Source organism: Adiantum capillus-veneris, chromosome 11 (assembly GCF_014529385.1).
Source record: "Adiantum capillus-veneris isolate H3 chromosome 11, ASM1452938v2, whole genome shotgun sequence".
NCBI lineage: Eukaryota > Viridiplantae > Streptophyta > Polypodiopsida > Polypodiales > Pteridaceae > Adiantum > Adiantum capillus-veneris.
This window is the reverse complement of record NC_140941.1, coordinates 124,403,916-124,548,094: the sequence shown is the minus strand read 5'-3', so window position 1 is coordinate 124,548,094 and position 144,179 is coordinate 124,403,916. Positions and strand designations below refer to the sequence as shown.

At 39.7% G+C, this 144,179-nt stretch overlaps 2 pseudogenes; both read right to left on the bottom strand.

Annotated features, from left to right (window-relative positions):
• Window positions 1–59,586: 59,586 nt before the first annotated feature.
• On the bottom strand, window positions 59,587–60,590 carry LOC147447966 (uncharacterized; annotated as a pseudogene).
• A 15-nt stretch (window positions 60,591–60,605) lies between these two features.
• On the bottom strand, window positions 60,606–126,297 carry LOC147447965 (uncharacterized; annotated as a pseudogene).
• Between the last annotated feature and the right edge of the window lie 17,882 nt (window positions 126,298–144,179).

Here is a 144,179-nt window from a genome sequence, read left to right as displayed (position 1 = left end):
CCCAAGCTACTGGCCCAAAGTTGGCCGAATGCAACACATTTCTTGCTCGGGTTGAAATGGTATAAGTTTTGGCCTGCAGCCAAATGGCCTCGAGAAACCACCTATATGCATCCCTGGTTGCTACATCTGACAACCCTGACAGTTTATACTCCCCTTTGACCTTCAAACCAAATTCTTGTTCTACATCTGCAGCAGGCATCACATGAGGGGCGTGCACCATGCCATCGTTGGGCAAACAGCAACACCTTGAAATCCTTTCTGTTGTCAACTGAATCTACTGATTATTCAGCACCACCATATCGCCAGCAGCGAGTTGCTCAATCAAACCTGCTGCCTGCGGGTGAACTGGGATCCCTTGCCAATCCAGGTTGGCAAACACACGCAGCCGCAAGTCTTGCAGCCATGTGTCCACTCGTCGAAGCGCGAGCTACTGCACGGGAGTGAAAGGGACACATTGCAGAAGGGAAGCTATCATGGTGGTGATGAGATGAAGGAGCAGAGAGTAGAGCACTAAGAGCACACGACACACGAAACAAGAGAACCACAATAAAAATCGTCTACATGCAGTAGTAACCTTTCCACAATGAGTTCCCACAATAGGGCGATTCACGGTGTCACAACCATCATAGATCCTTCCCCGCTTTCCAAGATTGCATGCAAAAGAATCCCCAATCATGATTAGGGCGGCTTCCGGCTCTTGTACCACAGCAAAGGGGCACTGAATCGTGGTAGGTGAAACATAATGGCGCAGTCTGAAACCATTGACCGGCACAGAAATAACCTCCCCCCTTAAATCCGCCAAATAAAAAGAGATGGGTCCGCACGCTTGAAAAATCCAGAATGGTCCTGACCACTGTAATTTAAGCTTCCCCGGCATCTTCCCGAGACGGGAATTGAAGACAAGGACCACCTGTCCCTGAACAAATTGCCGTGCTTTCGGGCGATCCAGCCATTTTTTCCGCCTAGACTGCAGATCCTACAACACCGAAAAACTATTCAGCCGCTCTTCATCCAATTCCTACAAAACATCCAATCGATAAATCACAGAATCCTCCGAAAGAAGCCAATCTACAATCAACATCTGCATACTCGGAATCACACGCTCCACCGGAGTGATTGCCTCCATGCCAAATGACAACTTAAAAGGAGTCAATCCTGTTGCCACTTTATAAGTTGTCCAATAGGCCCATAAGGCGAAAGGAAGTTTCACATCCCAGTCCGTTCGATGCATATTCACCAACTTTGTTAAAATCCAAATCAATTGCTTATTAGTTGATTCTGCTTGCCCATTCTCTTGAGGATAATATGGAGAAGATTTCTTGTGTAATACAAAATAGAACCGTAGCATCCTCTCCATCACCTTATTCAAAAAATGACTTCCCCTGTCACTAACCAACTCAATAGGGCAGCCATATCTAGAAAAGATATCCTTATATAAGCATCCCGCCACAGAAACTGCAGTGTTGTCTTTCAAAGGCCATGCGTCCTCCCATTTGGTAGCGTAATCCGTGGCTGTCAAGATATACTTATTTCCTGTGTGAGCTTCCACTGGTTTAAAAGCACCAACAAAATCCAAACCCCACTTTTGAAAAGGCTCCAAAGGCAGAACTGGCTGAAAAGGCATTCTGGACCGTCGGTAGATTGCCCCAACCGCTGACACACATCACACTGTTGCACATAATTTCTCACATCCTGAAACAATGTGGGCCACCATAATCCAGATTGGGGAACCTTTCGAGCTGTGATTAATGCTGCAAAGTGACCTCCCGCAATACCAGTATAGACTTCCTCTAATACTGCTTCCTTCTCTTGTGGTAGCACACATCGGAGTAACACCTCTGTCACTGTACGATAATAGAGCTTCCCCATAATAATCTCAAAATTTCGGCTTCTGATAGCCATACGTTTCCTCTGATGGCTGGACAAGAAAGAAGGCATTTCGCCGCTGTCGAGAAAATGAAACATCTCCTCATACCATGTCCATGGAATGCTAGGAATAACCCTCGCCTGTTGCGGGACTGTGCTATCCTCTGCAGCTACTCCTGTTAGAAACAGAGACGCATCCGGAAATTCATTAGCTACACCCGTCGGCGGCTCTCCGAAATCTAACCTAGATAGGTAGTCAGCCACCGCATGTTGGGCCCCTGGCCGATGTATGACCTCAAAGTCAAATTCCTGCAGCAAAAGCACCCATCTGGCCAATCTTCCCGTCAAATTTTGTTGCCTTACCAGGTATAAAAGAGCCAAGTGGTCCACATGGAAGAAAAAACGTCGGCCCAACAGATAGTGCCTGAATTTATTCACTGAATAAATCATCCCTAAACATTCCCTTTCAGTTACGGAATAATTTCTTTCTGTTGATGATAATCGTCTACTGGCATAATAGACAGGTCGGGACCATCCTTGACTTTGTTCCTGCATCAGCACACTGCCAATAGCTCGATCCGAAGCATCCACGAACACATGAAAATCCTCACCCCAATTTGGTGTTAGCATAATCGGAGCTTTGGATAGCTGCAGTTTTAATCTCCGAAAAGCCAAATCACATTCCTGTGTCCATTCAAAATCTATAGCATGAGCTGCCTGAGTATTCGGGATTGCCAAATGCGCAACAAACCGCAAATGCCTCCCATGCCATCGGTCTTGACCTAGGAAAATCTGACATTGCTTCTGGTTCCGCGGTGCAGGCGCTTCCCTAATTGCAGCAATTTTATCCAGATCCACAGAAATACCATCTTCAGAAATGATATGCCCCAGTAACCTACCACTGCGGACAGCAAATGCACACTTTAAAGGATTCAAACTGAATTTCACCTCTCTGCATTTCATAAAGCATTACCATAATTGTTTCAAATGCTCCAATTGTGCTCCAAAAACACTGACATCATCCAGAAAAATCCTCATAAAATCCGTCAAATAAGGCCCAAAGATTTGAAACATATCCCTTTGAAAAGTGGAAGGTGCATTCCACAATCCAAACCACATTACTATACAAGCAAATACTCCCCATGCGGTAATAAAAGTTGTTTTTGGCTGATCCCGCAATGCCATTCGGATTTGATTATATCCACTAAATCCATCCAAAAAAGTATATATCCAATGTCCTGCTACATCATCCAAAATGGAATCCGAAAACGGAAGAGGAAAAGGATCTGGAACAGTAGCTGCATTCAATTTTCGATAATCCATACAAATTCGGATTTGTTTATTTTTCTTTGGTACGACCACAATTGGAGAAATCCACTCCGGATTATCAATAGGGGTAATAAAACCCACTTCCAATAGGCGATCAATTTCCATCTTAACTTGCTTTGCCACATTCGGATTCATCCTGTATGAGTGTTGCTTCACTGGCACAGCATCCGGTTTTAGATTGATCGTGTGCTGATAAAACTTAGGATCCAATCCCTGCATATCCGTATATTCCCATGCGAAAACATCCTTAAACTCTGTCCGTAACTTGATCAAATCATCTCTAAAACTTGCCTCCAGCTGCTTACTAATGTATATGGGCTGCGACTCGGCTTGCTCCCCAAGAAAAACCTTCTCTAATTCATCTTCCTTAACCCTTGTAATTTTTCCCATTTGCGCCTCAAACGCTCATTCTTACTGAATCACGTCCTCCAATGATTCAGGACTCGGAAGCACCTGTTGTTGCTCCCCTATTCCTCCTGGATTTCCTGAAACCCCCACCAAATTCCCTTGCGGAATCAGAGAAATATCCGCAAGGTATAGAGAAACCAAATCCGGGTTAGCTTTGAGAAATTGTTCCTCTTCATCCTCTTCTAATCCTTCCACCATATTAACTGTTTCAGCTATCACCGGTTATGCTGCCTGAACTGGTTGTCGACATGTTCCCAGCATCACACACACTTTTCTTTTACCCTTCTTTACTGTAAGCATATTTGCTTCCCAATTATGCTTTACCCTCGCTTGCCATAACCAGGGTCTTCCCAAGATAATGTGATAATCCTGATAATGATCTTCAATATTCAAGACTACTAAGGAAACAGCAAAGGATAAGCCCGCCACATCCAAAAAAATGCCCCGAAGTAAACCCACTAGTTGCACTCTTCTTTGATGTGCCATGCGGACTACAAAGGGTGCAGGCTCCCAATCACTGAGACCAAAACGCTCACACGCTGCTTGGGTGATAATGTTTACCCCCGCTCCTCCATCCAAGAGTACCTTGTCAATGTATGTGCCATGGTATCGAACTGAAAGCTCCAGAATGCGGGTACCTGTGATCCTATTCGCCGGCAACGGGACTGAATCATCATCCTCGCTTTCAACCTTCCCAATGGCGACCTCCCGTAGCTCAGTGGCCGATTGTCGTAGCAATGCATTATGGAAATTCGGGACTAATTTTAGAAATGAACCCAGAGGTACTTGAATTGGTGACATGAGAACCTCTTTCCAAACTGAATTCCACTCCTCCTGTTCTTTAATATCATCCTTATTTCCAGCTTTCCCTTCCTTTATTTCCAGACCCACAGTCGATGGCATAGTCGATGTTGATGGTCTTGCTGTCTTCACTGATGGTGCGGATTGTGGCAACCAGGACACAATCTTTTTCCGCACTTCTTCCTGAACCGTCCAATCCGGAATTTTCACATCAGGAGTTGGAACCACACTTTTACCCGATCGCGTGATTAATGAAACCACTGGGTCAGACTCCTCCAGTCCTTCAATCTGAACCATAGCCACACTAGGCTGTTTCCCTGTAGTCCGTTACTGATTTTTCCGATCATATTCCATAGCTTCAATACACTCAGATCGCCAATGTCCATCCCCCAAACAGAAAAGGCATGTCTTGGGGCGATTAGGATCTCAGCCACCTCTTCCGCGACCTCGTCCTCCCCCTTGACCCCGTCCTCCTGCTTGACCTTGCACAGGCGTCTCTGATGTATGAGCATGAGCCATCGCCACAGCAGGCTCTTGTCCCTGCCCTATCTGTGGTTGTTTCTAGGTAGAAGAGTACCCTCTACCCCGACAACCCCGGCCATTGAAATAACATTCCACTGTATTATGAGTATTGGTCGTGCAAATCGCACACCACTTCTGATTCATTGCACATTCCTGAGCAGCATGGCTCGGATTCCGACATTGGGTACACCATATTTCCTTCAAACTTTTAGCCACTGCAGCCGATTCCGTTGATCCGGATGATACACCTTTCCCGTGACGCTGGGATTTTTTCCATGGTGTCTCCTCCGATTCTTTCCCCGAATCGCTGTTGCCTGAGTCCGAGGAATCAGATACTGCAGATTCCGACTCCGAACTATCACTACCACTGTCGTGTGACTTCCGATGAGATTTCTTCCTGTATTTCTTCTTTGACTTCTTTGGATATTCCGTATCCTCTAAAGCCTCTCCTGCTACTACAGCCCTAGCAATTACAGTATCCAGTGGAGTAGTTACCTCATCCACTGTTGACATAGCTGTTCTAAGATCCTTGTTGAGCCCCCGCAAAAAATAATCATTCAGCACTTCGGCTGCCGGCCTTTGTGCTTGAGGTACCCTCTGCAAAAGCATCCAAAATTTTGTAGCGTAATCCTCCACTGGCAATGACTTTTGCCGGAGCGTTCGAAGCTTCTCCAAATGTTGAGGGACTGTCTTTTCAGTTCAAAACCTTCGTAGAAACGCTATGGATCCGTCAGCATACGTCTGGAAATGGTCATCAGGGTATTCGGACAACCATTTCGCAGCTTTCCCTGAGAGTGTAGATTCAAACATTGATTGTTGATGGATAGGAATCACCACCCCAGGATGATTCAATCCATAAGCTTTATTGAATTGGCGCAAATGTGCATCAGGGTCTTCACTCGAAAGACCTCAAAACCGACTATACTTAATCTGAGGATGAGCCATCACCCCTTGCCCAGCTGTTCCTCCTCCTCCCGAGAAAAGCTGACGAGCACTAGGAGGTGGAGACAGTGGTGGAGATACCCCCGGACTGCTTACCGGAGACGGTGGTGGAGCAACCTGTGTGGGTGAGGGTGAACGTACAACATGAGGACATGACTGACTGCACGGAGTACATCTCGCTCGCCGCAACCGCCTACCACGCACCGGGCTTGGTGATGGAGATACAGATTCCTCAATCTGCGGTGAAGAAAAGACAAATTCATCTGAACGCCTCTCCTCCCTCGTCTTCCTACAATTGGAACCACAGGGTCAGGCGGACCCTGTGACCTAGTGCGCATGTATATTCATCGCAGGCTGTCCATCACGCATCCTGGTCACTAGATGTAATGGCTATTGCCTGCACTGGAGCAATAGACATTACGGGAATGATTACCCGCAACTACATTATATGAACATCAACATATAGAATGACAAGAGAAGGAAGTACACAGTACATAGGCACAGAACACCTCTTGCTTCATTCATGTATATTCTAGACTCAGAGTTACAACAGTAGATGCCATGAATATCATAGAGCTTGGTTACGTTACATCAAAAGACAGGTATGCCCCTCCATATACAACCGCTGCACCAGCGTAGATCGGGAACGGTGCACACACTCCTGTCCCATGATATCCCGTGAAGAACTGCCGCTACTGCCACCACATACCGCATGACTCCTGATCCGCAGTGTCCAGACCTCCGCAAGACCGCATGTGCGGCTAATGCCATAACACCTCTATGGCCATCCAATAGGATTTGCATGCACCTTGTGGGCAATTGGCCTAGGGAGCTAACATGTGTCCCTTATTCCCTTTGTGTAAAGGGATCCTGTGAGTGTGTGTGTGTGTGTGTGTGTGTGTGTGTGTGTTTCTCTCTCATCCCCTACTCATAGGGCTCGTCCCCTCCTATGTAGGAGTCTTGAAGACTTTTTGGCACACTCACAAAGCATCCAATTTTTTAAAGCTTGACCGTAGGACACAGCCTTTGAATTTTGGAACTTTAGCATTTTGGAAGTCTTAATGGGTTGAACCTTAGGGTCTTTGAAGCCCATTGTTTCACATTGCTGTTCTTCATATGCCCCCCCCTTTCGATTCCTATTTTCCCTCCTTTAGATCCCTACTATGGCCGGTCTGCCAGCTTAACCAATATTCTAACTTTTTCTCCCCTGGTACTTCTCGATATCAAAAGATGAGTTTAACATGAGAAAATCATTTAGGAGAATTAAATATTAGTTATTATGACAATATGTGCACTTTAAGTTCTTTTTTTGGTTGCGGTTGTAGTGGTTGGATGAGACAACAAAAGTGACATTTGTCTATGGTTGATTTCCTTTGAGTTTATTTTTGTGCTCTTGAAGAGAGTTTGTTACATCTTCAAGCTTAGGGATTGGGTCTCTGTCTTCAAGCATTGTGACAATTTGTCCAAAATCTGCATATGGTACAGCCAACAATTTTGATCTTCATTTTCTACTGGGCATTTTATATATGTCAACTGTCTGCAAATATTGTTGAGCCTATTGACAAGAGATGATACATCTTCTCCAAGCTCTATAAGCAATCCGTATAGTTGCATCTTTAATGCAATTCTAGGATGCTTGGCGATAGCACCAAAATGCTACTCTAAGGTATTCCATGCTTCATGCACAGTGGTGCAATCATCCAAACAATGCACAAAGTTGGCATCTAGTGATGTTAGTGCAATGCCGAGAGATTGCTCGTATTTAGCTGCAAATTGCACTAAGATTTGCTGCATTTTTACTCTGTCATCTTCAGCTAGTGTCTTTACAACAAACCATAATTGATTTTGCATTAAGTAGCCTTCAGTTTTTTCCTACCACGCGTGAAAACCATGGACATTGAATTTTTTGATTCCCTTTTCTCCCATGATGGTGCACTCCCATGTGCGGTGAGAGGAAGGTCTTACTTGGGTGATTGGGCAGTTTCTAGTCTTCATGAGCACTCAACCTCAACGGTTTTTACAAATTATTTGTGAAGTCACTCTCCAATTTCATGGATCACCCCTTCACAAATTTTTGATACGCCTCAAAGTTCAAGAGATGTTGATTTTGGGGATTTAAAACTTTTTAGGGCTCTTATGTAGGGAAGATTGTTGAAAATTTTGTAACTTAATGTCTTGAGTGCTCGATGCCTTGTGTGCTCTTTGTGATAGACCAAATTTGGCGATCAAATGTACAAGATGAAAGGATTACAGTGCCACACAATAGCTCCAATGAAGGAGGGTTATAGGCACTCAGGCTCAAGAGGTGCAATGCCAAGGAGTGACTGATGCTTTGAAAGTTTCAAGGAGCTTTGTGGGAATAGGGCATTACAAAAAAAAAACAGAGAAAATTTTGGCTTTGAATTTTTTCGGTGGGAACGAACACTTTCACAAAAAAAAAACTTGGTCTTGTTGACATTTGTCAAATGAGGTCGTGGATTGGGGCACACATGGTGCACCACTTGGTGAGCATGAGGAGCACCGTCAACCAGCTAGTCAAGGCTACATTACAAGTGATGATGAGGAGCCTTACTCAATTGATGACGTGGCAAGGTTGGATTCAATGTTTTGCTAGGATGCAAAGTTGTGGACTTCAATAAGAGGGTTGGTGGTGACCCAGTGTTATGGCACCTTGGAAATTCAGGGCAGGTAAGCTAGGATATCATGTAGAGCCAGCAGGTACACATGCAAAAAAGGTAGTGAGCAGCGAGGTAGTGTAGGCAAGTAATGTAGTATTGCAATGAGGGTCAAGGCTTAATGCTACAATTGTGGTGAGGAGGGGTGAGATAGCACCGACTGTCACAATTGGCAGACTCAACACTAAGAGCGCGAAGACAAATCGATGATGAAGATGGGCTTGAGCAACTTTGGAACAATTCAAGAGGCTTGCGTGATGAGATGTAGGCCTGTCGATGAGCATTTTCTAGCAAGGAAAATTGCACGTGTTTGTCCTTGAACCTTTTGATAATAATAGATGAAAATTGGGCCCTCTTCACTTAGCCTTCTCCTCCTTTCTTTAAGAGGTGGATCTTGCCCCTTTTTGTTTTCATAGCCACACACACACACACAAATAGGATACAATGAATTATTTAATATTTGCTAATTAAGAAACTCAAGGGCTCAAAAATTAAGTGTTATGAATATGCATGCTTGAGAAATTTCTCAAATTTGAAATGGATCCAAGCCAAATCACTTCTTAGCTCATCCAACACGTGCACATAAGCAATACATCTAAAGATTATAAAATTTGATACATTTGGTTTCTCACCACACTGAACTTTTCTTCAGGTGTCATATCATGTACTGCAGCAATAGGGACACCTGTAGCAATAGCCTTAGCCCAATAACAATAACAATGAGTCACATTCTTCTCATTCATCAACGCTCTAGCAACCTCTGCAATCTGTCTATTCTTTTGCTTAGCAAAACCATTTTGCTGTAGAGTATACCAGCACAAAAATTGCCTCTAAATTCCGTGGTTTTTCTCAAAACCATTGAATTCATCAAAGAAGTATTCTCCCCCTATATCTGACCTCAGGAACTTTACATGTTTCCCAGTCTGTTTTTCAACCATAACTTTGAAATTTTGAAAATTCATAAATACCTCAATTTTTTGCTTCATGAAGTAGACCCATGCCTTCCTCATATGATCATCAATGAAACTCACATAGTATGTACATCCACTCATAAATGCAGTCTTTGCTGGACCCCATACATTTGTATGCACTAAACTTAATGCATTTCCTCTTACATGATTATCATGCAGAAAGGATTCTTTTTTCTGCTTTCCAAATCGACAAGATTCACAAAATTTTTGCATTTCAACAACTTTAAAGGAAGGTAGACCTGTAACCATCTCTTTAGTATACATCATTTTCAGCCTTTGCAAATTTACATGGCCAATATGTTTGTGCCAAATATCTATACCTAGAACAACACTTGTACCTCGTGCAAAAATGGGAGCATTCAATTTGGGCACATTTACATCCAAGGTAAATGTGCCAAATATCTATACCTAGAACAACACTTGTACCTCGTGCAAAAATGGGAGCATTCACTTTGGGCACATTTACATCCAAGGTAAACATTCTAACCACTTTCTTTCCTTGTGCAACCATCCTTGCAGTCTTCTTATGCTCTTCAACAAAGATACCATTGGAGTTAAACCTAGCTTGCAAACCCTCCTCAACCGTTTGCTCAATAGAACTAGGTTCTTTTCAATTCTGGGTACATGTGGTACATCAACCAAGTAGTTCACTTTACCATTTGTCACAGACAATGGCACATTTCCTGTATGCACAATAGGATGTGCAACATCATCCCCATTTTCTACATAACCAAGACTTTATAAAGTCTGAATTTCCTTAAATCATTCATCATGGGGGTTGGTCGTGTGATTCAATGCACCAAAATCTACATATCATAAATTGTCATTAGATTTCGCCACATTTGCAGACATAGTATTCAGCATTGTGATATCCCCAACCTGCTGAAGTGGGATGGGATCCTTGACAGATCTCTAGGTATAATAGAAGTCAGAGTCTCTAAACAAGAAATTTTTTGGGAATAGACCTTTACCATTGAAAATGGCTTGGGTCTATAGTCCTAGACGAAGAACTAGTCATGTCTCGTAGTGTAACGGGACAATTCTTTTTTGAAAACTCTAAAACTATTTCGGACCTATAACTTCCACAATTTGGGCTAAGGTATCCTCAACCAACGCTTTTCCCCCCTAACATATGTGAGGACACAACTGCGCTGGTGGACTCCTCTTCCAAGTGGAGAGATTTTCTAGACGTTTTTAGTGCACGGGAATAGTTACCTGACTAATCAAGTCCAACCTTAGTCAATCCCCACTTACCACCCCACACTCACAGATGATACTTTGACCATGTTCTTGTCACAATTAAAATAGTGATTCCTTTTATCTTTCATAACAGTAATTCATTTAAACAACTCTTGAAATCAGTATTGAAAACATTATTGTACAAACAAACATCTTTAGACTTAAGACAAGGTACTATTAATCTAAAGTATCTCTAACAAGTACTGGCTTGTCTCAAGAAAACCTATACAGGGGTGAAAAACAACACCCATTCCTTATTTATAAAAACCGGGGTGGAAAAAACATCACCCAAAGTCCGGGCGCCCATACGCCAACCAATTGACAATACAACCGGGCGGTTCCTCTAGGATAAAAACAATATCCTAAGTAGTATCCACAAACACAAACATGCACGTCGTAAAGACTCCACATACACGGAGGTAACCGACTCATCCATGGTGGCTGACTCGCCATCATTACTCATCACTTGGAGTCAAATATTCCAAGGAGTCAGAGGTGTCTTGAGACAAACTGTCTTAAGGATGATTAAACATTCTTTCCTAGGTCAACCAGTCTTAGCCCAAACAATTATTTCCTAATTACAAACAATGCTTATTGGTTTCTTGGAAGTTACCTTCTGTTTTTGGCCAGTTATTTCTTTTTTGATTCTTACTTACTCCTTACCTATGCAATGTTAACTTATAGAAGAACTTAAACTATTTAAAGACTTAATTGAATAAATGGAAACCCGACTGGGACTGATCAGCCATCTGTTGTTGCGCTGGCGCGTGAAGACTCTCCTCCGCAGGCCTACTACTAGGCCCAACCTCATGGTCATGGGATGCCCTAGCCCTCTTGTGAGTTATACCGTCCTCATCGGATTGAGGATTTCCCCGGGTCCTCTTCAGAGCCATAGTGGTAGCCTTATAAAAGGATACTTAATCGATTAGAGAATTAATTGAATAATCTCTCTTATTTCTTTTACCTAAAAATATGGATTTTTGGACTAAGTAAATATCTTCAATAAATATCTAGATAAGATATTTTTTCCTTAACTTCCTATATTGTGCTCATTATCCCATAATTATCGAAGCTATTTTACTAATTTCCCTATAAAAATTCTCTTAAAAAATACCCTAATTTGTCTTTAGTAATTTATGAATTACTTATCTGCTTGTGGAAAATAAATCTTCGGAGGATTTAGATGTATTATAATCCTGGTAGTTATCTTGCTAATTTATAATTTGATTTACTAATTTTTCTTCTCAATTTATAATCAAAATCAGATAATATTAGCTAAGGATAATGAGCTAAACTGATTATTTGTGCTTAAGATAATTATCTCAACTTTCTAGTGCTGTTTCCCATCTGTGGTAGCTACCATGTAATTATAGAAATAAATTTACTAATTTATCTTCTCAGTTTATATTCAAAATCATGCAATATTAGCTAAGGTAAACATCTAAATTAATTATCTATGCTTAATATAATTATCTCAAATTTCTAATGTTGTTTTCCATCTTTGATATTTACTATGTAATAATATAAACTAATTTACTAATTTTCCTTTCCAATTTATAGTCAAAATTAGACAATAATAGCTAAGATAATTAGCTAAACTAATTATCTATGCATGAACTATTTATCTTGGGTTCCTTATAGTAATTTCTACCTTTGATTGCTACTATATATTTATCTAATCTCCCCCTTTAATTTATGCTCAAAAATAGACAATTTTGGCCTTATTAATTAGATAAACTAATTTTTTGTGCATGGCATAATTATCCCAACTTTATAACATTGATTTTTAGCTATGATAATTACTATATAATTATCTAAGTAATTTAGCTAATTTCCCCCTTCAATTTATTCTCCAAAATAGATACTTTTGGCCAAATTAATTAGATAAACTAATTTTATGTACATGGCTTAATCATCCCCACTTTCTAACATTGATTTCTAGCTTTGATAACTATTATATAATTATCTAAGTAATCTAGATAATTTCCTTCTTTAATTTATGCTCAAAAAAAGATAATTTTGTCTTAATTAATTATATAAACTAATTTTATGTGCATGGCCTAATTGCCTTGGCTTACTAACAAGGTTTCATAGCTTTAATAATTATGGTGTAATTATCTAAGTGTGTTAACTAGTTTCCCCTTTATTTTATGATTAAAAACAATTAATTTTTGCCTAATTAGGTAGATTACTCAAAAACTTAAGACCTAATTTCATTGGATTTTACATAGTATAACCAAGCTTTGAAATTATACTATAAATAATTAGGCTTAAAAACTATTTTTCTTCATAAATCAACCTAAAATTAATCATTTTCAGCTTAATATGCATTAGTTAATTAACTAGATTTTTAATCAAGCTTCTAATATTAGTGATCAACAGTATAATGATAATTTAGAGAGTAATAAATAAAAGGGAATGCTTAATCTCCTTAAGTAATAGTTTAATTAGGAGAAATTTATCAAAACTTACGCTATTTTTCTAATTAATCAAAATTAGACTAATTACCTCGATTAATTACACAGAATTTTTGCTCTCTAAGTAATTTGTGAGAGATTTTCTCTTATACGCAAGATAAATATGCCAAGACTCCGAGTCTGTGTTCAATTGTGAAGAGAGGGGGCCTATTTATAGGTTTTTAGGGCTCATAGGCTGTTTCTTGTGGTTACTTGCACTTCAAGGCAGACCCCAGACTTCTTTTCCTAGTATCGAGAATACAATCTGGTTGGAGTTCAAGAATTCCTCGTTTTTGCATCTCAATCTGTTCGTCATCTAGAGTGTGATTGGGGTTTGGGATATAAGGTTTTAAAAGACTGATATGGAATACATTATGGACCTTGAGGTGTTGAGGTGGCTTTAGTTTGTAAGCTTGATCACTGATTACCTTTATCACTTCATAAGGTCCAGAATATTTGGGGCTTAGTTTTTTGAATTTTCCCAAAGATAGATTGCTTCGCTTTGGCAGGACTCAAAGGAATACTTTATCGGTCAGACCGTTTTTTATCAGCATAATGTTTTTGGCGGTCCTTAGTAGTTTGAATGTCTTGTCATATGGCCCTAGTTTGGGCATCCATCTCTTCCAACATTTGTTCTGAAGCTTCTACTCTTGTAGTGGGGTCAGAAAAATTTAGGGGTGATATACATTCATGCCCATAAAGTGCATTAAAAGGTGACATCCCAATGCTTTTATGGAATGAAGAATTATAGGTGAAATCCAATAAAGGAAGAAATTGTATCCATTTCCGGGGTTCTCTACTACAATAAGCTCTAAGGATGTCTTCAATAACCTGATTCACTCTTTCTGTTTGACTGTCAGTCTAAGGGTGATAGGCTAAATTGAAACATAGCTGGGTACCTAAGGCTTCAAATGAAGTTGTCCAAAACTTTGAAGTAAATTTTTCATCTCTGTCACACTGACTATTCTTTTTGGAAGTCCATGTAATCTAAAGATCTCTTTGACAAAAAGACGGCTTATATCTGATGCAGTGTAAGTTGTTTTCAAAGGCATAAAATGAGACACCTTGGTCAGCATGTCCACTACCACCATAATGGAATCGTAACCTCCTTGAACGGCAGGAGGGCCTGTTACGAAGTCCATGCTAATGAGTTCCCACTTCATTTGAGGAATGTCAAGGGGTTGAAGTTCCATGGCATCATTACCCATTCAGCCTTAATCCTTTGACAGGAAAGGCATTGTTTGATGTAGCGAAGTATATCTCCTTACATACCTGACCAAAAATAGCTTTTCCTTAGGATGGGCCGGCTGCTGGAGCGTTGTGTGCTTCATAAAGGATCAACTCCTTCAGGGTTAAACTCCTAGGAATGTAAAGTTGGTGCTTGTAATAGAGAAGCCCATCTTCAAGGGAATAATCCTTGATTCTGTCCTTCTCTTTCTCCTTTAGGTCCTTTTGATTGATAACCTATAGGAATTGTAAATAAACCTCATCTTCTAGGGAGGCTTCCTTAACCTTGTCTAGGATTGGGTTATTGACCGTGGAAATGGCTCCAAAAAGCATCAGCAACCACATTCTCCTTACCTGGTTTATACATTATTTCAAAATCATACTCTTGTAGGAGTTCATTCCATCTTCATTGTCTCATGTTGAGTGTTTCTTGAGAGAAAATCCACTTCAAACTTTGATGACCAATGATTAACTAAAACTTTCCCCCTAGAAGATAGTGCCTCTAGAGCTAGAGAGCGTGGATGATGGCTAGGAGTTCCAGGTCCTGAGTTGGATAATTCAGCTCATGAATTCTAAGTTTTCAAGAGGTGAAGGCGGCTGGTCGGACTTCTTGGTTTTAAGACTCCTCTTATAGCAAGGCCGCTTGCATCGGTTACTACTTCAAACTCTTGAGTGAAGTAAGGAGTTTGAGTATAGGGATTGATGTGAGATTTTGTTTTAATTTGAGGAAACAGTCCTCGTTCTCTTTTTGCCATGTAAGTTTGGCTGTCTTTTTAAGTAGCTGAGTGTCAAAGGCACGACGTTGACTGCGTAATCTTTGACAAAGATTCTATACCATCTTGTAATGCCCAGGAATCCTCGAATCTCGCTGACTGACTTGGGTTGTGGCCAATCTATTATGTCCTTAATCTTTGCGGGGTCTCAGCAGAGATTCCTTCAGGGTTTATAATAAATCTGAGATAGCTAACTTCAAGAGTAAAGAACACACATTTACTCATCTTAGCATATAACTGATGTTTACGTAGAAGATGAAGTAATTTACGTACATGGCCTTCATGCTCTTTTTCATCTTTGGAGTATACCAATATATCATTGAAAAATACCAATACAAAATCATCCACATATTCTCTAAATATATCTTGCATGAGTTGATTAAAAGTAGCCAGAGCATTTGTAAGACCAAAAGGCATCACTATGAACTCATAATACCCATATCGGGTGTTGAATGCGGTCTAATAAATATCTGTTTCTTTAATCCGGATTTGATGGTATCCCAATCTGAGATCAATTTTTGTGAATACCTTGGCCCCATGTAATCTATCACAAGTAATTTGTTGATGCAAGGAATAGGATACTTATTCTTTACAGATACTTGGTTAAGTCCCCTATAATCGATGTAGAGACGTAAAGATCCATCCTTCTTCTTTTGGAATAGAACAAGCGCTCCCCAGGTTGAAATACTAGGTCGTATGAATCCTTTTTCAATAAGTCGGCGAAGCTGTTCTTTCAATTCAATAGCTTCAAGGAGTGACGTTTTGTAGGGTCTCTTTGAAACTAGTTCACTACCTGGAAAGGTTTCTATTTCATGATCTATGTCACTTGGGGGAGGTAAATTTGAGAGATCTTCCAAAAATATATCCAAAAATTCCTTAAGCCATTCTGGAGTTGGGTTGTCCTTTGAATCATCAGCCTTGTTGATTTTTACTACAAAGATCTGTTGCCCCTTGCGTAACCCTTTCATAAGTCGACTAGCCTTAACTAAATGAACCTTAGGCTTCCCATTGGATCCTTGTACTAATGTTTCTTCACCTAAGTGATTTTTGAAGGATAGGTTCCCTTGAGCACAATGAATGTGGGCTTGATTTTTGATTAACCAATCCATTCCTAGAATACCGTCATAGATTCCTACTAGTAGGGTGGTCCGAAAGTAAGATGAAGTAAGGGTTCCTCCTAGTTCGAGTTCTAGTTCCCCAACTGTAAATTGAGATAGAACCTTTTTCTCATTTGATAGTTCTACTACTAATTTCTTGGTCAGGTATTGGTTTAATCTGAGCTTTCTTAAGCATTTAGGGGAGAGAAAAGAGTGTGTACTACCACAATCTATAAGTAATTCAAAATTTTCACCTTGTTTATTTGCAGTAGTTTGGATGACTTTATACTATTTCCGCGCTCCAGGGTTGTCAATGGTGGCAAAAAGAGTAGATTTTTCATCTTATTCATTCATCAGGGTTGGCTCTCCCACTGCAGCATAGGCTCTAGCTTCTCTACCTCTTCCTCTGTCTCGTCCTATTTCTTCCTCCTCTTTTATTATTTCCTTGGCCTGTCTGAGACTGAGGAATGTCCCCAGCAGCTACTCTGGGGTTTTGTTCCTCAGGACATTTGCTCGTGTAGTACCCCATTCGATTGCATCCATAACATCTGATATTTGGAAAAGTCTGCGCTATATTTGTTGTAGATGTTACTGCCCTTTGTTGATTTCCTTGGTTGAAATTTCCCCTTGCGCTTCCTTTGAAGTTTTTGTAGTTATGATAGTTCCTTGTAGGGGGGTTTCCTTCAGCCGCAAGAGGTTTATCTCTAAGAGGAGCATGTTGAATTGATGTGGGCCTCATAGCTTCTATGCATGTACTTAAAGGTTTGTTAAGGCCATGGATGAAGCGAGAAATCTGTTGTTCTGTTGTCATCGGTGGTGCATAGCACCATAAAGACACATATTTGGTATAGTATTCCTCTAAAGTAAGCCCTAATTGTCGGAGGGTGAAAAATTCATTCATTCTTATAGCTTGATGTGCCGTAGGAAGATATCTCTCTTTTACTGTCTGTTTCATTTTCTCTCGGGATGAACTAATGGAAGGATTATCCCTACAATGCTATTTCCAACAGATTTTAGCATCTCCAATGAGTCAAAAAAATTCCAACACTGCCTAATTATTTGAATTAGTTTCTACCGCCAGGAAATAGTCGTCCATAGCGTCAAGCCATGCTTCGGAATCACGTTATAAGTTAGGTCCCTCTCCCTTGATGTTAATTGAGCCGACATTAGTTAACAGGAGTTGCTAAATATCAAAGCCTTATGAATGCACATCGAAGATGAATATGAAGAAGCAGTGAAGATTGGAGCTAGACGCTTTTCACATTTTTCCAAAATGGCCATGTATTGTAATTTCCCGATTTATTTAGCCATTGTGATAATTGTAACATGTTATGGGCTCAATAAGAGTTCCAAGATGTAGAGCATAGGTCACTTAGTGTACTTGGGTTGCAGATACAATAAGTGTGGAGCCTCAAAAGTCTTGGGCGCCGGACATTACACATTTTAGACCTTGGCTAAGATATACAAACCAACTTTGTAAAGATTTTATCAAGTTTGGGATAATGAAATACACAGCGTGAGCTAACGGCGCTCACTCCTCTCCTTCTTGTGCTTCCTACTCCCTCTTAGCTTGTCACATTGCAGTTACGTTTGTTGCATTTCAACCACAGATAAGAGCTCTACACATTGACGTAAGCAGTTCACGATAATTCATAGCTTTTGGCGTCGCCGACCCACGGCCTAATTTCATCATAACTAAGAATTTACACTTTCAAATCAAAAACTAAGCATAGGTGGGGTATTGGGGCATCATTGCTAAACATTTAGATGTATTCTAGGTCGAAAACGACTAGGTCAAAAACCCGGGTAGGTCACCTAATAAAAATGTAACCTATCACGTGAGTTCAACTGAAGGGTATTTAAAGTTCTTGAAAATTACAGAAATATATATACAAAAGGGCATTATTTTTTCAAATCTGAAAAAAACTTACAGATTTTAAAAGAAAAGGGTACGTTATATTCTTAACAAAATTCACAGATAAGGGGTTTTACAAACATGTTTTGAACGCACGTGATATGGTAGTTTTACACATAGTGAACCCCTCGAGGTCAAAAATCCATTGCTATTAATAAACGTGATTTTGGAACTTGACCTAAAGTGGGGTTTGAGACCATAAGCATGTGTGCTTAGGTATTATAAACATGTCCTAGAAGTTTCGTTACATTTGGATGTCATTTGATGTTGTAACGGATGTGATTTACTTGTCGATTAGCAATTGAATTTTGGTGATTTCAGTCACTTCAGTGTAGCTTGAGTTAGATGCGAGTTGTTAGTTTTTTTTTGAGAGATTGACAACCTCTTGAAGCCTCTATGCACTAGTCAAGTCAGCTTCGTCCCATGGATTGACAATTTAATCGTGGTTCTCGCTAATAGTCTAATAAGATAGGATGGTGAGGTTAGACATGCGTCCCACATTTGGCGCCGTTGTCGGGGACGAATAGACCTAAACTAGGGAAAACATGAGTGTCTTGTGTAGTTGTCTAGTAACTTCCTCTAGGTTCACCTAGAGTAAAACTTTCTTTTTAGAAACCGCATAGCTTAAGATTGTCGTGTTTTGCTGTGTAGAGGTAGCTTGGAAGTAATCGTACTTGTCAAGTGCCTTTAGAATTGTAGGATTGTAGAGATAGAGTAGGATTTTGAGAATGATTGATAGAAGAGACAAGTCTTAAGATCAATGCTCAAGAAACCATAAAAAACAAAGCAAACTAGTGTTTGTGGACACTTTCCACAACTCCTTGCATGAGAATCTATGAGTAGGGTAAGTAGGATCCGAGGTCGATTTCAGAACATTGCTCTCTTTGAAAGAATCATTGTGAGTTGTTATTGGAAGTTGAAGAGTGCCAGGTCTACGGCTAGAAATAGCACGAAAAGACTCCAAACCACTCAATCCAACTGGAGAGTAAGCCTAAAAGTTGTATGAACCAATGGGTAAGCTCAAGGACACTTTGAGGTAAAATTTTCAAGAGTTGGCCAAAACTCAGATTATTTACTTCTTCTTGACATTTTAGGTCAAATTAAGTTTTGACTTGATTCATAGGCTCAAAATAGATCATGAAAAGACTGTCCAATGAAAAAGTTTAAAAAAGTGTCAGTTTTGGGCCTAAAGTTAATAATCACGATTATTAACTTTTAGCTCAGATTTGACCAAGGTTCATACCATTGACTCATTACATGTGTACAAACAACTTTTGTAAAGGCACAAAAGATTTGGACCACCAAACTGACAAAAACCTGTGTAAAAACTAAAGTTTGTACTTACTTTTTGAAACTTAGTGTAAATTGGGGAAAAATTTGTCCAAACTTGATGAAATTTGATTCATACGCTTATATTGATGTGATCAACATGTGTATATGCTCAGTTGACCAAAAAGATGCAAAAAGTTATCAGAAGTAAATAATCATGATTATTTATATTTGTCCCATTTTTCAACTTTTTTGACCAAGTCAGCATACCACTAGTTTTACAATGTTGTAATAAGCCCACAAACCAAATTTGGTAAAATTTGGACCATTGGATTGAAAATTGTGACTAAATTTTCAAAGTTAGTCTATGGACAGAAAACTGATGACCATTTGATCAAAAATAGTCCAAACTTGATGAAACTTAGCTAGTGACCTTAACTTGAGGTACTTAACAGATCTATGTCAAAGTTGGGACAAAATGTTGCAAAAATATGGCTGGAGTAAATAATCGCGATTATTTACATCTGCTTCAAAAATTGACAATCTTGCACATTTGAGTATACCACAAGGTCAAGCATACCAAGTAGACCACACAAATCAATTTTGATGAAATTTGGATCACAAAAGTGAGACTTCAGTTAGATTCTTGAAATCAGAGTCTACGGACACAAAATAGTTGATAAACTTGATGAATCTTGTCCAAATTAAGTTTATACTTGACTGAGAGGCTCAAAATAGATCATAAAAAGACTGTCCCCCACTGAAAAGCTAAAAAACGTTTTCATTTTAGGTTAAAAGTAAATAATCATGATTATTTAGTTTTGGCTCAAAACTGACCAAGGTTGATACCATAGAGTCCAAGCATGATTGCAAATATCTTTTGTGAAGGCTCATATAGTTTGGATCACAAAACAGGCTAAAAACTTGGTAAAAACTGAAATCTGTACTGATTGTCGAGAAATTGTGTGTGACTTGATGAATCTTGTTCAAATTAAGTTTTAAGTTGACTCAGAGGCTCAAAATAGATCATAAAAAGACTGTCCAGTGAAAAAGTTGAAAAAATTGTTCATTTTAGGTCAAAAATAAATAATCACCATTATTTACTTTTAGGTCAAAAATGACCAAGGTTGATATCATAGACTCTAAGCATGATTTCAAACATCTTTTGTGAAGGCTCATGAAGTTTGGATCACAAAACAGACCAAAACCTTGATAACAACTGAAATCTGTATTGAATGTCGAGAACTTGAGTGTGACTTGGTAAATCTTGTTCAAATTCAGTGAAACTTGACTCATAGGCTTATATTGATGTGTTAAACAAGTGTACATGCTCAGTTGACCAAAATTATGTAAAAAATTGCCAAAAGTATATATTCGCAATTATTTACTTTTGAGGGGAAAAAATCAAAAAATTTAAAAAATCCTTGTAGTAAATAATCGTAGTTATTTACATTTGCTCCAAAATTGAGAAATTTTGCATAATTGAGTATACCACAGGGTCAAGCACATCAAGTAGACTCCACAAATCAAATTTGGTGAAATTTGGATCACAAAATTGAGACTTAAGCCAGATTCTTGGAATCAGCGTCGGCGGACACTAAACAGTTGATAACTTGGACAAATCCTGATCAAACTCAACCAAACTTATCCAGAGACCACAACAAGGTAACTACTTGGCAAAAAAATCCTAAAAAGTGTAGAAACTAAGAAAAGTAAATAATCGGGATTATTTACTTTTAAGCCCCAGAAACAAGATTTTGGACTTTCGAGCTTGTACATTGCTAGAACAACCTAATACAAGGCCACTGGTCAATTTTGGGTTCCATCGGATCCAAATTGGTACCTGTTAACTCAGTTTTCAAGTTGCAGATTAGTCCTTTAGCTCCTTGCAAGGATAGAATTTGGAAATCTCAATTGCTGACTCACTTAGCTCAGATTGAAGAACTAGGTTGCAGGCAAACAGTTGGGAGCTTGACAAGAGCTGAATTCAAGTCAGGTGGAAAAAATGGATAACAATCTAATCTGCAGGTTAAATTATTCAAGGCCTAGATTTTCATCATTTCAAAGGTTGCAATCAACTCTGACGCTAAAGTTAATCAACTCTTGTGAGTCTAAGAGGAATCAACTGCCAAAAGTACTCTGGCAAAAGCAGTCTTATCAAACCCGAGCAGAAATTTTTTTGCTAATCAATATCAAAATCTACTAGGAGACTGTTTTTACAGAACCAGTTGACATGGACTCATCTCGAGCTGAGAGTTCAAGTACAACAGAGCAATCGAGTAGCAATGGTAGCACGTGTACAAGTGCAACAAAGCAGATTTTACACCTTTATGGCTACAATGGAGATAAAGTCTTGTATACAAATTCAAAAGGCCATAAATACTTGATGAACAACAAAAGCAACACAGGAGCCAAGATCTTATTGATCAGAGTAAATCCAAATTTAGAGAACTCCCAGCTATTCACAGACTTCAGTGGAGCTAGGTATTGCAAGCTCAAAGATGAAGTGTAGATAGTCAACCCAAGTGTTTATCGAGAAATCTGCACAAGCTAGCAAAACATATATGCACAAGCTCAAAGATGAAGTGTAGATAGTCAACCCAAGTGTTTATCGAGAAATCTGCACAAGCCAGCAAAACATATAGTTAGTGCATATGCAATCAGGGTCATTGTACATAGACTAGAGTGGCCAGATCTATAATCGAGAACCAAAAATGAAAGATCCAGCAGATCAACCAAATGAATCCAATCTAATTGGAGAACTGAGCCAAAGACGGTACAAAGGTCAAGATGGAGTAGTCTACAGCTTGATGCTCAGTGTTTTAAAAGAAAATGCCGAAAACTTGGTAAGCACAGAAGTTGAAGCTTCTCAGCAAGAGCCTTACATGACAGAACCAAATGAAATACCACCCATCATAGCGTATTGCTCAGGTTGTGAACGAAAAGGTGGACATTTTTTTGAAAATTGTCCAAGAAATCCTGACAATAGGGACATATCAACCGCCAAGTAAGGTACAGAGAAAATTGGAAATGCGAATCTCGATGTAAGTGCATTTAACTTGTCACTTTTAATGCAATCGGATGATTCTGCATTACCATTAGAAGCACCAATAATTGCACTGCAAGTTCAAAATCAGCATAAAGATGCACACACCTGAAAAGCTTAAAATTGATTCTTTGAACAATAAATTCCTGCATGAATTTAGTCAAGGTGTCCAGTTATCACCAAAGGTTGAAAAGACTGTTAGGTTTGCAGTTGATTTTGCATCCACTGACACAAGTGTGCAATCATTCACGGGCCTAAGGGACACATCAAATAGAATGATGTTAGCTTTGTATGGCACACATAATTCATATGCACACTATGTAGACCAAAAAGGATCAACCTGTGTTTGAACGGCCCACAAAATAGCTCATAGAAGTGCATCCACTGATAGATCAGAAAGGATGGTTCATTTCAGAGGAAATAATATATTATAGCCCATCTTCTCTAGAGCTGAAGGATATTACCCGAGTGAACCCAGAAATTTGTTCAGAGCCAAATTCTCCCCCATTAGAAATCAAGCTTCGATGTTGTGACCAAACAAGCATATACTTTGACCAAAATAGTTGTAGATATAGACGAGAGTCTAGCATCTATGATGCCTTGGGTCCTGAAACCACAGAAGCTCATATCATAGGAGACCCATGGGATAGACAATATCAGGGCAAAGATAATGCTATCTACAGCTTGACTTGGGGAATAATTTGTCATGTTTCACAGAGATACATAGGAAACTATGCAGAAGGTTTACAAATGCCAAACATCAACAGTGCTACCCAAAGTGTACCTTCACAATCCCAAACGGTGAGACTCAACCAGAGCCAAATAGTTTTGAGCTCTCACAATGAAGCAGGCTATAGTGATCACCCTAGGAAGGGGGGAGCTGCAAATTTATCAAGCTCAGCTCTGGTACCAGAAAATGCTACACCAGTAAGAAGCCCAATAACTTCTAGCCAGCAGACCCCTTCAAGAAAAAAACATTGTAAGACTATATGGTTGTTGGAAGTTCTCCATTGACCCAGAAACCATCAAAATTTGCACAAAAATTCTTCTATGAAGATCATCAAGCCTGGGACAAAAGTTCCAGTTGATCTCCACGAGTCAAAGTCAAAAGCCAAAAAATCCCATAGTGTTCAAACAGTTGCATGAGACCAAGCTCGCATATGCATATCAAGATGCACATGGTAACGAAGATCAATAAGATCATGACCTTGTACAAATCCATAAGGATGGCCGACTGAAGTCAAGGACTATCTGAAGATGATGCAAAGCGTGAAGCCGCCAGAATAGGTGACAGAAAAATCAGGATCAATGAAAGCTAAAGTCCAGAAAGATACACAAAGGTCACCACCAAAATCTCCTCTGAACAAACAGATTCTGCCAGACAGTACAATGGACTTTTTAAGGTCAAAGGTTACTCAAATGTAGGAGGACAATGCTCAACAATTGCAAAAAAGTACAGTATCACAGTCATACAAGTCGACATCAACGGAAGCAGGTGATCAAGACAAAGCCAATGTAGAAAAAGTTCAACCCACGGACAAAAAGAAATCCTGAGAAGATCAAGTGCAACATCACCAGTGAGAACGAAGAAACGCTGTCAAGCAAAGTAAAGCTAGATTTTCAGCTAGACAAGAACCTCATGTCCTTTTGCACTTGGAAAAAATGTGGCCAACCACAACTGGAAGATGCTCCAGAATTTGTGAGCATATCAGAAGACAAATGAACAGAATTTTGGGGAATCATCTCCACCACCATTGAAGTAAGTTCACAGATCATCAAAGCTCAATTCCATGTGATCACAACAAAAATATGCCAGACAACATCATAATGGGAATGCCAATGGTTCAGAAGATGTCAGAGGTACATAATTCAAACATGACAGAGTCTTCAGAGACAACAAAGAATGAAGATCAAGACTGGCCACCTGCAGAGGACAACAAAAAGTCCTCAAGCACAATCAAAATGGAGAATTATATCAAAACAAAGCTTATTGAAGATGATTCATCTCCATCAAATAGAACTTCAAAAGAGCTTAAAGCAAATCAAGCAATAGAAAGTTCAGATCAAACAGAACGAAGAGCAACCACGATAGCTATTGAGCAGAGAATGCCACCAAAGCTAGAAGTTAAGAAGAATGAGGTTGCAAAAAATCATAAAGCAATAGGAAGTCCAAATCCAAACATTGCTAGCTAAATCAACGGATGAAAGTTATATTGGAAGACAAAGTCTCAAGTCACCTTCCATAGAGACACAATTAGATCAAGATGAGACCATGGGAAAATCTCGACAAAGATCTTCAATAGAACCAACAACAAGGATAGTTTTAGTTCTCAATAGTAGAAAAGGTGCAAGTGTCAAATGTAATGCTCTACTAGATAACAAAGTAAAGTGTAATATGGTTTTAGAAAACATCCAGAGCATTCTAGAGATTACTCAAGACAAGCCAGGTAACAGAGAAATCATGGATAAGGCTACAAGTCAAAAATACATGGTTGCTACCCTTATGATCCAACATCATGAAGAGCGGTAAAGTTTCAGGTGAAGCCTTCAAAGTAAATGCTTGCAAATGTAATCCTTGTACATCAGTGGTTAGACCAACACAATGCCTACAAAGAGGATAAAATGTTAATACTCTCTTTTCCAAGAGGTAGCCAACAACATTTACAGGTACCATTAATATTAGATTCAGAGTTGCAAAAATAACAGGAATCAAAGACAAATATTGTAGACAAAGGTAAAGCTAAAGTGGAACTTCTACCGATTCGCAAAGAAGGTGTGACATCATATGCCTCTACATCAAAGAACCCTCATGGATCAGCTTCTTCAAGCAAGTCAAGCTTTCAAAACTTCATGTCAATCGCTGACCCAACTGAAACCTCAATGGAGACACCCGGAAAAGCAAACATATATCATCTAAAGTACTCAAGAAAGCAAAGAAAAATTAAGCAAGTTTCATTCCAAGCAGTTTAGTCAAAGTCAATGATCCGATTTGGGTTAAAGATGGGAAATCAACACAGAAAGACAAACACATGGGATGGGAAGGAGTTGGGAGCACAGCGGAAGAGGAATACGCACGCACACACTAACACACACACCACCATAGCCACACACACAGGTTGAAGGGGGAGAGCCAACGTATTGTGTGCCCCCTTTCTTTATTCTCTTATCTTATGCACTAAGGCACAATACACATTGTACTTAGTGTTAGTGGCTCACACAACTGTATAGTTGTATACTTAGGGTTAGTGGCAGGTAGTGATGGGCGGTCGGCCACATGGCCATTAAAACTAACATTCTCCCACTTGATGGCCAATGTGGGAGACTATAAAAATGGAAGAGAGCCACTCTTCACCCAATGCTCATCAACTCACGATAGTGCTGAAACTGATGGCTGGAGAGACTCTTAGTGAGTGCATCCGTTATGTTCTCTGACGTAGGAATCTTCACTAAATCAAGGCTCTTGTTTGCTAGGCATTCACGACTGAAGTGATAACGCACATCAATGTGTTTCATTCTAGAATGAAACACTGGATTGTTAGCCAAGGCAATAGCACTCTGAGTGTCACAATGAAGAATTGGTGTACACTGCTCCAATCCAAGATCTTTCACTAGGCGAGCAAGCCAAATAGCTTGTTTGCATGCTTCACTCAATGCAACATACTCTGCCTCTGTGGTAGAAATGGATGTACAATCTTGAAGAACATATCTCCAAGAAATAGCACAACCAGCAAATGTGTAAATCCAACCTGTTGTTGATTTACGATTGTCAACACAGCCTGCATAGTCATTGTCTACAAATCCCTGAATGGATGACTCTCCACGACCATAGCATAACTATCTATTTGCAGTGCCACTCAAGTATTTGAGAATCGACTTGACAGCATCCCAATGCTTTTTACCAGGGTTAGACATAAATCTGTTGACAACTCCCACTGCATGTGCAATGTCAGGTCTTGTAGTAGCGACCATGGCATACATGAGGCTACCACAAGCTGAAGCATAAGGAATTTTAGCCATCGTAGCTTTTTACTCAGTAGATTTGGGACAATCGTTCTTGCTAAGTTTCAAATATGCAGGCAATGGAGTACTCAAGGCCTTCCCCTTCTGCATGCTGAAATGATCAAGAATCTTGTGCACATACTCTTTTTGAGAAAGGTACAACAACATCTCTTTACGATCACGAGTAATTCGCATACCCAAAATGTGATTGGCTTCACCCAAATCTTTCATGTCGAATTGACTTTTCAGCTTGGTTTTCAAGTCAGCAATGCCCTTCTTAGAATGACCAGTAATAAGTATGTCATCTATATAAAGGATAAGCATAATAAGCTATCCATTTGGTTGTATTTTCACGTAAAGACATGGATCCTCATTACTGCGCTTATAGCCTAGGGAACGCATAAATGCATCAAACTTTTGATACCATTTTCTGGACGATTGCTTCAAGCCATAGAGACTTTTCAGAAGCTTACACACCAAATGTTCCTTTCCCTTGAGCACAAACCCTTCAGGTTGCTGCATATAAATCTCTTCCTTGAGATCACCATGTAAGAAAGCTGTAATGACATCCATTTGATCAAGCTCCATATCTTCAGTGGCAACCAAAGCAAGCAACATTCTTAGTGTCATCATCTTGAACACTCAAGAAAAGATTTCCTAGAAATCTACACCATATTCTTGCTTGAAACCTTTGGCGCTTTGTAATTCTCAACATTGGATGCAATGTAAACCCATTAACAAGGCAAAGCTTTCCTAACTTTTGGCAATGGAACAAGCTCCCATGTTTTGTTCTTTGCAATACTGGACAGCTCCCTCTTCATATCATGTTCCCACTGAACCTTATCATTGGCTAGCATAGCCTCTTTGTAACAAGAAGGCTCACCACTATCTGTCAGCAACACAAAGTCCACACCTAGAACAAACCATTATGGCGGATGTGAGACTCTTTGAGATCTCCTCGGTTGATCAAAGCTTGTACTAGCCTGTGTAGTAATTGGCTTTGGAGCTATCTCTGTAGAAGGTGATACATCAAAAAACGTCACTTTCTGGAATTCAACCTCTTTTGTTGGCTACCTATGCATCGTGGTCTCATTGAAGACAACATCACTGCTATGGATTACTGATCGACTTTCCAGATCCCATAAACGATAGCCAAATTGACCATCTACACCATAGCCAATAAAGATGCATTTCATGGACTTAGGGTCAAGATTAGCACACAACTCCTTGGGTACATGTGCATAAGCTTCGCAGCCAAATGAATGGAGTTTTTCATAAGACAACTTATGTCCTGACTGTAACATTTAATGGCTTAAAATCTTATGTGTAGCGGAAATTAGCATGAACATAGTGGGCATTTCATTAGAATAGATTCCTAATGAGAATTACAAGAGTGCTTGGGTGGAGAGAGCAACAAAAAGCATAACACCTAGTTAGATAGCATCGACAATACTTGCAAAAGAGAGAGAGAGCAATTAAGCTATTGACAACAGTTGAGGACCGGATTTGCATGGAGCCGGTCCCCCCTCCAAAAGGCTTTGTATTATGGTTTCTCCCATCAAGAGAGACATTGTACAATACAATTCTTTGTGTTCCTTCAAGACTAGCTAGTGCAATGAAGATGGAAGCTTCATACACCAAGCAAAACACTTAATCAAACACAACTTGAATTATCCCCGTTCTCAGACCCAAGACCTCACACACCTTCGAAGATGGTGAGAGCTAGCAGGGTATGAGAGTAGATTGAGAGGAAAAAGAAGTATCTTACGAGAAAGATGTACATCTCCTCACATAATCACTCATATTTGCATAGCTTAGCTTAGTAATTAGCTTGGTAGAGAAGATGAGCATGCATTGAAGCTTGGCTCTTGGTTGGATTTGCATCCACATGCCAAGAGAGTGTTGATGTAGGCTTCTATCTCACAAGCTTGGAGTAGGTGATGAGCTCTCCATTAAAGCTTGGGAGGAGATAGAGTATTTTCCCTTCACACATGGTCAAGTGTGAGAGTGTGTGTGTCAATGCCAAGCAAAAATCAGCCCCCCCCTCTCTCTTGGGCGAGCCCTAGCTGCTAATTAGGTCTGGCTTTTGCCTCATTGGACCTCCCCAGGTCAAGCCAATAGGAATTAAGCAGCATAAGTGATAGCCTTCTGACATGTGTCCCCCTTTCCCCTTTTGTGAGAGCTTTAGGTAATTGAATAATTAAACTAAACTCTCATTGGACCCCTTTGCCTCCTGGCCAATAGGAATCAGGCAAGCCATGGGGCTCCTGAATTCTCATTGGACCCCTTGGGAGACTGCCCAATAGTCTTCTAGGAGACTTAATTCTTATTGGTTTCTTTTATTAAATGTTTTTAAATTAATTAAACTAGATTTACTCTAGCTTAATTCTCATTGGTCCACTTCAAGGGTCTTCCAATAGGAATTGGGCACACCTTGTGGGCATCTGGCCTAGGGAGCTGACATGTGTCCCTCATTCCCTTTGTGTAAAGGGAGCCTGTGTGTGTGTGTGTGGCTTTCTCTCTCATCCCCTAGCTTTGGGGCTCGCCCCCTCCCATGTAGGGATATGCAAAGACTTTTAGGGCACACACTAAGCATCCAATTTTCCCTAGGGTTGACCTTTGGACACAACCTTTGAATTTTGGAACCTTAGCATTTTGGAAGTCTTAATGGGCTGAACCTTAGGGTCTTTTTGGCCCATTGTTTCACATGGCTCTTTTGCAGATGGCCCCCCCTTTGGATCCCTATTTTCCCTCCTTTGGATCCCTACTGTGGCCGGTCTGCTAGCTTAACCAATATTCTAGCTTTTTCTCCCTTGGCACTTCCCCACATTAAATGATCAGTTTAATATGAGAAAATCATTTAGGAGAATTAGATATTGATTATTATGACACTGACCATAACTCCAAAGGTACACAAAACTGTAATGAAGCATGTGGTGATCTATTGATCAAATACACAGCAGTGTATAATGCTTCAACCCAAAACGCTTGTGGTAAATTAGCATGTGATAGAATAGACATAATCCTCTCTTGGATGGTCCTATTCATTTGTTCGGAAACACCATTTTGTGCAGGGGTATAAGGAGCTGTAAACTCGCGCTTAATTCCCCTACTTGAACAGAAGTCTGAAAACTAATTGGAGACATATTCTCCACCATTGTCTAAGCGTAAAGCTTTCAACTTATGTTCAGATTGAGTTTCCACACCAAATAAGAACTTTTTGAAACAAGAAAAAGTCTCATCTTTAGACTTCATGACATAAACCCAAACATGTCATGTTGCATCGTCAATGAATGTAACAAAATAAGACACACCGCCATGGGATTTAGAATGCATAGGCCCACATAAATCACTATGCACAAGCTCTAAGGGCTTTCTTTCTTTGTCAAAAGACTGTGTACGATGTGCTCGTGTTTGCTTACCATATTGACAATGTTCACAAAAGGGAAAATCAAAAAATGATAAAGATGGTAAGTAGCCCAAACGAGAAAGAGTTTCCATTCCCTTCTTTGACATATGACCTAACCGGCTATGCCACAAAGCAATAGTTGGCAGCTCGGTTACAGAAAGAACACTGTTCTTGTCGGATACATAAAGGGGATAAAGCGTACCAAATTTAGAACCATGGGATAAAATAAGATGACCTTTTGCAATACGCCAAGACTGTTGATGAAAAGTGACTTTGTAACCCAAGTCATCAAGACGTCCAACCAAAATCAAATTTCGTGTCAAAGCCGTATCCCTTTTATAGCTTTCGCATAATTTCTGTCATAAAGCATGAGCAGTCTCGGATTCTAACAGTGAAAAGTACACCGACTCTCCAAGGTGCAGTCTAATCATAGACCTACATAGCTCATCAAGCTCCTCCCACTGAAACTGAGTCATGTGTATATCTTCAGTTCTAGCCGCATAGGTAATAGGAAACTTTTTCTTCTTTTGGACAAGCACATTTGGTTCTTCCAAAGCTGAAAATTAGTGCCATCAAACTTCTTTATGTCATAAATGTCACGGTCTTTGCTAGTAGACATGGTGACAAAAACTACCAAAAGATTCTGGGAAAATTTCGACAGAGTCTCCTTTGTATTTGGGACTATGTCAACCAAAATACGAGACAAAATGAACAAGTATGTCACTCACAAAGAATAAAAGAGAGCAATGCCTCTCAAAAGCACACTATATAGAGACAAACTGAGGCACATAAACTGTCAAACTAACCATAGACCGCCAACTCGGCGTCAAAAGCACCTATACCACTCTATACATGTCCTATGGAAAGGCCTCGTAAGGGATTCTCCAACTACCTGTATCACCAAAGGTATCTCCACATTTGAGAATACCCCAGCTCAATGAGAACCTCACGCTATCGACCCTCAACAACATAGGTTATGCAGCAAAAACATATAGGCAAGTCTCAGAAATGGCTATCTTCCGGACCAAGTGTCAGAAATGGCCGGGACTGCCATACTAGCCAAAATATGGCTCCACAAAAGCGTACAATGGTAGTATCCACAAAGACGTACAAGTCTGTCAAGATGCTCAAACAGGCGTCAAAAGCATGTGCATGCAACTAAACATCCTTGCGGGGAGTCAATCAGCTCTCCAAAGAGCTCAAAGACTGTCAAAATTGTCAGCATATGCATGTACACATAAACAACTGCTCCCACTAGAACCATAATATCGCAATCACTAAAACCTGTAGCCTGTACCTGTACCTGTATCTGTACCTGTAGTTGAAGAAGACAATGTTGTCAAGCTCCCACTTGATGTGTGTGTATGAGACCACTTTGAAAGAGGCTACACACTCCCGAATGAGCCATGGGCTCTCGTAGATGGAAGGACTGCAACAATGGTACTTGTAACTCGTTATGGAAGCACTGCAGCACAAACTACCACAAGAGGGCTGAAAATTTCAGCTCCTGAACCGTAGCTCGAATGGGGTTTCTGATGGCTCGAATGGCTCTAAAAGGGGGGTAAAACTTCAGAACACCTGTTGGAAATGCTCTTGGGAAGCTGAACTTGCCAATGGCGAAATCGGAATCCTGTTTGCACTCTTGAACGTGCGCGCGTGCACAAAAATGATTTTGGGAATGAAACCGCTCTAATACCAGATGATGGGAAGGAGCTGGGAGCACAACGGAAGAGGAATATGCACACACACACTACTATAGCCACACACACAGGTTGAAGGGGGAGAGCCAACGTACTATGTGCCCCCTTTCTTTCTTCTCTTGTCTTATGCACTAAGGCACAATGCACATTGTACATAGTATTAGTGGCGCACACAAGTGTATAGCTGTACACTTAGGGTTAGTGGCAGTTAGTGATGGGTGGTTGGCCACATGGCCATTAAACCTAACAATAGCATCACACTGGAGCTTAAAGGAACATGAGTACTATGGAGGTAACAGACAGATATGGGTGCCAAAACCGCAGGTTAGGGCATATGAAGTAACTTCAAGTCCCTCCCAAGAAAGAAGGCCCATTAGGTATCAACCTCGACAATATCCTAGGATACCGAAGAAGAAGGTATACAATAGAACAACATCGAAAGATGTTGAAGTCTACCACAACTCTCAAGAGTATATAGAACGAAGATGGATCTCGAAGAATGTTCCTCTTGGACAAGGATTCTACACATGTTATACAAGGATTTGGCTACCAGTCAACCACAAGCCAACTACAACTACACCAGACCTGCATGAAGATCTAAAAAACTCAGCAAGACCTAGAGCAAGGCAAAGTCAACAAAGGAGTTACAAATGTCATCAAGAGATTTGAATACCTAAGCCTTCCAATTCTCCTAGTCAAAATCCAAATGCCGACAGTGAACAAAGGCCTACAACAACATCAAAGACTCCTATCAACCGGCCTATTTGGAAAATCAAACAGATAATGGAGTCTTCACAGTCAAAGAAGGATGACCCAACCAATAATAATGCAGATTCAAAGATGATAAAACATGTATGGCAAAAGAAACCTTCAATGCCAACTTGGTCCTTCACAAATCCTCTTTTTGAGGATTCAAGCTTACTTTTACCTGAGGAAATGTTTGTAGTAAGCTCAAGAATGTAAAAAGTCAAGTCACCAAGGTGTAAAAAACACTATTTGGCATAGTTAGAGTTGGGTTGCTGAGCCATAAAATGAGCAAAGTATTAGTCCCAAAGCTTCAAGTCATATTAAACTCTGTGCTAAGAGTCGTAGTTATTAGGCTTACGCTCAAGCTGGAAGAGTTGAGCATATATAAATTTATGTTACTCATGCTGGATGAGATGAGCATAAGAGTCAAAGTCTATTAACTTGCAAGTGGTGGAGTGTCGTAGAGTCCAACACTCATGCACAATGCACAATAAGATGAGATCACATATCCTCATCAATGAAAACCATTCTTAAAGGTATGCCAGCTTGCAAAGCCATGTCATATGATTTTATAGCTACACCATCTTTCTAAAGAACCCCTCAAAATCTTTCTTGCACAGCATATTGTTTCCCTTGCATTTTTGTGTATGCATAAATAGGATGTCCCATCCTTGGACATATGCATTAGACACTCTTTTTTGCTTCCACCTATGCACCTTGAGTGGACTACAATAGGAAGAACCAATGTTCTATCATTCTATGCTCTCATATCTGCTACCTTTTAATTCCATATCTATTAGCAAATAATCCCTTGAGTACTTAATTAATATTTCCTATGCTAATAAGTACTCCAATAATGCGCGTATCCCAAAGGAACTTTTCTCCCAATGGGTTTTTTTCCTTTGTTCATCCAAGTATTAGACCGTAATTTAGAACCTCATCATTCTACTTCCCTTGTACATACTTTTCATCAATAAACAGCAGCCTCATCATTATGCTATTACAACGGACAAAGACAACATCATCTCTCACATCAGACATATTCGGACCAATGAAGATGCTGCAGCAAATTGAACCTCATCAACAAATTCAAAGACAAATGTAGACGATCAGCCATCAACAACCAATTAAAACCTTCCACAGCCTCCACGAACACTTTTCAACAGTGCCCAAGGACGGGCACTAAAATTGGAAGGGGGGAATGTTAACAGAGCCGACGTCAGTTAACAGGAGTTGTTAAAGATCAAAGCCTTATGAATGCACATCGAAGATGCATATGAAGATTGGAGTTACGCTCTTTTCACATTTTTTCCAAAATGGCCATGTAATGTAGTTTCCCAATTTATTTAGCCATTGTGATAATTGTAACATGTTACAAGCTCAATAAGAGTTCCAAGATGTAGAGCATACGTCACTTAGTATACTTGCGTTGTAGATACAATAAGTGTGGAGCCTCAAAGGTCTTGGGCACTAGACATTACACATTTTAGACCTTGGCTAAGGTATAAAATCCAACTTTGTAAAGATTTTATCAAGTTTTGGATAACGAAATAAACAGCGTGAGCTAATAACGCTCACTCCTCTTCTTATCACGCTTTCTACTCCCTCCCCGGTTGTCACATTGCAATCGTGTTTGTTGCATTGCAACCGCAGGTACGAGCTCTACACATTGATGTAAGCAATTCACAATAATTCATAGCTTTTGGCGTCGCCGACATGTGGTCTAATATCATGATAACTAGAAATCTACACTTTCAAATCAAGAACTAAGCATAGGCGGGGTATTGGGGCATCATTGCTAAGCATTTAGATGCATTCCGGGTCAAAAACGACTAGGTCAAAAATCCACTGTTGTTAATAATTGCAATTTTGGAACTGGACCTAAAGTGGAGTTTGAGACTATAAGCATGTGTGCTTAGGTCTTATAAGCATACCATAAAAGTTTTGTTACATTTGGATGTCATTTGATGCTGTAAGGGATGTAATTTGTTTGCCGATGAGCGATTGGCTTTCAAACTTAAATGGAAACAAGAAACCAATCATCAACATAATCATTCCATTGATTTACACAAAAAACCATGGTATATACAAGAGTTAATACAATCACTGACTCATACTATGTACAAGGTGGACTCATACTATGTACAAGATGGTAACACTCCTATACCAAAATCTTCTGAACTACTGGTGGGTCTGACAAGGGATGAAAAAATATAACATCTTTTGGTCCTCTAAACTTAGGGCCTACCCTCATGGGCCTGACCTTACTTGGGTATATAACTTTAGCTACCTAATCAAATATCCATTGATTTTGAGACGCCTCTATCCCATTTATAGTAATGGTTTGATCTTGATCTTCAGTCTCACTAAAAAAGTAGACTTCGATGGTTCGAAGTGTTTCGGCCCTTTTGAGTCTCTTCAAGTTTAGTGCCAGGCCCTCATCTGTCCCGCATCAATCAGGAAAATTCCACCAAACTTTGGCCAGCTGATTCCCCACATAGGAGGAGGAGAAAACATCTCATTTCGTAATTGTATGACGCTCTTGCAAAATATAAACTTACTAGATTTGCAAGTAGCCTCGAACATGATATTGAAGATCATAAACTTTTGGTTATCCTGGCGGACATTTTCCTGTATTGATAGAAAAATTCTCATTTCAAAATATACTACAATTATAATTGCAAAATTACTTATTAAACCGTCATTTGTCAACCCTTCCCCCTAGGTTCGGAACCTTACTAACTCATGCTCTAATACCACTTGTAATATCCCCAACCCGTCGACACCAAAGTGGGATGGGATCCTTGACAGGTCTCTAGGTCTAATAGAAGTCAGAGTCTCTAAACAAGAAAAATCCACGGAATAGACCTTTACCATTGACAATGGCTTGGGTCTATAGCCGTACACGAAGACCTAGTCTTGTCTCGTAGTGGAGATGGGATTTTTTTTTGAAAACTTTAAAACTATTTCGGCCCTATAACTTCCACAATTTGGGCTAAGGTATCCTCAACCAACGCTTTTTTGCCCCTATGTGAGGGCACAGCCGTTGGTGGACTCCTCTTCCAAGTGGAGAGATTTTCTAGATGCTTTTAGTGCACGGGAATGGATACTTACCTGAGTAATCAGGTCCACCCGTCCATGATTGACAACCTTAGTCAATCCCCACTCACCACCCCAAAATCACACATGATACTTTGTTAATTGATTACTACCACGTTCTTGTCACAACAATTAAAATAATGATTCCTTTTATCTTTCATAACAATAATTCATTAAAACAACCTTTGAAAGCAGTATTAAAAACATTCTTTTACAAACAAACATCTTTAGACTTAAGACAAGGTACTGTGAATCTAAAATATCTCTGACGAGTATTGGCTTGTCTCAAGATCATCTATACAGGGGTGAAAACGGCACCCATTCCTTATTTATAAAAACCGGGGTGGAAAAAACATCACCCAAAGTTTGGACACCCATACGCCAACCAGTTGCCCATACAACCGGGCGGTTCCTCTATGACAAAAACAATATCCTAAGTAGTATCCACAAACACAAACATGCACGGGGTAAAGACTCCACGTACACGGAGGTAACTGACTCATCCATGGCTGACTCGCCATCATTACTCATCACCTGGAGTCAAATATTCCAAGGAATCAGAGATGTCTTGAGACAAGCTGTCTTAAGGATGATTAAGCATTCTTTCCTAGGTCAACTAGTCTTAGCCCAAACAATTCTTTCCTAGTTACAAACAATGCACGCTGGTTTTGGCCAGATATTCCTTTTCTGATTCTTACTTACTCCTTAAGTATGCAATGTTAACTTATAAAAGAACTTAAACTTTTTAAAGACTTAACTGAATAAATGAAAACCCACCTGGGACTGATCAATCATCTGCTGCTGTACTGGCGCCTGAAGACTCTCCTCTGTAGGCCTACTACTAGGTCCAACCTCATGGTCATGGGATGCCCTAGCCCTCTTGTAAGTTGTATCGTCCTCATCGGATAGAGGATTTCCCCGGGTCCTCTTCAAAGCCATAGTGGTAGCCTTATAAAAGGATAATCGATTAGAGAATGAATTGAATAATCTCTCTTATTTTTTTTACCCAAAAATAGGGATTTTTGGACTAAGTAAATATCTCCGATAAATATGTGGGTGAGATATTTTTTTCTTAACTTTCTAGTAGTATTATTGAGCTCCCATAATTATCGAAGCTATTTTACTAATTTCCCTATTTAAATTCTCATAAAAAATATCCTAATTTGGATTTAGTAATTTATGAATTATTTATCTACTCGTGGAAAATTTATCCTACGTGGATTTTGATGTGTTATAACCCTGGTAATTATCTTGCTAACTTATAAATTTATTTACTAATTTTCCTTCTTAATTTATAGCTAGAACATTTAATATTAGCTAAGGATAATTAGCTAAACTAATTATTTGTGCTTAAGGTAATTATCTCAACTTTTTTGTGTTGTTTCCCATATTTGGTAATTACCATGTGATTATATAAATTAATTTGTTAATTTCTCTTCTCAATTTATAGTCAAAATCAAATAGTATTAGCTAAAGTAATTATCTATCCTTAATATAATTATTTCAACTTTCTAATGTTGTTTTCTATCTCTGTTAATTACTATGTAATTATATAAATTAATTTACTACTTTCCCTTTCTAATTTACAATCAAAAGAAGACAATATTAGCTAAGATAATTAGCCAAACTAATTATTTGTTTATGACCTATTTATCTTTGGTTTCTTATAGTGATTTATAACTCTAATAATTACTGTATATTTATCTAAGTAATTTAGTTAATTCCCCCCTTTAATTTATGCTCAAATATAGATAATTTTGGCCTAATAAATTAAATAAACTAATTTTTTGTGCATGGCCTAATTATCCCGGATTTCTAACATTTATTTTTAGCTCTGATAATTACTGTATTATTATCTATGTAATTTATCTTGATTCCCTCTTCAATCTATGCTCAAAAACAGACAATAAACTATTTTTATGTGCATGGCCTAATTATCTAGGCTTTTTAACATTGATTTCTAGCTCTGATAGTTATTGTATAATTATCTAAGTGATCTAGCTAATTTTCTCCTTTAATTTATGCTTAAAAATAGACAATTTTGGCCTAAATAATTAGATAAATTAATTTTCTTTGTATGGACTAATTACCTTGGCTTTCTAGTAATGTTTCCTAGCTTTGATAATTAAGGTGTAATTATCTAAGTGTGTTAACTAATTTCCCCTTTTTTTATGATTTAAAATAGTTAATTTTTGCCTAATTATTCAGGTAGATTACTCAAAAAATTAAGTTCTAGTTTCCTTTGTTTCTACACAGTATAGCCAAGCTTTACTAAAAATTAATCATTTTCAGCTTAATATGCAATAATTAATTAATTAGATTACTAATCAAACTTAATAAATTAGTGATTTGCAATTTAATGATAATTTAGAGAGTAAATAATAATAGGGAATGCTTAATCTCATTAATTAATAGTTTAATTAGGATAAATTAATCAAAACTTAAGCTATTTTCCTAATTAATCAAAATTAGACTAATTACCTCGATTAATTACAAAAAGTTGTTTTCTCTAAGTAGTTTGTGAGAAGTTTTCTCTTATACGCAAGAGAATCTGCCAGGACTCCCAGTCTGTGTTCAATTGTGAAGAGAGGGGGCCTATTTATAGGTTTTTAGGGCTCATATGTTGTTTCTCGCAGTTACTCGCACTTCAAGGCAACCCCCAGTCTTCCTCTAACGCCGATGAACCATAAAAATGGCATTTTTCAGCATTTGCTTGCTCATATAATTGCCTACAATGTGTGTACATATCCACAAGACTCAAGTTACCAAAATTCTCAACCCACTTGCCCCTCAAGTTTCTCCAAAATCTTCCACATGCATGTGCCTTTTCTTGGACTTGAAAAAGTTGTTGCTTTACTTCCCATCTCCCTCTCTTCTTTTGAATCAATGCCTTGTATGTATGCAAATGACTTTGAGAGTTGTCTTTGTCTATAGTTGCATCAAGCTTTTGAGCATCTTGACATTCTTTATCAAACCACCTTTTGCGTGATCTATCTTTGTTGATACCATGGAGATGATTTATGGCAAAGCATTCTTTGGCACAAAAACAAATAACTTTCTTGAAAGCTTTCCATTTAGTTTCCAATGGTGCATCATATTGAAGCTTTGTCATCCATAATTTTTGCTCAACCATTTCAATGTACATTGGTGCCCGTTTGAAATCCATACATAGTGATACTTTCTCTTTCCTTTGGCTGAGATTATCATGCTTAGTTGCTTCTCCACATGAAAGGTCAATACATAAGGTGCAATGGTTGAATTTCGGGGTCCATTGGCTAAAGATAAAACTCTTTATACGATACATGATGGCTTTGGAGAGTAGCATATAGTCAATCATATTGTCCCCATTAAGTCTCCTACATGTAAATCCATTGGTTCCACTCCACAAAGATACACCATTGGCAATGAGCATACCCGTGCTATTACATATGTGTAAAAGTAACTTTCCATAGTGCTCTGGCTCTTTCTCATCCATTGAAGTACGATCATACAAGTGAACTTCCTCCAACTCCCTTGAAATGTATGGCATATCAAATTGTTGAGTATCATATTGCAATGTTTTTGTGCGAGCATTCATATCCCCAAATACAATGACATCACCTTCACCTCTAAAATAAGCAATGTCCTCTTCTAAATCAAAAAAATGGATGATCTCTATCCATGCAAGCATAAAAGGGGGAATCATGATGAGGAATGTAGCAACCAGCTACAAAAATGGGTGCTCTTTTTGGTGTCATAATTTTTAGCCATACATAACGTTTGTACTTGTCATCTTTCACAATTGATACAAAATCTTCCAATCCTTTCTTAACCATACATGCTACCCCTCCTTGTCCTCTTCGTTGCTTGAGATTCTTTGACCACATCAATGACCCCGAGAGCGAGCCAGAACACCTCCAACCTACCTGAGCCAGACATAAGGTGAGGTTGCTTCGCCTCCCTCCATGAACCCGAGCTCTGAAAGGATCCCGAGTACTAGTAGGTGGTAGGGTATCAACACCAACCATACCAGTTTAGGCACCACACCTCTTTGATTCCATCATCGGCTGTTTAGGCAAATCCAAGGCAAGATCCCCTGACACATTAGTTGTGTAGGTCATTCAGCCCCCGATGCACTAACTGTGTAGATGAGCCTAACAAAAAGAAGAAGATCTAGGTAGCACCCTCGATCTAGCACAACCCCAGGTCAACGACACTTTAGTCTAAGTCTAAGCGATGTAGGTGATCCTAGTCTTGTAGTGACACTGCCATGAGAAACATAACACCTGAGTCCAGCTACAATAGCAATTTTCATATGCACAAACAATATTTTCCAAGCAGTGAGAGTGTATAGGGTCTCTACCCTTACACGTCTACCATTATCCATCCAGATCACTTCATGATCTAATCCCAAACCATAAACCATAATCCGATCACAACACATGGGTGAGAACTCCACCCAACTTGGGTGAGGCACAACCAGTCCTGCATAATCACTTTAGAACATAACATGGTTGCAAACATTTTGGCAGCATTTCGGCAACAAAACCATATTAAAAAAAAAACCAAGAGCCACACCAACTTCCACCAAAAAATCACAACCATAATCCATTAGGGAATCTCAACCCTTAACCACAAATCATATTCACAATGGACCAACTCCCACACTTGGAGTTTGATATATCCCCTGCAATCAATTCGAGTCCACAATGAGTTTTTCATGCATGAAAGGAATCCGACCATGTAAGGTCTCCATCTTTCTAGCAGCCAGGAATGAACTCAAGCTTTAAAGAAAGCATTGGTCAGGCAATCAGGTAAAAACACTATTTCAAAAGAAATAAAAAATGGTATTTTTGGAATCTTAAGCACAATAAACCCCGAGCTAGAAATTTTCAAAATTAAAATCAGACAAAAACTGACCCCGCTAGTTCCACCGAAAGGTTGAATGTAAATTAAATTGTTAAGAAAAATTAGATGGTTGCAGTAATCATTTAAGCATAGACTTTTACTAAGGCTCCCCTATATTTTCCCCCAGATATTTATGAAATTAGCAAAAAATAACAAAAAATTTAGCAGGGTTTATTTTTAAGTCAGGCAGGCTATGTGAGGAGGTTGCAAGACCTATCAAGGACAGGAATAGCAACGAATGGTGCATTTTTTAGCTTGGGGGCTGCTTGAATTGCAGCAGCTGCCTGTTCTAGCCAGGGAAGGTCCAGAAGGCCCAGAAAAAGTATAAATAGGGCCCTAGGTCTCTCATTCAGACTCAGACTCGGAGCCCTAGCCATTTCTCTCTCACCTAGAGAGAACTCTACTAAAAAGTCACTAGAGAGCAAAAACTCTAGCTGATTATCTACGGTAATAAGCCTAATCTCTTTTAATTAGAAAAATTATGCTAATTTATCTCTATTTTCTTAATTAATTTATTTAACTAAAGATTAATTGTCTTTATATTATAAGCTTATCCAATTAGATTATATCCTCCATTTTCACTTATCCTGCACTCTTTTGCAGATATTTATCCCTCTTCTTATGAGCAATGGGAGCCTGTGAAGTGCATAATAGGCCTCTTCCTTGTCGTTCATGCCCACATTGGTTCTCTATAGTATTTAGGGAGAACCAGCAAAAGCGTGGCTGATGAAGGAATATTTTTCTATGACCACTTCTACCAACTCTGCCCAGGGAATAAGAATGGCATGTTGGTGAAAGTGCCTCTACCAACCGACTGGAACACTGTGGACTGGCCAGTTCCTGAGGAAACAATGGTGGAGGCAATGCGAAGGAAGCTCAACAAGGATATACAGAGGTCTCTATGTAGCTCTATTCCCACCAAACTGGTTAGAATTGCAAACTTTTGTCTTGCTGCACTGTTCATAGAGTTGTTTCATAACTACAATATACGTGTTACGAAAACTATGTTCATGTGCAAGTCATTTCAGCAGTCATCCTATGACAAACTTCTTGACAGAGGATGGTATGTAAAGGAAGAGATTGGCATACGGTGCGAGGTTGCGCTTGACACTCTAGTTGTCAAGTACATGACTGCAAGCCAATCACTATTAGTCTCCTTTTGGTATATGCGATCACAAATGCTCAAAGGTAAGTACATTCCTATGCACCAGGTTTCTGCATGTTTGGAAGATAATCCTGCTGTGGATGTGGAAGTGTTTGATAAAGAGCATGGCCTAATGTTGGTGGTTACAATAAGGGAGCTATGCAGTCTTCTGCAGTTGCGGCACAACATAATTGAAGAGTCAATGGATAGTGACCTTTCAGATTTTTCCTTTTTTCTAGCTAGCTGTAAGCTGATGTGGCATAGGGAGAAACATATTTTGTGCAAAGATTGGATGGTCGGGTTGAAATAGTGTCAATGTAACAGAGATTCTTGTGAACCCAAGTGTATACGAATGACTTTCAATACATGAAGTTTTTTTAGCTCATTTGTCAATTGTGGTATGTGAATATAAGTGTTCTTGAAATACATTTCTTTAACCATTGCCACATCTCTCTCTCTCTCTCTCTCTCTCTCTCTCAATGTTAGGCAAGACAAAGACATGATAGAAGAGTCATCTTAATTCATTAGAAAGTACAAACTCGTTCATGAAAAACGGACTGAGATACAATTTCTGTAAGTATGGAATCAAAATGTCTTCGAGGTAAAAATCAAAGGTATGCCCCTCAAAAGACGGTGGTGAGATAGTTGTTCCTGGTGGATTTAGGTCTCCCTTTTCAGGAGTATCATCAATCAATAGTGTATTATTTGCATCAAAGGGTACATCGATTTGGCTAAACGATTTGTACAAAAGAGGTAAGTGTGGTTTTTTAGGGTGGTAGTGGCCCTCGACGGTAAAACATTTTCTCTGATCATACAAAAAGGCAAAATCTGACGTATCAGTACCGCATACACCGCAAACTATTGTAACTAGTGGAGACAAGTTTTTCCTTTGCATTGAAGACCATATCGGCATCTCTGAAGTGCGAAAGAAGAAACAGAATAATTTTTTTTGTTTCTGGACGAACCACGACTCGACAAGTACCCATCCAAAATGTTTGAAAATCCTCGAAGGTGTCTGCTATACCCAGAGTCACATGCATCAGCAGCAATCCATTGATGTCCAAGATAATCAACCTCTGTAAAAGTTGACAAGTACATATAAGTAATTAGAAGCTGAACATATTTTTCCATACTTGAATAGACATTACAGGAACAACCGTATCTACAGGTAGCAAGGGTCCATACTGGGTCTGTATAGTGTTGTTGTCGTTGTTTCTATCCTCTGCTTTAGCTTCATCATCGTAGTCATTGTTCTCATCTTCATCAAGGGTCTCCCCCATGGCTCTTTCAGCCTCATCCAGGGTTTCCTCCAAGGTCTTTTCCTCTCCCTCCGTTGGCCGGCTTGCATCATCCATATCCTTTTGGGGCTCCTCCATTGGCTAGATTGCCTCATCCAGGGTTTCCTCCAAGGTCTTTTCCTCTCCCTCCGTTGGCCGGCTTGCATCATCCATATCCTTTTGGGGCTCCTCCATTGGCTAGATTGCCTCATCCATAGGCTTGCTTTCCTCATCCATCCTTGCCTCATCCAGGGTTTCCTCCATGGTCTTTTTTGGCTCCTCCACTGGCCTACTTGCCTCTTTCATTGTCTCCTCCATAAGCCCCTCTGCTTGCACACTAGCACCTTACATAGCTTCATTTGGCCTTTCTTCATCCTCGGCTCTTTCATCTTTGGCTGGTATGACCCCCTCAGCCCATTGTGATTCCACTGTATCTGATGCAGGGGCTTGTCGTGGTGGCTCGTCATGTATTGTCATATCAATTGTGCGATCGTTCAAGCAACTATCTTCAGCTTCTCTGGGGTTCAACATAGTGAGTAGGTGTTGTATTAGACTTGCCCAATATCTTTGCAAATAATCATATGTGTAGTTTTGCACACCACTCTACAAAATTGAAAGACCACATGGTGAGAAGTCTTGTATAAAGAAAACAAAAACTGATTGAATGCATTGCCAAATGGTTACTTTAGTCATGAAAGATTTTAATGCAAAGTAGCTTTGCAGGACATATTCTGCATGGAGAAGACATCTCCAAACGCAAGAAGTTGCATTGGTTTGATTTGGTACAGGCACATCTTTGATTGGGACCTTGTATAGTTCATACCTTCCACATAGCTTGCCATAAGCAAGCAATAATCTCTTTACACAACTGCACAAAGGAGTATCAGGATGTTAGCTTGCCATAAGCAAGCAATAATCTCTTTACACAACTGCACAAAGGAGTATCAGGATGTTAGCTTGAGGCTTTCAAATTTACATGGATATCTATAAGAAACACTTTTTGATACATAACACTTACAGCCTAATTTCAGGGTGGGTTCCTTTTATTGAATTGAACACCCACACTGCTGGCTGCTCCACATCAAGGCATATGAGACTCCAGTGATGGTTGTTCTCATAAGGAAAGATGATGACAGTTACTTCCAACATAGCACAGTGGAGAAACCAACTCTTGAATGTGCCAGATGGACTGTTCTTCTGTCTAATAATCACAGACATTTGTGGATCAAGAAGAAACACCTCCGTGTGGGTGTGCGGTGGAATTTGACTTTTGATCAAACTGCAGGGAGTGTACCTGAGTTAGTACACCTGTCATTTGAGTTTTCAAAGTTAGCAAAAAATATTAAAACTTACTTAAGACAAACATAGATAATTGTATCTGATATCTGAGCATCTGGATCCAGCAATACATTAATGTCTACTGTATCCAGAGCCAGCTTTCTGGCTCCATCTATAGATGGTATCTTTGCAAGCAAACCATCCTTCATTGAAAGTAGAGTATCTTTGTTGCTTGCATCTGTGGATAGGGTCACATTGCATTCTCTTTGCCTCTGGGAATCCACTTGCTACTTTTGTTTTCTCCTTCATTTCTGCTTCCCTTATGTTGTCTGTTTGGCGAGCAACCGTCTCTTCCCTTGCCCTTGTATTAGCATCATGTGAGACATCTACAACTGTGACTTGTGGCAATAGCTCAGGGGGTATAGCAAAATTTCTCTCATTTTCTTATCCTTGCAGACATTGGGGACCGGAATTTTGTCATACCTCCACCTTACCTTTTTTAGTGTCTCGCTGTCTTTGTCCATTATAGTCACCCTGTGGGCATGGGCTGCTACAATGGTCATGTCACTGAAGTAATCAAGCAGGAAGTCCTCTGCTGCTTCCTGTAGAGCCAATAGTGCAACCACTTTCCACCTTTTAGTGCCCCAGGTAGCCTCTTCACAAATGGACCTCACCATCCTCTGAAAGGGCAGCTTTGGTATGCACAAATCAACACATTTCTATGCCTTCTTGATTTCTCTGAAAAGTCCCATGCAGCTCTGTAACTTCTTCATCCTTGGACCTTTTAAAATTTTACTTGGTTCTCCAGGTCTCTTCTTTGGGGTTGTAGATCTGCTGCTTGCCTTAGCTGCTAACCCTGGTCCCTTGCCCACCTTCCTTACAGTGGCCTTTGTTCTAGCCATTCCACTGTATAGAAATAGAAGAATCTCTCTCTCTCTCTCTCTCTCTCTCTCTCTCTCTCTCTCTCTCTCTCCCCCCCCAAACTCTCCCTTTCTCTCACCAAAACTTATCCCATTACTAACGGCACGCGTGAAAGAATTTTTTGACCCTAAAATACACCTCCGTGCACCGTTAGTGAAAAGGAAACAGAAAGACTCTCTCTATTTGTCTCTCTCTTTCCTTCCCCCCTGTCTCCACTATTCCTCCCTCTCTCTATAACACAACTAGTATGGGGCAGTTAGCTAATGTTGAGTGTGAAGTTGTTGTGTAGGGTTAGATTTAATGTGAAATGTATACATTTTTGCAATAGATTACGTCTATAATATACTTTTTTGAATAAATATCTCTAAAATCAACAATTTATGTTTATTAGAAGTATTTTGGTTGTGTATATTTAGGGCAGCTCTTAGAGTACTTGAGAGAGAGAGAGAGAGAGAGATAGAGAGAGAGAGAGAGAGAGTTGGAAAGAGATAACAACCCTTTAAATTATATAAGATCTCTTTTTTTTAGGTAATAGTATTTATTAAAAGAAGAAGGATTTCCAGAAAAAACATTGTATCCATTTGGAGTAATCGATCTAAATTTCGTAATATAAAGTGTTTCTAAGTGATTTGCTTTGTCCTTTATTGTTGTTGAATCTATAATTTCGATCGTGAACTTTTTGTTGAACGGCTTGTATTTGCTAATGTCAGTTATCATCAATTTAGTAGGTTGTTTTTTATGTTGTAAAATCCTTCTTTTTAGATTATTCGTTTGTCCAATATTTTTTTTATTTATTTATTATACGTTGTAATTTATAAATAAAAATCTTACTTTAATTTTCTGGAGTTGTTGATTTTCGGGGAGACTTTGTTTCTGTAAACAAAAACAATTATATTCTTTTAAAATGATTTTGTATAAACTTTTATGAGTTTTAGTATAAATATATAAGGTATTTAAAATTTTTAAAATATAGATTGTTATTTTAAAGTAAACAATGGATTCACATTTGGGTGGAGAGAGAGAGAGAGAGAGAGAGAGAGAGAGAGAGAGAGAGAGAGAGAGAGAGAGAGAGATGTGAGAATGCATTATTTGACTATGTTGATAATTGATTTAAAATATTATTGAACCTATTGGTATTTGAGTAAAATGTGAATTTTTGAAGTAATAATTGTACATTGACTGGTGGATGGAAAATATATAGGTATTGAAGTTGATTGCAAAGATGATTCTCCTTTATTAGCTATATCCATATCTATAAACAATGGTATGTAATTTTTTGTTTAGTTTGAAGAATATAATCACTTATAAATAGAGAAGAAATTCTGATTTTATACCATTGCTTTGATTCATAGTAATGAAAAATTTGCAAGTAGTGCCATATTGTCTTCGTACAAATTCCATATCTAGTGATGCTGTAATGCTCTCCAAAGTGATTGGATCTTGTTTGTTTTTTACGTTGTATAGTTGCTCAATCTCTTTTAGAATGATTGAAGCTAGTCTATTATCAAGAGTTTTCAAAGAGTCTAATGGAATGTTGTAGCCAAAATGCAATAAGTTCATAGCATATGCTGAAATTCCATTCGTGTGTTTATCTAGTAAAGCTTGAGCTTCGTATCGCTCAAGCATTATATCTTCATTTGGTAAATCTTCTTTTAATATCTTAAGAATTCGTATTGTTAGACTTGCAAAGTAATTGTATTTGAATTAATTATACTTGAAATTATGAATAATAGAAGTAATTTTTTTTAAAAATAAGCTGAATTATTTACCATCTGCAGGGAGTTCTTTAGTAGTATGTGTTTTTTTCCATGTTTGAAACATATTGTCGGCTGCGTCCATATATTGTTTTAGCTCATCATAAGATGGCCAGCCATAAATATAATTTATTGGATCACGTCCCGAGATATTTGCATATTTAAGTTGTTTGATTCTTAAGAAGAAGTTTTCTCTATGTTTCCTTTTTTATTTTCGTTGCTCTTCTTTTTCTTGTAGGTCTATTGTGGCTTTTGCTTTAGCTTTGATAGAATTGAAGACCTAATATATTTTAACGCAATTTATACATTTAAGGTTATAAATATTGAAGTATGTGATTAGAGATATAAGCTTACGTCCATATTGTTTAGCTTTCAATCTGAAAAATATAAAAATGAATTTATCAATAGTTTTTTAAATCAATTTAGTAATAAATTATAGCACTTTAAGTTTGATATAAAATAATTAAGCGTACGTTACCTTTGTTTTAATCTTTGGAGTATACTTTTGTAAGTCAATAATCTTCATATATATAGTGGTTTATTACTTGTATTTAGAAATCATCGATTGTTATTGAATTCAATATTTATATGTTCTTTCAATTAGTCGAACGAGACAACATGACATATAATAGTCCAGGAGAAAAACATTTTCGAACTATTAACAATGACTTACCAAAGATAGTACATCCTTGGGATTTATGTCCAGTCATTGCATATGCTAGTGTTAGTGGAAAAGATGTTTTATGATACCATGTTCCATTGTATGTCTTTTTTTGATATTTAGATCTTCTAATAGTTACATTTTGTTGTGTATGATTTACACGTATTATAAGTTTTGTTATAATAGATGTTATATTGTTATATTTATTATCTACGACTGTCCCAAAAGTTCCATTACCTATACCTATTGTTAGATCTATGTTTTGTGTAAACATTAATAATGCCCCTATTGCTATTTTGGATAGGGTATGAAATTCGGTATCATTTATCCAATGTTGTAGTTCTGGTATATGATGTGCTGTTGTAGATATATCTATATTGAATATATTGGAATGGTTGAATATCTTTAATAATATGAGGTCATTATAGTATATGACATCTTTACTATGTGTACATAATATAGTTGTGTCTTTATCTATATATTGTTCTAAATCTTTCTCCTGTATAAATGTATCTTTTAAGTATTTATCTATTTGTGATTTAGATGGTTTACTTTGTCTGATTATATTTAAGAATTCAATGAATTCTGGATCTGAACAATGACATATTGAGGTATATAATGTGTGGTGTATAGCTAATTTTCAAAATGTAGAATTTGTTATTACACATTTTTGGCATATCAAGTCTTTATTTTTACAATTACATATTGCAGGCAATTGCGCTATATCTCCAAATAGAAGTAGTTTTTTAGTGTTAAATATTTCTAGCATAGATAAATTACAAGCTTTTGAAATTTGGAGTATAATTGTATGTAATATTTGTGATGTCATCATTGAGAATTCATCAATTATAATTACATCAGAAGATCTTATTTTAATTTAACGAATATCATTTGTTTCTAAATTAGAACAAAATAACTGATTTTTATTAGGTAAACAAAAAAAAATGTGAAGTAGGTGCTAATCGACTAAGTCTTGTAGCTGCTACTCCTGTGGTTGCTGTAAGGAGAACTCGTATGTTTTTGGTTATACATTTAAATGTGATATATTGAATTAGAAACGTTTTCCCAGATCCAGGTGTTCCATTTATTATATGTAACCCACCCGATTTTTCAAAAATTTTATTGTATATTAGTTCTTGATTTTTAGTCAAAGTTGTATTTTCTATGTGTTTAAGCTCTTGTACATGTATTATTGGATCATATTGATTCTCTCCTATAGTTTTAATATTGGTCTGTTTTTCTATAAAATCATTTGATGTTAAATGTGCTTCTAAATTATGTATGGGATGCATTTGAAGTATTTGATTTGTAATTTGTTGTCTAGATTCATCGATTAATAGATGTAATTGAGAATAATTTCCAACTAGATTCTCTATGTCTTGTTCATTCTTTATTATTTGTCGTATTTGACATTCTAAAAAGTAACATTTTTCTGTGCTGTTAATTGAGATTAATTCTTTTTCATTACAAAAATGTATATGTTTTAATAGAATAGTATAAAAAAAACCTTCCATTTGATGGACAGGGTGGAAATCGGTAAATCTTACTAATTGTTTATACTCTTCTATTTCATTTCCAAATAAATCATGCATTTTACATATCTTCTTTGTTGTATGCTTGAGTATTTTGTTAATTCTATAGTGACGAAAGTATGAATAAAATGTTAAGCTCTCCAATTCTAATGGTCTTGCTATATATAGATCAATTGGATGTAGTATAGAGGTTAAAAAAATTTGTATATATTTTTGTCTTTTTTTAGGAGGTGAACAATCTATATAAGTTACCTTTTCTGATTTTTTTATGATTGGTATCTCTAAACACACCATGGATGCTTCAGTTTTGCTGATATTGGTTTTGTTAATACATAAGAAGATATTAGTTTGAGTTTTGTATCATCAATATCATTTAATTCTAATGTTTTTGCTGTTTCTAAATCGATATCTATTTTTCCTATAGGTTCTGATTTCAATGCATATTTTAGTAAGTAATATGATAATCCTGTATTGGTTACTTTTTGAATATTCATATGGGCTTGCCATAACAATAATACTCCTGTATGATAAGGGACCACATTTCTGTGTTCTAATGTTGGTCTATAATAAAGCCATCATTGAGTTTGTTCATGAATAATTGGCTTAGGATTACTTTGAATATCGTATGGAAATTCATATTTACATTTGATTTTTTTATTTTGTAATTCTATTTTACAAGATTCTCTACAATTGTGTATTTGTTTTTTGATAACTAAGTTATGCAATTTATATTCAATTGATGTTGGATCAAATTTATTTATATAAGGTATATGGCTATCTATCTCTAAAGATATTCGATCGATATCGTTTGAATCTACCCATAGCATTATATGTGCATGTGGTGAACCTCTATTTTGTATCTCATATTGTATTAGATAGTGGTTGATGGTACCTAATAATCCATTAGGAATAAATATATGTATTTGTTTTAAAAATTATGTAATCGTTTGTGAAAAATCATCATGCACTCGGCTTGACAATCTGTCCAATTGAGTTTTAAGTCTATCTTTTGGATAATTTTTTCTAAATCTTCTATTTCTACCCATCTACTAGAGAATACTTCGTCACAAGTTAGGGTTAAGAAGAAGTTAGGTAAACCAAATGACTCTACCATGCATAATAAATCTTTTAAATTCTTACGATACCATGACGGAGAGCCTGGAATTGAATAAGAGATATTGTGTTTTATGATATAACGTATGGTATCTAGATCAAATGCATGTGGATTTTTTAGTTTGAATTTATCTATATCTGATTGTAGCATTGTTAAATTTGTTGAATTTGCTATTATCAAAGCTTGACGTAGTTGGTACATCATCAATAAGTATGGCTTGTATAAAGTGAATATTGACAAGAATGAGGCTATTCTCATTTTTAGATATGTATGAAATTTTAAAGCTCCATCATGAGCTCCATATCCTAATGAAAATAGAAATGGAAATAGGGCTTTCTCTACTGTAATATCTTCTAAATTAGATACTCCATCTAAACTTGCATATAAGTTAATGATTTTTTTATTATTTAATCTTTCATACATAACCCCACCATGAGATAACTTACCTATTTTGTATTGTGATTTTAGTTGTGTGTTGTTTACTTGATCTAAGATACCTAAATAATTTGTATTGTGTGCGACTTATGTGATAAGGAGAAGATGATGCATGTTTGTTTAGTAAAGTAGTAATTGCATTAGAAGGAATTATAGTGAACTAAAGTTTTTTTTGGTTGTTCATATATAGTATATAATTGTTTTACTAATGGATTATTTTTTACTAAAAAGAGCAATACTAGTGTGTTTATGTCATGTGAGTTTTTTGCTAGAATATTTAATAAATCATTACTATTTTGATATGAAAATAGAGGATTATCTAATAATGATCTTTGTTCTATATTACCTATGGCTATATATGTTATCTTTTTACTGATATTTAAAGAGATATCTAAAGTAGATAGCATTTGTACTTCATGTACATTCATTGTTAGTATTTTTTTTATATAAGTCGGGTGATAAGTTACCCAATATTTTCCTCTAATGTTGTTTTGAAAACATTTGGAGCAGTTATAAGTTTCTATATTGTCTTGTTTGTTATTTTGAAATGATGTTAGATATGGATTAGATAATTCATATCCTCGTAAATATGTATTTGTTTTTTCTATATATTTTAAGTTTTGTTTTTCATACTTAAAAAATAAGTTTCCACAATTGGAAAAATATTTATATGTTTTGATCGAATTAGAACAAATATTTACCCATGAATCAAAATCTAAATTAAAAATGTCAAAAGTTGGAAGTAAGTTTGTTTTTCTACGTAAATGTCTTATAATCTTGGTATGCTTTGCTTTTTGTTTTAGTTTGGATGCTTTCTTCGCGGGTAATACTTTATTTGTTTTCATCTTCAAATACATATTGTTTATTATTAGTTTGTATATTTGGTGACGTTAAGATTTCATTATATTTATATCGATATGTATATTATTTGTATTGAGCTTAGACTAATATTGTAATTTGGAAAGAAATTTTTTTTTGATCTTATTGTGGTTATCAAAATATTAATATTAAAATTTGTTTTTATATGTGTGTTTAAAATATTCTTAAATATGACATACCTTGTGTTATAGTCAAATGTTAAGTTGCGTTGTAGATGTTGAAGAGCTTCTTGTAAACTAGTAAATGGTAAAACTTAAGAAGTTAAAATATAGAGTTATATATAATTTGATGCTAATTACGAAAGGAATGATAAGAGAACAATGCTTGACCAGCTTTGGTAAAGCTTTGATTGACATGTGTTGCATTTGATATACTTTTGACAACACACAAGTTCTTGGTAAGCTTTATGTTTGCAATGCTATCTCTTGGACTCCACTTATCTCAAGGTATATGCAAGGCCAGGGTGAAAGCCCCAGTCTATTTTTATTAAAAAAAAGCAAAGGAAAACATCTCTCCTAATCACTAATCCTTGCATTTGGAAGGAATGTGGCATCATACAAGAAATCAACCAAGGAAACAAGAAGTCGACCAAGGCAAAAGATTCAAGATCTAATGAAAAACAACATAATACTTGACAAAGCTTTGATTGACATGTATGCCAAATCATACCATAAGCTGATATGTGGTGGATCAACTTCAGAAATTGACGCATTGCACACTGACTGAACTTGGTCTAGATTCACTTTATGTTTTTCAGTGCATTTCCGGGAATCAGCTTTGCGATTTGATCAGGTACACATCTCGTATCTGATAAACGATGGATCAGCTCATTCCTCCGGTCCATGATGAGAAGCTCCTTCAACTACAGACAATTGGTTCACCTCCATCAAGCTACTTGTGAGGACACAAGCACGTTTAAAAAAAACGGGGAGTAGATGGAAGCGGGACCAGATAGTATTGTAATGTGGACGGACAAAGGAAAATGAGTATAAAAGGGAGCCTTGGGCTAAATTTATGTGGGGGGAGGGAACTTGAGGAAGCGGTACGTTTATGAAGGAAGCCAGCTATGGCGACCTTGATGTACAAAAAGAGTTGTGGTCAATCTCGTAGTCAAAGAGAGTAGGAGTTGGCTTTAGAGGTTGTACTCTCACTTTACCTTCAGGGTCATTTGAATACACCTGTGTTTTTCTATCTCTTTGGACATGTCAGATAATTTGGTTACACAAGAGCATCTACATGGACTTAGAGAGGTGCGTTTGACAACTGTACTGTTTTTGCAACAAGAAGGCAACGCTTAGCTTTTTAACCCTAAATCTTGCCTTCCACACCAAATCGCCTTGCCGATCCTGTTCCTCTTTAGAACATCAAATTTCAGCCATACTTTTACTGCTACTTTCTCTGTTTTATGGGGAACGGAGACCTGAAAATGGCCATTTCGTGTTACTATGCCCTCTACACCGTGTCGCTTAGTCTTCTTCAACGAGGGGGAATTCCTCGGCCATCCCTTGCCCGGGTCAACATGCAATCCAACTCCAACTGACATATATCACCGCATCGCATAGACATTCGTTGGCCCCTCGGCTCAACCCGATATTCCACTATTGCCATACTTTCTTGACTAATGATTCCTCGAGGAGGAACCCATCGATCGTCTAGTGTTTGTTTGAGTCCCAAAACCATCCACATTCCACCCCGGAGTGGCTTGCATCCACACCTCACCTGCCCCAGCCTCGAGGCAACCTGATATGAGCTTCCCCATGGAACATTTCCCTGCGAAGACTAGCAGGAGCATGCTTACAACCAAAATGAACAGCTAGGCAATCAAGTTGTATGCACCAGCAATCCAACTCTGCATCCTTTTTCCCAGATCCCACACCACGCCATTCTGCGCATTTGCCTTTCCAATTAATAGAATTCGGGGGTCGATCCTCTTGACTACAAGACCCTTGTTGTCTTTCCCATTATACCTACCAGCAAACTCGCATAATTGCACCATCAGCAAGCCCTGCTCAGCCACATTGAGTAACCCACCAAGGGGCTCCCTATCCACAAACCTAGATAGCCCAGGTCGCCATCCGTGACTTTTACAGCAGTCCACTTTAATAAGCATTATAGAGCCCTTGCTTACTATATGAGAAACAAATTTCCCTTTATTCGCACCGTTGGTTAGGTGGGTCCGAGACCTTATGCTTAACAGCCAATTGGCCGCCTTGTTCCATGCTGCTTCCAGTGAGCATCAGGTTCCAAGACCAACAAACGAGTATAAAACAAACTATGGGTTCTATATCCCAAAACCTCAAAGTACTGACATTTTTGAGAAAAATTTTGGACCAAACTATTATATCCTTGCATCTCACTCGGCTTTCTAGCCCGGATATTATCTGTCCATGTCATCTGGACCATCGGGGGGGGGGGGAGTCCGATGTATTGCAAGACGCCTCGCATCTTTTGGTAATTCACCTCGTAGAGGAAAAATCTCATGGCCATGTGTGGCTTGCATTCGAACCAGCCCCTTCTGATCCATTAGGAGCAACACGTGTTTTTTTACCTCTTGTTTAGCAATACCAGAAAACGGCTCTAATCCTTTGGGCTAAATTTCGGCGGATGCAATGAGTGTGACATCCTTTGGGATGGGGAATTGATGGCCTACGAGCCAGATGGGAAGATTGCGGGCTACTTAAGTGAAACTGATGATAAGGAGCATCAGGTGGAGCCTGCCGACTCTCTCCCCTCAGACAATGGGGAATTGCCAGTGTGCGTGAACATGCATGACTCAGAAGCTAACGAAGGGCTGATGACCAAAGCCATCCACATTCCAGCCCGGAATGGCTTGAATCCATACCTCACCTGCTTTGGCCTCAAGGCAACCTGATCTGAGCTTCCCCATCGAGCTTTTCCTTGACCGAAGACCAATGGGAGCACGCTTACAACCAAAATGAATAGCCAGGAAATCAAGTTGTATGCACCAACAATCCAACTTTGAATCCTTTTTCCCGGATCCCACACCACGCCATTATGCGGATTCACCTTTTTGATTAATAGCATTCGGGGGTCGATCCTCTCGACTACGAGACCCCTGTTGTCTTTCCCATTATACCTACCAGCCAACTCGCATAACTGCACCATCAGCAAGCCCTGCTTGAGGCGTACTGGAGGGTCCCGAAGAGTACTCACAAAATGGGACCCATAACACTCACCCCTCCCCCAAAAAAGCTAAATGTCCTCATGGAGTGCCTCTACATTCTCCAAGAAGTCATAGGCCTCATCCTCGGAACGTGGTGTATAGTTTCCAGCACCATGCACAAGCATATACCTAGTGTCGTCTCCTGCCATAAATTGAGTCCACGCGATCAGCCCAAGGGAGTCGCTTGGCTGCCATCCCCACATTCTGGAGTCGCACATCGATGCACTGCCTTGCTGGCCGCAATAAGTGTAATGTTCATCTGCTGCCTGGCTGCCATGAGTCCAATGACTCCATCTTAGCCAACACCTTCTAGTGAGCAGAAGTCCGTGCATGCTCACTCGCCACGCATACCCCTTATCCTCACTGATCTTGTATTCCCTTGTTGTGGATCCAAGCCAGGCAACTTTCCAGATAAAGCAACCCGGGCGAGGCGGGGGCTGGTGCTCATCACAGGAGCCCGCGTTCTCGCAAGACAAGTTCTGTCCTACATCGGATATGTCTTCTTCATTTGTCCATGTCACATTCATCAAGAACCCGCAGTACCTCCCCTCACTTGGCGTTTTCAGCCTTGCTTGATCGCCATCAACATTCAGCCTAGCGTTTTCAGTTCCCTCCACCACCCACAGCCTGTGGCGTTTCCAGTGTTGGCATCGCCTACAGTCTCCCCTAGCACGGCGTTTTCCATTGCTACCATCGCCAGCACTTCCAGTTGCCTAGCGTTTTTGCTAGTACCATCCAGATCTGCCAGCGTTTTGGTTTTCAGCCCATTCCGTAGCAGAAGAAGCAGCGTTTTCAGCAGTCAAGACAGTAGCAGATTCAGCCCTAGTTGTTTGCAGAAGATAGCCATTTTCAGCCCTCAAAAATGCAGCCAAAACAGTCATTTTCAGCCACCCAAATTTCAGCAGTTAGAAGACTGTAGATTTCAGCCCTAAAGTCGTCGTCGTCGTCACCATCGTCGTCATCGACATAGTCCCAAATCGCATCAGTCCATTGCATCGTCATTGTACCACTTTGTGCAATCGTAAGTAGACCACTCTCGCCGACGAGAGTGGGGCCTTCGGAGGAGGGTTTTACAACCTCTCGGGTGTCGTATCTCTCTTCTCTCTTTCTCTCAGTCTCATACACTTGCACGCATAGTGTCCACTCACTTTGTTCGTGACCACAACATTCTCCATTAAGAACGGAAGGCTCTCCCTTCCATAAGAACTAAAAGGAACCTTGAGCAAATATGGATCACTCATCTTGAGAAAAACAACATTCATTCCGCTGCAACTTACAAGTCGGGATCTGGGTCAAGTTACCTGATCCTAATCGAAGAAAGAAAGAGCATTTGGAACCACTAGGCAAGATGGCAGACGATTATGGTACTCGGAATGAGCATGAGGCTGAGCCCTGTTCAGCCCTAGAGTTGAGGAAGGAACAACAGAGGAACTGCGAATTTTTTTTGTACTACATGGAGGGTTACAAGATCAAACAGCTGATGGTCGTTAAAAGGGGATTACACATGCCGGAAGAGGTAGTTCGGGAGATGTATTGCGAAGGGGAGCCGTTTGGTGCGGACCCATCGAGTCAGGTGACACTTGTTTCGGGAAACGTTGGGAGTTCAATTCGAGGTAAAGCGGTACCAGATAGAGTATGTGTGGGATTGACAAACACAGTATTGAGAGCATCGATGCAAGTGGTCACGAATGGAGTCAAGATAGCGGACGGGCGAGTATTGGGGCAGAGACAGCCCTGTTAAGGATCGATGTACGCGAGGATGTACTGACGTTTGACAAAGGAAGTCTCGGGGTTGGAACAGTAACTCCTCGAGGATGGTTATGCGGGAAGGACAAAGGGCAAGGTGGACTCGTATGGGACCCAGGAGAAGGTACCCAATGCTGGGATGCATTTGAATATGGAATGAACCACATGTGTGGAAGTGTAGAGATAACAACACAGTGGAACTCGCTTGGTCGATGCAAGGCAAAGCCAGGGGGATTAGAGATGTGTTCTGGTCTTAGTAGACGCATTGTAGGGAGACGTAGATTACACCTAATGGATCAGCAGGGGCTGATCCGAATGCAGGCCTCATATGGCCATTGGATTCCCCCACTATGGGGCGAATTACAAGAGGATGCGAGATGGGTTAGGTGTGCTCGACACAAGACCAGGCGTACCAGGCAACAAGGGACACATTTGGATGGTCAGCAATGTACCGCCACGGAGATAAGAAGATTAGTATATTCTATTGAGGAGAGTAGGGGACTGTATACTGTTGAATCCCCTCAGTTTTGCAGAAACCTTGAAACTCCTTAGAGATGTACTCTCTTCCATTTACAAAGCGGAGAAATTAGACGGGAAGATCGAGTTGACGGAAGGCAAGGATACAATAATCTTTGAAGCAGGCAAACACTTGAAACTTTTGATTCCAGAAGTACATTGTGTTGTATCTACAAAAGTCATCAACACCGCTCCATGGGAGATTAAGACAATGAACACGAGGCTCGACTAAGCCCGAGAGAGAATCTATGTGCGGATCTATAGTGGCTGGCACACTAGAAACCAATCCAAAAACATTGATAAGCGAGCGAGGGTATATCCTCCTTGACTCGATGAGCCAACACGGCTATAAGAACCGCAAGATATAAGATAGGAGCACTTCGGCTCGCACATAAACCAAGTACAATGATAATAGGGGCATAGTCCAGCCTACAAGCCAGTACCCGGCCACAAACGCAATGAGAAGAACTAGCTCACTCTAGCTTGGCTGAGACCAGGTGGTCTTACCCAAAAACCCTGTTGGGTATATGATTCCACAACCAGATGGAGATGCATTCAGGAGCCTTTAGCTCGTGGACCCCTCAACGAAATACATACCATGGGCAGTGTCAACCCCGATCAAAAAGCCTGCTGCATACATTCAGAATCCAAGAAACAAAAGCCAGCGCTCATTCAGCTGAGACCAGGCGGCATCCACAACACATCCCCTTGTGGGCGATATGAATCAAGGAGATGGTACGCAAATAGATACCCCTCAGTCTACCAACAACCTTCTCTTCCTCAGCACTCAAAAAACTCTACCTGCTCGGACTCGGCTGATGTTATGATGATTCCACGTGTTTCCCAATGCAATGGTTCTATGCTCTACAAAGTTTCAGTGTTGATTTCTTTGCAGTAGAAGGAAATTTAGCTTTGGATTTGGGTGGAGATAAGAAGATTAGTATATTGTGCGACATTTTAGGTGAAGTTTTGGAAGCAGCATCCGTCAATTATGTTCAACTAGATGCCAGCAATCACAATCATAACCTAAGAAGCATGGCCACTGTTGCTATCAAAGACATTGGCAAAGCTATAGTTACAGAACGTCTTGACAATGAATATAAGCTTGGATTATGTGATCTCATAACGTCAAAACAACATAATACTCATGGTGATGGTAATGTCCTTGATGAAGGTAACACGTCTATTTCTCTCATGACCTTCTGCTCAGACACAAAGTCAGGCTTGTTTTAGCTTAAAAGAGGTTCTGGACACATGATATCTGCTCTTGAGGAGCTACTAGAAGCTCCTTTAACAGATTATGAGAGGCAGTGAGAAGAGAACATACTCAAAAATCTCCATTCGATGCAAAAGCTTGGCCTGACATCCTAAGTCGTCAGAACCAATGGAGCGCTTTCACACTCATGCATGAAGCCTAGGGGGAAGGCAATCGTTTGTCTGTTGGCTATGCTGACAGATTTGGAGTGAAGGCCTATAGATCAACATTTTTCCTAGTACCACATGCCTTCAAGATGCAATTGCAAGTGATTGTATCTGGAGTGTTGACCTTGCTTTGTGATCCCAAAGAATCTTGCGTAACACAGAAGATTACATATGGAGAGACACCCTCATTTCGCATCCACCAAAAAAGCCCGGCACCTTAGCGATGCGCCTATCAAGCAAATAGCGCAATCAGTGCAATTACTAAAAATGATTACAGTTTTTTGGCCTTGCCTCTGTTGGGAAAATCCCACAATCAGTGTGCATTCCAATATAGGACATCCGAGACTTTTCTGTATGAGCATCTTGCGTAACTCAGATGATTACATCTGGAGAGACACCCTCATTTTGCATCCAGGGAAAATAGCACAATCAATGCAATGGACTAAAAATGCTTAGAGTTTGTTGGCCCTGCCCCTGTTGGGAAAATCGCACAATTAGTGTGCATTCCAATACAGGACATCCCACACACCAAGTGCTTCAAGCAATCATGTGGTTCCTTCTGAAGTACACCACATTTCAGCATTTGTGTAGTGCCATGTGCCTTGCAAACTACAAGCATAGGTGATTGCATCTAGAGAGATCCCTCGCTTTATATTCACTAGAAACAGCTTAGTGCTAGCTGGCTCTTCTCCTATCAAAAAAATCTTGCAATCAGTGCATTGCAAGAATGACCTCTTGGATACAAAGCTCCTCAAGCACTTTTTGTGCATTTTGAGAGAAGTACACCAGTGTAGACCAAGGAATTCCCAAACACGGTCTCTTTTTCAAACCATCCCTAGCAAACTATATGGAGAGAGATTGTCACTTTGCATCTGCCAAAAACAATCAAGAGCTTCTTGGCTCCTGCCTGGATTGGGCATATCGCATGATTAGTGTGTTGCAAGGGACACCCTTCCCGAGAGATTTCAAAACATGAATCTATGACCAACAATCCCTAACAAACTATATGGAGAGAGACCGTCACTTTGCATCTGCCAAAAACAATCAAGAGCTTCTTGGCTCCTGCCTGGATTGAGCATATGCATGATTAGTGTGTTGCAAGGGACACCCTTCCTGATAGATTTCAGAACATGAATCTATGACCATTCCAAAAAGATACTGGAGACAAAATAAGAAAGCAGCTGGCAATGAGCAGTTTGGGAAAGAAGACATCCTCTAATTTGACCCAAACCACTTTCAAAAATAGTTTGACTGATCTCGACTTTTTGCACCATTTGCACACACTCCAATAGCAGAGTAGTTGCTTCCAAGCATGGCATGCAAAAACTGTCACCATAAGTGCCTCCTTATGCTATGTAAGCCATATGTGCATACATAGCATAAGGAGGCACAATACACTGAACATGGGCTCCACAATAGCCCAAGAGCAAACTAGGGCCGGGTGCAGCCCCCAACTGGGATGGCTTGCAGCTTAAACTGGCCTGCTCAGGGCTCTGACTGCCATCTGCACACAGCCCCCACTGTGGGACTGCTCAATGTCTCCACTCGCAACCTGTGACGACAAGGACGCAACCCCACTCTAGGCTGACCCGAGACCTGTACATGCGTATGAATCAGCCCTGTTTTTATCGTTTGGCCGTGTCGCATTCCTTACGCTGCTTATTACCTGCGTGCCTTGCTTGTGACTACCAAGCCTTTCGAGCACCAACCGTATCAAGAAAGCTACAATCATTAGTGTGCCCACTCTACCTAATTGGGGGTCCCATGCCCTGTTTCGCATCTTTCAAAGTCAATCACTCTGATTGCTCATGCGTCTTCCTGCCCCAGACAGTCTACTCGCTGTCCTCTGTCTAGTCTCATTCTGGTTCAACATAACCTGCTGCTTGGCTGTGCCCGTCAACTGATATATACCAGTCCGTGTGATTACCAGGCCCCTCGATTCGTGTTTATTCTGCTCATCTCCTATTTGTCCAGCATGTTTTTCCCTAGGGGAAATCCATCGGCCATCTATGGCCTGCATTCGAGTCATTACCTTCTGATCCATTAGGAGCAATACTGGTATTTTTACCTCCTGTCTATCAAGACGGGCAAACGACCCTAATCCTTTTGGCTTAGCCTTGCACCGGCCAAGTGCATTCCCTCGTGCTATTATCTCTGCACCTCCACGCATGCATGTTGTTCCATAATTGAACGCATCCCAGTATTGGGCACCTTCTCTGGGGTCCCATATGAAGTCACTGTGCGCATTCACCTTCCCTATCAATTGAGTTCGAGGGTCAGTCATCATGACGACGAGACCTCTCTTGTCCTTCTCTTCATGCCTGCCAACGGATTTGCATGTCTTCACCATCAGCGAGTTGTATCCTTATGGCGACTGACCTCTGTGGATCCGCCCCACATAGCTTAGGTCTCGCAAACAACCCACAAGACCGCTTCGAAAAAATTCTCCGTCAAATCTCCATAACCCCAGTTGAGGTCCGATCACTGTGCATTATTGTTAGGTCATGCCCCCAATCTTGTCCTACTGTTTCTTGCACATCAATGTCCGTTCGCATCCGAATCACACCCATCACCTCTGGCAACTCACTGCTCATTCCACCCGAATGCGGGGAATCTGACCACCATTTCCAAGCATCCCCATAGCTCTCTTTACCACACGTGCCCCAAGCCAGTTTGCTCATAGCTGGCGTTCCTGCATCCCTCACCATCCTCGGGCCAAGGCTACTCGTACCTGTACTATAACTACCATCGGTGGATGGGCTCGGCATCAACCACGTCCCCCACCTTAGCGACATACAATTTGTTATACGCGTATCAACTCGCCCTTCCTGGCCTGGCCCGCATCCCTTACATTCAAGTCGTGTCCTAGCATCACGACATCCATGCAACGCTCTAGTTTCACTGTCTCATCCTAACTTGATGGGCTGCCCAACCTCAACTCCTTGTATGCCCGAGGCATAACGCCAATGATTTCCACAGCCCCGTTCTCGGGCACAAAGGAGGCAGGCAGCTGTAGTTCACCTTGTGACGCATATTTCGCCCTTTCCCCATCACGTGGGAAGTAGGAGGCAAGCATTCGTACTCATCTCACGAGAGAGAGAGAGAGAGAGAGAGAGAGAGAGAGAGAGAGAGAGAGAGAGAGAGAGAGAGAGAGAGAGAGAGAGAGAGAGAGAGAGAGAGAGAGAGAGAGATAGAGAGAGAGAGAGAGATAGATAGAGAGAGAGAGAGAGAGAATTGTACCTGCCTTTACTTCATAGCAGAATAGATTGCGAGAAGAGCAGGTTGAATAAATCAGAAGAAACTGACGTCGGGTGCAGAGAAAGAGTGAGAACGTTGGAGAAAGAAAAGTCGCGATCTCATTTGTGTCTTTTCGCTAACGTGGCATAGCTCTCCTTTCAGCTTTCAAAAAATATTCTTTGGGCTAACTACCCTAAAAACACACACACACAGACTCTCGCTCTCTCTCTATCTCTCCAAAGCAAACCAAAACACACACACACACACACACTCCCTCTCTCTCACTCATTCTCCTTGCCTCTCCACAGTACTAAAGGCACGCTTAGAGACATCCAAATCGTAGGTGGATGTCTCCGCGCGTCTTTAGTACACACACACACACACACACACACACACAGAGAGAGAGAGAGAGAGAGAGAGAGAGAGAGAGAGAGAGAGAGAGAGAGAGAGAGAGAGAGGCTCTATGTGTGAGTGAGTGAGTGTGTGTGTGTGTGAGTGTGTGTGTGTTGTATGTGTGTCTGTGTGTGTAAGAGAGAGACAGATATGAAATTTCCTGTGAGAGAAAGAGAGAGAGAGACTTTGAGAAAGAGAGAGAGGGTGATAGAGAGAGAGAGGCACAGGGCGACCTTTTAGAAAGAGAGAGAGAGAGAGGGCCAAACCTTGGTAGGAGACTCCAAGACTACTCTCTTTTTCACGTTTTCTCTGTCGGAGACGCAGACACACGCTCAGTTTCTCTTTCTCTCACTCTCTTTGACTCTCTCGGTGTCTCTTTTTCTCTCTCATACCTTTTAGGTGTCACGTACTAATGTATCCGGCCGCATTAAATGACCGAACGTGCTGCATCATGCACACTAGATTCTATTTTAATCACCACATGGGGCGGCGCCGGGGGTTACCATTATACGTGTCTAGAGAGAGAGAGAGAGAGAGAGAGAGAGAGAGAGAGAGAGAGAGAGAGAGAGAGAGAGAGAGAGAGAGAGAACCATAGAAAGAGAGTGAAAACTCAGAAATTGAGCAAGACAGAGAGAGAGGGAGGGAGACTCATTACTGTCACACACACACACACACACACCGGGACAGAGAGAAAGCGAAGAGAGGGCAATGGAGAAGACGGCTCCCATGGAATTTCTGCAAACTCCACCAACAAAAGGTCATCTCTTTCACTCTCTCTCTTTCTCTCTCTCTCTCTCTCTCTCTCTCTCTATTTCTAACAATAGCTAGCAGAGAGTGTGTGTGTGTGTGTATGCATGTATGTGTGTGTGTGTGTGTGTGGAAACAAACAAACCCATATTGTTGAGCACACACACACACACACATACACGCACAGATAGACACAAGTACACACACACACACATGGGCGCACACAAACTCTGTGTGTGTGTGTGTGTGCGTGTGTGTACTAAAGGCGCGCAGAGACAACCAAGTACTCTTTGCAACTCTCTACGCGCGCCTTTAGTATTTTTGAGAGACAGAGAGAAAGTGTGTGTGTGTGTGTGTGTGTGTGTGTGTGTGTGTGTGTGTGTGTGTGTGTGTGTGTGTGTGTGTGTGTGTGTGTGTGTGTGTGTGAGAGAGAGAGAGAGAGAGAGAGAGAGAGAGAGTTTGTGTGTGTGTGTTTTGGGGAGAGAGAGAGAGAGAGAGAGAGAGAGAGAGAGAGAAAGACTTGACATTGTTTCCTGATGAATAGGATTAAGGTCCAGTAGTCAAAGGAGACTAAAACCGGACCCAGAGCTTGTGCCAGGATTCCAACCTTTACAGGCTCAGTTGCTTAGCGTTTCTTCCAAAAGAACTGTTGACTTTTCTCAGGACTTTGATCAAGAAGAGTCAATTTGTGAAGATGAGTCGGAGAGGTCGGCAGGCCAAGAGTATCCCTCACCCTACAAGGGTCCCTCACCCTCTACAGTACTTGTCAAGAAAAATACAAGAAAGAGGAATATAGACTTCTCAGATGATGCAGATCTCTGAGCAAGCAGTCCTTGTACAAGTAAAGGTAAAGCCAAAGAGGATGTGCCTTCTCTGGAAGAGCCAGTTGTAATTGATGAGAGGCTATTCGATTTTGCAGCATCGTGTGGTGCTGGGGACAAATATGATCTAGTTCCTTCTATGTTTAACCCAAAATTTGATATTGAAGACCTTTTAGCTCAGCACAATGAATTCTTGCAGCCCTACAGAGATCAATTTGAACTGATGGTGTAGGTAGGGAGGGTTGTTCTTCCTAGTATGACTGTCGTTCATTTAAATGACTACGGTGGAAAAGGACAGGGACTGAAGAAGTATAGGGAATTACCACCTACTTGCCGACATTCAGCTTGCCCTTTGCACCAAAAAGAGTGCAAACTTATTCAAGAATCCTTTGGCTTTATGATTTACCTGAACAGTCTGTTTGGATTCCTCATGCAGAATCTTGATGAGGTGATAGAGGAGCAAGATGCAGCACCAGACGAAGAATACGAGGAGACAACACACATACAAGAAGTCGAGGAGGTTGAAGATATAGTCGACCTTGAGGTTGAGGCAGTTGAATTTCAAAGACGTAAGATGCTCTCTGTGAAAACAACAGAAATCAAACTACCCTTTGATGTCAATAACTTCACTCTGAAGCATGCTCAGATGATGTTGCTTGCTGTGTCTGAGTTCAGGATTGGAGACAAGACCTATATCTTTTTACATGATGTGCAAAGCATCTTTTATTTAAGGGAGGACTTCTCCCTAGCTATCATTTCCAGGATCCAAGAGGAGAGAAGTGGATTTGTTTTAGAGGATAGTAGCGATGATGAGGCAATGGAAACATCCAACAATCCAATGGAATGCCTCCGAAGTTGCTTTGAGAAAGCGAAAAAATACAAGGATACACTACCAGATGAAGCCACCTTCCAAGCAATAAGACAAAGCCTAAGACCATCAACAAGTCACAAAGAAGTGGAGGATTGGTTTAACCATTCAGGTCAGGAGTCAGCTACATCTATGGACCTGTGGCAGGAAAACCTCTTTTTGCAGGATGAGAGCTTCATGGTAACTCTCTCTCTCTCTCTCTCTCTCTCTCTCTCTCTATGTGTGTGTGTGTGTGTGTGTGTGTGTGTGTGTGTGTCACTTACTCAGACATGATATGTGCAGTCTTGGATTGCTGACAAGGATGACTTCCTTCGACGGAGGACTTGAGAGTATCATGGAAGGGATGCGGGGCCCTAGCACAATACCTTTTGAAGCTTTGCGAGTCGCTGATAATAGTTTTTCACAATGGAATGTCACAAGAGGGTACAATAGCAACTTACACATTAAAGACACTATCATGCTTCTTGGGTGGACCCGTGCTGCCCAAAAGTGCAGATAAATTCATTCTTGTGGACAAAGTGTTTGCCAAAGATTGTTTTGGTTACTTCCCGGGCTATATAGGTGGTCGGGCAACGTATTACTACACTTACACAGCAATGGCACTAGCTCTTGGCAGACAAAACCCGGATGAACTTTTAGAGTATGGCAAACATCTCATGATTCGTTACAAGGGTGATGTGCCAAAAAACAAAATTGAACCTTCAAAATCTTGATACACTTCAAGTAGCAATTGTATAAGATCATGTATTACAGAAATATAGAAATTTTGTACAATTTCATCCATTCAGAGTATCTTTCTCCACTTGTGGTTCACATACAACATTGTCTCTCTCCACCTTCGTTGACCTTCACGAGCACTGGAGTTGTTGTATGCCATTGATCTTTTAATGTTTTTTTTTGTAAATGTCTGATGGCTTGTGTTGTTGCTGAAGAGGCGAAGACTTCTTTTGCCTACATTCGATGAATGATTCTATGATAGAACCATTCAAATAGTTCTCTCAAACTGTTAGCCTTGATTCGAGAGCCATCATGTCGTGCGTGCCTGAAATATGCATTTCTGGCCATGTAATGAGACTTTTCTATCCCTTGGGTATTCCATATTTCCGGTTCCCATACTTTTGTATAAGATATGGTAAATAATTGAAAATGATGTGCTGGATATGAAAACAGATTACTTAGAATGTTTTACACTCACATAGTTACACATAAAAGAGAATCAAATACACAATAATACCATGTAGTGAGTAATCTGGGTGTCTGTCCATGCTATCTTGAATGATTTCTTGAGAAGGTTGAGATTCTCCTTGAACTTGTTCATATCACCTTGTGACCAGTCATCTTTGTCGCACATCAAAAATAGCATGTCTATTGATCGCCAAACCTCAGCCTTCGTGTTACGAGTAGTTGGTTCTTGATCTTTGACTGCAATATGTAGCTTTTTCCAGCTTTGATACTCTACCTTGCTAATATAAGATGTGTTATATATTTTTCCATGTTTTGTTAGCTTTGGATCTCCTATTCCTTAGGGTTTAGATAAAAAACTCCGTGCCTTCACCCCACCAATGGATGTCTCAGCAGTCGATCTCTTTTCATCCCGCTGGATTTTCACATTGCCACCATGAAGCCCCATATCCGACAGTACCAATTCGAAGCACTACAGGGCCACCTGTTGCTCTGTTGAGTTCTTGATTTTTCAAGCAAACCCGAAGCATGCATTGTACAGATGTGGACATTCACAAGTGGTATTTTCAAAACCGGTCGAAAAGCAAGGTCCTCAATGTGATGTGTTGGAGCTTTTCTCCACCACTTTGGGTCCATCACCTTTGTAGGCTCCATGAAAAAGAAACACGGCGACTTTGCCATTGCACCCATTCCACAATTATACATGCACTTTAATGTTTTGAGGTCACTTGCAAGATGCCACTGAACTTGAAAGTCTCCCCTTCCATCTAAATGTAGTACCTCTCCCTGGTTAGTCTGTCGATCAATCACCTCTGGAACATTAGTTTGATGGAACACCCAATATAGAATCTCATTATCTTCTTTCTTTACCTGCACACAAAATAAATGAGACTTAAGTAGATGTGAACATTTGAGCTCACCTGAGAATCTTGCTTACCTCAAAAGCACCAAGCCACCATATGTTAGACTCTTATTGAACACTAAAATACAAAGGATCATCATTGAGACACTTTGAGAGGGCTCTATTTATTAAAGTAATAGTAACACACTCTAGCTTCTTGTCTTTAACAAGCTCACACTCATCCAGTTTCAACACAAAATGTAATACCCCTCGTGACTCTTCAAATGTGATGTTGTAAAACTCCACCATTCTCTTCTGCAACATCTGTAGGTCCATAAAAATATTATTGAACTCATCATATGCCACGTTTTCTCCATGGCCACTGTAAGTTGCTTTAATATGAAACGGTTGTCCAAGATATTCTCCCTGTGCGTCGTTAAGCTGAAGCCTCTCTTTCCAAACACTTGAGGCTGATGGTAAAAGTTTGGATTTTATTCCCTTCTTAACAAAGATGGATGAGACAAATTTCTGTATAGCCGAATATCCTCTTTTGCTTACACCAAGTGAATCAAGTGTGCCTTATATCTCTTTTGTAGGCACTGAGTTCTCTGAAATAAAGCGGTCCACTACATTTCGCTGTAGGACCTTAAACTTCTTGTCATGTACTATATCTGCTGCAAGGCTTCTACTTATAAGTGGCTTCAATATCTTTCATGATATTGGCTTTGGGGTCAATGTTTTCCTTGTCAAGATAGATTGAATCTCTACATGAAGACAATGCATAAGTAAATAACAGAAAATTTACTTAACTAACACTATTTAGGCACATGAAAACAATGCATAACTAGAAAAACAAAAAATTTACTTAACTAAGACTATTTAGTCAACCAAGAAGCATCACCTTAATGCTCGGATTCTTTTCTTGAGACCTCTAGATGCAACCTGCAATGTTTCAAGATTGCGCAATTTCTTCTTTCGGATACGACCACCCAAGATGGTGTCCTCCATTTGACAACTTCGTACCTTTACTTTCAGTTCCTGTACCTCTATTTTGTGTTTCAAAATGGTAACCTGATATGTAGAATGCAAACGTGAAAGACGAACAATCTCACATTGTTGAGCTTGGAGAATTCCCTTATAAGTTTCAGCTTGCCTTGTAAGAGATTTACAATAACCCAGAAGGCCGTTTTCTCCATCACCAGCAAAGGTCAATAAGCTTGTAGGATTGACAAATGGTGGAGACGCATTAGTCATTAGATTCTTAGGATAGAGAGAGACTCTCGTCCAGATATCTATGTGTTTAGCTCCCTGAGCTCTGAGCGTGTCTATGGATGCGGGAGGTATATGTGTGTTTTCTTTACTCTGCTTAATCAATGGTTGGTACTCGTTGTCCAAATCAATGTGAAGGTGATATTTGGCTCGTTTTTGCATAACATTTGTGCCATTTGAGGAGTTCGCTATTAGCCAAAGGTGCAGGTTTAATGAAAAGTGAATAGGCGGCTGCGGCTTCGTCCCTCCATGTTAGCCTCATTCCCTCCATGTTGACGAGGTTCATTCAATGCAACTGAAAAGAAGATTATCCTTCAATCATTACGGATGAATGTTCAGAAGGGTAAAGAATTTACTTAAAGTACACTTTTTAAACTTTTACCATGACAGACCCGCCTCTATTATTCGCCATATTTTCTAGAGAGAGAGTGCAAAAAATTCATTTTCTTAGAAGGCCCTCCAAATGACCTCCGAAATTTCCTAGTGAAAGTTCCATCGGTAGAGGTAGATAATAGAGAATCACCAAGAATGTGTTGCGGATCAGGTACATACTTCTTGAGTAAGCTAACGTGAAAAACATCATGTACTTTTATGTGTGGTGGTAACAATAGTCTGTAAGCTTGATCATTAATCCTCTCTGTGATTACAAAAGGTCCACCATATCTGGCACTAAGCTTCTTACACTTACCCATTGATAAAGAATTACGTTTGGGTTTCACTCTCAGAAATACCATATCGCCCTCTTCAAAAAGTTTGAGAGTTTGTTTTGGATCAGCATAACTCATCTGTCTATCTTGAGCAGCCTTAATATCCTGCCGTATAAGATCAGTTTGTAGTTGCATTTCATCCAACATTTCTTTGGATGCTTGAACTCGTATGAGAGGGTTTGTCCATTTGAGTGGAGTAAGATACTCTTGTCCATACAATGCTTGAAAAAGGAGACATCCCAATTGAGCGTTGGAATGAGTAATTATATGCAAATTCATCCAAATACAAATATCTAATCCATTTACTCTTCTCATGCATACAATAAGCTCTTAACATGTCCTCAATGATTTGATGTTTTTCTTTCTATCTGCGCATCAGTTTGAGGGTGATAAACAGTACTAAAGGCCAACTAGGTTCCTATAGATGAGAATAAGGCTTTCCAAAAATTAGAGGTGAACTTCGCATCACAATCAGAAATTATCCGGCTAGGTAAACCGTGATACATGAAAATACCTTTCATGAAGGCTTGAGCCATAAACGTTGTCTTGATTGAAAACAAATGGGTCATTTTTGTAAGCATGTCAATAACCACAAAAATAGAGTCATATCCCAGAGATGTAGCAACTCCTGTATTTAAATCCATGGATATGCATTCCCATTTGATTTCTGGTGCATCAATAGGTTGAAGCTTACCGGGGTATCAAACTCGTTCAACTTTAATATCTTGACATGTTAAACATCTTGTAACATAGTTCAACACATCACGCTTTAGTCCTGGCCAAGAGAAACTCTTCCTTACAGTAGATTAAGTCTTAATGTATCCTAGCTGTCTTGCTACAGGTATGTCATGAGCTTCCTATAATATCTAAAGGTTGATCCCACCTTGATTTGGAATACAAAGACGGTTACTGAAGTAAAGGTCATCTCCTTCAACGTGGAAGCCTTTGATTTGCCTTTCCTCCTTCTCCGTGCGATTATTTAAGTTCATCAAATACTGCATTTTTATGTAACACAGGTCTTGAGTCATACCTTCTTGAATAAGGTCAATTAAAGAAGTAGTAGAGGTTGTGATAGCCGCTATAATACTCTTCTTGCTTAAGGCATCCGCCACAATATTTTCCTTCCTAGTTTTTTATTTGATTTCAAAATCATATTCTCATAACAACTCCATCTATCTTCGTTGCCACATATTAAGGTGAGGTTGGGTGTAGATCCACTTCAGGCTTTTATGGTCGGTATGTAGTTCAAATATCCTTCAAGAAGATATGTCACCATACTTTAAGAGCATGCACAACGGCCAATAATTCCAAGTCATGTGTAGGATAATTTAACTCATGTATACGTAACTTACAAGACTCATATTCTACTGGTTTTCCTTCTTGATACAGAACGCCACTGATTGCTTGTCCACTTGCATTAGTAAGCATAGTGAATGCCTTTGAGAAGTCTGAAAGCTGTAGTATTGGAGCACTTACCAAAGCTTCTTTGAGTTTCTCAAAACTAGCTAGAGCATGTTCATTCCAAGTAAACACTTTAGCGTTCTTAAGAGTATCAGTCAATGAAGATGCAATCTTAGTGTAGCTTTGAATAAATGTACAGTACCATCCTATTAAACCAAGAAATCCACATATTCAAGTACTGATTTTGGTGTAGGCCAAGCTATAACAGCCTCGATCATGCAATAGAGCCTTGTCAATAAAGAAGGTGTATTTGCTACGTTTGGCATAAAGTTGATTTTGACGGAGAAGTTGAAGTACTTATCACACATGTTGTTTGTGTTCTTCTCTATTTCTTGAGTAAACCACGATATCATCAAAGAAGACAAGAACAAAATCATCAAGATGCTCTCAAAACACATCGGTCAGGAGACAATTTTAAAAGTTGCATAAGCATTTGTAAGTCCACAAGGCATAACTGTAAATCCATAATGTCCAAAACGAGTATTCAATCCTGTCTTTGGTATGTCCTCCTCCTTGATTAGGATTCGGTAATACATTGACTTAAGATCAATTTTTGTGAAGATAGAAGCTGCATGGAGTCGGCCAAGCAGTTCATCAATACTTGGTATTGCATACTTATTCTTGACTATTACCTAGTTCAATCCACGATAATCAATAGAAAGACATAGAGTACCATCCTTCTTCCGATTAAAGAGAACTGGAGTACTCCATGGAGAAACACTGGGTCAAATAAAGTGTTGCTTAATAAGTTGAGTTAGTCGCTCCTTGAGTTTTGCAGATTCAGATACCAATTTTTTGTATGGTCTACAGGAAATTGGTTGAGCTCCTGGAGTAAGCTCTATTGCATGATCAACATCACTCTTGGGCGGTAATTGTGAAATCTCTTTAGGAAATACATCATTATCCATTCATGTTCAGGTGAATCTATCTTGTTCTCCTTAGGATTAAGCTTTACTGCATAAATTCTTTCATTCTTCTTATGAATCGTCATAAGTTTAGTAAAGTTAACTAATCTGAGCTTAGGATTTCTCCGTTTCCCAATAATTTTTGGTAATTTTCAAAAGTTAATGAAGCATCCTTACAATGTATGTGAGCATCATTGGCCTTAAGCCAATCCATTCCTAGGCTTCAATTGTAGATTCCTATGGGTAAGACTCTGAAGTTTGCTGAAGTATTGTGACCATCCGAAAAAAAAATCAAGTTACGCACTAAAGTAGAAGATTTAATCTTTCTACCCGTAGCTAATTCTACTATAAGGTCTGTATCAAGGTGTTCAGGAAAAATGAGATTTCTGATGCACTTAGGAGATATGAATGTGTTATCTCTGAATCAATTAATAAGGTAAAATGGTTACCTTGATACTCCGTTGGGTTCTAAATTACTAAAAATTGTTCATTCACTCCCTCATGTTCAGTTGTAGCATAAACATGCGCGTTTGCCTGATTTCCTTCACCTATAGCCCCTTGAGCTCTATTAACTTGAGGTCTTCCTTGAGGTCTTTGATTTCCTCCTCCTCTTGGATGAGGTTGAAGATTAATATTTCCATTGTTGTTATTGTTGGCAGGCGGTCCATTCCGGACAAAAGGTGGATTGTCTGGTCTAAAATTCCCTTGGTTTTGAAGCTGTCTCTAGTTTTGGTTTAAGTTTTGTTGATTGAAGTTCCTCTGAGTTGTCGACGGTCTAGGTCTAAAATATTTTTTATTTGGATTGAAGTTTCTACGTTCATAACTGTCTACCAATCTTGTGAAGCTTGAATTGTTAAATGGACAATCCTTGGACTCATGATCTTGCCTGGACTGATGAACAAGATCAAGACAAGTGTAGCACAAATGATCCTGTCTGGCCTTCATACGTAACAAGTTCTCTCTTCTTTGCTGTGGATTTTCAGACCTTTGTTGCTTCTCAATATGAGACCTTTTGATTTCAGGAACAGAAGCAGGTTCGGGTTTTCTCTTTCCGATAGTAGGTAACTCTATTTGAATGGGTTTTCCTACATCAAGGACATCTGCAAAATTGGTAAGACAAAGACTCTGGAGTCTAGTCTTCATAGGATTATGTAAACCTGACATGAATCAAGTTACCTTGACCTCTTGAGTCATCCCTGCTGGAGCATACTTGACAAGGGTCGAGAAATGTTGATAGTATGATTCCAAATCTTTGGTTCCTTAAGTACAATCAAGAACGGTCTGAATGATAAACTTTGTTTTGATAGTTCTTCTTGAGTTGGGTTTTAAGATAATCTCAAGTTGCAGCATTAGGATCAACATTGTTTTTTGTGCAATAGTCTCTCCACCAACGCTTGGTTGTTTTCTCTAGCTTGAACTTAACAATAATAGCATTGTTTACCGCAGACGAATGAGCCAAATCAAAGTAGTCATCCATGCACTCAATCAAATCTTCAAGAACTTTGCCTACATCTTTTCCTTCCCCACTAAAATTTCCAGGTTGAGACTTGCGAAGCATAGCATAGATGTCTCTATCAATGATGGTGTGTTGAGGAACAACAACCGCATTTTCATTAGCAACAGTCGCATTTTCTCTAGGAGACATGGTAACTTACTGCACCATATCAACCAAGGTCATACTTAGTACAATATTCTAACCCGCTTGAAGTCCTTAAAGCCAAAAATAGAATAGATACTTGAAGGTAATGTAAGAGAGAGAATAGGAGAAAGAATAATGAATGATTTAGTCCAATTTCTATATCACAAAACTTTGGGGTTCTAAACAGTCTACAAAGTGTCTTGAAAGTTTCTAATAAATTCTAATGGCTTTGACATAATGCACTCGGTAATAGCCATGGTGACATCCTTCTACCAATGGAACATAGCTATCCCATTCCTTGAGTATATTGGAGGGGTGATCCCAATAGTCCCTTTTGATCTTTGCTTCATTGGCGTGTGAGTCATACCATTGTTGAGTAAGGGATCGGTTAGTTACAGATACTCAGATTTGGGCGTGAACAATAGCCTTCTTCTACTTGAAGTAGTCATCGAAGTAAGCAGATTCTTTTGGAAACACATCCGGTGTGTCCCACCCATCTAAGTTGTGTATGTTCGCACAAACTGCAAGACACAGGGATCTATTATAGGTATTATATAAAACTTGAGCATGGCAAGGATTGTGGATTAGTGACCTTCCAAATAAGTCAAAGAACAACTTCCAAGGTATCGGGCTAAAGAAATGTTGATCATTTGTTTGGCATTGGCAGCCCCATACATTGAACATAACAATGTTGAAACATCCCGTAGCCATTACTAAGGGAAGTATATTTCTAGCTATCCATGTTTCCTTTGTCAGTCTCAAGGTAAGTTCATAAGCATTGCTATACAACACTTTGTTAGTGACAAAAATCTCCTTTCCCAACTTGGATTGTATCCACTTGATACTTGGGGGGTTCACCATTCAGTATCCCCCTATATAAGGTGCATTTGTGGGGTATTAAAAAAACCCCTCTTTTAACATGTCTGAATGAATAAAATGAATCTTTATTTTAAGAGATTTTTCTAAAATTGAATATAAAGGCACCATATTTTAATGTATCTCTGTTAAATTGCTTAAAATTTTTGCATTAAAAAACCCCTCCTTTTAAACTCACGTTATACATTAACATGATTACATAGTGCACCCTACGAGACTCGATACTCCCAATGGACAAGGGTTTATGTTCAGGTGGTCTAAACTCGGGGTTCCCTGCAGCATAATGATACCAATCTCGGAATGTATTAGGTACAATACAATCCGTGGACATTAACCTTTTCTTCTCTTGTCTTCTGATTATGCGTGGTAGTGACAAGCCTTTGCACTTCCGCTCCAGTTTGAAGATGCTCCTCCACCATAAGGCGGGAGAGTATATCCACCCATATCCCTAGAGATAAGATGTCAGTCATCTACACACACATCCCATCGCTCAAGTTAGTTAGAGTGATAAAACCAAGATTCAAGCTCAAATATTATATCCTCAAAACAGTATGTGTCATATCAAAATCAATTTTTTATAACTGTAGAAAACCAAAAAGATACATAGTGTCTTTAGTTTTTGGTTCCTATAACCGAGGTTCTACCCCTATACTTGTTCACATCTCGAGTTTCAAAGTTTAGAACTTCAACTTGTGCACTAACTTTTCATGTCTTCCGTTTTGTACCATTCCTTTCCTCGTAATACATCCGTGGGTGGTAATCCATTAAAGGAGTTTACATGAGCATGTCGTTCATTGAGAGATACCCCTCCCCGGGGGTGTATGCATAAAATATACACTTTACACTCTTATACAATTTTCAATATGCATCAGAGTTGTAGAAGCATTTGCATAGGGGAGGAGTTCTCAGCACCCGACCAAGCATGGATTTTAGGCCATGAGCAGGACTGCATCCACAGGTACCTAGCAACTAGTGCTACCCCTAAATGGGTGTTATCACTCAATAAAAATATAACATTGTGGAGGGTGAATACATGTGTACAACACGTTGCGGGAAGGGGAAGAGAGAGAGAGAGAGAGAGAGAGAGAGAGAGAGAGAGAGAGAGAGAGAGAGAGAGAGAGAGAGAGAGAGAGAGAGAGAGTATAGTGGAGGGTGAAATAGAGTGCACAGAGACTTGAGAAAATGAAAACAGAGAATCTTTAGATGCCCATCTAAATGAAACAGGAAACCATGTATGAATGCAATGACAAAATCTGGGTATACCATAACATCAAAAAGTTTATGACAAAATAATTAGCAGAGCACCGGCTGTGTAGGGATCGATCTTTCAACCCATCCACTTCTGCTCTACTACGGATAGAGAGAATTTTACTTCGCCGGGAGTGAGCCAAAACACCTCCAACCTACCTGAGCCAGACATAGGCTGAGGCCGCTTCGCCTCCCTCCATGAACCCAAGCTCTGAAAGGATCCCAAGCACTAGCAGGTGGTAGGGTATCAACACCAACCATACTAGTTTAGGTGCCATGCCTCTTCGATCAGCACCGGGTGTTTAGGCAAAGCCAAGGCAAAATCCTGGACGCGTTAGCCGTGTAGGTCATTCAACCCCCGATGCACGTTGCAATAGGCTCTCCAGCTGGCTGGAGTGAGTCCCAAGTAGAAAACTAGCACTAGTTTTTGAGCCAGGAATAGCCGCAAGCTTTTGGGGACTTTGCTAAAAACATGCCTTTGCTTTTGGTGGTCAGCTCTCTCACTTACCATTCAATTTTTACAGCAAAATTGGCCAATTGAACAGTATCCGGCCAACTAATGGAAATCGTAGCTAGACTATGCTACATCGTAATTTCTCGACCTAATTGTGACTTTCCCGTACTGCCCGGCGTATCTACGGTACCGCTTTTTATAAAAATATTTCCTGTAAAAACCTCCTCTGGTCTCATTTTTGCTCCGGGTGATAATTTTTAAATCCGATGGAGACAAATTAATATTTTTGTGTTTAGGTCATCATAAAAACCACATTGCTTTTCAAAAACGTCGAAAAGCACGAAAAGCTAAAATTAGTGTAAAAAGCAAAATTTTCTAAAATTGAACAACGGGTTCCCCTCGTCCACTTGAATAAGAAAGCGGACTCACTTTTCACTAAAAATCATGAAAAGCTAAAAATAGAGTGAAAAGCACTCAAAAAGCAGGTTTTTACAAAATTGAACCATAGCTTTCTTAGAACACATAGATTAAGGATCCGACCTTGTTTTTTGCTAAAAAGCACCTAAAAGCATGAAAAAGCTAAAAATAGTAAATTTGTTGAAAACTGAACGAAACATTTGTCTAACCTACTGGAACATGGAAACGATGTCATAAAAACTAATATCTAACCAACCCAAATGATTTTCTCATATTAAACTAATCACTTAATGTGGGAGAATAAACGGAAACAAGGGTTGACATGTGCTTATAGATCTATCTCAACACGGGGCCAATGGTAAAGGAGCCCAAATGAGAGATGGTCTATCAAAGAGCAAGGCTAACCAATAGAGCATAAGACCTTAGGGTTAGCTTCATTGAAGACCTCCAATAATGTGTGTAAAAGTCCTTTGACCTTAGGTAAGCTAGGGCTGAGCTTGAGGCGCGGGAACCCGACCTAGCTCGAGGTGCTTGTCCTGCTTGTCATGCTTGATGACTAAGGTGCTTGAGGTGCTTGATGATTGAGGTACTTGAGATGCTTGAGGTGCTTAAGGATTGAGATTCTTGAGGTACTTGACATGCTTGAGATGTTAGGGTTGCACTTGAGGTGAGAACCCATCCCAAGCTTAAAGTGCTTAAGGGCCAAGCTTGTGGTGGGAACTGGGCCTATGCATGAGGGGTTGAGGTGTCAAAAAGTCAAAGACTCAATCCCTACAAGGAGGGGGCGAGCCCTACATGAGGGGGGTGGAGAGAGAACACCCACACACTCACACAAGGCATGCATGGTACAAAGAAAGCAAAAGGGACACTTGTCAAGTTCCTCCTCATGTTTCCCTCATGGTGTGCCTAAAGCCTATTGGTTGGCCACCCAAGGGGTCTAATGATAATTTAGGGGATTTAATTAATTGATTATGCATTTATCAAGTCCTCTCTCTCAAAGGGGAAAGGGGGACACTTGTCTCAAGGCTACCCTTGCTGCTTGTAATGCCTCTTGCTTATGATTGGCTAGGCTTGGAGGGGTCCAATGAGCTTCAAGCATGACATACAAGGGGGGGTCGACCCAAGCAAGCTAGGGGTTTTCTTAGGGGGTATACTCACCCACACACACTCACAAACACTCTCATTTTGTGCTAGGCAAGGTGCAAGAGCTCCATCTCCTTCTCCAAGCTCCTTGAGAAGTTGAGAGCCTACACCAACACTCTTGGCTATGGAATGCAAATCCAACCAAGAGCTATGCTTCAATGCTTAAGCTTTCCATCTTCTCCATCTTCATTACTATGCTATTATGTATGCTAAGCAAGAAGAGTGATGATAAGTGAGGAATTATTTCTTTCTCCTATGGAATACTTGTTCTTCCTCTTCCCTACCCTCATTCCCTGCTAGCTCTCTCCACCTTCGAAGGTGTTTGAGGTCTTGGGACTGAGGCTGGGGATAGTTAATGCTTTCCACAAAGCGCATGTTATGCTTATTGCAAGAAGGCTAATGGTTTATTGCAAGTAGATTAGTTACTTAATGCAAGTAGATTAATTGTATTGCAAGGAAAATTAATTGTTGCTTTAGGCACAAGTTGATGCATAAAAGTATACATCCTCATGCACTCAAATGATTTAGGGAACACAAAGACTAATGATGTTCACGATTTCTTGATTGTTTTCAAGCTAAGATTGATTGTTGATATTATGCAAAAGCTTGATGTATGAAGCTTCCATCTCCATACTGCCAAAGAGGTCTCAAGGAACAAGATTGTATTGTACCAAGTCTCTCTTAATGAGAGAATCTATAATACAAATTCCTTTTCGAGGGGGGACCAGCTCCACATAAATCCGGTCCTCAACTGTTGTCATATTCTCTAAAATCTCTCTCTCTCTCTCTCTCTCTCTCTCTCTCTCTCTCTTGCAAATGTATTGCTCATGCCTAGTTAATTAAGTGTTATGATTAAGTTGCTACTACCAATTAAGTTCACCATCTATGCTCTCAAAGTTGCTCACTCTAATTCTCTTAATTCAGCTATTCTCTAAGTTCATAGGCCATTTCCATTACAAACGACATTGCTTTTTACTTTAGAACCTTCCCACACTGTCAATCAAGCATCTTCAGTCAGAATTTGGCAAAATAGATATTGAAAACTATTTTTATTATTTTTAGAAGAGACCCAAGAATTGGGGATCTTACATCCTCCCACACTTCAGAAATTCGAGGTTTCCTCATCTTGACATGAAATCTGGATAATTTAGCCTCATTACATCATCACGTTCCCAAGTGACATCTTCTTGAATATGTTGACCATTTACCAAGGTGTTAAAAAATGGTCCAATTACATAGAGGCTTGGTTCTGCTCTGAAGTATTATTTGCGGATATACTTCAAAAGTTCCATCAGTAGAGGTAGATAATAGAGAATCATCAAGAATATGTTGCGGATCAGGTACATACTTCTTGAGCAAGCTGGCATGAAAATCATCATGTACCTTTATGTGTGGTTGTAACAAGAGTCCGTAAGCTTGATCATTAATACACTGTATGATTACAAAAGGTCCACAATATCTAGTACTTAGCCTCTTACACTTACCCATCGATAAAGAACTATGTTTGAGTTTCACTCTCAAAAATACCATATCGCCCTCTTCAAAAAGTCTGGCAGATCATCTTGGGTCAGCAAAACTCTTATGTCTATCTTGAGTAGTCTTAGTATCCTATCGTATAAGATTAGTTTGTAGTTGCATTTCATCCAACATTTCTTTGGATTCTTGAACTCGTATACAAGGTTCTGTCCATTTGAGTGGAGTAAGACACTCTTGTCCATATAAGTCTTGAAAATGAGACATCCCAATTGAGTGTTGTAATGAATATCTAGTCCATTTACTCTGCTCATGCATACAATAAGCTCTCAACATGTCTTCAATGATTTGATTTGTCCTTTCTATCTGCCCATGAGTTTGAGGATGATAAGCAGTACTAAAGGCTAATTGGGTTCCTATAGCTGAGAATAAGGCTTTTCAAAAAGTTGAGGTGAACTTCGCATCACGATCTGAAATTATCCGTCAAGGTAAACCGTGATACATGAAAACAACTTTCATGAAGACTTGAGCTATATCCTTAGCCGTAAATGTCGTCTTGACTGGGAATAAATGGGTCATTTTCGTAAGCATATCAACAACCACAAAAGTAGAGTCATATCCCAGAGATGTAGGAAGTCCTGTAATTAAATCCATGGACATGCATTCCCATTTCATTTGTGGAGCATCAATAGGTTGAAGCTTACCGGGGTATCGAATTCGTTCAGCTTTAATACGTTGACATGTTAAACATCTTGTAACATAGTTCAACACATCACGCTTTAGTCCTGGCCAAAAGAAATTCTTTCTTACAGTAGAGTAAGTATTAATGTAACCTTGATGTCTTGCGATAGGTATATCATGAGCTTTCTATAATATCTGAAGTTTGATTCCACCTTGATTTGGAATACAAAGACGATTACCGAAGTAAAGGTCATCTCCTTCAATGTGAAAGCCTTTGATTTGACTCTCTCATTTCTCTATGCGGTTATTTAAGTTCATCAAGTAATAGATTTTTAAGTAATAAAGTTCATGAGTCATATCTTCCCAAATAAGGTCAATTAAAGAAGTAGTAGAGGTTGTGACAGCCTCTACAGTACTCTTCCCGCTCAAAACATCGGCACATGATTTTTCTTTCAAGGCTTATATTCAATTCCAAAATCATATTTGCATAACAACTCCATCCATCTTTCTTGCCGCATATTAAGGTCAGGTTGGGTGTAGATCCAATTTAGGCTTTTATGGTCAGTCTATATTTAAAATATCCTTCCAAGAAGGTAATGTTGCCATACTTTAAGAGCATGCACAACGGCCAATAATTCCAAGTCATGCGTATGATAATTAAACTCATGTATACATAACTTAGGAGATTCATAAGATTCTAGTTTTCCTTCTTGAGACAGAACGCCATCAATTTCTTGTCCACTTGCATCAGTGAGCACAATGAATGTCTTTGAGAAGTCTAGAAGTTGTAGTATGGGAGACTTCATCAAGGTTTATTTGAGTTTCTCAAAACTAGCTTGAGCATTTTCATTCCAATTAAACACTTTAGCCTTCTTAAGTGTATTAGTCAATGGAGATGCAATCTTAGAGTAACCCTCAATAAATGTACAATACCATCCCGTCAAACCAAGAAATCCACGTACTTCTCGTACTGATTTCGTTGTAGGCCAAGCTATAACAACTTTGATCTTACTTGGATCAGTAGAAACACCATCTTTGGATACAATAAATCTCAAATATTCCACCTTGTCAGTGAATAAGGTGCATTTGCTACGTTTGGCATAAAGATGATTTTGACGGAGAAGTTCAAGTACTCGCCACACATGTTGTTCATGTTCTTCTCTATTTCTTAAGTAAATTAGGATATCATCAAATAAGACAAGAAAAAAATAATCAAGATGCTCTAGAAACACATTGGTTATAACACGATTAAAAGTTGCAGGAGCATTGGTAAGTCTAAAAGGAATAACTATAAATTCATAATATCCAAAACGAGTATTAAATCCTGTCTATGGTATGTCCTCCTCCTTGATTCGGATTTGGTAATACCTTGACTTAAGATCATTCTTTGTGAAGATAGAAGATCCATGTAATCGGTCAAGCAGTTCATCAATCCTTGGTATTGCATACTTATTCTTGACTGTTATCCGGTTGAATCCACGATAATCAATACAAAGACATAGAGTACCATACTTATTCCAATTAAAGAGAACATGAGTACTCCATGGAGAAACACTGGGTGGAATAAAGCCTTGTTCAAGGAGTTGAGTTAACTGCTCCTTGAGTTCCACAAGTACTGACATTTTGTAAGGTCTACAAGCAACTGGTTGAGCTCCTAGAGTAAGATTTATTGCATGATCAACATCACGCTTGGGTGGTAACTGTGAAATTTCTTCAAAAAATACATCATCAAATTCCGTTATCCATTTTATCTTCTTCTCCTTAGGGTTAAGCTTTACTGCGTAAATCCTCTCATTCTTCCTATGACTCTTCAAAAGTTTGGTAAAGTTCACTAGTCTGAGCTTAGGCTTCCCCCGTTTCCCAGTAACTGTAACCCTAGAGTTTTGATCATTTTTGAAAGTCAATGAAGCGTTTTTACAATGTATGTGAGCATCATTGGCTTTTTTGTGACCTTCGCCATGCAGGAAATGATTTGCGATGTCCTCCCCTCTTGTATTCTCTAGGAGAATAGCCATAACTTTCATCGGAAGAGGAGGAAGGTGAAGAAGAAGGAGAAGAGGGTGACCTCTCCCTAGCCCTTTTCTTCCTTTGTTTCCTCTCTTGCCTTTTAGAGTGATGAGGAGAAGGACTATGGGTTGCTCTTTTCCTCTTGGGAGGAGTAGGGGATCGTCTAGACCGCCGTCTTCGTGGAGCCACATCTTCAGAAGAACTTAGACTATCATTGCTTTCTTTCTCTTTGGATTCCTCCTCTCGAATGGGAGAGAGTCTTCTTTTGGGGGTCTCTTCAAGAGGCCTCCTAAGCTCTCTCTCCTCTGGGAGAGGAAGGGAAATTCCATAAGCACGAAGTTGTTGAGTAACTTCGGCTTGCAAAACAGGGTTGCCCATAGCTTGTTGCAACCTAGTGACGAGATAATTCACAAACATGGGAGCATCATCATTAGCACCTTCATGTGCAAAATCAAAGCTATCAATGTTCATTCTACTCTCTTGATTATTGTCAGCCATGTTAAAAAAATTTATGTTTATACTTAGTGTATGCTTTGGCAATACAAAACCTTAGTTGCCACTCCTCTTAGCCTTTGAAAATCGGCTCTCAAGTATCTACACCCACGGCTCAAAGTGGTTAATTATAGAGAGTAGAGGAGTAGGTCTAACATAGCAGAGTTGCCAAGGGCTAGCTCCTTTCGAACTTCTTATGGCTCAATAATGGTAAAGCCGTAGGCAAGTCTAAAATGACTCCATTATTAAGTCCAAAGCTCCCGAGGTGTGCACCATCCCCCACATAGTGGTCTTAACAAAATAGATATTAGATCCCAGTTCCACTTACTCTATTATAATTAACAACATCAACCATTTATAGGCTACTTAAGGACCTCTCTTCTTAAGCAAGAAAAGAGAAACCAAATGCTCTGATACCAATGTAATGGAATTTGCCTATTCAATTTGAGAGTAGAGGAATTTAATGAGAGTACTTTCAAGAAATGATTTTGTGAGCATAGCGGGTAGACATAATTGAAGATAGCAACATAATCATAGCAATTAGTTAGCTTGGCATAGACAATACTTTTGCAAGAGAGAGAATTTAGAGAACATGACAACAGTTGAGGACCGGATTTATGTGGAGCCGGTCCCCCCTCCAATAGCCATTTGTATTATGATTTCTCCCATAAAGAGAGACTTGTTACAATACATTCTTTGTGTTCCTTGTGACCTAGGTGAAGCAATGAAGATGGAAAGCTTCATGCATCATCATCATAGCATAACTTAAACTTGAAGAAAGCTTTAACTATACCAAGCCTCAGTCCCAAGACCTCAAACACCTTCGAAGGTGGAGAGAGCTAGTAGGGAATGAGGGTAGGGAAGAGGAAGAAGAAACATTTCATACAAGAAAGAGCTAGTTCCTCACTTATCATAACTCTTGTGCTAGCATACATAGTAGCATAGTAATGAAGAAGAAATAGATGGCAAGATCAGGCATTGAAGCATAGCTCTTGGATGGATTTGCACTCCATAGCCAAGAGTGTTGGTGTAGGCTCTCAACCTCTACTTGCTTGGAGAAAGAGAGGGAGCTCTTGCACTTTGCATAGTACACAATGAGAGTGTTTGTGAGTGTGTGTGGGTGAGTATACCCCCTAAGAACCCCCCTAGCTTGCTTGGGTCGACCCCCCTTGTAGCTCATGCTTGAAGCTCATTGGACCCCTCCAGGCCTAGCCAATCACAAGCAGGAGCCATTACAAGCAACAGGGATAGCCTTGGGACAAGTATCCTCCTTTCCCCTTTGAGAGAGAGGACTTGATAAATGAAAAATCAATTAATTAAATATCCTTTATTATCATTGGACCCCTTGGGTGGCCAACCAATAGGTTTCAGGCACACCATGAGGGCAACATGAGGAGGAACTTGACAAGTGTCCTTGCTGCCTCTTCAAGCCGGGGCTTCCCTTGTGTGTGTGTATGTGTGTGTGTGTGTGTGTGTGTGTGTGTGTGTGTGTGTGTGTGTGTTCTCTCTCATCCCCCCCTTGTAGGCTCGCCCCCCTCCTTGTAGGGATCTTTTTGACTTTGGATGAGCAAGCCCCTTAGTCATCAAGCATGACTAAGCACTTGAAGTAGGGGGTGTTCCCACAAGCATCTCAGGCAAGCTTCTCAAGGCACCTCAAGCACCTTAATCACGCACCAAGTCAAGCACCTCAAGCATGGATCCAGTCAAGCACCTCAAGCATGACAAGCACCTCAAGCAGGACAAGCACCTCAAGCACGACAAGCACCTCGAGTTTGGGCCGGGTTCCCACCTCAAGCTCAGCCCTAGCTTACCTAAGGTCAAAGGACTTTTACACACAATATTGGAGGTCTTCAATGAAGCTAACCCTAAGGTCTTATGCTCCATTGGTTAGCCTTGCTCTTGATAGACCATCTCCCATTTGGGCCCCTTTACTATTGGCCCTGTGTTGAGATAGATCTATAAGCACATATCTATATCTTAACACTTGTTCCCGTTTATTCTCCCACATTAAGTGATCAATTTAATATGAGAAAATCATTTGGGTTGGTTAGATATTAGATTTTATGACAGTTTATTTTACCGGTTGCCATTGAGGGATGTTTGTCTCTTGACGTCCGTAACACAATCTACAAACTTGCCAAGTTGGTGCAATGGATCTCACAAAAGGAGATCAATGTAGACTCCATACCATTCACCAAACTAAACGTTGTGGAGGTTGTGTGCATGTTTGAGAAACATTTTCCTACTACCATGCTAAGCATTGAGGTGCATCTTCTTGTTCACATAGTTGATGAGGTGGAAATAGATGGCACAGTACATTCTAGATGGTTGTGCTTTTTAGAACGTTTCATGAAAACGCTCAAGGGATATGTGCGTCAGAAGGCACATCCGGAGGGTAGCATGGCAAAAGGTTGGCTGGTATCAGAGTCCCTAGTGTACATTGGAGAGTGGCTAGACGGATTTGATAAAGCCCGGGATACGCTATGGCGAACCATGGATGATGAGCGCATATCTGGGATTGTCATGTGCAATCTCGGTGTTGAGAAGAAGATGACGGAAGATCTAGAGGCTAAAATCAACCGATTTTGCATGCTTCACAATCCAGTGATGCAAAAGTGGATTTCACAATATGAGGATGCAAAGCAAGAGCGACAAAAGGCACGAATCGAGTGGAGATGGGGAAGATGACCACCGATGCACTATTCGACGGGTCTGGAGAGCCTACCAACATTCATGAGCTTAAAATGTTTGCACAACCAATTGAAAAGCGCACGACAGTGCAGTGAAGAAGTGACTGAGGAAGAGTGGGAGTACTCTCAGGGTTGCGCGACCAAGGTAAGTTTGCAATGAATGACTAGTGACTTTCTAGATGTTTGAACGGCCACTCATAACCTTTGTTGGTTGTAGTATAAGTCATACACAGCAGCATGGTGTAAAGGTTGACATTTTAGGGTGGAACGGATCGACAAAAAGCATTTTACTCAAGATTGTGGAATCATGGCAAAATTTGAACAGTCTAGCCGACGACGGTCCTCTAATGCAGATCCTGTGGTGGCGGAACTCACTTACTTTGGCACACTACAAGAGATTTTGAGGATCGATTATAGAGGATTTTTTGTCGACTTGTTCGACGTGCAATGGTTCAAGATAATCATGGAGGGTCGCAACGCTACTGTGCGTAGAGGAGAATCTGGTTTTCTTGAGGTGGATTCAACTAAGAAATGGACTGACCTAAGAGACACTTTCGTACTACCCGAGCATTGTGAACAAGTAAGTATGTAAATAGTTAACATCCCATTTTAGAATTTATGTGCTTGGAAGCTCTCATGTAAGTTATGTGGCTCTGGCAGGTGATATTTCATCCTACAAAGTCTGCATCAAATTGGTGGTACGTCATAGAGGTAGCCCCTCGTAGTGCACGGACGTATGAAGGCTACCATGTGCCAATCACAACGGCATCAATGGAGGAGATCGGAGAAGATGCTCATTCAGAAGCCGTTGAGGTGGTGTCAGACGAACATCAAGCTGCTACTCTCTATGGGGTGTGGGGTGCATACAGAGGATCTACAAAATGAAACAGAGGACATCTATTTAAACGGAGAGCTCTATATAGATATAGGAAGTTATGCTGAGCTATGCGAGGATGAGAGAGAGATCTCTTAAAGCCATAAATATTGTATTTGAACAATTTTGCTACGTTTTGTAAAAACTCTGGCTCTCTAAGTACCTTCCATGTTGTATAACGGTCTTTTTATTTTGCGCTCACATCCTGGGCAATCCATGGCCACATGCAGCTCCACCACTTGGTTTTTCGACTGCAAGATTTGATTGTGTGCGCTCTCTCTCTCTCTCTCTCTTTCGATTGAAAATTTGGCATTATCGACTTGCCTCTTCCATCACTCAAGTTGAATATAATAATAACGCGTCATTGCTTCATTGTATTTATATGCGTCATTGCGTCATTGTATTTAATGGTCTTTGCGTCCACTCCAGGTACATATGCTCTAGGTATGTTCTCACAAGCAGGGACGACGAGCACCTCCTCCTCTCTCTCTCTCTCTCTCTCTCTCTCTCTCTCTCTCTCTCTCTCTCTCTCTCTCTCTCTCTCTCTCTCTCTCTCTCTCTCTTTCTATCTACTTGTCCATGTTTTCTACTCCATTCATTCAATATTAAGTTTAAATGCTCGTGTGTTTAATGCAAGTATGGATGATGAGGAGTTTGTTTCTTCTTTGTCACCCGAGCAGAGACAATGGTATGTGGAGTGTCATCGCTCTGGCGCACCATCACGCTTTCCTACTCTATCTGCATCTCCCTCTGTTTCGGAGTCTTCAGCGCGCTTCGAAGCTTCGGTGTCAACGAGACGATCTTCACACTCGTCTAGGCGCCAGCGCTCTAGTGGTGGCGGTGGCGGTTGTTGTGGGAATTCCGCCGCCGATGCTTCGACACTGCCTCATTTTCGACGAGGCTCTTTACCCTCCCCTTCTTTGCTCGTCCCTCCACCAGCCACGGCATCGCCATCGACACCAGGTTTTGCGCGGCTGACTGTCGTTCCTAGCGGCTACACACCACTAGCTACTCCTCCAGGAGTCACTCCAGTGGACACTCCTCGCTTCGGGGCTCAGACTCCAGTGGAGACACCTGACGTCCGTACCCCCATTGACACGCCGCTAGAGACCCCTGTCGGGACACCCAGGTTCACGCGTCAGCGGCGAGAGGGCTTGCCTTACTCCGTCGACTTCAACGGCGGCATCATCTTGGATGATGAAGGCAAGAAGGTAATTTTGCGCATGCGCGGTCTTTGCTCTCAGGTGTTTAGACACTACATACTAAACACCTGGAGTGAAGTACCGAATGATTTAAAAGACAGAGTCATCAGCATGCTTCATGACGAGTTTCCCGTTCCAATACGGGATGACCGCTTCAATGAAGACGTGATGAAGGTTCGAATGCACGAATACTGCAAGCACAAGCGTTCCGAAGTGCAAAAAGCAATCAAGCATGGGTGGAACAGACCAGATTGGCTGCCAAAGAAGATTGGAAGAATGCGAAGAAAGCAGCGCGCGAGAATCCCGACAAGTGGAAGCAACAAAAGGAGGCAGCCAGAGCGCGAGTAGAGGCAGGGAGCGCGAGTAGAGCGGTGGGTGGGCATCATTTGAGGCCAATTTTGTAAGTGTTTTTGCATTGCTCTCTATGTTTGATAGTTTAGGATTTATGGGTTTTTAAATTCCAGCATAATGGATTATTTGTATGTTTTGACAGTTGTCAATGACAGGACGTGATCCCACACCGTACGAGCGTGAGTACGCAGGTAAGAAGGGCTTAAACGCCCTTATAGAAATTCTGAGTTCTCGTGACGGCAACATGGTTAGTATTAGGGTTTATTCTTTTCTATTTGTTGTATTGTTTTATAAACGTCGCTATATGTTTATACTTGCAAAAAGTTGTCTTATTGTTTTTTATTTGCAGAATCCGACAGATACGCCGCTTGGATGCGATGAGACATCTGATTAGATGACGTCAGTTTAGCCATAGCTAGATAGCATTAGTTTCTTTTTGTCATAGATTATGTATCATGAGGCGACTTTTATACGTCTTTTTGAAAACCATGTATTTTTTAAATAATGACAATGGTTTGTAACTATTACGTTTGAAAAGTTTAACAATCAAGTGATGTTGTCTATGTGTACAATTGTCATTGATTTACTTTCATCAATTCAGGCTTGTCAGTTTGTATCTTTATTTTGCAAACAATATGTACTATGGATGATGGAGTTAATGGTTATATTGTCTTGTGGGTGACTATTTTGGGTCTATATCTACCTTTGCACTTTTTTTCAAAGGTGAATCAATTAATGAAACATTCAATATGGTTGATGGGTGAATGCCCTGCCACCAAATTTTTTTCCTCTCAGGCGTCGCTATGAACATCGCTATATAAGGCTCTGTAGCGTCGCTATAATCTCCGCTATAGGCATCGCTGTATAGCGACGCATATAGCGACTATCATAGCGACGCTTATAGTGATGTCCCCGTATCGACGCTGGTAGCAACGCTCTTAGCGATGCCGGAGGTTATAAAAAACTAGTGTATTTCCGTCGCTAAAAGCGTCACAAGAGCACACAACCTCTTGTAGTGTTTCAAGCCATTGTAATAATTGTAATGTGTTAAGGGCTCAATGAGAGTTCCAAGGTGTAAAGAATATGTTGGTTAGTGTGTCTAGGTTGCAAATACAGTAAGTTGTGGAGCCCTAGAATGAACTAGACACTCTCAAACAACTATTCCAGGTTGGTAGTTAGAGTTGATTCAAATCAGCATGAGACTTCAGATTAGATGATACTGGAAATGAATTACAATACTGGAACTGGAAATGACAATGCACATTGGAACTAGAAAAGAGAATGAAAATTGGAACTGGAAATTGAAACTTGTATATTCAAATACAGTGATGAGTCAAATATATGGTTATGATTACAAGAACACAAAAGCTCCAGGATACAAGACATGAGAATTAGGGTCCAAGATTAGTGGTCCCAAAAATGAATTAGTGGCCCCTATTTATGGCCTCCCGACTAGATTCTGACTAACTGTGCATTGTGCTAGCTACCATGGTAATTGCTCATAGTTATTGACTCTTGAGGTTTTCAGTCCCAGTTGCCTACTAAGAAACCATTCTTGCCATCTACATTCCTTCCCCCTTTTCTTGAATTTTGGTGTATATGAAAATTCTAAAGAAAATTCATCAATCATCCATTGTAGATCCATTTGACTAGCTTCTTATCTGGCACCTTCTTCTTTGGAGGTTTTTAGAGAACCGTGAAAGGCTGTAGGGTACTCGGACCAACATTGTCTTTCTGAATTGGTTGATACAAGGCTTCTTGTTCAAGCTGATCCTTCATGACTATCTTCATTTCAAATTCATATGGAGTGAGTGCATTCCATGTCTTCGTGTCAGGGTCGTAAAAGGTTATTTTGCCTCTGGTTAGGTGAGCTCTAGTCAATCTATGATAGTATGAGGCTGTGTGTATCCAACCTTGTGGTAGAGGTTGATTGCACTTCATTCTAGCTTTGAATAGTATTTCAGTCATTTCACTGAACTGAGGTTCAGAGGATGCCTTGTTGGCCAGTTCTTTTTCAAGTATCTTCAATGCCTCAACTATGAGTTGCAGTAGTTGATTGGTGATTTTATCAGCCTACAAACGTGTCTTGCCACTGCCCCATTTTTAGCTGGAAATTTTGAAGTGCTTTTATCATATCATTTTCCTCGTCTATCTTTAGAGCCTCAACCACAGTGTGGGATGCATGTCTAACATCACCATCCTATCTTATTGCAGTATTAGCGAGAACCACGATTAAATTGTCAATCCATGGGACAAAGCTGACTCATAGAGGCTAAAAGAGGTTGTCAATTTCTCGGAAAACAACTAACAACTCGCATCTAACTCAAGCTACACTCAAATGACTGAAAATCACCAAAAGCCAATCGCTCATCGGCAAACAAATCACATTCGTTACAGCATCAAATGACATCCAAACGTAACGAAACTTCTAGGACATGTTTATAAGACCTAAGAACACATGCTTATGGTCTCAAACCCCACTTTAGGTCAAGTTCCAAAATCACGATTATTAACAGCAGTGGATTTTTGACCTATTTGTTTTCGACCTAGAATGCATCTAAATGCTTAGCAATGATGCCCCAATACCCCGTGTATGCTTATTTTTTTATTTAAAAGTGTAAATTCCTAGTTATGATGAAATTAGACCACGGGTCGGCGACGCCAAAAGCTACAAAGTACTCTGATGTGTTTACGTCAATGGGTAGAGCTCTTACCTGCAGTTGTAATGCAACAAACGCGACTGAAATATGACAACCGGGGAGGGAGTAGGAAGCACAAGAAGGAGAGGAGTGAGCGTTGGTAGCTCACGCTGTGTATTTCATTATCCAAAACTTAATTAAAACTTTACAAAGTTGGCTTTTATACTTTAGCCAAGGTTTTAATGTGTGAGGCCCAAGACCTTTGAGGCTCCACACTTATTGTATCTGCAACCTAGGTACACTAACTGACCTACGCTTTACACCTTGAAACTCTTATTGAGCCCGTAACATGTTACAATCATCACAATGGCTAAATAAATTGGGAACTTACAATACATGGCCATTTTGGAAAAATGTGAAAAGTGTGTAACTCCAATCTTCATTGCTTCTTCATATTCATCTTCAATGTGCATTCATAAAGCTTTGATCTTTAGCAACTCATGTTAACTGACGTCGGATCAGTTAACATTCCCCCCTTCCGATTTTAGTGCCCGTTGAAAAGTGTTTGTGGAGGCTGTGGAAGGTTTTGATTGGTTGTAGATGGGCTGATAGTCTGCATTTGTCTTTGAATTTGTTGATGAGGTTCAATTTGCTGCAGCATCTTCATTGGTCCAAATATGTTTGATGTGAGAGATGATGTTGCATTTGTATGTTGTAATAGCATAATGAGGCGGCTTCTATTTATTTACAAAAAGTATGTACAAGGGAAATAGAATGATTAGGTTCTAAATTAGGGTCTAATACCTGGACCAAAGGGAAAAAACCCATTGGGAAAAAAGTGCCTTTGGGATACGTGCATTATTGGAGTACATATTAGCAAAGAAAATATTAATCAAGTACTCAAAGGATTATTTGCTGATAGATATGGAAATAAAGAGACAACAAATATGAAAGGGTAGCATGATGGAACATTTGTTTCCTGTTGTAGTCCACTCAAGGTGCATAGGTGGAAGCAAAGAAGAGTGTCTAATGCATGTGTCCAATGGTGGGACATCCTATTTATGCATACACAAAAATGCATGGAAACAATATGCTGTGCCAAAAGGATTTTGAGGGGTCTTCAGAAAGATAGTGTAGCTATAAAAGCATATGACATAGCTTTGCAAGATGGCACCCCTTTAAGAATGGTTTTTGTTGACGAGGATATGTGCTCTCATATTACTTCGCACTGTGCGTGAGTGTTGGACTCTACGACACTCCACCAATTGAAATTTAATAGAGTTTGACTCTTATGCTCATCATCCAGCATGAGCAACATGACTTTAGATATGCTCAACTCTTCCATCTTGAGCATAAGCCTTATAACTATGACTCTTAGCACATAGTTTAATATGACTTGAAGCTTTGGGACTAATTCTTTGCTCATTTTATGGCTCAGCAGCCCGACTCTGACTATGCCAAAGAATGTTTTTTGCACCTTGGCAACCTGACTTTCTACATTCTTGTGCTTAGTACAAACATTTCTTCAGGTAAAAGTAAGCTTGAATCCTCAAAAAGAGGATTACTGAAGGACCAAGTTGGCATTGAAGGTTTCTTTTGCCTCATCTTTGAATCTACATTGACGTTGGTTGGGTTGGCCTTCTTTTGACTGTGAAGACTCCATTATCTATTTGATTCTCCAATTAGGCCTGTTGATAGGAGTCTTTGACGTTGTTGTATGCCTCTGCTAGCTATCGGCATTTGGCTTTTGACTAGGATCATTGGAAGACTTAGGAATCCAAATCTCTTGATGACCTTTGTATCTCCATTGTTGCCTTTGCTTTGCTCTAGGTCTTATTGAGTTCTTGATATCTTCATGCAGGTGTGGTGTAGTTGCAACTGACTTTCACTTGACTGGTAGCCAAATATTTGTATAGCCTGTATAGAGTCCTTATCCAAGAGGAACATTTCTTGAGATCTGTCTTTGTTCTGTATCCTCTTGAGAGTTGTGGTAGACTTCAGCATCATTCAATGTTGTTCTGTTGTATACCTGCTTCTTAGGTATCCTAGGATATTTTTGAGGTTGATACCTTGTGGGGCTTCTTTCTTGGGAGGGACTTGATGTTACTTCATATGCCCTAACCTATGGTTTTGGCACCCATATCTGTCTGTTACCTCCATAGTACTCATATTCCTTTAAGCTCCAATGTGATGCTATCCATCCCCTGTGTTTGTCTTTCTGTGTTGATTTTCCGTCTTTAATCCAAACTAGATCATTGACTTTGACTAAACTGCTCTGAACAAACACTTTCTTGACTTTCCTTTGCTTTCTTGAGTACTTTGGCTGAAATATCTTTGATTTCTAGGTGTCTCCTTAGAGGTTTCAGTTGAGTCAACAGTTAAATTGAAGTTTTGAACGCCTGACTTGCTTGAAGAAGTTGATCCATGAGGGTTCTTTGATGTAGAGGCATATGCTGTCACACCTTCTTTTCTAATTGGTGGAAGTTCCACTTTAGCTTTATCTTTATCTGCAAGATTTTTCTACTTTACCTCTAGTCTCGGTGGCATTCTTTGCTCAATAGCTTTTGTGGTTGCTTTTTGCTCTGTTTGATTTGCTCCTACTATTGTCTAATTTGCTTTAATCTCTTCTGAAGTTCTGTATGATGGAGATGGATCATCTTCAATAAGATCTGCTTTGATATCAGTCTCCATTTTAACCGTGCTTGAGGACTTTTTGCTGTCATCCACGGGTGACCAATCTTGGTCTTTAATCTTTGATGTCTGTGATGACTCCTTCATGTTTGAATTCTATATCTCTAACATCTTCTCGGCCATTGGCATTCCTAGTATGATGTCTTCTGGCATATCTTTTGCTATGATCACCTGGAATTGAGTTGTGATGATCTGTGAACTTACTTCAATGGTGGTGGAGATGATTCCCCAGCATTCTACTCGTTTGTTTCTTGATATGCTCACAAATTCAGGAGCATCTTCCAGTTGTGGTTGACCACATCTTTTCCAAGTGCTAAAAGACATGAGGTTCTTATCTAGCTGAAAATCTAGCTTTACTTCTTTTGACAGCTTTTCTTCATTCTCACCAGCAATGTTGCACTTTATCGTCTAAGGATTTCTTTCTGTATTGAGTGCTTTTGGGTTGGCGATTTCTGTGGGTTGACTTTTTCTACATTGGATTTGTCTTGATCACCTGCTTCCATTGATGTCGACTATGTATGTGATACTGCACTTTTTTGCAATTTTTGAGCATTGTCCTCTTGCATTTGAGTAAACTTTGACCTTAAAAGGTCCATTGTACTGTCTGGCAGAATCTGTTTCTTCAGAGGAGATTTTGGTGGTGACCTTTGTGTATCTTTCTAGACTTTAGATTTTGTTGATCTTGGGTTTTCTGCAACCTGTCCTGGCAGCTTCAGGCTTTGCATCATCTTCGGACAGTCCTTGAATTCAGTCGGCGGGCCATCCTTATGGGTTTGTACAAGGTTATGATCTTGCTGATCTTTGTTACCATGTGCATCTTGATATGCATATGCGAGCTTGGTCTCATGCAACTATCTGAACACTATGGGATTTTTTGGCTTTTGACTTTGACTCGTGGAGATCAAATAAAACTTTTGTCCCTGATGATCTTCATAGAAGCATTTTTGTGCAGATTTTGATGGTTTTTGGGTCAATGGAAAACTTCCAACAACCATATGGTCTTCCAATGGTTTTTGCTTTGAAGGGGTCTGCTGGCTAGAAGTTCTTAGGCTTCTAACTGGTGTAGCATTTTTTGGTACTAGAGCTGAGCTTGATGAATTTGCAGCTCCCCCCTTCCTAGGGTGATCACTATAGCCTGCTTCATTGTGAGAGCTCAAAACTGTTTGGTTCTGGTTGAGTCTCACCTTTTGGGATTGTGAAGGTACACTTTGGGTAGCACTGTTGATGTTTGGCATCTGTAAATCTTCTGCATAGTTTCCTATGTATCTCCGTGAAACATGACAAATTATTCCCCAAGTCAAGTTGTAGATAACATTATCTTTGCCCTGATATTTTCTATCCCATGGGTCTCCTATGATATGAGCTTCTGTTGTTTTGGGACCCAAGGCATCATAGATGCTAGACTCTCGTCTATATCTACGATTATTTTGGTCAAAGTATATGCTCGTTTGGTCACAACATCGAAGCTTGATTTCCAATGGAGGAGAGTTTGGCTCTGAACAAATTTCTGGTTTCACTCGTGTAATATCCTTTAGCTCTAGAGAGGATGGGCTATAATAGATTCCTTCCTCTGGAATGAAGCATTCTTTCTGATCTATCATTGGACATACTTCTATGAGCTGGTATGTGGGCCGTTCAAACACAGGTTGATCTTTCTTGTACAGTTTCCCTTTTTGGTCTACATAGTGTGCATATGAATTATATGTACCATACAAAGCTAGCATCATTATGTTTGATGTGTCCCTTAGACTCGTGAATGATTGCACACTTGTGTTAGTGGATGCAGAATCATTTACAAACCTAACAGACTTTTCAACCTTTCGTGAGATCTCGACATCTTGACCAAATTCATGTTGGAATTTGTTGTTCAAAGAATCAATTTTAAGCTTTCCAGGTGCTTGTGCATCTTTATGCTGATTTTGAACTTGCAATGTTTTTATTGGTGCTTCTAACGGTAATATAGAATCATCTGATTGCATTAAAAGTAACAAGCTAGATGCACTCACATAGAGATTCGCATTTCCAATTATCTTTGTACCTTGCTTGGCAGTTGATATGTTCCTGTTGTCAGGATTTCTTGGACAGTCTTTAGTAAAATGTCCACCTTTTCGTCCACAATTTGAGCAATACGGTGATGGGTGGTATTTCATTTGGTTCTGTCATGTCAGGCTCTTGCTGAGAAGCTTCAACTTCTATGCTTGCCAAGTTGTCGGCATTTTCTTTTAAAACACTGAGCATCAAGCTGTAGACTGCTCCATCTTGACCTTTGTACCGTCTTTGGCTCGGTTCTCCAATTAGACCGGCTTCAATTGGTTGATCTACTGGATCTTTCATTTTTTCGTTCTCGATTATAGATCTGACCACTGCAATCCATGTACAATGACCCTAATTGCATATGCACTAATTGTATGTTTTGCTTTCTTGAGCAGATTTCTGGATAAACACTTGGGTTGACTATCTAAACTTCTATCTGCACTTCATCTTTGATCTTGGAATACCTGGCTTCATTGAAGTCTGTGAACATCTGGGAGTTCTCTAAATCTGGCTTTACTCTGATCAATAAGATCTTGGCTCCTGCGCTGCTTTTGCTATTCATTAAGTATCTATGGCCTTTTGAATCTGTATACAAGACTTTATCTCCATTTTAGCCATAAAGCTGTAAAATCTGATTTGTTTTACCACCACTACTGGCTTGCTCTGTTGTACTCTCAGCTCGAGATGATTCCATGTCGACTGGATCTGTAAAAACTGTCTCCTAGCATATTTTGGTATTGATTAGCAAAATTTTTTTTGCTCGGTTTGATAAGACTGCCTTTGCCAAAGTACTTTTGGCAGTTGATTCCTCTTAGACTCACAACAGTTGATTAACTCAAGCTCGAAAGTGTCAGAATTGATTGTAGCCTTTGAAATGATGAAAATCTAGGCCTTGAATAACCTAACTTGCATATTAGATTGTTACCCGTTTTTTCCACTTGACTTGAATTCAGCTCTTGTCAAGCTCCCAATTCTTTGCTTGCAACCTCGTTCTTCAATTTGAGCTAAGTGAGTTAGCAATTGAGATTTCCAAATTCTATCCTTGCAAGGATCTAGAGGACTAATATGCAACTTTAAACCGAGTTAACATGTATCAATTTGGATCCAATGGAACCCAAAATTGGCCAGTGGCATTGTATTATGTTGTTCTAACACTATACGAGCTCGAAAGTCCAAAATCTGGTTTCTGGGGCTCAAAAGTAAATAATCCCGATTATTTACTTTTCTCAGTTTCTACACCTTTTAGGCTTGTTTTGCCAAGTAATTACCTTGTTGTGGTCTCTGGACAAGTTTGGTTGAGTTTGATCACGATTTGTCCAAGTTATCAACTGTTTAGTGTCCGCAGACTCTAATTCCAAGAATCTGGCTTAAGTCTCAATTTTGTGATCCAAATTTCACCAAATTTGATTTGTGGAGTCTACTTGATGTGCTGGACCCTGTGATATATACAGTTGGGCATAATTTCTCAATTCTGCAGCAAATGTAAATAATCGTGATCATAAACTTCAGGTTTTTTTTTTCAATTTGTTCCCTCAAAAGTAAATAATCGTGATTATTTACTTTTGGTAATTTTTTACATAATTTTGGTCAATTGAGCATGTGCACTTGTTTAACATATCAATATAAGCCTATGAGTCAAGTTTCACTGAATTTGATCAAGATTTACCAAGTCACACTCAAGTTCTCGACATTCAGTAGAGATTTCAGTTTTTATCAAGGTTTTGGTATGTTTTGTGATCAAAACTTCATGAGCCTTCACAAAAGATGTTTGCAATCATGCTTAGAGTCTATGGTATCAACCTTGGTCATTTTTGACCTAAAAGTAAATAATCGCGATTATTTACTTTTGACCTAAAATGAACAATTTTTTCAACTTTTTCACTGGACAGTCTTTTTATGATCTATTTTGAGCCTCTGAGTCAAGTTAAAACTTAATTTGAACAAGATTCACCAAGTCAAACTCAATTTCTTGATAATCAGTACAGATTCAGTTATTACCAAGTTTTTAGCCTGTTTTGTGATAGAAACTCTATGAGCCTTCACAAAAGATGTTTGCAATCATGCTTAGAGTCTATGGTATCAACCTTGGTCGGTTTTGAGTCAAAAGTAAATAATCATGATTATTTACTTTTGACCTAAAATGAAAACTTTTTTCAACTTTTTCAGTGGACAGTCTTTTTATGATCTATTTTGAGCCTCTGAGTCAAGTTAAAACTTAATTTGGACAAGATTCATCAAGTTTATCAACTGTTTCGTGTCCGCAGAATTTGATTTCAAGAATCTGGCTTAAGTCTCACTTTTGTGATCCAAATTTCATCAAAATTGATTTTTGTGTTCTACTTGGTATGCTTGACCTTGTGATATACTCAAATGTGCAAGATTGTCAATTTTTGAAGCATATGTAAATAATCGCGATTATTTACTCCAGTTAAATTTTTGTAAGTTTTTGTCCCAATCTTGACACAGATTTGTTAAGGAACTCAACTTAAGGTCTCTAGCCATGTTTCATCAAGTTTGGACAATTTTTGGTCAAATGGTCATCAGTTTTCTGTCCACAGACTGACTTTGCAAAATTGGTCACGATTTTCAATCCAATGATCCAAATCCTACCAAATTTGGTTTGTGGGCTTATTACAACATGGTAAAACTAGTGGTATGCTGATTTAGTCAAAAAAGTTGAAAAATGGGGTAGATGTAAATAATCACGATTATTTACAATTGATAAATTTTTTTATCTTTTGATCAAGTGATCATGTACACAGGTCTATCACATCAATAGAAGCCTATGAATCAAATTTCATCAAGTTTGGACAAATTTTTTCCCAATTTACACTCAAGACTCAGAAAGTCAGTACAAACTTTAGTTTTTACCCAGTTTTTTGTCAGTTTGATGATCCAAATCTTTTGTGTCTTTACAAAAGTTGTTTGTACACATGCAATGAGTCAATGGTATGAACCTTGGTCAAATCTGAGTTGAAAGTTAATAATCGCAATTATTAACTTTAGGCCCAAAACTGACACTTTTTTGGAATTTTTCATTGGACAGTCTTTTCATGATCTATTTTGAGCCTATGAATCAAGTCAAAACTTAATTTGGCCTAAAATGTCAAGAAAATGTAAATAATCTGAGTTTTGGCCAACTCTTGAAAATTTTACCTCAAAGTGTCCTTGAGCTTACCCACTGGTTCATACAACTTTTACGACTACTCTCCAGTTGGATTGAGTGGTTTGGAGTCTTTTCGTGCTATTTTTAGCCGTAGACCTGACACTCTGCAACTTCACATAAACAACTCACAGATGATTCGTTTGGAGTGCAATGTTCTGAGATCCCACCTCGGATTCTACTTACCCTACTCCTAGGTTCTACTGTAGTTGGGTTGTGGAAAGTGTCCACAAACACTCGCTTTCTTGTTTTTTACGATTTTAAGAGCCTTGATATTAACACTTGTCTCGCCTTTCAATCCTTCTCCAAACCTAACCTAATCCTACAATCCTCCAATCCTAAAGGCACTCAGCAAGCACGATTACTTCCAAGCTACCTCTACAGAGCAAAAGACGACAATCTTAAGCTATGCGGTTTCTAAAACGAAAGTTTTAGTCTAGGTGAACCTAGAGGAAGTTAATGGACTACTACACAAGACGCTCGTATTTTCCCTAGTTTAGGTATATTCGTCCCCGGTAGCAGCGCCAAATATGGGACGCATGTCTAACCTCACCATCCTATCTTATTGCAGTATTAGCGAGAACCACGATTAAATTGTCAATCCATGGGATGAAGCTGACTCAACTAGTGCATAGAGGCTACAAGAGGTTGTCAATCTCTCGGAAAACAACTAACAACTCGCATCTAACTCAAGCTACGCTCAAGTGACTGAAATCACCAAAAGCCAATCGCTCATCGGCAAACAAATCACATTCGTTACAGCATCAAATGACATCCAAACATAACGAAACTTCTAGGACATGTTTATAAGAACTAAGCACACATGCTTATGGTCTCAAACCCCACTTTGGGTCAAGTTTCGAAATTGCGATTATTAACAGCAGTGGATTTTTGACCTAGTTGTTTTCAACCCAGAATGCATCTAAATGCTTAGCAATGATGCCCCAATACCCCGCCTATGCTTAGTTTTTGATTTAAAAGTGTAAATTCCTGGTTATGATGAAATTAGGCCACGGGTCGGCAAAGCCAAAAGCTACAAAATACTGTGATGTGTTTACGTCAATGCGTAGAGCTCTTACCTACAGTTGCAATGCAACAAACGCGACTGCAATGTGACAATCGGGGAGGGAGTAGGAAGAGCGAGAAGGAGAGGAGTAGGCATCGTTAGCTCACGCTGTGTATTTTATTATCTAAAACTTAATTATAACTTTACAAAGTTGGATTTTATACTTTAGCCAAGGTCTAAAATGTGTAATATCCAACGCCCAAGACCTTTGAGGCTCCACACTTATTGTATCTACAACCTAGGTACACTAACTGATGTATGCTTTACACCTTGGAACTCTTATTGAGCCTGTAACATGTTACAATTATCACAATGGCTAAATAAATCAGGAAATTACAATGCATGGCCATTTTGGAAAAATGTGAAAAGTGTGTAACTCGAATCTTCACTGCTTCTTCATATTCATCTTTGATGTGAATTCATAAGGCTTTGATCTTTAGCATCTCCTATTAACCGAAGTCGGCTCAGTTAACACACACCCTGATTCCAAGTTGTCGACTATGTACTAGCTATCTCATACCAGTCTCAAAGCTCATCAACTACCTTGATATAACTTTGTTGGTCTACCAGTTTGGGATGTGCTGGATAGAGTGTAGGGAAAAACCTCGGGAGTTCAACCTCCTTAGCTGGAATGACATAAAGCAGAACTAGGGAATCTAGAACAAATACCAAAAAATTCAAAACAGACTGGTTCTCCTACTACATCATCTTTTTGGTGATCCAGACCGAATGAAGCAGGATCTTGAGTTTTATCTCTTATTTCCTTAGGTTCATCCAAGTCTGTGGCCCTCTACTATTGGTAGCATTGTCTTCAAGCGAAGCTTGAATTTGCTGATCTAAAACTCCCTTGGCACTTTGTATTTGAACTAACGGGCCTCTTTAATCTAAACCTTGATATCCTTCATACACTAGTAAGTGGGTTTTGTACCTAGCAACATCTCTAGCTACAATCCCAAAGACTTCTGATTATCAGTGGAAAGGTCTTTTATAACAAGGTTAACCTCCAAGCCATTAGTGGTTATGCACCACTCTAGTAATTGTTCCAAAACCTGTACACAGCTTGGATGTGGAGGCAATTTAAAAAGCGTTGATTATGGTAGTTCATTGCCTTCCAATCTAGCATCGTCCTCTTGGACCCCACATAAAACATTTGAAATATTTCCAGATCTAAATAGACAATTTCATCATGTAAAAAAATCTTATATCTGGAGTACTTTTCCCTTCCTTAGATCCTTGTTGAGCGTTATTAACTCCATGGAGTATCTATGATCCAAGTCAGAATTAGAGTTGAGGAGAACATTCTTACCATGGAGATCTTTCTAAAAACTCCTAGTAGTCTGTTGTCCAACTTGTTACTGATTAGGTGATGGAGTCTGCTACTGGGAGTCAGCCACTCCAAGATGCTGTTGATCTCCAACATTTCTATCTTTTGCTTTATCAAAACTCTAGACTTGAGTAGGCTTTATCAAAACTCCGGTGTTGAGTGGGCTCTGATCCTCTGGTGCTGGAGGAGATAGTGAGGTATCATCATCATCATCATCATCATCAGCCCCTTGGTGATGCTTTCCCACCTCTTCATCCTTAGGCTCATCCTCATCTGATCATAGTCCTCTTCTTGAAATTGTTTTTTATTGAGAAATTTAGTGATGGCCTCATTCACCAGTGTAGTATTGTACTCTTTGGTCTTATATTAGAGATCGGATTGCATGGACTCTATTACTATTTGCAAATCCTCTAGATTGAGAATTAGATTTCTTTCTATCTACATAAAAAATCAAAGTGGTAAATGTAATTTTTGAGGATGGCCTTTTTTCAGTAAGTTAAGGTTTTGATGAAGGGTCTTGTAGTCATCCCTCTTTGCACTCAACATAGATTTGAAGCTCTCAACTTAGTGCTAGAGAAATCTTCTTTTCTTCTTCCATCACATCATTCCTAGCGGTTAAACTATCTACTTAATTCAGGAGAGTTGCTATCGTTAAAGTAGTTTGCTTTTGGTCAATTTGATAATTTAGGATTTGTTTGACCCATTTAGATTTTCCTTTTTTGAGTGATTCCATATCTACCGTAGTCTTGTGTAGTTCCTCTTTCACAGTATCCACATTTTTGCTAGAAACAAATGATTGAGCTTCCATCATATGTCCTATAGAACTGACTATAGTGTTCCATCTTAGTTGAGTGGTGGTTGCACGCCCTTATGTAATGGTATCAAGGTCTGTTTGGTCAATTTCATATAATATCATGGGGAATGTATAGGACAACAGACTCTATCTAGCTTTTTTATAATAAGTCGATCCTTCAGTGATTTTTTTTTGGAGGTGTTGTAACTTATCCAGCTTAACTAACGATAGTGGTGTTTGGTCCACATCCTGAGATTTCTCTATAGTGCTTCTTGATGCTTGAGTTATTCCTTCTTCTTATTGCGCAGTAGTCTGGGTCAGAATGGTACAGCTGGTCTACTAATATTCTTTCAAATATTCACTAACCTCACCATCAATAACTAGTGTAGGTTTGCCAAATTTGGTAACCTCAAAGCATGAGCTAACTCCCTTGTGGTAATTTCAAGTGCGACTCCATTACCTTTGTTGTTCCCTTATCTGAGTTGAAGGTGTTGATGACCTACTGGGTGATGTTTGAGTCAAAGGGGATTTGTGTGGCCTCAACTACTACCTCCAACCTCCACAACTTCAGTAATTTTTGTTCTTTCTCTTGGAGCACATATTTTCCAATTTTATTGTGCACCATAGCACCTACGATGTTAGCAACCAATGTCAAAAGAGACTTGTTTTGTGTAGACATTTCTTCCATGGTATCCTTCATCTTCTCCAACATTTTCTTCATGCCCATACACAACTCAGGCAAACAATCCTATGTAGAGAGAGTGAACTCACTTGTAGATGTAGGTGAGTCAAAGTAAGAGCACCAAGGAGTATCTGATAGCACAATAACAATTGTTGATGGAGCACGTGTAAGAGGTGACGAGGTTTTTTTTTCAAATGTAGAAGGTGAAGAGATCTCTACAAGGCATGGCGTAAGTGGCACAAGATTGTGCTAATAAAGTGAAGATCTGTGCACTCATCGCATTGTTAGATGCATAGGTGCAATGAATGCTCCACTCCTTTCCTATCGTGGTTTTGTGTGCACCATTTGTGATGGTTGCATTTATGTCCATGTGGTGACTGTTATATGATATTGGTTCTACTGGATTTCCCCATTTTACTGAGTTGGAGCTAAAGTTGATGTCATAGAGTCTATTGGTTTTGGCAATTCTTGTGTTCCTACTAGTTTGTTACTGGAATTTCTTTTGATCTGGCATAATATAGTCTGATTTTGGCCTTGTTTTTAAAGTTCTGGCAACAATAATCCAAATATGTCCCTTGATTTGATGCTTCCATTAGAGAAAACCAGTCAACCTCATAGGATCTAGACCATGCTATCTTCAAGTTCAGCTTTTTTTTGTCCTAGATTTGGCTCATATAGCAGTACCTCATCACCCTTTTTAACTCTCTTACCTTAATCTTGATGTCATGCCAATGTTTCCTTCTTTCTTGAACAATTTCTTGTTCCAACATGGCCCTTTGTTTGATCTCATCAAGCTGCAATAATTCATTCAACCTTTGCTTCACATTTTGGTTGAAATCCATTCCGTGTTCTATAGCCAATTTGACGCTGGGAATGACATACTCCATAGGAACTACTACCTCTATTCCATATGCCAGCTTGAATGGTTTCATTCTACTGGTGAATTTATGGGTAGTTTGATAGGCCCACAATGCTATTTGGAGCTTTGTATTCCATTGGTGTGGTTATTTTTGAACTATCTTTGTAAGAATGGTCTTGGTTGCCTTATAGATACTTTCTGGTTGGACATTGCACCGTAGATCATTGATTTTTTGTGCTTAACTAAGAATAGTTCCATTGTATTTCTAGAATGTCATTGATAAAGTGAGTACCCTGATATAGAACTATCTTTATAGGGCAGGATGATGTTCTCATATATGAATACAATAGTTGACTTGGCAGTATTGTTTGGTAGTGTCTTTGCCTCCATCCACTTTCTCACATAACAAGTGACCATAAGGATGTATCTGTTCTTTTTGGGAGTCACTTTCTTGAAGGGACCCAAGAAGTCTAGTACCCATTTCATAAACACTCCTAGTGGCTTCACTGGAGTCAAGGGTTTCATATCTACTGTTGTAGGCCTTCTCATTCGCTGACAGATATCATAGGCCTTCTCATTCACCGACAGATATGATAATTCTTACAGAAAGTTATGACATCATCCATCATAGTGTGCCACCATAATCTTGCTTGTAGAATCTTCTTATAAGTAACATCAATGGACAAATGTCCTCAAGAATTTTCACTATGAGCCTTTGTTATGACTTGCATTCTTCCTCCCACATGTACACATATTCTAAACACTCCGTCGATGTCATAATAATCAATATATAATTCTCCTAAATGATTTTCTCATATTAAACTGATCATTTAATGTGGGGAAGTGCCAGGGGAGAAAAGGCTAGAATATTGGTTAAGCTAGCAGACCGGCCACAGTAGGGATCCAAAGGAGGGAAAATAGGGATCCAAAGGGGGGGCCATCTGCAAAAGAGCCATGTACAACAATGGGCTAAAAAGACCCTAAGGTGCAACCCATTAAGACTTCCAAAATGCTAAGGTTCCAAAAATTGAAAGGTTGTCTTCAAAGGGTTAAAGCTTAGGGGGAATTGGATGCTTTGTGTGCTCTCCAAATTCAATGCATATCCCTACATGGGAGGGGGCGAGCCCTTCTTCTAGGGGATGAGAGATAAAGTCACACACACACACACACACACACACACACACACACACAGGCTCCATTTACACAAAGCGAATGAGGGACACATGTCAGCTCCCTAGGCCAGATGCCCACAAGGTGTGCCCAGTTTCTATTGGATGACCCTTGAAGTGGACCAATGAAAATTAAGCTAGAGTAAATCTAGTTTAATTAATTTAAAAACATTTAATAAAAGAAACCAATGAGAATTAAGTCTCCTAGAAGACTATTGGGCAGTCTCACAAGGGGTCCAATGAGCATTCAAGAGCCCAATGGCTTTCCTGATTCCTATTGGCCAGGAGGCAAAGGGGTCCAATGAGAGTTTAGTTTAATTATTTAATTACCTAAAGCTATCACAAAAAGGGAAAGGGGGACACATGTCAAAAAGCTATCACTTATGCTGCTTAATGGTCATTGGCTTGACTTGGGGAGGGCCAATAAGGCTGGAGCAAGAGGAAATAGCAAGAGGGCTCACCCAAGAGAGAGAGAGGGGGCTGATTTTTGCAAGGCATTATCACACACACACTCACAAAATCTCATGTGTGAAGAAAGAGAAGACTATCTCTTCCCAAGCCTCCAAGAAGGGCATGCCATAGGCTATGAGAGTCGAACGCTCGACCCTGTTGAGCAAGCTCTAAGCATATATGAGAAGGAACTCCTTGCAGTTCTACATGCCTTAGACTCATGGAAGCACTATTTATTGGGGACTCCTTTCATTCTGCGAACGGATCACCAAAGTCTTAAGTACTTCATGACGCAGACCAAGCTCTCCGACAAACAAATGAGGTGGGCAAATTTCCTTTCACAATCTCATTTTCATATTGCTCACATTGCTGGCAAGCATAATCAAGTAGCTGATGCACTCTCAAGACGGCCGAGAGTGAATGCCGTTTCCATAGCAACTCACGATGATCTATCTTCAATGATAGATGAGTACGCTATTGATCCCAATTTTAGAGATGTGATTTCAGCCCTTGCATTAGGGAAGAAAGAAGAACCATTTACCTTACAAGATGGTTATCTTCTCTACGGCAATAGACTATGCGTTACTAACTCATTACGTGAGAAATTAATGTATGAATCTCATGCTCCATCGTATGCGGGGCATAGAGGGATTCACTCTACCTTAAAGGGAATTGAAACATATTTCTATTGGCCTACCATGAAAGTGAACATACAAGAGTATGTTTCTAAATGTGTGGTATGCCAAAAGACAGAGAGCTAATGTCATAATAATCAATATATAATTCTCCTAAATGATTTTCTCATATTAAACTGATCATTTAATGTGGGGAAGTGCCAGGGGAGAAAAGGCTAGAATATTGGTTAAGCCAATGGACAGGCCACATTAGGGATCCAAAGGAGGGAAAATAGGGATCAAAGGGGGGGCCATCTGCAAAAGATCCATGTACAACAATGGGCTAAAAAGACCCTAAGGTTCAGCCCATTAAGACTTCCAAAATGCTAAGGTTCCAAAATTCAAAGGTTGTCTCCAAAGGGTTAAAGCTTAGGGGGAATTGGATGCTTTGTGTGCTCTCCAAAGTCAATGCATATCCCTACATGGGAGGGGGCGAGACCTTCTTCTAGGGGATGAGAGAGAGTCACACACACACGCACACACACACACACACACACACACACACACACACACACAGGCTCCATTTACACAAAGGGAATGAGGGACACATGTCAGCTCCCTAGGCCAGATGCCCACAAGGTGTGCCCAGTTTCTATTGGATGACCCTTGAAGTGGACCAATGAAAATTAAGCTAGAGTAAATCTAGTTTAATTAATTTAAAAACATTTAATAAAAGAAACCAATGAGAATTAAGTCTCCTAGAAGACTATTGGGCAGTCTCCCAAGGGGTCCAATGAGCATTCAGGATCCCAATGGCTTGCCTGATTCCTATTGGCCAGGAGGCAAAGGGGTCCAATGAGAGTTTAGTTTAATTATTTAATTACCTAAAGCTCTCACAAAAGGGGAGAGGGGGACACATGTCAAAAGGCTATCACTTATGCTGCTTAATTGTGATTGGCTTGACTTGGGGAGGGCCAATGAGGCTGGAGCAAGAGCGAATAGCAAGGGGGCTCACCCAAGAGAGAGAGAGGGCTGATTTTTGCAAGGCATTATCACACACACACTCACACAATCTCATGTGTGAAGAAAGAGAAGACTATCTCTTCCCAAGCTTTAATGGAGAGCTCATCACCTACTCCAAGCTTGTGAGATAGAAGCCTACATCAACACACTCTTGGCATGTGGATGCAAATCCAACCAAGAGCCAAGCTTCAATGCATGCTCATCTCCTCTACCAAGCTAAATACTAAGCTAAGCTATGCTAATATGAGTGATTATGTGAGGAGATGTACATCTTTCTCGTAAGATACTCCTTCTTCCTCTCAATCTACTCTCATACCCTGCTAGCTCTCACCATCTTCGAAGGTGTGTGAGGTCTTGGGTCTGAGAACGGGGATAATTCAAGTTGTGTTTGCTAAGTGTTTGCTTAGTGCATGAAGCTTTCATCTTCATTGCACTAGCTAGTCTTGAAGGAACACAAAGAATTGTATTGTACAATGTCTCTCTTGATGGGAGAAACCATAATACAAAGCCTTTTGGAGGGGGGACCAGCTCCATGCAAATCCGGTCCTCACCTGTTGTCATTAGCTTAATTTCTCTCTCTTTTGAAAGTATTGTCGATGCTATCTAACTAGGTGTTATGATTTTTGTTGCTCTCTCCACCCAAGCACTCTTGTAATTCTCATTAGGAATCTATTCTAATGAAATGCCCACTATGTTCATGCTCATTTCCGCTACACACAAGTTATTAGGCCATTAAATGTTACAGTCGATGCCCAATCTTTATAGGGCTCCTAGAATGATGGTGAACTTTAGAATTGTGATGAATATTGTTTTCTTGTTTTCCTAGGATGAACCCTCTGGAAATCTTCCATTTTGAAGGAGGTCATACACTCTTGTCATTCTAGATCAGGTCCTCGTATAGCGGAATAACTCAACATCCACTGGTTCATCTCAAAGGCCTATCTCTAAATATCCTTCAATACTTTTGGAAAGGACGTATACACCACAGTGTGCCTTGCCTAGTGTAAGATCCCCAATATTTGGGTCTCTTCTAAAAATAAGAAAAATAGCTTTCAATATCTATTTTGCCAAATTTTGACTTAAGATGCTTGATTGACAGTATTGGAAGATTCTAAAGTAAAAAACAAGGTCGTTTCCATGTTCCAGTAGGTTAGACGGATGTTTGGTTCAGTTTTGGAAAAATCCGCTTTTTTTTTTGCTTTTTCATGCTTTTTTTGCTTTTAGGTGTTTTTTTGCAAAAAGCAAGGTCGGATCCTTAATCTACGTGTTTTAGGGAAGCTATGGTTCAATTTTGTAAAAATATGCTTTTTGAGTGTTTTTCACTCTTTTTTTAGCTTTTCATGATTTTTAGTGCTTTTTAGTGAAAAGCGAATCCGCTTTCTTATTCGAGTGGATGAGGGAAACCCCTGGTTCAATTTTAGAAAATTTTGCTTTTTTTTGCTTTTTACACTAATTTTAGCTTTTCGTGCGTTTTTTAAAAGCAATGTGGTTTTTATGATGACCTAAACATATTGGATTTAAAAATGGTCACCCGGAGCAAAAATGAGACTAGGCGGGATTTTTACGGGGAATGTTTTTATAGTCAGCGGTACCGTAAATACGTCGGGGCAGTACGAGAAAGCCATAATTATGTCGTGACATTACGGTGCGGCATAGTCTAGCTACGGTTTCCATTAGTTGGCCGGATAATGTTGAATTGGCTAATTTTGCTATAAAAATTGAATGGTAAGTAGGAGAGTTGACCACCAAAAGCAAAGGCATGTTTTTAGCAAAGTCCCCAAAAGCTTGCGGCTATTCTTGGCTCAAAAACTAGCGCTAGTTTTTTTCTTGGTTGGAGAGCCTATAAATTCACCTACAAACCTCAGTTTTCAGTGCCATATGTTGCGTCTACTACCGCAAGGCTATACGTATCTATTACACGGAGTGGTGCAAGCTCTTCATCACCATCTCTATAAGCTCTTCTCTTTCAAAGAAGAAGAAGAAGAAGGAGGACTCTCTCTCACTACTTGCTTATTATCTTCTTTCTCGTTTCACGGTGTATGCGCTCTACGGAAGTTGTCGTGGCGGATACCTCTACGTAGCTCTCATCACCGCTCTCTTGTGGCAAAGCAAGAAGCCTTTCGACATTCCTTAATCGTTTCTAAAGCACGGTAAGAAGCTCTAAACTCCATAGCTATCATCTCTCTCTCTCTCTCTCTCTCTCTCTCTCTCTCTCTCTCTCTCTCTCTCTCTCTCTCTCTCTCTCTCTTTGTCATTTTTCTGAGTAGTCACCCTCTGCGGTGATTGTTTTTTCGCATACGAGTGCATGTATGGATCAGTCGAGTACGTACGAAGTTCTCACGATTATTTTTTCATGTTTAACACGCTGATTGACGCACATGATGCGTTTATGGTCATGTGAATGCATAAAAAGCGTTTTTTTTGTTTCACGTCATAGAGGCGGTAGGAACATTGTTTTGGTCATAAATCACAAATCGCTATGAATCAGCCCAAACCCTTTGTGCCAGAGATAAAACACATCATTTAGAACATTTTCTCTCTTTGGTGTCATACGAAAAACACGCACGAGCTAAGAGATATGGTCAAAAAACAGTTTCCTGCCCACTGCACAACTAATTTGTTTCGACTCCAGGCTCCTTGGAGAACCACTATATAGTTCACCGGATGGAAAAACCCACTCAACCAATTGAAAATATTGATGAAAATTGATGATAAATGAATTTAGGTCTCCATTATCACCTCGGGAATGCGAGTTATTAATCGTTCTATAACCGGTTTTACCTACACGTGTAGGGGCGCTACCAAGGGGGGGTACCATATGACGTCGTGGGTTAATCAAACTGTTTTCATATGTTTTATGGTTTGTTTTGATGAGTTGATTTCAAGTATTAAATGGCCATAAACTTATGTGAGAGTATATGGTTAGACATCCTCAACCGCATAGGTAGATATGATTAAAGTGGCTTTCTTTTGGGGTTACCATTTATTATGTGAGTACCATATCGGTGAAGTGATGTGATATGGTGATAGGCTATATTATAGATCTGAGCTTGATGCATTGGTTTCAGGTCAAATAATTTCATTTGCATGTTTTGCATACTCCTGAAAATTATAATTTTTTTTTTTTTGCATATGTGTGAAGTTATGGTTTATGGTTGACCTAAAGGTTGGAGCTGTTTTCCATCATGTTTATGGTGATGGAATGTTATCATATTATGTATGGGAACTCATCGATTGATGTGGATGCCTCATATGCATGGTTATGATTACTTTCCACCTTCCTAGGTCAAAACTAGCTCTATGTGCTAGGGAGGTGAAGTGCAGATGTGATGCATCAAATTTGCATGGTTGGATGTTGTCAAAATTGGATTCTTATATCATGATTAGTTTCTGGTAGGACTCTTTTTATGCATGAAAGAAGCACGTTTTAAGAGTCATATGTGTGTGGACTTCGATTGATTACAGGGGATATGTCAAACTCCAAGTGTGGAAGTTGGTACAATGTGATTATGATTCATGGTCAAGGGCTGAGATTCCCTTATGGATTATGGTTGATATTCTATGGTGTAAAACGGTGTGGCTCATGTTTTTTTTTTGGATATGGTTATGCTGCCGAAATTTTTCCAGCCATGTTATGTTTTAAAGTGGTTATGCATGATTGGTCGTGCCTCACCCGAGTTGGGTGGAGTGCTCATCCATGTGAAGTGATTGGATAATGGTTTATGGTTTTGGGATTAGATCATGAAGTGATATGGATTATTTATGGAAGAGGTGTGAGGGTAGAGACCCTGTACAGTCTAACTACTTGGAAAAGATTGTTTGTGCGTATGGGAAGTGCTATTGTGATTGAACTCATATGTTATGTTTCTCATGGCAGCGTTGCTACAAGACTAGGATCACCTACATTGCTTAGCCTTAGACTAAAGGATCATTGACCTTGGGCTTTGCTGGATCGTGGGTGTTTCCTAGGTCTTCTTTTTGTTAGGCTCATCTATACGGCTAGTGCGTCGGGGGTTGGATGACCCACACGGCTAATGCATCAGGGATTTTGCCTTGGCTTTGCCTAAACACTTGGTGTTGGACATCGAAGAGACATGGAGCCTAAATTGATGTTGATACCCTACCACCTACTGGTATTTGGGATCCTTTCAGAGCTTGGGTTCATGGAGGGAGGTGAAGCGGCCTCAGCCTATGTCTGGCTCAGGTAGGTTGGAGGTGTTCTGGCTCGCTCCAGGCGAATTGAAACTCTCTCTATCTGTAGTAGAGTGGAAGTGGATGGGTGGATCGGTCAATCCATACATAGGGTCCAGTTCTCTGCTAGTTATTTTGTCATAAACTTTTTGATGTTATGGTATACCCAGATTTTGTCATTGCATTAATACATGGTTACCTGTTTCATTTAAAGATTCTCTGTTGTCATTTTCTCATGTCTTTGTGCACTCTATTTCACCCTCCACTATATTATCTCTCTCTCTTCCCGCAACGCGGTGTACACATATATTCACCCTCCACAATGTTATATTTTTCTTGAGTATGATTTTATTTATAACACCCATTCAGGGGTAGAACTAGTTTCTAGGTACCTTTGGATGCAGTTCAAATCATGGCCTAAACTCCATGCTTGGTCAGGCACTGAGAAATCCTCCCCTATGCAGATGCTTTCGCAACTCTGACGTATATTGAAAATTGTATAGAAGTGTAAGTTTTATATTTTGTGCATAGACCCCCGGGGAGGGGTATCTCTCACCTGGTATCAGAGCCAATGCTTAAGTTTATGGGGTTAGCCTAAAGTCTGATACTAGTTCGGTTAGTTATGCATCATGCATGCATTCATGCATGCTGTTTGAGAAAAGATATTTTATTCATGATGCATCTATAAGTGACATTGGCTTGGTGGTATGTGTTTGACTTGTCTTATCGAGTGAAAGTGTTTGGTTTGAGTTATGGTAAAGTGGTTGAAGTGTTCAAATGATGGCTTTGTAATTTCTTTGAATGTTTGTTTTGTAGTAACAAATGGCTCCCAGAGTAATGTTTGAATGCTTTAGCCAGGGGAATGCGGTTTTGGCCATAGTGTTCAACAATATGGCGACACGTTGTCCAAGGATGAACGGGAACACTTTTATTTAGAAATCGGCACAACTTGTTGGAAGAGTGTTGACCGTAGTTACCTTACCCGTCACCAAGAACCTTTCCGTCAATTCTTCATCTATATTGATGAGTCCAAGAAATTGGTTTGCCAACCTCAGACTACTTCAACTCCGAATATCGTTAGGCCTAGAAGACATGTTCTACTACTTGGCAATGCACTCCCAAATGTTAAGGATTGCCTAAGCTGCTAAGAAGTTTGAAGCTCTTGTAGCTGTCATAGAAAAAGAGAAACTGATAGATAACTACAGACCACGTTGTTGCATGGGAGGTCTGCGAGAATACCTTGTTATGAGACTCTTAAAAGAATATTCAGAGAATTAGCTCCAAGACACCCAAAATATTGTAATGAAATCATAAAAATAAAATTTTGATGAATAAAAGAAGCGTAAACTCAGTTTTTGTTCACATGTGTACTAAGTTTTCTCTCTCTCATTGTCTTGTTTTAGATGGATCTTCTTAATTGTTTTAATGAGCTCCCGAGTGACTCTGCACAAATAGTCTTTTTCAATTATGCATTTGGATTCAGTCTCCATTGAGGAATTGAAGTGGTTCGAGTTTCAAAGGGGACTAGAGATTACCTTGTATTGAACACTTACGTAGCATGGGAGTTATATGTTGAAGGTCATCCTGAACATCGAACACAAGTGCCTGATAGGTTTATAACCAACCCACAACTTTGGGTAAAGGAAAAGATCCAAGAAGGCGATGCTAAAGTGCAAGGATACGTTCTTTACCTTAATCTTTGTTCTCTTTGGACAAACCGAGTCGTAAACTCGTACTTAGTAAGAAGGACCTTATGCTACACCAAAGATACGGATTTTGTGAGAAGGTCATAATGAGAGTATGGAAGAAGTCAAATGGCTATTATGACCCCAAGATTGGTTCAATAGAGTCTATGGACCTATTCTCAAATACAACCCTCACCATGTCACCGTTACCTTTGATGACTATGACAAACCAAGGTGCATTGGTGACTTTGCCCAAGCACAACCAATGGCAGTGAACTCAAGTAGATATTTCTACAAAAATCATGTAAATGAACGACATGCTCATGTAAATTTCTTAATGGATTATCACCCAAGGATATATCACGGAGGGAAGAATGGTACGAAAAGAAAGACGTGACTTTTAGTGCACAAGTTGAAGTTCTAAATTTTGACACCCAAGATGTGAACAAATGTAGGGGTAGAACCTCAGTTGTAGGAACCAAGAATTGGTTCATTGGATCCTTTCGTATTTATGTATCTCCCTAGAAACACTATGTATCTTTTTGCTCTTCTGCAATTATAAAAATTTGATTTTGATATAATACGTATTGCTTTGAGGATATAATATTTGAGTTTGAATCTTGGTTTTATCATTCTAACTAATTGAGTGATGGGGTGTGTGTGTAGATGAGTGACATCTTACCTCAAGGGATATGGGCGGGTATACTCTCTCGCCTTATGGTGGAGGAGCATTTTCAAACTGGAGTGGAAGTGCAAAGACTTGTCCCTACCACACATAACAAGGAAGAGAAGAAAAGATTGATGTCTACGGATTTTATTGTACCAAATACCTTCCGAGCTTGGTAACATTATGCTGCAGGGAACCCCGTGTTTAGACCACCTGAGCATAAACCCTTGCCTGTTGGAAGTATCGAGTGGATACAATTCAAGTTCGAAATGGAGTTTGTAGTCACTACTCAAAAATTGTACATAAATTCTTATGAACTTATCATAAGATCAACAAAGGAAACGTGGATGGCCAAAAACATACTTTCTTTAGTAATGGCTACGTGATGCTTTGACATTGTTATGTTTAATGTATGGGGCCATCAATGCAAAAAAAAGCGATCGACATTCCTTTAACCCGGTACCTTGGAATTTATTCTTTGACTTATTTGGGAAGTCACTAATCTACAATCCTCGTAATATAAAAATTTTATACAATGCCTATAGCAGACCTCTATGCCTTGTAGATTCTACAAACATTTACAGCTTAGTGGGATGGGACACATCAGATCTGTTTCCAAAAGAACTGCTTTCTTCGATGACTACTTATTATTCACACCAAAATGGGGGTACTTGTAACAAAGAAATGTCTTACTCAAGAATGGTATGACTCACATGCCAACGAAAAAATGTTCCAGCCAAAGATCATAAAGGATTATTGGAATCAACCATCAGACATACTCAAGGAATGGGACAACTATACTCCATTAGTGAAAGGATGTCAGAATGGATATTACTGAGTGCATTATGTTAGAGCCATTAGGATTTATTAGAAACTTTCAAGACACTTTGTAGACTTTTTGAAAACCCAAAGTTTTGTGATATAGAGATTGGATTTTTTTAAAATTTATTCTTTCTCTTATTTTCTTCTCATCGTATCTTTAAATGTCTATTCTACTTGATTTAAGGACTTCCAACGAAATAGAATATTTTAATAAGTGTGACCTTGGTTGATATAGTGCAGTAAGTTACCATGCCTCCTGGAGGAAATGCGGTTGCAGCTAACACAAATGCACCTATTGTTCCTCAACACACCATCATAAATAGAGACATTGATGCTATGCTTCGCAAGTCTCAACCTGGAAATTTTAGCGGGGAAAGAGAAGATGTAGGCAAAGTTCTTAAAGATTGGATTGAGTGCATGGATGACTACTTTGACTTAGCCCATTCGTCAGAAGTAAACAAAGCTATCATTTCCAAGTTCAAACTAGAGAAAACAGCCAAGCGTTGGTGGAGAGACCATTGCATAGAAAACAATGTTGATCCTAATGCTGCAACTTTGGAATATCTTAAGATCCAGCTTAAGAAGAACTATAAAAAAAAGTCTATCATTTAGACCGTTTGAATGAGTTTCTTGACTATACTCAAGGAACTAGAGATCTGGAATCATACTATCCACATTTCTTAACCGTTGTCAAGTATGCTCCAACAAGGATGACTCAAGAGGTCAAGGTAGCTCGATTCGTGTCAGGGTTACATAATCCTATAAAGACTAGACTACAAAGTCTTTGTCTTACCAATTTTTCCGATGTCCTTGATGCAGGAAAACGTATCAAAATAGAGTTATCTACTACCGAAAAGAGGAAACTAGAACGTGTTCCTGTTTGTGAAATCAAAAGACCTCGTCCCGAGGAGGAACAAAGATCTGGAAATCCACATCAAAGAAGAGAGAACTTATTACGTATGAAAGCCAAAGAGGATCATTTGTGCTACACTTGTCTTGATCCTGGTCATCAATCCAAGGATTGTGGGAGGGCCATACCCCGACTCCACCCTACTCACCTCCCTCAGTCCTCTAGACCGTTCCAAGGAATGACATAGATCTATCTGCAGGTATCCCTCCCACTTGGGACCGACACTCAGACAGGACTCCAATCTATTACGAATGCCAACCCAAGGGGATACATCCCTTCATTCAATGATTCTATCCATGATCAATCTGTCCTTGACAGCTTTCCGCACCCAAAATCGCGGTCCTTAGTCTTGATTCTCTTGATCTTTAACTTGAGGATCTGCTCTTGCTTTCTTGTTCTCCCTTGGTTCATGGTGATAACCCCTTTTTCCTGACAAGCAGGCACGACATTTATCACTTTACCCTAAGAAGAGGGATCTTGCAATCCTATTTGGTCTCGCTCGTCCCCGATTACCCATTTTTATCCCACGTAGTCCTAGCGTTTAACATAAAAATTTTAAATCAACATCCGGCCATTTGACCCTCCGAATCCGATCATGCAATCTGTTGCATACCCTCGTTCAGGGAAATTCATCTGCTTGTTCCCACCAGATCTTTATTTAGAAACTTTTAATTCATTTCCTTTCGTTTATCTGCTATAATTATCTTTTAACTAGTTTACTAACTAATCATGCAACACATTTAGCTTCAACCAATTCATCTTGCCTCCCCATTCAGGCCAAGATAATTGGCTACAAGCCATCAAAATGGCAGCACCTTCACAATATTTCCCAGAATTAAGTGTTTGGGAGCAGCTCATCAAGTAATTTAATAATTCTCTCCTAAGTATTTTATTTCGAGAGGTATAGCACCATTTGGTGACAGATGCACAGGATAGTCCCTATATTCCTAGCCTTTCCAGTTCCTTTTTAAGCAACCAAGTCGAAAAAATTTCCTTAATTAAATTCACATCATCCTCCCTGAGTATGACCTTCTCATCCAACTATTGCCATCAGGCCATACCCGGATTATGGCCGATTTCCAATAAGATATCAGGGGAACTTCACCCGGTCGGGCAAAAATAAAACAAACCCATTCATCCCTTATCCCTCGGGCATGAATAACCTAGGTATGCCAACTTGCCGATTACGATGCCCTAGCCAAAAAGGGCCAATCCCCGTCAAGTTCCCCAAGAGAATCCTCTCAATGGACCGGCCCTTCAATCAAATTGACCCCAAGAAGATCCATCTTGGTTTCCAGTCATTTCCAAATAATCTTCAAAACTTTTAGTTAAATCTATGTTTTGCAATGGGCTATCCCTATCACCTCTCGAGATTCCTTTTTAACTCCTAGTTGGTAATTTCCAGGTTCATTCATTTATCAACCTTAATTCCTACTTTCATTAATTATCTCTACTAGCCAAGTTTATTTAAAAAATACAAGCAAGTTTTTTCCATAGGCATTTGATGGTTAATTTCTATTCGAAAACGCCAACTTTTTAAGTTCAATCCTAGTTTTGTACGATTCCTAGGTTTTTGCAATCCTTTGCCATCCATGGGGCATCTCCATGGAAGCTTGTAGAGTTTTCGGTTCAAACAACACGGAGATCAATTCCGCGAAGTTATCCCCTATCTCCCCCATCCCGTATTTGCAAACAAACTTGAAATTGACAACTTTAGAAATACTCTTCAATACCAAAAACTGAACTACGAGTCTATCGGGCTTAGACAACTACTCTTTTCTTATGGTGCCTATCTTTCCATTAAAGCTTGGAAACTGAGGATTATAACCATAAATTCTTCCTACCGTAAAGAGGCATGCAAACCCTAAGCTTGATTACCATAATGAGATTAAACCTTTCTCTCTTTATTGGGACAAGGTTTCCATGAAGCTTAACCCTAATCACACAAGGTCACCATGGAAGCTAAACCTAAATTGCAAGCTTGTCTTTCAAAGCTTTTCCTAAGTGCAAAGTTACCATTAAAGCTTAGCTTAATAGTGCAAACCTACCTTTGAAGCTTAACTTTATGATGCATAGATACTCTTAGCACTTAACCCTAATTGCGAGGTTACCATTAAAGCTTGAACCTAAAAGTACAAGGTAGTTACTAAAGCTTACCCTAAGTGCAAAGTTACCATTAAAGCTTAGCTTACGAGTGAAAATCTACCTGTGAAACTTAACTTTATGATGCGTAGATACTCTTATCACTTAACCCTAATTGCGAGGTTTTCATTAAAGCTTGAACCTAAAATACAAGGTAGTCACTAAAGCTTACATCTAAGTGAAAAGTTACCATTAAAGCTTAGCTTACGAGTGCAAATCTACCTTTGAAGCTTAACTTTATGATGCGTAGATACTCTTATCACTTAACCCTAATTGCGAGGTTTCCATTAAAGCTTAAACCTAAAATACAAGGTAGTCACTAAAGCTTATACCTAAGTGCAAAGTTACCATTAATGCTTATCTTACGAGTGCAAATCTACCTTTGAAGCTTAACTTTATGATGCATAGATACTCTTATCTCTTAACCCTAATTGCAAGGTTTCCATTAAAGCTTAAACCTAAAAATGCAAGGTTGTCACTAAAACTTATACCTAAGTGAAAAGTTACCATTAATGCTTAGCTTACGAGTGCAAATCTACCTTTGAAGCTTAACTTTATGATGCATAGATACTCTTATCACTTAACCCTAATTGCGAGGTTTCCATTAAAGTTGAAACCTAAAAATGCAAGGTAGTCACTAAAGCTTACACGTAAGTATGAAGTTACCATTAAAGCTTAGCTTACGAGTGAAAATATACCTTTGAAGCTTAACTTAATGATGCATAACTACCATTAATACTTAACCCTAATTCCAAGGTTACCATTAAAGCTTAAACCTAAAATAATGCACAAAAACCTTCTTAGTATTAAAACACATAGATTAATTAAACCTACTATTAATGAAGATTACCTCCTCTAAACAAGAGGGAAGTGGGGTTGAAGTCCTTCTTGAAGAGATATGAGGCTCAAGGAGGAAGGAAAGGGATTTAGGATGAAGAGGAAGGAGAGAGGAGCTTCTTCACAAAACTCTCAAGGGTTTGGCCTTCAAGAGAAGGAGAGAGCAAGAGCAAGGTTTAATGGATACCTTGATTTACTTAAGCATAATCTTGAGCATGGCAAGTATGCAAGTAGTTTAGCAATAATGTGTGTGTGTAAAATTACAAAGGAGAGGGGGTGCTTATATAGGAAATGGTGGGTATTCTTTTCTCAATTCCTATTGGACCCCAATTCTCTTCTTAATTCCTATTGGACCCTAATTTTCTTCTTAGTTCTTATCTCTTAACTTTATCTTTCAATCAAGTTAGTCCCTTTTTCTCCCAGTTCCCGATCTAGATCAGTTCCCATGCGGATTTTGACGAAGAAGTATAAAAATAATCTTAATCTTTTTGGAAAAATATAGGGATGATGTAATTTTTTATACAAAATATCCTTGTCTTTTCATTCTTGAGTAAAGTCTTGTTGTCCGCATGACTTCTTTGTTGGTCTTGCTTTTTCTAAAAAAATTTCTAGGCTGAATAAAGTTCTGAATGGATCTAGGGTTTAGGGAGGGACTTTACCGATTGTCCATTGAACAATTCAAGCTTGAAAAGATTGGTGGACAATTATAATCATAGAAACTTCAATTTCCAAATTGGAATTTCGGAACTTTTAGACCCAAACCATCAGCAGTTCACAGGAACTTCAATCAAAAAAACTTTAACCAAAACCAGAGACAACCTAACCGTCAACCTCGTCCAGGAGGAGGAGGAGGAAATCAAAGACCTCAATTTAACAGATCTCAAGGGACTAGAGGTGAAGTAAGTCAAGCAAACGAGTATATTCATGCTGCAATTGAACATCAGGGAGTGAATGAACAATTTTCAGTAAGTCAAACCCCAACGGAGTACCAAGGTAACCATTTTACCTTATTGATTGATTCAAGGAGTACGCATTCTTTCATGTCTTCTAAGTGTATCAGAAACCTCATTTTGTCTACACACCCTGATACAGATCTTATAGTAGAATTAGCTACGGGTAGGCAGGTTAGATCTTCAACTTCCATGGGTAACTTGAATTTTGTTTTGGATGGTCATAATACTTCTGCAAACTTCAGAGTATTACCTATAGGATCTACGATGGAATTCTAGGAATGGATTGAAGAAGTTCAAGGAGGGAGGAAAGAGTATCTCTTTTCTCACCTATGATGGCACCTTTGGTGCTACCGACAAAGTGTTGGCCTTCATCCAGCAATTTGATGCGGCCTTTGGGGACGAGGGCTTCACAGAGTCCTCAAAGCTACGCCATGTAGCTATGCACTTCCAAAAATCAGCTCGTCAATGGTGGGCTAGCCTTCGTGGCAATGGAGAAGCCCCAAAGACATGGAAAACTCTACGAGTTTCCATCATGAAGCAATTTCTTCCAAGTGATACTAAAGATAAAGTTCTTACCGAATGGCGCGGCTTGAAGCTTCTCTCTCATGAGTCTATCAACAAGTATGTAGACAAGTTTTGGGATTTACATCTCAAAGCTACTGTCTTTCAAAAGATAGACTTTGCCGAGAAAAGACAGTAATTTTGTGCGGGATTACCTGAAGAGATGGCCAAATACATCAACTCTCAACGGCCCGGTACTATTACCGAAGTAATCCACCACACCATGGTTGCTTCACGCATCAATTTCCATCAAGGGGCTAGATGTAATGTCAAGCCCATGGAAAACAAAGATAAAAATGATGCAAAGGGGAAATCCAATGCTCAAAATAATTCCCAAGGCACTTCCAACAACAACAATAACAACAACAACAATCGGTCCAAGGAGAAAGGAGTTTACAAAGGTAAAAACAAACTCTCTCCTGAAGAGCTTGAAGATTTTCGCAAGGACCATAAGTGTTTCAAGTGTGGTGAGCAAGGACATGGCTATCGTTCTTGCCCCAAGAAGAATACTCGCAATGAGACTCCTAGGGCTTCCACCATCGAAGCTCCAAAAGAGGATGCTCATTGCAAAGGATCATCACTTTCCTATGCGTGGGGAAAGGTAAGAGAGCATGATGCCTTCATCTTGTTTGACCCAGGCTCTACTCTCAACTTCATATCAATAGAGTTAGCCACCAAGTTGGGCATTCAAGCTTTTGAGATGGGAGATATAGTAACAGCTGATGCAGCTTTCAAGGGACAACAAGCCTCCGTTACTCCCTTGATTGGGAAGTTGAGGCTTCATGTCCAAAGCTATGTCGACAAAGAAGACTTCTTCATCTCTCCTCTCCAACATCAGGATGTTATCCTAGGGGCACCATGGTTTGATCTCATGGCTGCCAACATGAAGTTCCCTGAAAGGAGAATTTACTTCACCTACAGGGGAAAGAACATGTATATAGATTCTAGTGAGCGTGGTCGCACTATTCCACTTGTAAATCCACTTTCTTTTGATAAATCAAATAAGAGATCAGTTTCTGCGTACATGATTTATGTCAAAGAGTCTCTAAAAGCTAATAATGTTTCATCAAATGAAAATGATAGGAATCAAGAAGAGTTAGACTTGTCTACTTTTCTAAAAGGATTCCAAGATGTGTTCATCGATGATATCCCTATGGACCTACCTCCAAAACGAGGGGATGATGACCATCGTATTGAGCTCCTTCCAGGAAGCTCACCGCCTAACAAACCTCCTTATCGAGTCTCACGAGCTCAACAAGAGGAGATTATGAGGCAAGTACAGGAATTGGTAGACAAAGGGATGGTGAGACCTAGTTCCTCTCCCTTTTGTTCTCCAGTCCTTTTAGTGCAAAAGAAAGATGGTACATACCGTATGTGTGTGGACTATCGAGCACTAAACCATATCACTATCAAAAACAGATTTCCCATGCCTCGGGTAGAAGATCTGTTTGATAAGCTACAAGGCTCTACCTACTTCAGTAGAATTGACCTTAAGAGTGGCTATCATCAAATAAGGATAGTGGATGAAGATATCCTAAAGACCGCGTTTCGCACAACATTTGGTCTTTATGAATATCTAGTCATGCCTTTTGGCTTGACTAATGCACCAGCTACTTTCAATCGTCTCATGGAGAAAATTTTTAGACCATATCGTAAATTCACTGGAGTGTTCTTTGATGATATCATCATCTACTCCAAGTCTTTGGAGGAACATAAGCAACATCTCCAAGTGATTTTTCAAGCCTTGAGGGAGAACAAACTTTTTCTCAACCAAAAGAAAAGTGAATTCTTCCTTCAAGAGATTCAATATCTAGGTCATATTATCTCTCACGATGGTATTCGTATGGATCCATCAAAGTTAGAGGTAATAAAATCATGGCATAACCCAAGGAATCTACATGAGCTAAGAAGCTTTATTGGTATGTGTGCATACTATAGACGCTTCATAGCAAAATTCTCTCAAGTAGCAGGACCACTACACGACTTAACAAAGAAGAACATTAAGTTTGTATGGACTGCTAAGGAGCAAAATGCTTTTGAAAAACTCAAAGAGAAGCTTACTTCCCAACCAGTCCTCGTGCTTCCGGATCTGTCAAAGCCATTTGAGGTCCAATGTGATGCGTGTGGTGATTGCCTTGGAGCGGTTTTGCTTCAAGAAGGGCATGCCATAGCATATGAGAGCTGAAGGCTCAATAGTGATGAACGAGTCTTGGGCATTTATGAGAAAGAGCTTTTAGCTGTTCTACATGCCCTAGACACATGGAAGCACTACCTATTGGGGACTCCATTTATCCTACGAACCGACCACCAAAGTCTCAAGTATTTCATGACGCAAACCAAGCTTTCCGACAAACAAATGAGGTGGGCAAATTTTCTTTCGCAATTTAATTTCCATATTGCTCACATAGCTGGTAAGCACAATCAAGTTGCCGATGCACTTTCACGATGACCAAAAGTTAATGCGGTGTCTATAGCTACTCACAATGATCTATCCTCTATGATAGATGAGTATGCTACTGACCCTGACTTTAGAGACATAATGTCAGCCCTTGCTTTGGGGAAGAAAGAGGAACCATTCACCTTGCAGGATGGTTATCTTCTCCACGGCAATAGGCTATGTGTTACCCATTCCCTTCGTGAGAAGGTTATGTATGAATCCCATGCTCCTCCACATGCAGGGCATAGAGGTATTCAACCTACTCTCCGAGGAGTAGATACGTATTTCTATTGGCCTACCATGAAAGTGGACATACAAGAGTATGTTTCAAAATGTGTAGTATGCCAAAAGACCAAGTATGATAGAGGGAAGCAACCTGGATTACTCCAGCCATTGCCTATTCCAAATTCACCATGGGAGAGTATATCCATGGATTTCATCTTTGGATTACCCAAGTCTATCCATGGGAATACAGGAATATGGACAATAGTCGACAGGTTTCGCAAGCAAGCACATTTTATTCCTGTCAAAAAGACTATTAAGGCACATCAAATGGCAACTCTCTTCATATCTCAGATTTTCAAGCACCATGGATTACCCACATCCATCATGCCAGATAGCGATCCTAGAATGACCAGTAATTTCTGGAAAGGTCTCTTTGAAAATCTAGGAACAAGATTGAATTTCTATTCGTCCTATCACCCACAAACGGATGGCCAAAGTGAGATAGCCAATCTTACGATACTCGATCTACTCAAGACTTATGTTACCGAAGTAGATCAACGCTCACAATGGGAAAAGTATTTACCTCTAGTAGAGTATGCCTACAATAATACTGTCCATACTTCTACGGGGAAAGCACCTTTCGAGATCATAGAGGGAAGACCTAAAAGTCCCTTGCTACTCAAAGTACATGGGAAGATCTTCGCCGCCGATGAGTATAGCCGTGACCTACAAGAATCTTTTCAAAAGATTAGGGAGGCTATAGCCATCTCTCAACAAAGGCAAAAAGCTACTGCTGATAAGCACAGAAGAGCCTTAATGTTCAAAGAAAATGATTGGGTCTTACTCAAGTTTCCTAAGGCTCGATTAAGGCAAACGACGGGCAAAAATCCTACGGGCCATCAAAAGTATTATGCTAAACTAGCAAAAAGATACTATGGTCCTTTCCAAATCTTGAAGCCCATCAATGAGACGGCTTATCAACTCAAGTTGCCCAACCATTGGCTTATACACAATGCCTTTCATGTAAGCCTACTTAAGCCCTACAAAGGAGAGCCACCAATTGAACCAATTATTGAAGACCCTCTCGAAGTTGAAGACCAAGAAGAGGTGCTACAACTCGAAGTTGTCCTTCGGCATGAAGACAAGGTACTACGACATGGTAAGATAATCCGACGGTATCTTATTAAGTTCAAAAATTATCCTTTTGAAGATGCTAGATGGATGCAAGGAGTACAACTTAAGGATAGTATGAACTTGTCAATGCTTACAATGCTACATTAGAGTAAGCAAATGTACAAATTTCTTTTAAATGACTCATGTTTTTGTCTTATAAGACTAGTCCTCTTTTTAATTGTGCACAAATTTAACTAGTATGCATGCTTAGAATCATGTTTGTGATGACGACGTCTCGCAAACACCAAGTAGAATTTGTCACTCTACTTTGGGAGAATGAAATGGACTAAAGAGCAGACATGCTTGCGGCAGCTATGTCTCCCAACCACCAAATGGATTAGTCATCCATCTTGGAAAGATGTCGTAGGGTAAAAAAGGGATCCTCTACCCGCTAAGTACGATTGACTAATGACTAAGGCTTTATCTCTTCTACCTCATAGTCGAGGACGACTATGATTTCAAGAGAGAGGTAATGTCATAAAATCTAATATCTAACCAACCCAAATGATTTTCTCATATTAAATTGATCACTTAATGTGGGAGAATAAACGGGAACAAGTGTTAAGATATAGATATGTGCTTATAGATCTATCTCAACACGGGGCCAATAGTAAAGGGGCCCAAATGGGAGATGGTCTATCAAGAGCAAGGCTAACCAATGGAGCATAAAACCTTAGGGTTAGCTTCATTGAAGACCTCCAATAATGTGTGTAAAAGTCCTTTGACCTTAGGTAAGCTAGGGTTGAGCTTGAGGTGGGAACCCAGCCAAAACTCGAGGTGCTTGTCCTGCTTGAGGTGCTTGTCATGCTTGAGGTGCTTGATTAAGATGCTTGAGGTGCTTGACTTGGTGCATGATTAAGGTGCTTGAGGTGCCTTGAGAAGCTTGCCTGAGATGCTTGTGGGAACACCCCCTACTTCAAGTGCTTAGTCATGCTTGATGACTAAGGGGCTTGTTCATCCAAAGTCAAAAAGATCCCTACAAGGAGGGGGGCGAGCCTACAAGGGGGGGGGGATGAGAGAGAACACACACACACACACACACACACACACACAAGGGAAGCCCCAGCTTGAAGAGGCAGCAAGGACACTTGTCAAGTTCCTCCTCATGTTGCCCTCATGGTGTGCCTGAAACCTATTGGTTGGCCTCCCAAGGGGTCCAATGATAATAAAGGATATTTAATTAATTGATTTTGCATTTATCAAGTCCTCTCTCTCAAAGGGTAAAGGAGGACACTTGTCCCAAGGCTATCCATGTTGCTTGTAATGGCTCCTGCTTGTGATTGGCTAGGCCTAGAGGGGTCCAATGAGCTTCAAGCATGAGCTACGAGGGAGGGTCGACCCAAGCAATCTAGGGGGGTTCTTAGGGGGTATACTCACCCACACACACTCACAAACACTCTCATTGTGTACTATGCAAAGTGAAAGAGCTCCCTCTCTTTCTCCAAGCAAGTAGAGGTTGAGAGCCTACACCAACACTCTTGGCTATGGAGTGCAAATCCATCCAAGAGACATGCTTCAATGCTTGAGCTTGCCATCTATTTCTTCTTCATTACTATGCTACTATGTATGCTAGCACAAGAGTTATGATAAGTGAGGAACTAGCTCTTTCTCGTATGAAATGTTTCTTCTTCCTCTTCCCTACCCTCATTCCGTGCTAGCTCTCTCCATCTTCGAAGGTGTTTGAGGTCTTGGGACTGAGGCTTGGTATAGTTAAAGATTTCTTCAAGTTTAGGTTATGCTATGATGATGATGCATGAAGCTTTCCATCTTCATTGCTTCACCTAGGTCACAAGGAACACAAAGAATGTATTGTAACAAGTCTCTCTTTATGGGAGAAATCATAATACAAATGCCTATTGGAGGGGGGACAGGCTCCACATAAATCCGGTCCTCAACTGTTGTCATGTTCTCTAAATTCTCTCTCTTGCAAAAGTATTGTCTATGCCAAGTTAACTAATTGCTATGATTATGTTGCTATCTTCAATTATGTCTACCCGCTATGCTCACAAAATCATTTCTTGAAAGTACTCTCATTAAATTCCGTTACTCTCAAATTGAATAGGAAAATTCCATTACATAAACTACAAAACACGTGCAGCAATGATATTAAAGTCCACACGCGAATTTTTTACACAATTCCCAGTATGATATATTCCACTATGAACATACCTGGCACATTTTATGCCAGTGGTGTGACTTCAAACCGGTAAGCTTTCCTTCTTTAGTAAAACACGTTTGGAGTGAGTGCATTACGCCAGTGGGGGTCCACACAAAGATCAAATGGTCTCTTTTAATTTGCATTCTTGGGCTCTTGTGAAATTCCATGGTGCTTTAGGGAGTTTTATTGATCCATCGGACGCTGTTTGCGGCCAATATTGCTCCATACGATCCATATTTCTAAGGTCAACCCTGGCTTGCAAAGTATCTTTCTTGCCGGTCAGATGATCCCATAGTAGATTAGCCACATTCTTGAATATGTGCATTGGATCGAGCAAGTGATTGATCATGAGTCAGGGCCAGTATGGTAACTCATACCATAGAGATAGTCTCTTCATCCCTGGGGGCAATTTGTCATCACACATCTCCTTCTTCTCTAAGCATGCTTGCGTAGACATCCTCGGTGGCTCTCTTCCCAAAAAGCTGTCGCGTAACACATGATTCTCTGGAAGATACTCTTGATAAACTTCATAGATTTGATTCTTCAATGAGGGTGCCCTACGTGCATTCAATCTAGGTCCACATGTGACACATGCTCTGTATCCGCTTGTTTGAAGCCCTGCATGTTTACACATGATAATAGATCAGCTTGAGAAAAAACCAAGATTTATAGTGTCTGAGTGAGGAGTGTAAATAGATCACCTGAGCATTTTGTTAGTCCGGGATAGTCATGCATGGTCCACATTAGAATGCCTCTGATCAAATCATTCCGTCGACCTGTGTGTTGGCTCATATCCACCACTCCTATGCCAATCCACAATTGTTGTAGCTCTTCCAATAGTGAACAAAGGTACACATCCATATTATTCACTTTATATCGCCCCGGCACAATCAAGCTTAGCCATAGGTGCCCCTTCTTCATAGTCAACCACGGGGAAATGTTGTAGTTGACGATGACAACGGACCATACAGTATAAGATGTTGATCTTTGACCTAATGGATTTATGCCATCCATAGCGAGACCTAAGCGCAAATTCTGAGCTTCCTTGGAAAAATCCGACCATGTTCCATGTATATGTTTCCAGGGTGCGCAATCTGCAGGAATCCGTAGCACACCATTCGAAGATTTATTCTCCTCATCCATGATGCTAGGGCGGCCATGGACTTACATTCGAAGAAATGCTTGATGCGAGGAAGCAGAGGAAAATGTCTCAAAACCTTTTGCGGAATTTTTATTCCGTGGAGATCTACTCGATATCTCTCGGAATCACATTTCGGACACTTCTCCATGTCTATGTATTCCCCTCTGAAAAGAATGCAGTCATTAGGACAAGCGTGGATCTAATTGTAATCCATCCCCAAGTTTTGCAAAACCTTTCTTGCTTCCTCTTGGAATCTGGCATCACATTATTAGCTGGTAGTATGTGCTCTTTGAGCAATCTACACAACATAAAAATATGTTACAATTGTGTAAAAATCTATCAGATCATTATACATTTAGAGTTTTATTAAAGTAAACTAATTGTAGATCACCTGAAAAGCGTTGTGACGCTAGTGTCACTCCATCCAGACTTTTCCTGCATGTTGAGAAGAACCAGGAGCGCTTTCAATCTAGACACACGTGCTCCATTATACAATGGCGTGTTGGCTTCACTTTTCATATCATCATAGATAAGCCTTTCTGAATCCATGATCGTCTCGATCATTTCATCAATCTCGGGCTCAAAAATTGCCTCGTTGGGAATGTGGTCTGCATGATCATCCCCCAAGCTTTCAGCGGCTACATCATGTGGCCTCACATATGCTGCTTGACCAAAGCGCCTGCAAACACGTCTATTGGGTTGCAAGATTGTTGCCTGTTGGCCAGCGTCAGAGTCCGACGAGTTATAATTGGAAACAACTCAATCTATAATAGATGGATCGAACTCGCCAAATTTGCAAACGTGCTGCAAATAAACGCGTCTTGTCCGTCTCACAGCATGCTTGCATTGATTACAAGGACATAAGATACTCGTTTGACAGCCCCACATCCTCGTTTCGGTTGGACGGCCCCACATCCTCGTCACTACTCATAATGAGGAAAAAATTCTTATAATTTGGACAACAAATTTAATCTTCTATTGGCATTCTTCGTCTTTTATCTCTCTCTCTCTCTCTCTCTCTCTCTCTCTCTCTCTGTCTCTCTCTCTCTCTCTCTCTCTCTCTCTCTCTCTCTCTCTCTCTCTCTCTCTCTCTCTTTGTTCACACTGTAAACTACCTCACATTCTCTAGTCATGTCCAATCCCCGCACACCTCAGTCTAGAGGTGCACGGAGATCAGAACCACCGGGTTATAATCTCGTCTTTATTGGTCAATGCCTATATTTGTGGGTACAAGAAATCTAAACACCCACGTTTACATGATACTGCATGTAGTGGACAAAACCCCTTTGTCTCTTCTCTAGCTATAGCATTTCACAGCATCTTAACATCTTTTCACAGTAGATCTTTTCACCGTTCGTCTAACTCTAATTTTTTTACCGTAATCTCGAAGTTAGACTCTAATATAAAAACTCAATCCAAAATCTTATCTTAAATCCAACCTAATTGAACATGTGGTGATTCACTCCATTGAAGGGTAAAAGACATACCAAACTCTTCCTCTCAGCTTTTCGAGCTGCGATGCGAGATCTAGAGTGCTCCTCCTCTGACAATCTGCAAGCTTTCTCTCGTTTGCCCATCAGGGAGGTGGTCTCTCCCAGCAGAATAAATCTGAGAATAAAGTGATCAGCGCTTGAAAAATTGTTGCTCCCATCAGTCAAGATCTTGCGCATGGCACTTTCGAAAGCTATGTAGTTGTGCAATAGTTCTTGCATGGACCTGCTTGCTTGCTTGTGTGTGTGTGTGTGTGTGTGTGTGTGTGTGTGTGTGTGTGTGTGTGTGTGTGTGTGTGTGTGTGTGTGTGTGTGTGTGTGTGTGTGTGTGTGTGTGAGAGAGAGAGAGAGAGGGACTCACCATTTCTGACAAGCGTCGACGGCTCTCTGAGTTGCGCCTACATGAAAATCTAAATCTAACCATATCTTAAACGATAAAAAGAAGAAAATGGTATAACCTTTCTATCACCCAAGTGTGGTAGATTGGTTATGCCATTTCCCTTTTCAATAACAGGTAAATAACGTAAATAAACCTAAATCTAATCTAATATAATGTAAATCTAAATCTAACGTAAATAAACCTAAATCTAATCTAATATAACCTAAATCTAATCAAACGTAAATCTAACTAACATTAAACATAAATCTAATCTAATTTAACTTAAATAAACCTAAATCTAATTTAACGTAAGTCTACATCTAACCTAATCTTTAACGTCTTTTGGGATAGTTTCCTACGACGTTAAAACTCTCTTCTTCTTGTGTGTCTGTGTGTGTGTGTATGTGTGTATGTGTGTGGGTGTGTGTGTGTGTGTGTCTATGTGTGTGTGTGTGTGTGTGTGTGTGTGTGTGTGTGTGGGTGTGTATGTGTGTGTGTGTGTGTGTGTGTGGGTGTGTGTGCCAATAAAAAGAGAAAAATGGTATAACCTTTCTATCACCCAAGTGTGGTAGATTGGTTATGCCATTTTCCTCTTGAATAACAGGTCTTGAGTTCAACTCCTCATCGGCTAGATATTTAGGTCTCTTTAATTAGTTTCCTACGACGTTAAATTAAACTCTCTTCTTCTCGGGTGTGTGTGTGTGTGTGTGTGTGGGTGTGTGTGCACGCCAATAAAAAAAGGAGAAAAATGGTATAACTTTTCTATCACCGAAGTGTGATAGATTGGTTATGCCATTTCCCTCATGAATAACAGGTCTTGAGTTCAACTCCTGTCGACTAGATATTTAAGGTCTCTTGGGATAGTTTCCTACGATGTTAAGACTCTCTTCTTCTTCTTCTTCTTCTCTCTCTCTCTCTCTCTCTCTCTCTCTCTCTCTCTCTCTTCCTCTCTCAGTGTGTGTGTGCATTCTTTGTTTATGCATGTGTGTGTTCGTTTTTGGTTTATGCATGCTCTCTCTCTCTCTCTCTTTTCCTCTCTCAATGTGTGTGTGTATTTTTTGTTTCTGCATGTGTGTGTGCGTTTTTTGTTTATGCTTGTGCTCTCTCTCTCTCTCTCTCTCTCTCTCTCTCTCAAAAACACAATGTGTGTGTGTGTGTGAGAGAGAGAGAGAGGGAGAGAGAAAGAGGGGAAGGGAACATGAGAGTGAGGAGAGGGAAGGAGCATACCTGGCTCTCCTTCCTCTCCTCGTGTGTGTGTGTGTGTGTGTGTGTGTGTGTGTGGAGAAGAAAGAAAGAGAGAGAGGGAGAGCGCGCGTTACCTTGGTTGCTTGAGTACGCGCCAAAAACTCAGATCTCAGATCTGAGTTTTCGGACGCTCTCGGTTATTTTTTTTAGCCCTGACGATGTCGCTATGAGCGTCACTAAGTTACTTGTAATTTAGCGACGCCCATAGCGATGCCTATAGTAATGCCGTGGTTTTTCACATTTGAGCATCGCACTACGAGCGTCGCTACTATTAAGTACCTCTTGTAGAGAAATAAATCGAGAGATTATAATACATGGCCATTTTGGAAAAATGTGAAAATGTGTAACTCCAATCTTCACTGCTTCTTTGTATTCGTCTTTGATGTGCATTTGCAAGGCTTGGGCCTTTAGCAACTCTTATTAATTGATGTCGGTTCAATTAATAGCACAAAAATCAAAATCTATCATGTACCAAGTCATAAAGACTATAACATAACAACATAAACAAGGTACCTTAAGATCCAATAACACTCTCCTATGGTCAAAATGTCAAAAAATAGTGTTTTAAGCACTCAAATCTATAGATAAGACTCACAAATGTGTAGTCATACACCACAACAAAACTTGAAATGCTTTTAATTAGTTGAAAGAGCAAGAGACAAGGAACATAATGCAATTCTTAGAATTGAATTTGGATTCCAAGATCAAAAGAGAAGCTTCTTGAGAGTCCTATGTAGAGCTCTTCAAAAGATAATGTCAAAGTTCTATTTGAACTAAGGTTCTTTTACCTTTATACCTAGGGATTTTTAAAATGGCTTACGATCTGCTCACATGGCTTTGAGTACATGGTCAAATAATCCGGCTCAGAGTGTATAGCTTTTAGATTAAAATTACATATGCTCATTTAAAAGGATTTCCAAAAAGAAGGATAAATTACATCAGAAATGTGGTTGGGCAAGGTTTGGTCGACTAGGAGGGTGCCCACCAGTAGCATCGGCCAAACATTTCATAGATAAGTCCTTTCCTTTCTTGAAGTGATGAATCCTTATCCCACAATTTTTTGATACATTTTATTGTGGCTCCTTTCCTTTTTAACTTGCTATTCTAGTTTTACAGCTCACTGAACTAGATCATTGAATATATTTTTAGGGGATGGAACTTCCTATTTCCTTAGCTTCTTACTTCTAAAGCCACTAAGGAGCCGTGCCCTCATTTTTTTAGATGGGGATTCATAAAATTTTCAGGTTAGTTTCTCAATTTTCTCGACATAGCTCGTGTGACTGACAATTTGCCTTGCTTTATTTTGTCTAGCTCCCACAGGATGTCTTTGTTTCCTCTATTATCTAAGTACTCTAGGTAAAACTCTTTAATCAATTTTTTGTACAATCTAAGATGTCACATTGGATAATGGTAATACCACTTGCTTACTGCCTCTTTTAGTGTTTGAGGAAAATACTCCCCCCATTCATCCTCATATATATCCTTTAGCTCCACGTACTATTTGAATGCCTGAATGTTTACATCTAGATCATCCTTCTCTCCCCCTTTGAAGACTAGAAAAGAAATCTTTAGATCAGTAGAATTTTTAGAATGAATAGATCTAACTTTCTAAATTGGTTTCCTATCTATGGACTGCCTTTTACTATAACGATCTATCACTGTCTGCTTCCCAATTTTTGTTGTCATTGGTCACAATCATCGTATCCATTTCATGTTTCTTTGCTGACTTTTTTCATCTTGTGGATCTGTGACTTTGCACCACCCTCACTGTCATTACTATGTTTCCCAACTCTGTGAGATCCAGTCAATTGACTCCATCAATTTGTTCTCTTTGCATGCCTCCTCCTAGAATGAGTCAAGTGCTGAGAATCCTGTGATTCCTCAGATGCCCTTGGATCTTGAGGAACATCTATCTCATTTCTAGGTTCTCTCTGTGTATCAAAGCTGCACTCAAGATGCTATTGACACAATTCGGCTTATTCATGAATCCACGTGGAAGTCTTCTGGGAGGCATTGCTATTTTAGCTAGGTCTAACACCAACTTAGATCTATCTAGGGCAACTTAGCCCAAGATATCGTGATGCCAAAATGGAATGTTCTAGTCACTTGTGGTAGCTATTCCAAGTTGGTCAGTTAGAGGTACTTCAGACCAGGCAAGCAAAATCAGATAGAGACTTTAGATATCAAAACAAACAAAGACTAAAATGAAGTATGGGACTGGAACTGAAATGAAGTATGCGATTGGAACTGAAATAGAAATCGGAACAAGATGAATTAGAATATGTATATAGATATTCAGGATCCTATTTAGGAGAGAATTTGGCTATGAGAGTATGGAATAATGTTGGAGCAGCATTAGCGAGTTTAAAAGATACAAAAGTTCTTTCTTTGCTCCTTGATCTTCATTGGTTGTAAGAACATAAGCATTTAGTGATATTGTCCACCTCAAGGATGTTGGTCTCTATTTACTTGAGTTCTATCTTTGGGGGAGGTCACTGCAATAAAAAAGTGTGTATCACGTGGCTTCAATAGTAAGGATTATTTTACTAGATATTTTCACACATTGAAGGGTGCTAGAAAGATGACCTTGAAAAAACAATTACAGATTTAATAGGAAAAGGGTCCCTTTTGTAGGTGAAAAATTAAAAGCTAAGAGGTTTTACAAATAGACCTTGAGCGCACATGATACACAGGTTTTACATATAGTGGACCGCCCCCCCCCCCCCCCCCCCCCCCCCCCCCCCCCCCCCAAGGTTCTATCTTGAGGTTGTTGATTTTTTCCTTGACAAGGTGGAGTATTTCTATTCTATGTTCATTTCTTGTAAAGATTGGATTCCCACATTGGTACAATCAAAGTGAGTCAATGCTAGAAGGAGGAGAAAGCAGGGCCATGGGTATCCACAGATGCATACCAGGGGGACAAAGTAGGTATGAAGGTCAAGGACACGCAAGTGGACCTAGATGTGTATGTGGTTGTTTTATCCAAAGAGCTTTGCTATGGGGCCTTTTAAAGGTGATTCTTTGAAGAGTTTAACACTAGAATGGTAGCCTAACAGGACATAAAAGTGTCATTTCAGGGTTTTGGGAAAAATTTCCAAAACCATATTAGATCCACTCCTTTTGAAAAATCCTTTCATGAGCTTATAGTTCAATAACTACTACATATGGAAAAAATGAGAAACTTGTAATTTTTCTCATCCCTTGGTCACTACAAGCCTCCAAAGTTGATGGACCAGTGCATTTTGCCCAAAACAGCAATTTCTTACGGTTGATTGCATATAAATAAGAGTGGGGATTTTTGTAGGACATGAGATAAAATGCCCCGTTAACTTCAATGGGTTGGTGACCAAAACATATGGTTGCTTTTACCTCACTAATTTTTTTTTGAGCAAAAAAATAGGTAGAAAAAAGTTGCATTTTTGCCATTCTGCGGACCTATCATCAAAGTTTCTACGCTCAATACAGATACTATATACATGTTTTCTTAGTTCCTTTTGGGCCTTTGGATTCAAAAGGAGCCATGGAGCATGTCAAAAGGATAATGGATCTCTTACAATTGGAACCTTGGGGGCAATGATAAAGTGCTAAATACAGCAAACATGAAAAAACTGGGTTTAGCATTATGACCTCTAGAAACCCATAGAAACTACTCAATATCTAGCCAAGTTTGTAGTCTATGATTAGATATGGTTACTACCTAAAAAATACACACAGTTGGCCTAAGAAACTAGCAATATTGAGAAAGTTATACTTGTTACTCTAAAATGTATCGTATTCTTCAGCAATCAAAAAACTCAACCATCATCATATACTATGCTATATAGCATATTAGGTCCCCCAAAACTCAAGGAAGATTAGCTTTATGTTATATATTACACTTACACAATCAAAATTGAATTTGGATATCAAGAAAGCCCCCAAAAAAATCATAAAAGTGCTAATTTTGGCCAAAAAACAGGATTATGCAATTCTTGTAAATTGGTCATAATTTTCAATTTTAACACTTACCTCTTCCTACAAGCATCAAAACATGTTGAGAACTATGAAGGCCTAACCTCTAGCCATCCAAACCTCACAAACATGAAGTTTAGAGTGGTATAGTTGCCAAAAATTGAAAAAAAAGCCAAAAACAGGACCCGTTTTTTCACACATTTTAGGTTCAAAAATGTTGTGCAAGAGTAAGGTTAATGGTGAGATTGATATTCCAAAAAAAATGCTAAGTTTTTTTCAGCTCATAAGGCAACTTTGTGGATATATAGCACCTAGAAATCCATCCTCATACTCTTCAAATAATTCAAGAAAAATGGTCACTTAACAGGACACAAAAGTGTCCAAGGACATAGAAGTGTCCTGTTACCATTCTAGTGTTAAAGTGTAGGTGGTTTTCACAGTGATCTATAGGCTAGTCCAAACAGGTCATCAATCAGAGCTATAGGTGCAAGATATTGCAATTTAAAGGAAAGAGTCCTTTGTAGTTCCTCATCAGTGGATTGGGTAGGTGTAGTGTGATGATTGGGATACATGTGTGATGGTAGGGCTGAAGTTCTCAATTTATGGACTGTGTTGGTCTTTTTGGGTCGGAAAAATGAGATTTTGAATGGTGAAGATATGGATAGTTGAAGTTTTGTCGGAGGCCAATTTTGCATCATTTTGACCACCTTGATAAGCATGCCCTCACTGTACTTTTTAGTGTCATTTACCCCTTTCCCCCTTTATTCTCTACTCGTATGTTAAGGATGCAGTGTTGGTTGAGTGCGGGTTGGTGCCTTTTGATAATCAATGTATGTAAAAAGAGAGGGAGAGAGAGGTGTTGTGAGTAGTGGAACTGCTGGGATGAGTTTTTTCAAAGTGTGTGTCAAGTTGTGGTCTTGCAGAGCATATGTGCATTGGGTTGTGTGTCAATGAGGGTTTTATATCTCGAAGTGTATTATTTTGAATGTGTTTTTAGGAGGATTAGGGTGTTGTGAATGATTTGGATTATAGAGCTATTTGTTTTGCGTTTTTGGGTGTGTCCTATTTCCCCCTCTCCATATTCTAGTGCCTCCCACTGAGGAGAAAAGTGATTTCTCATTGGATTGATAAAAAAGGAAAGTTTGACAAGAAGAGATGTTAGCACAAGGTTACATGCCAATCTTTACTGATGAGGAGAATCTAGAGAAGTGGATGGCAGATTTCAAGCTGTATATTCTATCATTGTGTATGCGAAATAAAGGTAGCAAGATATAGACAATTTTGTAGTTGATGTGCAATGGAAAAGCAAAGGTATGGTTTGATGCTTTGGAAGGTGAACCAAGGTAGGCACAACCGGCTCTACAAACTTAGTTCTTGCAAGAAATTCATAAGGAGGTATTTCTTGTGGACATGGATGCAAAATTGAAGGCTCTAAGATATATGTAAGTGAAGAATATGGAGTTTTTGTTAATCATTTTGAAAAAATTTGGGTAGAGTTAGCAATTGTTATGTAATTGGCCAACAATGAGTACTTCAAGTTGGATAAACTTATGGCGTGTTTGCATCCCAAAGTGCAAGAAAATGTGTATTTTTAGAGCCCTAAGAACTATAATGGTCTGGTTGAAATTGCACGGCAAAGAGTAGGAAACTCAAGAAGAAGTTTGAGCAAGGCACACTAGAGTATGAAGTGGTGTCTCCCAACCCGCTCCACAAAAATTCAAGTGGAGAATCAAGTGAATCAAGGTGTGGTGATTGTTCCTCAACATTGGGTACATAATGTTCAATATTTTTTTGAGAAAATACAAGATCTTTGTTTAAGTGTGATGGACAAAGGGGAACCAAAGGTAGGTAGAACTAAGCCATATCTTGGCCGATGTTACAACTACGGGGAAATGGGTCATTATGCTCAAGACTGTTGCATCCACCCAGGGAAAGAGGACATATGTACCTGCTATTTGGAAGAGGAAGAGGCTAGTGTCTACTCAATGGTTAGAGAGAGCAACTGATGGCTGAGAATCATGTACTACCAACTCCACCAAGTAATGATAAAGTTCATAGGGTTAATATTATCCATATGGATAAGTAGGATGTGGATGATTTGGCTAACAAGAGAGCATGAGTGATGTCAAAAGTCAAAAAACTAACATTACATTTGGGCATTTGCTAGCATTGAATCCCACGTTGAGGAGGGAATGGTCTAGCAGTGTCAGTATGATGAAGGTTCTACCAGTATAGAAGAGGAAGAGAGTGATGAGGATCTTTTAAAGCTTTATGCAGATTTATTTGCAGTCATGATAGACTCTCCCAATTCCAATGAAGGTATGAGATCTCCAATTTGTGGTGTTGATAAAGTAGAGATAGAGAGTATGTTGGATAAATATTTGACCAAGTACGAGGAGAAGGATTATGTGGAGCTATGTGATTTGTATCCCAACCACTTTGCTACAAAGTATAAAGATCTATGAGGAGCTAGAGGAGTAAAGCATCAAATTCTACTCATAAAAGAAGGTTATAAGCCAAGGGCATAGAAGTTGTGGAGATTAGGAGAGATTCAAAAAGAGGCTTCTTGGAAAGAGATCAACAAACTACTTGAATCAGGTATCATTTACTCAATGCAAGAGTTTGATTGGGTTTCTCTTGTTGTTATAACACCATAGAAGAATGGAAAGTGGAGAGTGTGTGTAGATTATAAGACATTAAATGCTACTACGAGGCGGAACCATTACCCCTTACCTTTCCAGGATCAGATTTTATACTAGGTAGTAGTGCACAATAAATATTCAATTATGGATGGCTTCTTGGGGTATTCCTAGATTGGTATTTCTTTGAAGGACAGATTAAAGACTGCCTTCATTTTCCATGGGGTTGTTTTGCCTATTGCAGGATGCCCATTGGTTTGGTGAATGTCTATCAATTTTTTATGGTTGTATGAACAGGGTGTTCGGGCCATACTTGGGTAAGTTCATCATAGTTTTGATGGATGATATTGGGTGTTACAATTCTAAGATGGATCATTTGGGAAATTTAAAGCTATGCTTTTAAAGGTTAGATGAAAAGGTAGACAATTGAATCCGAATTGCAAGTTGGCTCAAACACGCATTCATTTGTTGGGTCATGTGGTCTCACAAAATGGTATAGAGGCTGATCCAAAGAAGGTGAAGGATTTGGTTTTGATAGAGCCTCCAACCAATGTGGTATCCAGTTGCCAATTGTGTGTCCTCCTAACAACTAGGATGACTTCTATGTATCCAAGATGGTAGGTATTGTTACAATTGGTGATGCGCTAGTGTAGAAAGTGGGAAGATGCTATAAGCATATCTACTTCAATAGTCAAGTGATTAGTCTAGGGGAAGGGCTTACACCGAAGCTGAGAAATTGGTGATGGCTTTATTGTTTTCTTGTAGGAAATTCAAATTGTATTTGATCATTTGTAAAATCTATGCACTCACCTCTAACAATTTTTCACCTAGAGTGGTGCTTTATCTAAACCCAAGGAGGCATATCAGGAAGTGCGTGTTATAGCTTCAAGAGTTTGAGTTTGAGTTCAAGATTGATCACACAATTAGGTCACATTTGGTAGATATTCTAGTCAACAAGGAAACTCATTTGCCAGTGTATCCTAGGGTGGTGAGAGACAAAGTAGGGGAAGAGTTAGATTTGGAAGGAGCTTTTACTATTTGGCTTGATGGAGAATAAAGAAGAGTGCTAAACAAAGCAGGAGGAGGTGTGGTGATACAAGATCCACAAGGTAAAGTGATTTTCTCCAAAGCCTATGATCTAGAGGATGTCCACACAAACAACGAAGCAAAATACTTGACTCTCCATCTAGGCTTGATAGAGGAAATGGTTTTTGAAGAAAGTTGGTGCATGCATTAGTAGAGAAATTGGATATTCAACATAGGTTTTCTTCACCTTATCATCCACAGTGCAATGGTTTGGTTGAAAGTTCTAATGGATAGATTTTTAAGATGCTCACGAAGAATGTGTACAAGAAGGTAGAAGCATGGGATGCTAATCTTCAAAAGTGTTTGAAACAATATTGTTAAACTGAGCCGAAGCCAGTTAACAGGAGCTGCTAAAGATCAAAGCCTTATGAATGCACATCAAAGATGAATATGAAGAAGCGGTGAAGATTAGAGTTACACACGTTTCACATTTTTCCAAAATGGCCATGTATTGTAATTTCCCAATCTATTTAGCCATTGTGATAATTGTAACATGTTATGGGCTCAATAAGAGTTCCAAGATGTAAAGAATAGGTCAATTATTGTACCTAGGTGTGCACATCTGTTGCACGTGTCAATGCAAGGAACTTGCCAATACACTGTGTGCGAGCCACAAATGGCTCCAAGCACGCAACTAGCCTAAACTAGTAAGCTCAAAGATGGCGATGGTGTGTTACTCACTACTCTACGCTTGCTGTCGTGGAGGATTTATCACCACAAAGAAGAAGGAGCCATCGCTACGCCGTGCTCAACCGCTTCGCCACCGCCATGCCGTGGTCGTAATGCTCGATTACTCTCTCTCTCTCTCTCTCTCTCTCTCTCTCTCTCTCTCTCTCTCTCTCTCAGACACACACACACACACACACACACACACACAAGGAGATGAAGAAGAAGAAGATGGAGATGGAGCAAGAGCACTCTTCAATTGCACAAATGAAAGAATGAGTGAATTTTAGGTTTAGTTGACTTTTATATGAGCTCACCCCATTTACACTTGGGCACCCATGCTTAGCCAACTAATCCCTTGAATGTTCCACTTAGAGTGCGCCTCTCATCGACGATCACTCTTACCCTTTTCCTATTGGACCGACAAGCTCGGTACCTGACTCTACCAAATAAATAATACGGCGTCCGTCTTAGGTGATAGAAATGTGCGTGAGGGTTTAACATGCCCCCCCTTCCTGATGTAGATTCCGTCCTCAAAAGCTATTGATTTGAAGCTTGTTCGTCAAGGTGGAAGAGCATTTGAGATGAAATTCTTAGTCTTCTTCAGTCACTGCAAAATCAAACAACATTAGCACAGTAATTGCATTCTCATATACAATTAAAAAGCATATGCAGTTGTAGGCAGACAATTTGTTTGGTAACAAAATTTTAAACCAATTTGTTTGGTAACAAAATTTTAAACCATTTTAAACATTAAATTGCAATATAATCAAATGCATAAACAGTTGTAAACGTAAAAAACTAAACAAGTATGGGGTCGCTAATTTAACGGTCGAAAGGCACTAAAGATCGACTATTAATACCATGGGCAAGCTTCTCAATTTTCTCTGGTCAATTAAGTTGTTTAATCGCGAGAGCCAAGTCTTTCATGTCCGAGGGCTGACTAGAGGCTATACCTAGAAGACCTTGTAGTTAGGCTACGATAAAAGGAATTGCTCATGAAATCATCGCCTGACTTATTTCCTTTTCTTTGACCCCCCAAGGTCTTTTCACATTGTTTCAATTTTGATGTGTGTGCTTATTTTGTATGCCTTGGGTAATTTTTCTTTCCAAGGAAAAGCGCCCACACTGGGAACCTCTAGGGCTCTAGTACCATAGGTGATACATGTGATTGGAGTACCAAATCAAGCTGAGGTTTCTCTTCCAGCTTAAGATTTTACATTGTGGCACTTTGATTTTTTTGTTTGTTCGTTTTCAGCATTTTAATTTTGTAACTTTTGGGGGTCATATAACATTGTTGCCCTTCCCAGGCTCATCACATTAGTAAACTCCCTTTATAATACTTAAGCTAAAGGTCAATAGGGAGTAATCTCACTAGAAAGCCCTAGTATATTTCACACAATGCTGCCTAAATCAAATTAAGAACCTAAGTAACCATAGATTATTAGGAAGGCATTCCCCATGGTATTAAGAGAAGATCTGTAACACCTAGCTTGGTCAAACTAGCTTCGTCGGACTGCTTGATTTTTAAACCTAGACAAGTGATTATGACAAAAAATTACATTGAATTTAATGTTTGATACTAATCAAATGTGCTGAATATTATGCTACCAATCACAATTAAAGCAAACAAACATGGATGCAAAAAAGATAAGGGGCCATGCTAATGGACAAGAAACACCTGTTTGTGTTGATGATTGCGCTTGATTTGAAGTGTGAACGAGAGAAAGATTCTATGAAGGTCCAAATCCTAACAGCAGCAACACGTTCCTCTACAAACTAGGAAACACAAAGAATACCTCTAGGAGGCACATCGATGGGAAAAAAGAACTTTTCTAATCACTAAACTCTAAAACAAAAACACTCCTATCGTACTAATCTTACCTACCCTCCATCACTCAAGTGATGAGGATCAAAGGTGTTTGATGACATAGGTTTTTGTTTCAGTGTACCGGATGTGAATGTGTAGGTCTGGATCAATGTTTTGAATTTTATTGTGTACACTCGTTTGCTAATTGCTTTTGCTCTTTACTATTTTTTGTTTTTTGTGAGTATAAGGCTTTATATATACATTCCCTAAGATCGGAAATCTCAAGGGTCGGGGAAAGAAGGGTAAGAGGGAAATAAATCGATAGGCTGACGTGAATGAAGACTTCCCCCCTTCCTTGGGTAGTTCATATTGTTTGAAATGTGCTCGTCACCCTTTGAAACCAATTGTTCTAGTTGGTAATAGGTGAGGATTTTTGCCATTAGTTTTCTATTACCTTAGGTGCCTCGTTGAGTTGCAAGGGTGGTAAGGTACTCTCCCAGGAACGAACTTGAAGTAGTGCATCAGGTAATAATTGAACAATGGGAGGTGTCAAATCTTTTGTAACTTTACGGAGGTCCACTATTGTAGGTGGAGGTTGTGGAGAAGCTTTTACCTCTATGGATGCATTACATGAGGATCTAGAAGCTTCATGGGACTCCCCCCTTCCTAAGCTAGGTGGAAAAAATCATTCTTTCTTCGGTACCCAGACTAGCTCTAGAGCGGGTGTGTAGCATTCTTTGATTTATTTATTTCCGCGATCGTTGATTCATTTTGGAGCTACAGGATTGGGCTCACATGGGTCAGGTGACAAGTAAGAACACAATATACGTTTTGGCACCTAGATTTGATCATTTCCTTGATAGTAGCCTTGGGCTTCCAATAGTCATTTAGGAATCCACCGCCATGTTTCCTTACATTTTTTGGGGTGAGTGGGACGTTTCTTACAAGGCGCCAAAAATGTGGACTTCTGTTTTTTAGCATCAACCATGGTCGCTAAAGAAGATTTAGGGACCCACTTGTATGTTTTCTTTGTTATATGAGGATGAGTCTTGTCAGAAGCTACCTGTATTGCTTCTAGCATATTTAAGGGTACGAGTGATGGTAGTTCATCCCCCTCAGGTGTTACCCAGGTTGTCCCCCTGTTTCCCCAAGTGTCTATGGTTGTTGCTAGGTGGAACCAATCCACATTGTGCGACTCATTCATCCCAGGTAGTACATCCATATAAGGAGAATCTTCCCCAACATCAGTGTCCGCTTTACATGTGTAACAATACTGCAATGGGGCCGAGTGAACTGTGGTGTCAGATCTATGATCAATTATGAACCTATTTCCTAGAGGATGTGCTCGACCAGTTACAAGATCCACTCGAATGACAGAATCTTGGAACTGCAAGTAGACATGGTTTTTGGATTAGTCATGCACCATTTTTTCTTCCCTCATGAAAGGACGTCCTAAGATCATCTCCGATGCCATACTGTGCTTGGAGAAATCCATAACAATGAAGGTAACTCTTAATTTTATGTCCAAAGACCTTGATCTTGAGATCTTCTAGCATCCCCATAGGTTTAACAATAGACCCATTGGTCATTGTTGAAAGGACGCCCTTTCAACAACGTTTCCACAAAGATTCCATTAAGATTTCTCAACTATTCTGTAAAGATTCCACATGAAGATGGTGATGAAGTAATGAAGATGAAGATGGATGCCGCAACATGAAGATACAAGTTCATGGACGTCATCAAATATCCCGTTATTATTATTTTGAGCCATTACGGCCACTTTTGTAATGTTTACGGGAACCTCATATTTTAAGTCGGCACTTGTATTTTGGCCGCAGATGCTTGTATAATGAGTAAAGCCAACTCAGTTTCTTGTAATTAAGCTCTGTAGAATCGTAGGGACAATTCAGGTCATTTGGCCGGACATTAGGTTTGAAGGCTTGGTATATAAGCTGAAACCTAAGGCTTTGTAAAGAACACGTTACATTATCTCAATTAATATACAGTCGTGGGTTCTACAGCACAGGGTAGTGAGCTTCACGCACACACACCATCGCGCACACTAATCACATTGCAGATATGAGAGTAGGAGCGTATTAGCATCGAGGAGCTCTCCGCGTCGACGCAAGCAATGCAAGCCGAGGACAACATCGCGAGCCCGCTTGATACTACGAGCTATATTTGGTCGTAAGTACCTCAAACGACATCCGATCTGAATGATCAAGTAGTCGTTAGAATTAGGGCGAGAAGCTCTTCGTGTTGATGTCTTTGTAGATTAGTTCCGGACACTTCGGAAATTACTGTTTTGAGTCTATCGCGATAGCGATTAGAGGTCTTACAGTTATGGTTTTCAGGGTTTAGGTGTTTGGCCATATAGGATATGTCCTTGTGAGTCTTGCCCTCCGATTTCGAGTCATTCCGATATGATTTGAGACTGTTTCGAGCTTGTAGTGTTTCGTAGGATGCGTTGTCTGTTTCTTTGCTTTATGATAGTGTTGTGGTAGCTTTATGGTAGTGTTGTGGTAGGATTAGTGACTGTAGAGTGTTGTTAGTGTCTAGCTCAGGGTTGACAACCCAGAGATTGCCTCCATGCCCTAGTCGGGTCAGCTACGTCCTCGGATTGACACTTTGTTGGTCTGTGTTCTCGTTGTGCTCCATCGTCCGTCGCGGCGTACCCGCTAACATAGGTGCCGCTGTCGGGGACGAAGCGCCTAAACTAGCGTAGACCGCATCACTCGTGTTTGATAGTAAAGCGTTTCTCTAGAGTTTTCTAGAGTGTTGTCACCATTTGCCTTCTTAGTGGGAAATCAGAGAGCGGATCTCTTGACTGAGGGATAGCCAGGGAGCGTGCGTCTCACCGAGGTGGTCCACCATGAGGTTGAGGTATGGTTATATTATTTTGTTGTGTGTTTAAATTAGGTTTTATGGTTTGTGTGTTTGGTTGTGACTTATGGTTGTGAAGAACTTGAAAGAAAAAAAAAACGCAAAGAAAAACACAAAAGGTAAGCAGGAGGCTGTTTGCTTGCTAGAAAGCAAAAACAACCATTCAACCATCCAAAGTAGGACTTTAGGTAGTGTAGGACATCTGGTGTTGATCTAGAGCAATTTTGACATGAAAATGTGCTTGAAAACACAAAAGGCAGAATTGTGTTGATTATGGTAAAAGTGCTCTAAAATGGTCGTTTGAAAGCCGATTTGAGTACTTGTTTTTGCATTGGAGACCTTAAGGTAGGGGGAAAACACAGATTTGGTCCAATCCTTTTTTTTTTTTTTTTAAAGACAACCCAAAAAACAAAAATCTGAAACCAAATCTGCAATTTTCAACAAAAAAAAAAAGTTTGACCTCAAGACCTTGTTTTGCATATGCTCTAGAGCTTGTATGTGAAATTTCAAAGCATTTGCATCAATGCTTCTACATCTACGTGGGAATTTGCTTTTTCTGAGTGTAAGGAGTATTTGGGTGAAATGCTTAAATCCAAAGGAAAAAAAGTCCAAATTGAATGAAACTTTGGGGATAGGCTTCTAAGGGCATTGGGAACCAAACTGTCCAAAAACAGAGAAAAAATCACTTCCCAGTGGCTCTCTGCTCAATCTATCGCGATAGACTGGTGAATTGGAGATAGACTCACAATCAGGCAAAATCCCTCATACCACAGGTAAAACACATCAATACAAGGCTGCTCCCAAAAGTTGAGTGTACTTGGACACCTGCTTGACCACTAAACCTCAAGTCTGGTGTTTTGTGTCAGACTTCAGAGACAAATTGGGTAAAGGGACTTGACCAAATTTCCAAACCTTGTGAAACTTGGTATTCATGATCTACAGAGGATAGGGAACACATCTGTCAAGAGAAAATTTGAAAAAAGTGTCATTTTAGCATACTTGCTGAGTCTATCGCGATAGACTAAGAACCCAATGATAGAAACTGAATTTTTCAAAAACCTGTGTGGCATAGCTTGGAAAGGTGCTATCAAGGACACATAAAAATTTTGAAGTCATTTGGACATCAGAAAGTGGGTCTAAGACCATTTGAGAGGATTCAGCTTGTAGAAAACACCAGGTCTGGTCTAACTAACAAAGTTAAAGTCCAAACCACTTGAAAATTGGTAGGAGGACTAAGGAGAGGTGTTGGAACACAGTGGTATAGTCAAAATTCAAGTTTGACCTATAAAAGGGGTACTTGCTGAGCCTATCACGATAGACTCAAAGCAGGGCCAAAGAAATTGAAAAATTCAAAACCCTCTGGGGCATAGCTTGTTTAGCCTCTCAGGAGGTTACACACAAAATTTGGTGGATTTTGGACATTGGGAAGTCATCCTAAATCTATTTTCTAGTGATCAGATAGACTCAGAATTCTAGAGTTGGAGTTAGAGACCTAAGAAAAAGTCCAAAACAAGTGGAAATTGGTGAGCAAGGTGTACAGAGCATAGGGAACACAGTGGTGAAGAGAAATCTAGAAAATTTTCAAAACTGAAGAATCTGTCGAGACTATCGCGATAGACTGAGGTTTTTTCACAGAAATTAAAATTTTTGAAAGCTGACCTTAGGGCCTTGTTCTACATATTGTTGTGAGCCTATGGTTAAATTTTGAGTAAATTTGGAGTATTGGAAGTGCATCTAAGAGGATTACTTCATAAGATCAGAAAAGAGACTGTTGTTTGAAGCAAGTTACAAAGGGAAAGTATTCCAAATTGGTTGAAACTTGGTGAGTAGTATCTCAAGAGAAGGGGGAACTCAAATCTGTAAAAACAGTTGAACAACTGTATCCCAGTAACACTCTGGTGAGTCTATTGCGATAGACTTAGGAATTCACTGTAGAAAAATTAAAATTCAAATCTGACTTCATATTTGGGTTCAGAAGGCCCATTATACCCTGTACACAAAGTTTGAGTGCATTTGGACATGTGCAAGGGGTACTTGGTGAGCCTATCGTGATAGACAAGTTAGGAAAAAATTTCGAGAATTTTTTTTGAAACCAAGTATACCACTGGGTTTATCATTGCCTAAGGAGTGCACACACCAATTTTCGGCTCAAACTGACCACTTGCAAAAACATCAGATGGATGAATTTGTTTCAAGAATTCACCAAGAGGGGCATAAAACATAACACCCTTCCTAAGATTCAGGAATTTAAACAAGGCGAAACAGAAACATTGCGACATGCAATACTGCGTTTCAAGCAATATGTTGCTATATGTCCTACCCAAGAGTTACCCACGCTAGAACGTCAGATCCTATGCTTCATCAGAGGGCTTACGAATGAGAATCTCCAAAAGGACCTATACGTGCAAAGATACCAAACCTTGGAAGAGGTGACCAAAGCGGAAATTGACCTAGTTGACAATTGCAAATTCTATGAAGAGGATCAGAAGAAGATGAATGATGCGAGTGAGGAAAAGAAAACCGCTGATCTTGAGGATCAAAGAGGGATCTAGGACAAAACCAAGTAAATATTGAGGAGAAAATCATAGAGAATGTGATGCAACGCATCAACCACTCTGACGGAGTACCAGCCTATAGAATTCCTCAACGACGCAGGTGCATGACATGTGGAGGGGACCAACCGACGCAACATTGTCCTAACTATAGACCTAAGACTCCACCAGGGTTTGAGCATGTTATGTCTCAACCACCTAGATATCATCCTGTAGCGGAACAAGTGTTCTTAAGTGAAAGACCCATAGCTGCTAGAAATGCATATGTGAGTCATGAGCTTCAAATAGAAAGAAATGTGGTAGATCAGAGGTCACTTCAAGGTCAATATCAAGTATTGCCACAACAACCAATACGTCCATGTGACAGATGTGGTAGTAGTGATCACTTGATTAAGGATTGTCCACACCATGATATCATGATAAATGTATATTGTAATGAGTGTGCAATCACACATATGATTTTAGATTGTCCTAAGAATCCAAGAAAGAAATGTAAAATGCAACCACATGTTACCTTTCCTTCTACCAGCAAATCAAAGAAAGAACGAGCTGCAACAAAAGGAGAGACGACAACAACAACAGAGCAAGAAACAATTGCAAAAGAACAGGTTCTTAAACAACAAGAAGATGAAAGTAAGCAAGTTGCTCCAGTAAATGTTGTCACAAGAGCACAAGCAAAAGTGCAAGCCTAGAGATAGAGAGACTAGTAAGAGTTCCAAAAGCCGTAGAAACTCTAGACGAGCAAGAAGGACTAGATGAAAGCGAGACTAGAAAGGGAGAAAGGAGAAGAAAAGGCTATTACAGCTGAGTTGGAAACAACTCAAGAGCAACAGACACAGCAAAGGGAAGTT